The 142542-nt window shown below is 46.2% G+C and overlaps 8 protein-coding genes across 8 annotated transcripts in view; 3 read left to right on the forward strand and 5 right to left on the reverse strand.

Moving 5' to 3' along the window:
* The window catches only part of pde4d (phosphodiesterase 4D, cAMP-specific), a 148056-nt gene extending 123633 nt beyond the window's left edge, over nucleotides 1-24423 (reverse strand). Inside the window, exons 1-2 of the mRNA XM_047048651.1 lie at nucleotides 24385-24423; nucleotides 7160-7267 (exon numbers count right to left, since the gene is read on the reverse strand). Of these exons, the coding sequence (XP_046904607.1) occupies nucleotides 7160-7204 (45 nt within the window). The 5' untranslated portion in view covers nucleotides 7205-7267; nucleotides 24385-24423. The remainder of the gene's footprint in view (nucleotides 1-7159; nucleotides 7268-24384) is intronic.
* Nucleotides 24424-37441: 13018 nt separating this feature from the next.
* On the reverse strand, nucleotides 37442-44990 carry elovl7a (ELOVL fatty acid elongase 7a). Its single transcript, XM_047048443.1, has 8 exons — nucleotides 44793-44990; nucleotides 42082-42170; nucleotides 41431-41621; nucleotides 40018-40098; nucleotides 39815-39871; nucleotides 39581-39686; nucleotides 39193-39329; nucleotides 37442-39079 (listed from the first exon to the last, which is right to left on the reverse strand). The coding sequence occupies exons 2-8, from the start codon at nucleotides 42143-42145 to the stop codon at nucleotides 38822-38824; spliced, it is 894 nt and encodes a 297-aa protein (XP_046904399.1). The 5' UTR covers nucleotides 42146-42170; nucleotides 44793-44990; the 3' UTR covers nucleotides 37442-38821.
* A 330-nt stretch (nucleotides 44991-45320) lies between these two features.
* Nucleotides 45321-53565, reverse strand: ercc8 (excision repair cross-complementation group 8). The gene is made up of 12 exons (XM_047048657.1): nucleotides 53177-53565; nucleotides 52682-52777; nucleotides 52473-52574; nucleotides 52139-52262; nucleotides 51245-51326; nucleotides 49729-49797; nucleotides 49552-49618; nucleotides 48420-48523; nucleotides 47707-47831; nucleotides 47397-47594; nucleotides 46691-46786; nucleotides 45321-46226 (listed from the first exon to the last, which is right to left on the reverse strand). Exons 1-12 carry the CDS (start codon nucleotides 53251-53253, stop codon nucleotides 46164-46166), a joined length of 1203 nt encoding a protein of 400 aa, XP_046904613.1. The 5' UTR covers nucleotides 53254-53565; the 3' UTR covers nucleotides 45321-46163.
* A 75-nt stretch (nucleotides 53566-53640) lies between these two features.
* On the forward strand, nucleotides 53641-66447 carry ndufaf2 (NADH:ubiquinone oxidoreductase complex assembly factor 2). Its single transcript, XM_047048658.1, has 4 exons — nucleotides 53641-53874; nucleotides 63533-63622; nucleotides 64633-64673; nucleotides 65699-66447. Exons 1-4 carry the CDS (start codon nucleotides 53760-53762, stop codon nucleotides 65939-65941), a joined length of 489 nt encoding a protein of 162 aa, XP_046904614.1. The 5' UTR covers nucleotides 53641-53759; the 3' UTR covers nucleotides 65942-66447.
* A 51-nt stretch (nucleotides 66448-66498) lies between these two features.
* Nucleotides 66499-67277, reverse strand: smim15 (small integral membrane protein 15). Its single transcript, XM_047048659.1, has one exon. The coding sequence runs from the start codon at nucleotides 67249-67251 to the stop codon at nucleotides 67027-67029; it is 225 nt and encodes a 74-aa protein (XP_046904615.1). The 5' UTR covers nucleotides 67252-67277; the 3' UTR covers nucleotides 66499-67026.
* A 1240-nt stretch (nucleotides 67278-68517) lies between these two features.
* zswim6 (zinc finger, SWIM-type containing 6) lies at nucleotides 68518-104817 on the forward strand. Its single transcript, XM_047048656.1, has 14 exons — nucleotides 68518-69601; nucleotides 90541-90897; nucleotides 91285-91433; nucleotides 91965-92115; nucleotides 93379-93558; nucleotides 93834-94004; nucleotides 94102-94248; nucleotides 94349-94495; nucleotides 94810-95070; nucleotides 96220-96355; nucleotides 100033-100190; nucleotides 100435-100598; nucleotides 101009-101090; nucleotides 101288-104817. The coding sequence occupies exons 1-14, from the start codon at nucleotides 69175-69177 to the stop codon at nucleotides 102151-102153; spliced, it is 3396 nt and encodes a 1131-aa protein (XP_046904612.1). The 5' UTR covers nucleotides 68518-69174; the 3' UTR covers nucleotides 102154-104817.
* A 17528-nt stretch (nucleotides 104818-122345) lies between these two features.
* On the forward strand, nucleotides 122346-123220 carry LOC124486863 (transmembrane protein 252-like). The gene is made up of 2 exons (XM_047048741.1): nucleotides 122346-122617; nucleotides 122983-123220. Exons 1-2 carry the CDS (start codon nucleotides 122346-122348, stop codon nucleotides 123218-123220), a joined length of 510 nt encoding a protein of 169 aa, XP_046904697.1.
* Nucleotides 123221-124979: 1759 nt separating this feature from the next.
* pgm5 (phosphoglucomutase 5) overlaps nucleotides 124980-142542 on the reverse strand; it is a 20378-nt gene continuing 2815 nt past the window's right edge. The window contains exons 3-11 of the mRNA XM_047048319.1: nucleotides 142514-142542; nucleotides 142289-142414; nucleotides 142012-142202; nucleotides 139995-140149; nucleotides 135757-135872; nucleotides 133772-133907; nucleotides 132927-133110; nucleotides 130289-130426; nucleotides 124980-126108 (exon numbers count right to left, since the gene is read on the reverse strand). The exon at nucleotides 142514-142542 is cut by the window's right edge and continues 118 nt beyond it. Coding sequence (XP_046904275.1) covers nucleotides 126019-126108; nucleotides 130289-130426; nucleotides 132927-133110; nucleotides 133772-133907; nucleotides 135757-135872; nucleotides 139995-140149; nucleotides 142012-142202; nucleotides 142289-142414; nucleotides 142514-142542 — 1165 coding nt within the window. The 3' untranslated portion in view covers nucleotides 124980-126018. The remainder of the gene's footprint in view (nucleotides 126109-130288; nucleotides 130427-132926; nucleotides 133111-133771; nucleotides 133908-135756; nucleotides 135873-139994; nucleotides 140150-142011; nucleotides 142203-142288; nucleotides 142415-142513) is intronic.

The raw sequence follows: 142542 nt of genomic DNA on the forward strand, positions 1-142542 counted from the left end.
CGGTTCAAATTGTATTCTTTCAGACGCCGTTCTCCTGCAACCCTAAAACCGGATCCCCAAGGTCTATAAAGCGCCAACAGAATGCTGCAGATAACCAGAGAGAAGACAGATATACAGAGGGAGGGAGGGGAGAGAGGAAGGGAGGGATGTTGATCTTTCCCATTTGCTGCTGTTCTGCAACACTCGGGATGGCTCTCAAATGCCATGAATAATTCACCAAGCTTAGATTTTTAATATCAAAGAGGTAGTGCCTCTCAAATTCACGTGGTCTAGGTTTCATGTTTGAGTAGGCCTACCCGTAGATAAACAGCCCGGGTGCAGGTAGAGTAAGTGGAGAGTTAGCGGTCGAGGTAGATCAACCTGAGGCTGCAGCCGGTGATTCACAATGGAGTGGAGGACACCAGAGATGCAAGCTCTGGGGGTCATGTGACTTCATTTATGGCATTGTGATCTCTGATGATTTTACAACCTTCGAGGAAATTCAACACTCGATCTTGTTGAGAGGTGGCTACCCTAGCTAAAATGTAATCTAAAGGTAAAATATATAGGATTTTTTTAGTAAACAAAAGCAAACTTTTGCCCCCTATAAACGTGTTGTGCAAGCTAATGAGGTAATGTGAGAGTTGTTTAGTGACACAAACACCTCAGTGTCGGTGGAACGTCAAGTTTTTGGAGCTTGTCGCTACTTTCCAGCAATTTAGTTCCACCAATCCTGATCCAACTAATCACCTTCGTCAAGGCATGCGTTCCTCTTTGGTTTGTTTTCTGAAACCACTGTCAATCAAACTCAAGTTGGAGGAAAGCACAAAGTTGGGTACAGACACAAATTTGTGGGCCCTGTTTCTTACATTTGCATTGGCTTTTTAACTTTTAATTTCAGCTTCAGAGTTATTCATCTTAAACGTACAATACAAGGTCAATAAAAGCAAACCTTGTAGGTAAAACCTGGCTCAACACTTCAATCATTGAACATCCCTCAGATAAAGAGTCTAGGAATGTCTGTTATCTACTCATTCAGTCCATCACTCTTACCCACAAAGGGTAGGACTAATTTAAGAGACTGATCAAATGATGCCAAAAACTCGATCTCCATCCCTAGGAGTCCTTACTAAAACCACTGAAAGACTACAGCTCATTCAAAATTCTGCAGCTAGATTATTAACCAAACAACCAAGGTAAAACTAAAAGGAGAGAACACATTAGTCCTGGCCTAGCTACTTTACACTCGCTCCCTGTTACCTTCAGAATTGACTTTAAGGTCCTTTTCCTCACATACAAAGCTCTACACGGACAAAGACCTAGCTACATTGCTAACTCCCTTATAAACTACACACCAGCTAGAACACTGCGATCATCAAATGCAGGCCTATTAGAGGTCACCAGAAGCAGTCATAGAAGATTGGTGATTCGGCCTTTGCTAATTATGCCCCAAAACTATGGAACAAATTACCCATAAATATTAAGGAAACAAACACGTTAGACATTTTTAGAAGACAGCTTAAAACCTACCTTTTTACCGAAGCATTTAAGTAATTTGATCTCAGAAGGGGTTTACTACTTTTATTAGTTATATTATTGTTGATATTTTAATTATTACTTCTATCACTTGTATTATTGTTTTTATTGTTTTTATTGATTTGATGTAAAGCACCTTGAGCTGCAATTCTTGTATGAAATGTGCTATATAAATAAAGTCTTACTTACTTACTTACACATATTCAGCATGAGTACATTTGCATCCTGTTAAAACATGGTACTTCATGGTAAGTTTGACCTACAGATGTCTACTGTGCTGCATGGACAAATGAAACATTGTCATGGTGGAACTGACCTTTTTGGGGTGGTTTGGCCCCTTAATCAACAATCATCAATCGATACAAAGGATTGGGTCCCATGAATTCAGGCATTGATTGGGGGACATATTGATCTTCTTCCAGACTTGTATCAGTTTATTAGATGGGAGTGCAGGCTCATTTACGGAACCTGTAATGATTTTATACTGTAGTAAACACTTTATGCGCTGAGGCAGACTGATCGTCACAGTGACTGACTACCAACATAGTTCAGTGTGTAAAGTACATTTACAGCAACAAAACCTGCCGGCTGTTCATAAAAACGTATGTCTCCAACATGATTTAATACCACAGGAAATGCTTACTTAATTTTGCCAGTCCTGGGTGTACAGAGTCATCACTATTGCGTTGTTGGTGCACTGTGATTATCTTAAAATTAACCAGTTTAAATCTGGTTTTACGACCCATGGCCAGAAGCAGGAGGCAGTTGGTTAATGGTTGTATGCTAATGTACACTCTATATTCATAGATATTTTCCACACAGTAGTACCATGGGAATAAAGACAATCATATATATTGAGTCACATTTGCCAAAACTCAATTTTAAGAAATGTGAATGAGCTTGTGTCTGTGGTTTCATTCCATTTCAATATGCCCATATCACAGTACCTCACAGAAGATACATACAGATCAAAATAATTCATTTTCACAAGAATCTCAAATATTTAAGTGTTGCAAATAATTAAAAGGTAATCCAACTCCGGATCATTGATTATTATAATATATCAGTATTTCACAGGTTACATTTTGATAGTAGGAATAGAAAAAGATCCATAAGGCCTCTTGCTGGGTCTTCATTGCAAATGGTAATGTTCGTAACTAACCTACAGGGTAATATAAAAATAGAAGACACAAAAAAAGAATATAAGGGACAAAACTTCAGATCTAGTGTGTACTGTATGTGCAGGTGTGGGAGATTAACTAACGGATTTTGGAGTTAAAATGTGGCGCATCTTCAGAAAGTCATTTGATGGATATGTATGACAAGCCTAGGCTAGGAAATGTTGGGAGTCTTGAAATGTTACCCAATTGAATGAAGAGCTAAGATAATGAGCTCTCCTCCTTTGAATCTTGATGATGTCTTCATGTTAGGAGAGCACTCAGAGCCTTTCGCTGAATACCTTTACCTGCTCTGCATGCAGCCCCTCTACCACTGAGGTGTACCTCGCCGCCAAACACCTTATGCAAGATTAACCACGGTCTAATCATGGTCAACAGCCTGTGAAATGACAGCCTTGAACGGAAAATGTTTCCAGAATGTCTGTTTGTGTTAGCCTGCATTCCTGTCTGCCTGCCAGTCTCACTTTGTTTGTCTACCGGCCTGTCTATCTGCATGTTTAGACAGACAGACAGAGAGACGGACAGACAGACAGACAGACAGACAGACAAGCATGCACATTTAGCTGCACAGAATATACAAACTGTGCGTAGATACAGGCAGCCAGAAAAACAACAACCTTGTACCCCGGTCACGCTGCATCAAGCCAGGAGGTGGGGACACTGCAGTTCCACCGTGCAGCAGGGCTTTTATGGAGCTTGTCGTTAATCTAATTACCTCTGTGAAATATGCAAGAGTTGCCTCGCCCCTCACTCATAAATAAATACCTAGCTAGATAAGCTGTTCCCCCCAAATAAACTATAAACACTGGTTATGCTCTACAGCCTTGTGAGTGATACAAACATGACAATTACCCCTCTTACCCTCCAGAGGCTCTGCACCACATGGGATTGAGATTGAGAAGCAGAGTGATGGAAAGGAGGATAAAGGAGATGTGTAGCTAGGCCCCATATCTGAACCTTTGAATAAGCCCATCGTCCTCCTCGTCTCCTCTGTTCGATCCTCCTCCTCTCCTCTCTTCCTATCATCTTCTCTCTTCTATTCTCCACCCTGTTCTCCTTTCTACTACTCTCCTCTGTTCTCTTCTACTCCTCTCCTCTTTTTGTCTCGTCACCTCCTTTTCTCTCCTCTCCACTGCTCTCCTCCTCTCTCCTCCTCTCCTCTCCTTTTCCATTCTCTCCTCTTGCCACTTCCAAAAGTCAGCCTTGCGTCTCCCTCCTGCTGAGGGTCTAATTGGAGATCAGGATGCACCCGGAGGGAGGCGGAGTCACAGCGGCGTTTGGCCCATCTCCTTTCTCACATTACTCTCCCCAGGCCCTCGTCGCATCTCCGTAACCATGGTGATGCTCCTTACCTGACTAATGACTATTCATCGGCGGATGGCTTGATTGGTCCGATAATCTGAGTGTGTTCTATACTCATTGGCCTGTACCCACACTTTCCTTCAGCCCCTTGGGGTGTCCCTTCTTATATTCTGTTTTTCTCTTTTTTTCCTATTTTGCTTATTTCTGTACTTCGCCTCTCGTCTCTCATTGTTTGTTTCCAAGCATAATCCCTATCTACTCTTCCAATATCTTTCTCCCCTTCTCTTCCTTGGTCTTTCTTGATTCATCTTAACTTTGTGTCGTCTCGCCATCTTATTCCTCCAACACCTCTCCCTCCCTCCCTCCGATGCCGCTTCTGCTCTCACCTCTTTCTGAACCGAATAAAACAATAGGTTCACAAGAATCTTTTGCACATGTAGCAAGAGGTGACAAATTGTCATGTTTATTCTTAAAGCCACTTCCACGCTGCAATCCGTTTCGATCCATTATTTAAAGGTGATTCATTTACAATTCATGAGGTTATCAGCATCACTAAACATAGAGCACCAGTCCCGTTAGGTATGGCAAGCTCTTACTTAGACAGCAGCTTGAACTGATGACTAATGGTATTCTTACAAAGAAAATCATAATCATGACTTTTCCAGAGGTGGAAATTGCTGTGACTTGTGCTTCAGACTAAAATAGAAACACATTTACATTTCTGTACCACTTTACAGTTGTGTGCAAAGTACCCCGAGGAGTCATATCACAACTTAAGGTGCAACATTCTAACTGACAGGATTCATCATGTATGTTGGGCTAGAGTGCATTCAGACAGGATTAGCCTAGTGGCTCTTGTACGAATGAAGAAATAAAGAAAAAGTCTGTCATGATTTTCCTGAGAAAACAGATCATTGTAGTGTTTTAGCTTCATAGATGGGTGATAACAGCAATTGTGACAAGCTAAGCATGCTCATCTGTGTGTGTGTGCATGTGCTAATATGTGTGCGTCTGTCTGTGCTTCATTTTGCTTATGTATGTGCTTGTGTTTGTACTGTGTTTGTTCACATGTGTGAGGTTCTGTCAATCCCCCACTCTTCCGTGCAGCTTACCTGATAATCAGGTATACCTAAGATCAAATATAGCTTCCTTGAATTTAAATCGATCCACTCCACCATCAGTATGCACTCAGCCTGTCCTGTTCTAGGCCACTGATCTGAATTAGCTCCTCCCCTCACTGCTCCCCTCTCCCCCTTTCTGTAACCTCCCCTCTGGCAATTGAACCCAAGGTCACAACAGCACTGCATTATCCATCCCTTCCCATGTACGCATTGCATCTTTCTCCAGATTTCCCCCATTGTCTAGTTCTAATGAGATAGCTACTGCTCAAATCCTCTTTGACCCCCTTGTCTCTGTGTCAGTTTCTCTTGTTGGATTGTAACACGTCAGTATAGTAAATCAAAGGCAGGCAGGCAGGCAAGCAGGCAGGCAGGCAGGCAGGCAGGCAGACGAAGGACAACTTGAGCAACACATGACAGCCAAACAAATCACTGTGTGTGTGTGTGTGTGTTTAGTGTTGTTCTGTCAGATCAGATGAAATTAACAATTGAAAAAGCTTCCTGCTACATTTCCTTTCCAGTGCATGTAAAACACCCAGTCCATGTTGTGCTCTTTATTTACCATGGCAGGAAATGGGTTTGGAAACCATGAACAAGGAACCGCAAAGGCTCAGGTGTACCTGCTAACTCTCCTGAGTCTAACGCTGTGGTCTAAAGTTTGCAAATGAAAAGAAGCTGGAATTTTGCTCACACAACAATTGTGTCGGTGAAGTCGGTGAGACAGACCCAACCATGTAAGGTGTAATAATTACATAATTGAGTGGCTGGTGCCTAGAACTAATCATGTCCGCAGAGTTGCAAACGGAAGTTGTGTGAAAATAAGTGAGGAACTATGCAAAGATTTAGACAACCTATAATCCCAAGGCTGAGCTTGAAGTTCATGTGGAGATTCAAAAAGGACGTGGTTTTCAGAGACACTCACCGTCTCTCACGGATTGATGCATCGAGAACCCCGTCCAAGGATCTTAACAATAACAGTGGTTGTCAGTGCATTTCAGTCTGGGGTCTCAACACTTGAGCAATGCAAAGCCAGGTTCATTGAACTACATAAGGGGCTATTTGGGTGGAGCAGCACTACTGTAATGGGCCCATCTTCCTCCCCCGGCATCTGTCTTCCCCACACCTCCAGACATAGGTGCCGCTGAGAATTTTGGGCCCTATGAAGAGATGCCTACTCCATGGCAGACTTTGCAGAATCTACACAAACGTACCTGAGGTGGCATAAAAATAACAAATGGCCAGAAGTCTTTGACAGCTGTGTTAGAAAAGAGCAGGATGGTCGAGCCCTTGAACTCTCCCCAACATAACCCTAACCCTTTAAAGAAGCAAGAAGGAGGTGAACTCAAGAAAATAGTTAGTCAAGCCAAGCATGTTGTGTCTGCGGCCTAATCCGGGCCGGGTTTTCTGTTTTACCCATGTGCGGCTCCAGGTTTCATGCCATACATTTACATTTAGTCATTTAGCAGACGCTCATATCCATACTCCATTCCTCCTGTGTAATTGACACACCTGCAACCCATCCCCTCATCAGCACCACAGTATTTCAACCCCGGTTTACCTGTCACTCATCGCCAGTTCAACGCTTCGTCCAGAAGGTAGTATCGGCTCCTAGTACATGGTACGATAGCTAGTCCATCCTAATACCTTGTTTTCTCTCTGCCTGCTACAGACCACATCCTCCGGTTCATCAGCCTGCCTGCCACACCTGCCTGCCCCACCGGATCTCCTTCGCTCTCAATTTCTCTTCACCTCAATTTCAATAAAACAGTCAACTCGACCTTCAGTGGAGTCGTGCATTTGGGTCCACAAATGCCAGTTGGTCCAACATAACAAAGCAGCTTAATGGCTTGTCATTACCATGTGTGCAGTGCTCAGAGAAGTGTTCTCTTTCAGGTTCAGGTGAAGATGACATCCACTACCATTGCGGAAACTAAAACAGATGCATGAGTGTGTGTGTGGGTGAGTGTGTGTGTGCATTTGCGCGTGTGTATGTTTGCATGTGTGGTGTATTTGTGTGTGTGTGTTTGCGTGTGTGATGCCACTCACGCTGTCCTTTTGGCTGTCGTCTTCGGCCAGGGAATTCTTTTGCATGGTGGGTGTGGCCAGAGCAGAACCGAGGCCGGACTAGGCCGGACGTCAGCAGGACACAGCGGCCTGCAAGGGAGAAACAGGACACATCAGGAAAAACACCTGACTACCTGCTTATAACTGTGTTTATAACTGTGTTTGTTATGTTGGAATAGTGTCTGTTCTTCAGGTTTAAATATTCTGATTACCAGCATTATCAAGAGCAGATCTGTAATTATTTTGACCAATTTTTCTGAACTTATTGTTGGGTAAAGTCTAAACTAAGTAAAAATGTCACCAAACCGAACCTGCAAATTTGAATCTCAATGTTGGTAATTATATTTTCCAGCCTCAAAGGCTTTTTTCTCTAAAAGTTTGTAAACTAGAGAAATTATGTTTGCAAACAGATTCACGTTCATGATATGATCACAAATTGCATGTATCCATGGAAACCCTCTGAACCTGTTCTAAACTAAAGTAAATGTGGGTGTGTCTGTGAGTTGTTCTACATGAAGCAGGGCAACAAAGCCTTACAAGCACCCTAGATCACCCAACTAGCACCCATTAGAGTGGTAAAGTTTACAGAATGATAAACCAGGGTTGTAAAACTTGCTCTCTGTTTTGACTAATAGCCCTGACCTGCTGCACACACGCACACACATGTTTAAATGCACGCACAAACACACGCAGGAAGACACATACTCTGAAATCTCTGTTCAGAGATTTGCTCCACTGCCTAAAGATGAGAATTGTATGATTGTGTACCATCATTCTAAGTGAACAGTAACCTAAAAGTTGACATCGTTTTCTGAAGGCACATAGTTTGATGGAGGTACACTGTAAAAAATAAAGAATAATAATTACCGCACTTTTTCTGCAAATTATACGTGTTTTTTTCAGTATTTCTGAATTACAGGAAATGCAGATAGAAAGACAATGGCAAACTGTACATTTTTTATTTTACATGAGAATTACAGCCAAATGTTGTTACTTAAAAAACACTCAAATGTATGTTTGTTTTTTTTTACAAATATTCATAACATTTTCACGAAGATTTTCTGTTAAAACACACAACTTCAAGTTATCAAAACTAGCTACGTTAACATTTATTTAGCTGATATTTACTTTCAACCCACGGAAAAATAACTTCCCAGCAATCCCAGCATGCACCAGTCAATATCAAAGCTTACAAAAGCCTGCAAAAACCTTTTTGGGGCTATCTCGTTGTTTATGATCATTGACCAATGCACTTTTAGTAAAGTTCTCTCTTGGAAGTCGCTTTTGATAAAAGCGTCTGCTAAATGAATAAACGTAAAGACACCAGAGTAGGACGAAGGAAATTTGCTAATATAGTTGTGTAGCGGCAGCATCATAACTACTGAGAATTTCCCGCGGTAATTTGAAAAGCTATAAAGTTAAAGGTTGTAGTGTAGTTGGATAAGCATTGTTTGGAGTGTTTTTACTGTGTTCGTTCTGTTTTAATATGTGTAATGTGATGGTCTGTAGTTTGGATAATAAGGTGTTCACCCCTAGCCTGGCTGCCAGCCCAACTTCTCCCCGCCCACAAAAGAATTTGGTCGGGAAGTTGGGTCTGGAGGGTCTCGTATTGGGGACAACTACAGAAAACCAGAATCGGGACGGACCAATGAAATTGCCAGGGCGGGCTTTATACGATGATGGACAGATGATCAACAGTAACGTAATCAACAACGTCACGAAAGAGCGCTTGGGTTGAATTCGTTTTCAACAAACAACATATTACGTTGCTCTGATTGGTTGTAGGTCTATCCAATTGAGCGAAGAGGCATTTGTTTTGCCAGTTCGGTTGAAACACGCCCCGTAGTCACAGCCCAACGGAGAGTTTTCAGACTCATATTCTGACTAGAATTATGAGTATGACAACGTCAGGCTAGTTCACCCCGAGTGTGAATGTTGTCCAGTTAGATCGGGATCTAACCTGCGCAGTGTGCATGGATAAAAAAATTCGGCGAGACTTTATGTTTCCCATTTCGTACAGCTAGTAGGCGCTATAGTTGAAATCTGATGCGCTGGGTAATATCAGTAGCATCTGGATACGGATTACAGCATCTGGATGGTGTGAGTTTTGCACATGAGCAGTTCAGAATGAACATGTTAAATCATGATATCCTATTTAGGCTTTCTTGATTGTTTGTATTTATTGAAAATGCCTTTTTTTGACAGAGAAGTATAATTAATAAATATCATATTTACCGGCAAAGTACAGCCTGTAATGTGATATTATAGGTATATCTCGTACATTTGGTACTTGAAAATTACAATTATTTTACGGTTAATGGATTTTAATGAAAAAAAATGTATACTGTAATTTATTGTAATGGCGTCCTAGCTGCCAGATTGTTCCAGTTTTTTTTTTTACAGTGTACATAGTTGTCTACTAGTATGTTTGGAATGTGCAGTAGTATGTTTCAGGCTGAAACCTGTACTGTAGCTGCGAGGTGGCTAATGGAGCTACACCAATTACATTGCTGTTCCTCTCCATCCATACCTCTGCTCAGCATATGCTATGCTGCCGCACACTGACAGGAGAAACTGACATTCCTAGGATTTACCCCTAGTGTGGTGTTCATATGTTTGCTATTCGCCCAGTGTTTGAGGATTTTTTTTACATTACAGTCATAAAACGTTTTGCAAATCAATGCCCACTTTTCACTTGGCAGGGGTAGAGTGTGGAAAAATATAGCATTTTTACAAGAGAGCCAAATAATGTCTCAAAATAATGTATCGTAATAACATAGTGCAGGTTCCTGCTAGCCATTGTGTTTCACAAGCGGCAAAGAGTAAAGAGTGTGACAAAAACAGGAGACTTGCAGGCAGGCAGAGAGACAGGCAGAGGGAGAAGAAGAGAATGAAGGCACACAGAAAACATTTTCTTTCATTTTTACCTGTTTTCACCTACGCACACACTTTCATTACCCAAGAAACAGCTCTCAAATCATAGAAATGTATGGGGCAACAATGCATTCATTCTTTTCAAGTTCTTCACAGAAAAACGAGCAAAGCCTATTAAAAAACAATTAATTGCATCTTTCTTCTTGTAGTAAACCTTGAAAATGGGTACAACCGAGCACCACACAAGGGGTAATTTCTCAAAACATTGATGGTTGTTTTCAGACAACCATTTCTGCTTCCTTTAGTACTGTGGCACTGAATACAAAATACAGACATTTCTGTTTGAAGATGGCCAGGTGAAAATGTAATTTGGCAAGTATTGAAAGAAGATTGTACAGTTGTCAAAGAATGCCAGGTATAGAAATACAAGATATTTCTACAAGCATCATCAAAAGGAATTTTTGGACCACATGAAAATATGTTCTGCTGGGCCAAACATGTATGTTGATCCAAAGAAGCCATGTAAGCCCCGTCCAACCAGACTTTTAGAATCTCACCAGGTCGCTTGACGCCTCACATGATATGACACATGACACTCTTCTTTCTCTTTTCCTCTCTGTCAACCCCTCTCCTTCCCTCTATCCAGCACACCCCTGTCTCTCCCTTCCTCCCTCCCTTTCCCCCATTCCATCTCCCTATCTCTCCCTCTGGTCCACTAGCCCTTATTAACTGTGGAGTCTCTCCTTTGAAGAGACCTGACCCACCAAACCCGACAGGCATTAGCCACCTCTGCAGTCCTCTGGTGTCCACCACCTCCACTAAATACATCTGGAGCGACAGCACAGCCAGGTAATTACCACTGAACCCTCTTTCTGGACGCCGCTCATCGATTAGAACCAGAGGCGACGAGAGAGAGAGAGATGTCTCCTAGTTGTGTCATTCTCACCTATACACGCTGCACATGAGTCAGCCTTCACCTGCACACCAGCAATCATCATACTTACAAACACACACCACAGACACCCACACACACACACTGGCGTTTTCTGCCTCCCTCCATTGTCTGCTCTCCCACACACATCCAGCCCTTGCTAGTCCGGCCTGTCTCACGAGGGAGGTGGATGAGTCTGGATGAGTCGAGGGATCACCTCCCCCTGGGCCTGCAGGCTCGGAGCAGGAACACTAGAGGAGGAAATGAGACGATTTGACAGTGGTTGATTTGATTGTGGGTCGATGAGTAAATGTTGTTGCCTGTTATTTCCTTTGTTTGTGGCATTCTAAACTCACTGATTTGGTATTGATGGTATTGATTTTTCTTTCGTCCATCTTTGATGCACAGATGTGTAGTACTGTAACCTGAGTATGACAGACTAAGCTGCCGTAGAAGACACAGAGAGTTACCAAGTGTTTGTTTATCCCACCGGAATGATTACACGTTGATTTGGTGTCTTTTTTGACAGCCCTTTTCAATAGCTCGGCAGCGTAATCAAGGATGCAGCATTTTTACAATTCAACCTTTTTCACTTTTCGTTGACCTTGAAAGTAGTGCCGGAGACTTTTCAGTCGTCTAGAGGACCAGACTCGGATGAATTAAACATGAGGAATTCTTTGCCGCAAACAGCTGTGTGACACAGCACCTTTTAAATGCTAATTCCTTTAAAAGAAAGAGAATGATAATGATTTGTTTCACTGTCACTCTCTTTCTCACTCCTTCTCTCTCTCTTTCCCTCTCTCACCCTCTCTCTCTGAGTTGTTACGGAAGGCAAAGAGAATAAAAGTATTTTACACATGCAAATTATCAATTAAAGTCTCAACAAGTGACTGATCAGGTGTTCTACTGTAGATTTAAAGCAATGCCATAGTACTGGAAGCCTGCAGAATGTTACTGTAAAATGTCTGCATGTTTTCTCCGGAAACACACATACATGTGCACACACACATGTTTCATGCACTTCATGCATGGGTTGACAGGCAAACAAGCTCATGGCACCAGTAAGTGCTTTAACAGGTAGGCTTCTGTGTAAACCAGCGTATAGCACTGCAATACACATATACGGTGCTATCATGTCCTGTAGACCTGCCATATGACTGGATCACCTTTGTGAATTCAATAGCTTATCATGACAGCCTGCCATCAACTGTAGGTTGCCACTCTGTCAGGCAGAGACTGTCTCTACTGGAGTGGAAGAACATTAACAATGGAACAGAAACCCAGGTGGTCTGTGTGTGTGTGTGTGCATGGGCGCGTGCATGCGTGTGTTTGTGCCTGTGTGCATGAGTGTGAGTACAGGCACACGTGTGTGTGTCTTTGTGTGTGCGTGTGTTTTGGGAATGTGAATAAGCGGTCTCGTCAACAGGGGGTTGATTTGTCAGGTCTAGTGTTAGCTGTTTTGAGTGACTCATCAGTTTTGTCCTACTGTGTCTGAAACAGAGCGAGAGGGAGAGAGAGCGGGGCGCATATGGTTCAGGCCCTCTGAGTTTTCTGGAGGATAGACAGAGCAGGATATCTAATCTTACTTCTCCCGTTTCTCTGGCTGTTCTTTGATACATCCTCCGTTACGTTTTCCATTAACTTCCTGTCATCTTTCGGAGAGGAATGAGAGCACGCCGCAACCACATTAGCTGTGTGGACATGAAGGAGCGGAGATGTGTGTTCCCTAGCAAGAGAAATGTCAGGGTGTGACACGCCTCATGCCAGAAGAACCTAAGGATGATAACTCGCACATTTCATTTCCCGTTTGATAAACTCAATCTTCTGCTCTTGCTTTATTGAATCACGGCTCAACATCACAGTCATAGAATCGTCCCTGATAAGACAGCCTTCTTCTCACCGTTCTGCTATAGAAACGAACTGGCAAAATGCTAAATACTTGTGCTGAACCATGCTGTAGCCTACTTTTTGGGGAAATTAAGGATTCTGAAAGAAAAGTGTCATTTGATCAATTGATGTAATCTCAAGTAAGACAGAGTTATGTGACAGCGATTCAGTGGAAGGATTAATGACAGGCCCCAAGCTAACTGGTGTTGTTAGAATGTGTAGTACTCAGAGAATACTGTTTCCCTCTGAACGTTAAAATCTTTAAACCATTGATTATGTCAATTCAGCCAGTTTGATCATTGATTACACTGCAAAGACCCCTGGTATTCTGACCAGCCATATTGTTAAGGATTTGAAAGACAAAGGATGAATAAATAAAAGGAAAGAAATGAGCTGACTGCATCTTTTTCCAGCTCCCCCACTCACTCACTCTTTTACTCTCACGCTGTGGCTGGCTGTCACATCCCCACAGTGCCTCCTGGTGGTAGGAGCAGTACCAATTACGTTTACATTTAGTAGATGCTCTTCTCCAGAGCGACTTACAGGTACAGTACAGGGACATTGGTAAGTACTTAGTAAATACAGGGATATTCCCCCACAGACAAGTAGGGTGAAGTGCCTTGCCCAAGGACACACCCAATCCTCTATATTACCAATGATTTACTGTGTAATACAAACCCGCTCAAAAGTTGAGGGTTTATCGTGTGGTAAATGCTCAACACAGAAAGCAGATATTGTTTCCCCAAATACTTAATTTAACACAGAAACACTTATATATATGTATCTCAAGTGAATGTATCTCTTCTTGAGACAAAGGTAATGGTTTTGTATTGGTTTACATCAGGCTGGCATTGTTCTTTTCTCTTACCACCCACACATCACGCACGTAAATCAGGGTCCGTATTCACAAAACCTTTGATCTTACTAAATAGCAGTAAAAGTTCTTATCGAGGAGTTTCCTCCAAAAACATTTTCACAAAGCTGCTGAGACCAACTTTTACTAAAGAATGGGGAGAAATCTTAAGCTAAGACAAAGGGTGGGGTTAACCTTGTTGCTATGGATGATGTCAACAAGCTAACGCATGTACAACCACACACATGCACATAAATACAGTACATTCACATGAACACAAACAAACACATGCACACCAGAGACAGCCGTACTCAGACCAATGTCTGAGTAGGGCTGATGGCTAGCTATTACAGTAACTTTGACTTTAGAACTGGTCTTCTAGCTATTCTCATACCTTTGAGCATTGTCAAATACTTTGGGTATTTTAGTGCATATGACTTCTGCCATGACTTGGCTTAAAATTGTATGCTCTTTAAAGCATCTTGAAACAATTTCACAGCAAAACAATGATAAGCAAGGAAATATACAAAATATATTAATGTGATTGCTTCAATGGATATTATCCTTTAATTTCCGATTTTTTTCTCAGCAGGTATCTGCCAACTAACTTGGTTTTATTTTTGCATTTCATGCAAGGAAATTAAAGACATCAAATCTGAGAGCATCTTTAATTGGATTTTGCCCAGCTCTATGCTCCTAAAAGCCCATTACATTAAACTGGCTCACAGACTCACAATGCTAAAATTCTTTCATAAAAATACTAAATCTATCCAGCCTAATTATAACCTTCTATTTACACTCCCTCTTGATCAGACTGGCAATGCACAGGCAGCAGGCAGGCAGGCAGGGAGGGAGGCAGGGAGGGAGGCAGGGAGGGAGGGAGGGAGGGAGGGAGGGAGGGAGGGAGGGAGGGAGGGAGGGAGGGAGGGAAGGAGGGAGGGAGGGAGGGAGGGAGGAAGGAAGGAAGGAAGGAAGGAAGGAAGGAAGGAAGGAAGGAAGGGAAGGACGGAAGATTCATACAGACACATACATCAAACCACAGTAGAGGCTAATCTATATATGCTATTTGATTTTGCTCCTGTCAGCCCCTTAGGCTCAGCCTGAATAATGTGACACACCTGGGCATCCATCTCCATCAAACGAGAAGAATGAATCAATCTGAACCACAGCGCAGAGAGGGACTTTGAGTGCCGTACTATTGGACAAGGACTGATGTCTGCAGCTAGGGGAAACACAATGTATTTCACTCAGGCTATTCTTTTCTCAGACTGCAGTAAATACAATAATAAATCAGGTCCATCAGGTTACCTTTGAGGAGAAGTGTCAGTCCACGTCCAGTAGGGGAGCATTGACACCAGAGTGATGAGAACTGACCTGAGCTGCACACTGTTTCAGTCAAGGGACCTCCATTTCATCTCTGAATCCAGTTTAAATCAAGCCGAAAGGCTGTAGTTAAAAAGATTTAGCAAGATTTGCTCATACTGACAAAAAATGCCAATAGACTACATGCAACACGGTGAAGACAAAAATGTCCTGGGGAATTAAAATAGACTATCAGCAGACATGATAAAATGGCCGAAGACATGTCATAATCTCTATGGTATGTAAATATGTATATAAATAAATAAATGAATAAATGTAAATATAACCTGGACCAATATACAGTATCAACTGCAGCATTCCAGGTGTATTTGACCAAAGCAAAATTAAGATGTACTACCATACATAGCCAGTAGATGAGGTAAAAGAGCCACCTTAGTTAAAGGGTTTGGACAAGTCAATTTCACAAGCACATTGAAAGTGTTAGCCAAAGCTCTGTAAAATTGTCCTTGGCAGCACAAGGAACCAAAATAACTAACAATTATCACAAAGGTACACACAGAGACACGTACAGGACAACAGTGCTACACTTACACTGTGTCATAGGCTAGGTAGAATAAGTCTTTAGATAATATGTACGTAAAAACATCAGTAGTAGTAGAGGATCTAACATTACATTTAGTCATTTAGTCGTTTAGTCATTTAGCAGACGCTCTTATCCAGAGCGACTTACAGTAAGAACAGGGACATTCCCCTGTACATGGAGTGGAAGACTATTCCAGAGCCTTCAGGCTGCAACTGAGAAGGCAAGATCCCCCATAGATTTCAAACAGGATTAGGGAACAGATAGCAGACTATTTGAACACTCAAAAGGCCTACAGGTCTTCTACCAAAAAGCAAGGTTGGGCGCCAAGCCATACAATCCCTTGTAAACAAACAAACACAATCATTGTATTGAACTACATAGGACATTGCAAGACAAATTCCTGTTTCTCTTCTGGCTTCACAGTCAAGCCAAGCAGCAGCGTTTTTGCTCTGTCAAAGGGAAGACTGAAAGTTCCATGACTTACCATAGTCTAGCCTTCATGAAGCAAAGGCATGCAGTCTCCAGATTCTTTAATGACATGATTGATTTAAGTTTTCCTGAGGGCCACTACCTTTGATACAATGACTTTGTTCATCAAATTTAGTTGAGTTCAAGATGACACCAAGATGTATTCAGAATCAGAACCAGAATGGGGTTTTATTCGCCATGAAAGTTTGCACAGACAAGGAATTTACTTTGGCAGGAAGGAGCTTACCGAGGCAGCCATTTTCGGCGCCATGCAGCCATTTTTGGCGCCATCGTCTTGACTGTGTGTGCAAGTTATGGGAGATTGATGCAAGGTGCTTGGTTACACTGGTAGTGGGAAGTGGGAACCAAAAACTAAGATTTGGAACTGAGGTTCATTAAGTTGGAAAGCGTTAGCAGGCAACCAACTTTGGATGTCCTTGAGACCCACCAACAGACAGAGTTGAAGGCTGAATGATCACACGGTTTTAGTGGGAGATCTGCATAACAGCTGAGAATCATCTGCATGACATTGGTATGAGATGGTGTGTTTTTGACAAACAGAACTCAAAGGGAGGGCTCAGAATGACAGGCGCAGAGGAAGAAGAAAATTGTTTGATGGAAAAAGTTTTCCCATTAAGGTAGGAAATGCTGGTACTACATTTACCATGATTTACTGAGCCTGTTCTTTGTCAGTTGCAGCTATCTCAACTCTTGACCTCTTGAAATCGTTTTTAAATAGAGCACATACAGATTCTCCTCACATCAAACAGAAAAAACTACTTAAAATACTGGTCAGTGCAGTCTATTTTGTTTTATCGTCACACTAAATGACCCTTCCCCATTAGAGTGCATATAGTCTTGTTCATAATGTTAGACCTAGAAGAGCCTTCCTGGTTCAGTGCTGGGGAGTAGGGACACACACATTTGCATGCACACACGCACACACTCACAACTAAACACACACATGTACATGTGATGATTGTGACCCACTACATTATCACAACTTTATGTCTCCACACTTGTAGCAGGGACCTACATCTTCATGAGGGCATTGGCTAGATGTCAGTTTTGGACAGTTTTGTGGTCATTATACTCCTTCTGATGATCGTTTGAGCGTTTTTTGCACAAGAGACAGGGCCATTGAAAACATTGTTATGCGTTGTTTTGAGTCCGACAAACAAGGACGAGTGATTTAATAGAATAAACTGTTGATTAGGGTTATAGTGTATGACGAATCATAACAACAGACATTGTGTGATTTCCAAATGCTTTTATGCTTCCAGAAATCATACTAAGACCACCTCCTCAACCTATCTTCACACACACACACACAAACACACTCTCACACACACACACAAACACACACACACACCTATGCACACACACTAAAACACACAGATACACAAACACACACGCACACACAGACACACACACGCACACCTCCTGACAGCCTGCCCTGAGGCTTTAGGGTGATTTCATACAGGATAGGTGATGACAGTGTTTTCCTCGACGTGAATAGTCCTCTCCTATCAGTGTCTCTACTTTGGCAGCTCTCCTGGCAGCAAATCAACACTATACTACAGATAATACTCCTGCTGAATTCTGACCACAAAGGTGTGAGAACACAATATATTGTACCAGTATCTAATTTCTACTGGCATGAATACCAATGTACACAGGCATTTCTGGGCACAGGCAACCTAGGAATCCCCCCCCCCCCAATAACCCACTTCCCCTGAAATATTTTGGGGCAATCTATATGTGTTTTTGAAGCTTGTAAAAAATAAATAGCTTCTTCTCTATTACATATTATTTTATGTGTCTGAAAGTCCAATTTAAAAGATGTTAATTTTACCATTAACACTTTTTAAGAGGAGAGCAGCGGGGGGGGGGGGGGGGGGGTATCTTGCCTACGAAGCCAGAACATCCAGAAATGCCACTGCTAGTATGCAAGCATAATCAATCAGCCTGCTGAAATTATGACATTGATTTAGCTCATAAGGCAGTAAATGTGTGTCTGATCGACCTCATGGATTGTTGTTCTGCTGGCATCAAAGTAGGACGATTGCTTTGAACAGTCCCATGTCACCTTCAGGCATTCCTCTGGTAGAGTGACAGATTTTGAAATGGCAGCCGACATTAATCGACTGACGACCAGTCCTTTTTCCAATAAGGGTAAGCGTACGGGAATGAAAGCAAACACACATATGTGCGTATGCCTTGCAAAACACACACACACACAAGCGCACACACACGCCGGGTCTGCTATTGGAGTAACAAGCCACTAACTAAGACCGTGACAAAGCAATCAAGCGAGTGAAGAACCCTGGGAGCCTAAACACGAACCCTGCTCTGAGGTGATCTCCCACTTTCTCTCAGGTTGCGTAACAGTGCTCTGCCAAAGTTTGGCTTGACCTCAGCTTAACCAAGCAAATCCCAAAGGAAAGCATCTTTCCCGTAGAACACTGCATAGTCTTCAAAGTGTGAGACAGCCCATACTATATATATACTTGAATACACAATGCACTCCAGGCTGATTTGTGATTTTCAGTTCATCAAGTGATTCTCTGGTTGGTCAGTGATTGTCCAGTTCCTTAGCATCTATCAGAGTCTCCCTGAGTGGGATAGGGAAGCGACTGTGGAGAAGGAGTAGTTCATACATGCATTATATACAGTATGTGAATGTTCCAGAACATGATGTCCAATCAGAACATCAAGTTGAGCTTGTGAGGACTGAGGAGAGACACAAGAAGAAAGCCCTTCCATTTTAGACATGAGTCACATGACTCAATGCTACAGCTAATAAGGTTAGGATGACCTAAAACATCTCAAATCTAGACATTCTAGATTTTAAATTCAGAGAGCGAGGTTGCGCAAGTATGGGTTGCAATTGTATTATTTGTCATGCTCTGAGGGTTCCACATCATACAAAAATAGCCCCCAATAAGAACAGTGTACCTTATATAACCCATCATCATTAGTTGGGGAGTGCCCAGATTGTAGGGACGTTTCTGATCACATTACTAACACACACGCTTGTGTGCACATACATACGCACAGGCACAAATTTACAGACACAGCCACACACACACACACACTGGCCCACGGACTATACACTCTGGCACACACACACACACACACAGGCGTACACACACAAACACACTCATCTCTATCGAGATCATCATCCATCGATGAACCCTCCACATTGGCCCTATCTCCAGCATTTGCTTCAATGACAATGTTGTCCTGCTCTTCAGACCCATTACCCGTGATTGCCATCAAAACGTTATGAGAAAATGAATAAATGTAGTTCAGCCGCAGGCTGCTCCGTGCACTGCCCTATATGGTCATTTGGAATTAGGCTACAGTTGGAGCCTTCAGTGTATTTCCCTACTAACACACCACTGGACAGAGATAGAGACTGTGGGAGGTTGAGAGACAAGATGGAGTTGAAAAGAGAGATGGTTAGACAAATAACGAGAGAGAGGTAAGCGAGAGAAAGATAACAATAAGAAAAGAGTTTGAGAGACAAAGACAGAAAAGGAGCCAGGGTTAAAGTGAGGGGGTGACCTCTGGAGAGAGAGTCCAGAAACCAAAACCTCCAGTATGGCCAGGGCTTTGGGTCACAGCTTCACATTGCTGTAAGAGAAATAACAATTTGGTCATTTTTCGAGTAAGACTCATTCTTATAACGCTTGTGCCTCCTGTCTGCTGTGTCAGTGGTGTCTCTCTCAACATCCCTTTAAAAGTAATTTGCTTGGGCGTGCTACAGCTTTACAACAACAAAAAATGTGAAAAGAGAATGGCAAATCAGTATATAACTCAACTCAGCCAATCTTCATTCTCACAAGAAAAGAAAGTAGAAAAAAAAGAAATACTTCACAGACTTGACAAAGCCCTTAGCGCTTTTCCACAGCTCAGATAGCTGAATGGAATATGCTGAAACCCAGGGTAAACACAGAACATGCCAGCAATTGTTTATGGAAAGTTTTGTCCGTTGTGAAACAAAAACACAAGTGTCTTGGGTGTTTGTCAAACTCTCATCCCATCTCTTTCCTATGTAGTTTCATTCCCATCTCCCCTGCCCCTCTCTCCACCACCCTCCCCATCATCTGCCCAGTGACGAAGAGGATCAAAACAGAAGCAGAACACCCTGAAACGAAAGGTCAAACCGAAGCTTGTTCCCAGTCTTCGGCCCCTGTACGGAAGCAGGGTCATCGACTGACAGCCTGTTCAGCCTCGGACACAAAGACAGGACGTTCACTGTGACAGGAAGCTGCGCCAGCTTCCTTAACGGCTGTCCCTCGGAGGTCTTTTCTCCCCGCTTGACATCACAGCGTCCCTCTTCTAACGTCATCATCACAGATGCTGACCGGGAAGAACATAGTCTTCTGTTTACCTCTGCTTAACACGTGTGTTCGTTTACCACTCTTAATGCACTGCAGTCCTGGACAGTATTTAAGCTATCGACGTTTGTGAGCAGTTGTCCTTGATTCTGCCCAGCTGTATGAAAGTTCAAGTGGGATGAAATAGATTATCTCCAGTACACAGAGATACAAAGAGAGAAAGGATGTTCATTGTGTCCTGGACCTCATACCCCACGGTGCTGTGCTCTGCTTTGTTGTGCTGTGCAGTGCTTTGTTCTGCTGTACTGTGCTGGGCTAGCCAGTGCCTTGCTGTGCTGTGCTAGGCTGTGCTGTGCTAGCCTGTGCCATGCTGTATTGGGCTAGCCTGTGCCATTCCGTGTTGTGCCGTGTTAGGCCGCGCTGGGCTATCCTGTGGGGCGTGCTTGGCTGGGCTAGCCTGTGCTATGCTGGGCTGTGCTGGACTGGGCTCTGCTGTGCCAGACTGTGCTGTACTGTTATAGGCCGAGCTGAACGGCATCTGTAGATTGAATTACGAGTCACATAAGCAGAGGAAAGGGTCTTCCACATCCTTTTAAGGACAAGAGGAAGCGATAGGTCCACATCAAAGGGGTCAGAAGAAACAGCTGTCTGCTTCTCCCTGGACAGCCTGAGAAAGCTCCTTCAACCTCACAAAAGTACAAAGTCAACCAGCACCTACGAAAATAACGCCAACACACTGCTTACAGTGCCCAGAGGACCTAAAATGACAGCAATATTGACATGCAGGAAAATGTAATAACTACGTAGTCTAAATACTGTATATGTAACCCCTGTGGAGCAAAATGCAGCAATAATGAAATGCATGAAAATGTAATAACTACGTAGTCTGGATACTGTATGTGTAACCCCTGTGGAGCAAAAGACCAGCAGCATAGGCTTGTCTGTTTTCATAGTGGTCTGTATAGCCTCATAAACGGTACTGGATCAAGCTGGATTAGGAGAGTCATAAAGTGACCTCTACAAGAAGTTTCCACACAGTGGAAGTCAACTGAAAATACAAGCATTTTCTTCCAAATGTTACGGGAATAGGAACCACAATCAAAAGAAATCGTAAAAGTATTCCATTCTGTCTGTGGGTGCTTATGTGGGCTATAATTTTGTGTAGGTGTGTGTGCATGTGTGTGGATGTGTGTGTGTGTGCATGCGTGAATATGTTCCTTTGTCCACTTGCCGAGAAGGCTTTCTCTCAGTCTGGCTGACCACGAAATAAAAAACAAATCCTTATCTTCATCAGTCATATAAGTAAACTTTGAGTAGCAAGATATGAAACAAAATGGTTCCTCCCACACCACTGTTTGGGTTTCCATTACTGTGCTGTATACTGAAATGACCATGTGAGGTTAGCTTGTGAGGTCACCCAGAGCTGGCTGTATCCACAGTTCTCTGACTACTCCTTGACCTGTCCGTGACTGGTCGTAGACTTCACACCCTGCTATGAAACCGACATGATAACCCAATCCTTCACAGACCTCCAAACACACTTGCTGAGTCATTAATGAAAGGTCCTTGACTAACAAGTGCATCCACGCATGCATGTGACAAAACACCCCCACACACACCCCCACACCCTCCCCCCCACCCACACACACACACACAGTCACACACACAAAACATTACAAACATGCACCAGGTGTCTGCAGCACACCAGCACCTCTGTAGAGGACTAATGGTAAACAGCAGCATTGCAGATGCTTTGACCCTCCAGGTACAGCACACACACACACACATACTGTACATACTGTACTTCCTCTCACAAGCTCACTCAAAAACCTCACCACGAGATATCCATCTACTCTCATTCACATGCCGAACGAGTTATATTTCAGGAGCCCCGATTCAGCACAGAGTCAACTCCACATTGAAGAAGTATATGGCCAAGTTTGCAAAGATTCATATTTCACACCGGCCTCACCGTTCACTGTAACCATGGGCCATTGCCATGCATGAAGGGGCTGGCTCTAAAGCGTCCGTCAAGTCAACACATACATACACATTCATCATGTATTCATAAGTACTTGCTGATGCAAGAAGGTTGTCTTTTATCTTTTATGTATTATGGATGCGCGCATCACATGATGTGATAAGTAACGCAGCTGAATGGAGAGAAATAGAGAGAGATGGAGCTGCGAGGGGTGGTTGATAAAGAGCGTCGGTGAGCGTGTGAAGACAGGAGCAAGAGATACAGAGAGAGATAGCCTTTTCTCCAGTAGAACAGCAGGAACCAGAGAAAACTGGAGAATCTGGTAGATCCGATCGTCTATCGAACCTGAGAGATACTTTCCTCTCTTCTTTCCTTTCCCTTCTCCTCTACTCTTCTATCCTCTCCTCTCTTCTCCGTTGCTCAGGTCAAACAATGGGTCCTGTGATCGTTCACCTGCCTGTGACATCATGCAGGGCTCGGAATACAGGATTGCTGGCGGCCATTTGCATGGCAGAGGTCAACCTCCCACAAGACTGCCAGTGTTCTCCACAACAATGCAGCTTTGAGACAGCAGCTGCCTCCTGAGTTACAGGTGGATATTAAGAATGAAAATACAGTACCGCTTAGTTTATCAGAACCATGTTAACACAGTCCTGAAGGACAAACCAGCCTTTGGATGTGCATGTGTCATTACAGCCATACAATGGATGTTTACCGTAAAGTAGGTTTTCCTGTGGAAATGGTTATCGCTTCCTGGTTCATTATGGGATGTTTATCAGTTATCAGCTTTCCATATTTACAAGCTTCTCTGACCAACAATGAAAGCAGCCAATCCTGGCAGTCATTGATTACATAAGCCTAATTATTCAATCAGCATGACTATGGAGATTCAGATAGGGGGAGATGGGGGATTGTGGGATGGAGGGATGGAATGATGCCATGAAAGAGGAGCAGGGCTTCGAAAGGGAGAGGTCCTGGACATGACTTTGCTACATATGGCTTAGTTTAACAAGGGAAACTCTGACACACTCTCTCTAGCTGTCACACGCACACACCCACCAACCCCCCCAAAATCCCCCTTAAGTCTCTGACCCTTACATAAAAAAGGAACACATCCCAACAAATACACAGCCCCAAATCCTGGTCGACTTCATTGATCTCATCCTCACAATTCCACGAGGATTTGTTCCAAACACCTGTTCGGTGTTTTAATGAATCCAAGCTTGCCAAAAAAAAGCAAATCCATTCATCTCCATCTTCCATGCTGTCAAAACAGGGGCTTGTCACTTGTCGTACCCCTGAATGAAAGTGTGACTGCAGCACAATTTGGAGCAGGCCTATTTATAGCACTCCACCCTCCAGCTTGAAAGTCACACCGATGGAGATTTTGGGGAGGCAGACCTTGAGCTGCTCTGTCAATGCAGTGACAAGTTTGCTGATGAGGTTGGTCACTGTGAAGTCGCACTGCACCGCTTCCCGATCCCACACACTCCTCACACACACACACACACACACTCGAGCATACATGAATATGCGTGTGCGTAATGTGACCAAATATGTTAAAAACACATATGTTCACGCATTTACGGTGCACTCACGCACAAACACACTTGTGGATGAGCAGGAATGCATACACTCACCTATCCATACATACATACTTATTGTGTGGACATCAAAGCCATAGACAACCTGTGAAACATATTGCAAAGATGCACACACAAACTGTCCCATCATTCTAGACTATTCACGAGCCCACGCACCTTCACCTTGGGTCTGTATGTGTACATTCATCTCTGACTGCACACAGACAATTTCATAGATGCTGCATCAATACTGATGCAAAGTGCACGTGTCTCTTCAGCTCTCACTTTGTGGGCAATGTGCAACTGTACACAGACATCCTCTTGCTATGTAAAGCAAAGACATGATAGGGAAGGACAATATGCAAAGCAGTAACTTACTTTTCCCCTTTGATGAGGATGAGAGAGAGAGAGAGAGAGAGAGAGAGAGAGAGAGAGAGAGAGAGGGAGGGAAAGAGATCGAGAAATAGAGGAAGAGAGAGAAAGGGCGAGAGAGAGTGGTCGTCAGTCTCCCCGCAGCTGGACTGCAGCCCTGTGGTTTGTCCTCCGTCTGAAATTCCCAATCAACGAAACCAAAACAAACAGAAAAGTACAGGCAGCGTGAGTCAGTCTCTGTCCCTAGCAGTCCCACACTGCTGGTGCTCTCTGGAGCAGGGTGGAACTCCACTCGCAGTTCCCAGCCAGCTGGCCAATTGTCGTCAAGAGCTCCCCACCTCTCAGCCTATGACACGCCTCCCATACTCCAGCCTACACCACACCACACCTCCCTTCCCACACTCCCCTCCTCCTCCATATCCCTCTGGAAGTTCCTACGTAAGAAAGCATGATAGAGAATAGGAGAGGAAGGAGAAGAGACTAGAAGCGAAGAGAGGGGAGGAGAGGAAGAGAGGGGAAGGGAGGGGAGGGGAGGGGAGGGGAGGGGAGGGGAGGGGAGGGGAGGGGAGGGGAGGGGAGGGGAGGGGAGGGGAGAAAAAAAGGAACGCATTAAGCACAACGGTAGCACACAACAAACGTGTGTGGACAAAGGACAGGACAAGCCCCAAAAAAAGGAAAGAATATCGAAAAAAGGGAAGTCGTACATGAAGGCTTCTGAGACTGGGAGAAGAGAAAGGGACAGGGGTCAACACCACTCCCTCCCTCCCTCCCTTGTCTCCTCTTCTATTGTGTAATATGCGCAGCATTGCCAGACATCCATTCATTCACTGCTGCTGGCTGGGCTACGATGGAGACTGCTGTATCACATTGCACACACAAGGAACCGGGGACAAATCGTCCATGATTACAAACAATCAATCAAGAAAACTGAGAAAGAATCCAGGGAGCCTTCCATTAAATCATGTGGCCTATTGTCATACAATTCTCTTGCTAAATCAACAAGATCGCCAAACTCTAGTCACATGCAGACTTGCTCTGAGCCGAGTCAATTTGCCTGGGAGGACTTTCCGCATGTGAACTGGTCTTCATCATCATTGCATGTCATCACAGCACGCAGGCATATGTTGTGCAGACACAGTGGGTGGACGTCTATGGAGCTCCACAGACTCCCCCCCCCCCCCCCCCAACTGCCCCCCTGCATCGTTATCGTCCAATCGCAACGAGGATGTCAGGACATCTCCAGCCTGCTCTGCAAACAGATCTGCTTCATTTCCCTAATGCTGGCGCATACTCTGTCAAATCTACTGTCAAATCAACTTAGACTGACTGATACACAAACACACACACGTACAAACGCACACATGCAAGGTTGCATGCACAACATGGGCACGTCACACACACACACAGACAGGCACGTACTGTACAGCGAAGCTACTGAAAAGAGTTGGCCAAAAAACGGACAACCTAAAATGTGCTCGTGTGAGAGACGCGTGGGGAAATAGACAGGCCGACAAACCAATGAGACGGGCCGATTCAGACTGATTGGGATTGGGTGTTGTATTCAAAACAGCATTGTGACATCAAATGTTTACTCGAGAGTTAAAGATCATAGCTGTTCTGTTTTTGATCACCCAAAGAACACTGCCAATGACACTACGAAAACAATGGGTAGCCTATATCCGTGGTTTGGGAGCTACAATATAGAGGATGCTGCAATCTCCTCGTGAGGAAAATGTGTCAGTAAGGAAGGTGGATGGTAAATGTCAGTGGTAAAATCACATCAGATCAAAGCATGTTTTTGTGAAAGCCCTGCTGGATAATGTGCTGCCAATGTTGCCATTTCCTGCTGTTCCCCTCTGGTCATGTCTAAGGTCTGCTGTTCAGAGAAACGGCTCATGAAAAAACGTGTTGTTGTATTACCGGTCCTCATGGCTTCATCCCATCCTCTCTGTGTTAGGGGCAGCACACAATAGAACACCAAAACAAGAACAGGAGAAGTACTCGTAGAGCAGGGAAAGTGGGCACCTCACACACACAAACGAAAATATGCACACGCACACACACACACACACGTACACACACATACACACGTCATGAGATGATAAGGTATCACACTTTCATCTTTTATACATGCTATCCCCAAGGCTTTCACGAAACACAAACACATGTAACACTACCCTCTTGAACAAACATGCACGAAAAAAGAAATGCTACTGTACAGTATTTCTCACAGACAAATATTGATGTTATGTTGAAGGGTAGCCAAGGGTCCTGCAGCCTAAACCACACATTGCTCCCAGTCGCAGGGAAAATGTTGGGCCCCATGAAGAGATTGCAATTTGGGCCGCCCCTCTGCCCCCATCGTGGTTATGTCCGTTTTTTCTCAAGTAGAATCTTATTCAACAAAATTTGACTACCCTGGGTACTCAGTCCCACTTTTCCTGTCACTTCGACACTCCTGGTTTCTCCCTCTGCAGATAATGCAGTATCTTATAATGTGGAGGACTGAGTGTTATGGGATGAGCTAGCCTGGTCAGACAGACAGGCAGACACACAGACGTGTGGGGGAACGGGCAGACAGACAGGCGAAACAAATTAATTAAAGAGAGAAGCAGACAGTCATTACTGTAATACAAAAAGTCAGACTGACAGGTACAGGCGTTCATACAGACAGTCAGACAGACAGACACACGGACATTCCAACTGTTAAACAAGAAAGCAGATGGTTAAACAGACAGACAGACAGACATGGCCAATGTAGAAGCTTGCCCCAGGGGCATATCGGAACCACAGAGCTGGAAGCAGAGAAGAAATGCTGAAACTAGCAAAGTGCTTCCTGCTCATTCTCATAGACATGTCATAAAGACTCCGAATTAGAGCAGCAGATCGCCACACTCCATACTCTTCACAGTCCACCAAGAGGGTAAATCATTTCAAAGAACAGCAGACGAACTGGAAAGACTGAAGAATAGATGCCAAAATGAGGAATGGCTTCATGGTTCTTTAAACGGAGCAAAATGGGATGCTGTGGGTTATGTAAGCAGGCAGCCGCAGTCAGTGGCTGCACCTAAGTAAATATGACAGGTTTGATTATGAACATGCTGCCTGCACCAGGCTGGCTCCCAGCTAACCTCCCTGCTCTGGGCTCTCAGTGGGGGTACAGTGACTAATAAGTCAAGCTGGGGACAGAGGCTACGGTCTGGGTTGTTTTCTGGCTTTTGGTGTCTTTGTTTAATCTCTGTTTTAGGTTTATCTTGGCTTTTCCTGGTTCTACACTCAAATGTTGTGGTATTGGACCTCAGTCTTACCACAGGGGTCCCTTACTTCCTGTACCGATTTTAAAAACTCTTGTATTTTGCAAAACAGACAGAGCCAGACTTGTTTATTACTGTATCAGGGTAACAAATTATCTAAAAAATCAATAGTACACTCAGTGGCACACACACACACGCTGTAAAAACACACACAAACACACACACAGGCAAACACACACAGTCTGCTGGTCAATGCCCTTGATAAACAGTGAAGGGCATAAAAAAACCCACGCACAACTTTGCTCATTACTGTAAAGGTCTGAACCAAAGCCTCGGTACACTTCAAAATGCTGTTAGACAGTTTCAGCTCTCACGAAAAAGTGAGCAATCGATGGGAATTGAAAAAACAACACTTGATTCAATATTGATTATACAGTTTGACTGCAGGCTGGACACTTGTGACATTTATTTCTAACAACCTTCCTTACTGTATTTCATACGAGCTTTGAACTCTTTCAAATGACTGAACTCCCTTGCTCCTCTCATCCTCTCGTCTTCGGTCATCTTTGGGATCTCATCCTCGATATAAAACCTATTTGTTTGTTCCTTTCTTGCTCCCAGTGTCAGTGTCTTGGATCAGCCTACATGGAGCTGGTTCATGTGCAATGGACAAAGCCATGACAGCTACAGTTTTTCTCAGTCGCTTTGGTACATTTCTCCAATCATCCTCGACATTTGCAAAACAGTAAGTGCATTTCTCAAAACAATTCATTCATATAGCAAAACACCATGGATTACCTGTCTCGTCAAAATTGCTTTGTCACGTTGTTGTGCACTGTTATGTAACAGTGCACTCGGGAGGGATATTCGGATGTAAACTATGGCTAAAGTTTTGATGCCAATTACTGTATTGTAAATTGTAGGTAATAGTTTGATTGTAAGAGACTGGACAAGATTCACGTTTACGCTTTTATTGTTTGTTCAGTAATTTGTTGACAGACCATGTCATTGCGATATAGAAAGGAAAAAAAAAGTGAAAATAGGACAATCTCCTTAGGGAAAACTGTACATGCAGTGCTGTAGGAATTACAGTGCAGTCTTCCTACACCTCTTGACGTTCCTGTATGTTGGGCCACAAATTCTCATCCAACGAACATCTTCTCTTGCAATGCAGCATGGAAAGAATCTTTTAGAGTGTCTTATCCAGCCTCTGCAGCCAGAAGGGTCATCTGCCTGTGCGGCTGGCATATACTTTCCATCCCCATGCTGAGAAAAATTCCTCAATGGGGTAAAGGAATGGGGAGCAGGGTGAGAGGAACTGCCTCAGCATCCTGTTGTGGGCTGCGAACCATTGCCTGATGATGTTGGACCAATCAAAACTGACGTTGTCCCAAACGATCACATACTTTGGCAGGTCATCTCCAATCTGACCCCTCTCTTGTTCAGGGATGAGATTCCGAGAGTGTCTACATTTACATTTAGTCATTTAGCAGACGCTCTTATCCAGAGCGACTTAAAGTTAGTACAGGGACATTACCCCCGAGGTAAGTAGGGTGAAGTGCCTTGCCCAAGGACACAACGTCATTTGGCATGGCCGGAAATCAAACTGGCAACCGTCAGATTACTAGCCCGATTCCCTAACCGCTCAGCCACCTGGCTCCCATAAAAAGGTGACAAGACACTGTGTATTGTATGGCCCAATAACGGGAATATGCGTTGGCACACCATTCACTACTCAGAGATAGCAGCACCCATTGTTGTGTTCCCTTCCCGTTGGCCTGGCACATCAACTGTAGCTCTGTGGCCGATGGTATTTCGACTACGCCTTCTGTGTTTTGTTAGGTTGAAGCTGGTGGTTCACTTGCTTCCAGTTCCATTTTACGCTATATCTAGAAAACTCAAAATGAGTTTTATGAATTCCATGCATTTTCATTTTGGGCAACATAGAGTTACATCAAATGTATACAGCACATATTGCATCATCTTTTCTACGACCAGAGCAAATGTGTAAAGGTCACTCTTACTGTACTGTATATCACTATACGATGTTGTACTGTTTACTGTGAGGTAAAGTTGCTGCATCCTCATACATGTTTTACCTGTACATACTGGTAGCGCAGCTCCTTCACTCTTTCAGCATTTCTGACACCAACAGTGTACAGTATTCATTTGGTGTCTTTTCAGCACCCTGTCAATGGTTGAGATGCTGACTGTTTGGATGTTTTCAAAGATGTTGTTGTCCTCTCTAATGGCCCTCTTTATCTCCCTTAGTCTTATGGCATTGTTTTCTACAACCATGGTGCAAATAGCCTCCTCCTGTTCAGTTGTGAAAAGGGCCCCTCTACCACCCCTGTGATGTTGTCCTGCAGTCCTATGTGGAAAAAATATAGTAAGGCGGAACACAAAATTGAGTAAGATAAAATGTCACTGTTTACATGTAAAGTATACTTACTGTATAATGTAAAATGCAAGTGGAATACTGTCATATTGTATGAAGCATTACAGAAAGTATATAGTATATCAGTACAGTGCCTATTGTTAGATTACATACCTGTTCTGTCGACGAAAAGTCTGAATGATTGAGGACACAGTTGGTCTCCCAACGTTTGGCTGCACCCTTCGACCAGCCTCGGCCATTGTAAGCCCATGATTGAGAATGTGGTCTTCAAGTGTGGCGCTTATCTCATCAGGAACACCCATATGTCCTTAGCCTCTTCTGCCTCTTCCTCTGTTCTGCCTCCCAACTCCTTCGCCACGCAGCCTCACTCCTCTACCTCTTCTTCTTCTCTCTGGCTGTTGACCCCGTCCAATTCCTTGTCCTTTCATGTGTTCTGCTCCGGCGATATACTTACCAGTTGAGGGTGCAGGAGATGCACCTTCGTTAGAGAAAGTCAAGATTCACTTGGGAGCAATTGACCAATTCAGGACTTAGAGGATTTAGAAAAAGGTCTAATGGAAATGTATAGAAATATGCTTAACATATAACTTGTTCAACCATTTTGCATGTAAAGACTTACACCCATTATAATACATTTTTATCAACATGAAATAAGCAATTGATAATGTAGGAAACAGCAGAGAATTGTACATAATCATTTGCATGGATGAACCAAAGCATTTGCAACTTGTTTAAAGAAATGACACGCTGCTTTTTTGATGTCCACAAGTTACACAATGATGTGAAGATTGAACAGGTAGTTTTGAGAATTATAATTCTGAACTATGAAATGTACCAAAGCATGCTGAGAACAACTGTAAATTATACTTAACCACCAGTGAGGGAAACAGGGTATGTGTGAACCTACAAGTCCAACCTACCAAACGGCTAAACCAAATTACTGTTTGTCACTGCACATTGTCACTGCGGTGAAATCAGGGGGTAATTACTATCTCTCCGGCTTCCTTGTGAAAAAGCATATGAAAAGCGTTACTATTTGTATTTGCCTGGCATCTTTGTTCGTCTCTATGTTGCAGATTGCCCTGTTCTCAAAGCAATATAATGGATAGATAGATCATTCCTATTAAGAACATATTGATACTGGACATGTTCAATGGCAAAAAGCAAGTTCATACTGCAATTTGCCTGTGCAGGAGAATGTGCTCTGCTTTCCATCAATGATCCAGGAACAAGGCTTTTCACAGTGAACACCCACGCTGGGTAACTCCACCAGACCATCCCCACCGAGTTACACAAATCTATACTGACCATCCGCTTCACACATCAGGCCTTAACATGCTGACCTACTTAGGCCAATTCCCCCTGGGTGAGCTAGAGCATCACAGCTCAGACTGGGATCCCCTCCTTGTCCTCTATAGTAGGTAGCATAGATGCTTGCTTCCATCACAGCACTGAGCCAGGTGGTCGGTGCGACCTGACCTAGCCAGACGCTCAAATAGCTAGAAGATCCTCTCTTGTGTGCAGCACAATAGGTGACAGTGAAAGTGAATGAGCGCCCTGCGGGGGCCAACTCCAAAGCATTCCAAACTGAAATGAGGTCTGCCATGTCACTCTGGAAGTTTGCAGTGAATAAGCTCATCAACAAAAATATTTGTTCTATCATTAATTTATTTGTTTGGCATGATCACCGTAAAATGACTTCCTGGTGTCCCACGGTTGATCAGAAAACTCCCCTTGCAGACTGTGTTGGCCTCACAGGTGGGTGATTACTGTTTTGGAAAGTGAGAGCCCACAGGCCCCTGAGTTAATACTGAGATGGGCTGTTTCACTATGTCCCTGTCACAAACCAGTAGAAAGTATCTAACTAGCTGGCTAACTAACCAGCTAACATCTAACTAGCTGGGAGCTTTCCTCTGTCTTGGTGTGTGTGAATGTGTGTCTGCTGAAAGTATAATTTGAACACGTTCCAGAATTAGTGCAGTCTAATATTTCTCACACATAATGCCTCACGCGTTTCAAGCAAACCGTTTGAACAGCTTTCACAACAGCCCTACATCTCTTGGAAAAATTCATTATCATCTTGATTTGGGTCATATTTCCTGCCGAAGGCCAACACACTCTAACTGCGCTAACACATTAAAGTGGTGATATGCCACAAACAGTTAGTGAACAACTTATATTCAAAATGACAGATGAGACATTCTTAGGGACAGCTGATTAACTCTTATGAGTACAGTTGACCAGATAGGGAGGGCATGTTTGGATAATCTCAAATTCTTGTCTGTGCCTTACTGTACTCAGGGTTTTGACTTCTGAAGTATCTGAGTAAATGTTGTCTGCAAAGTGTTGGACCTCTTCAGAAATATGTCAACACAACAAGTGTGGATGCACAAACTGTACATACTTACTATAGGTCGAAATTCTGTATTCTGTATGCATTTCGGAAAATCTTTTTATATTCAGCTTGGAGACTAAATATCTAATTTAAGAAACTGCAATTGATTGATGATTTCTAGCTCTATTTTATAAATCATTGTGTCTAATGTGTCAAAAAGCATTAACACATTAGGTTAAAATCCAAAACGGGATTTTACTGTACATGTTTGTGTTTGGCAGGACCTTGCCAACTGTTCCAACTGTAATTCTAATAACTTTTAACTTTACTTACTCCACCATCTAGAGACTAAAACACTGAACTGCATGTGGTTCTCAAAATAGCATTCAATGAAAATCGAAAACAGAGGCGGTTCTACACAGGTGCCTACAGGGGTCAGTGCCCCTGTGAAAAGGTCCCTGGCCCCCCCTGTGCTGACTGAGTAAAAAAAAATCTGAAATGAATTAATTTAAAAACCTTACAAGTTTTTCTTCTTCTAGTAGTCATTGTGAACCGATGAAGGGACATTGCAGCCTTTTTTGCCCCCGCAAATAAAAAAGAAAGAGAAACACATCAAGTTATTGAGAGAGTTGAGGAGCTGAGGAGCTGGAAGAGGGAGAGCCAGAGCCGTTTGTATGATTTTTATGCAAAGCAAAAATAAAGTAATGTTTAAATATCATTTGTGTCCGTTTTTTAGTGTGCCCCCTCTGATTAAACAATGGCCCGCCCCTTGGCCCCTCCAGTAAAATTAGTCTAGAACCGCCACTGATCGAAAACAAAGTCTAATGTAATACAGTCATTTTATTTACCTCATGAAAGGAATGTGTTCGTAAAAGGAAGTGAGTACACACATTACAGAGGCTTGGATGAATGGCACACACATCAAAGCAGAGTGACTCCTAATCAAGAGTCATTTTCACAGCATCTATTACTGCTCCCACAGAGAAGATATTGGGGTGCTGGTGAGGTTTTATGATTGGAATTTAACTCTTTATAACTCGAGACAACTATCCTCTCGGCAGATGTCTTCCCTCAGTATGCCTGCGTCTCGTTCATAGATTGTTACAGCCGGAATCAGAGTCAGAATTTGGTTTTATTTGCCATGTAGGTTTACTCAAACACAGAATTTACTGTGGCCGGAAGGTGCAAACAATAAACATATCGACATATACGGATCTTCAATCCAAAAGTATAAAAGAACAGTAGTCTAACTAATCTTAGGAACCAACAATCTAAAAAATAAAACAATTTAAAATGGAAATTATAAAATCTAAATAAAATATTTATGAAAATAAGAATATGAAAGGGCAATAGTGCAAATCAGGTGGCTTGTGCGTAGTGCAACAGGTGTCGGATGGACTAATAAAGTTAAATGTGAGTGAGTGTGATGGGAGTCCTTGGCCTTGTTGAAGAGGCCAGATGGAAAGAAACTGTTCTTATTGCGTGAGGTTTTGGTCCTGATGGACCGCAGCCTTCTGCCAGAGGGGAGTAGCTGGAACAGGGAGTGTCCAGGGTGGGAGGGGTCGGCCACAATCTTCCTCGCTCCCCTCAGGGTCCTCGCGGTGTGCAGGTCCTTGAGGGTAGGCATATTGCAGCCAATCACCTTCTCAGCAGCGTGGATGATACGCTGCAGTCTGCTCTAAGGGATAACTAGTCCTGCTAGTTATCACTTGCCTCTCAACGTGAGAAATATTTGAAATGCGTGAGAAACAAGGTGTTGCGTGAGAGCGTGAGAAATGGCTGTATGTGAGTCTCACGGAGAATACGTGAGACTTGAGAGCCCTTTTATTAGCAATACATGCACATTCCTTTCACCCATAAACTATGTCAGTATAATAGTAGCACTTAAAGTTTTTAACTACTTACTGATTTTTCAGTCTCAAGTGTTGGCTATTGAGAATCAAGGAAGTGATAACTATAGGGGTCAGTAGGTGCTGAAGGACTTAAAAAAAAAAATGGTTTCGGGGCCTTTTCATTTATTTTAAGAGACGGTAAAAGAGTGACAAGAAAGGCAGGGGGAGACAGGAAGTAATGCAGGAAGTCCTCAGGTGCTGCCTGCCTTTGTGCAGGCTGATTGAGATTCCTACTTGGCAGGAACACATCATCAAGAGCTGACCTAGGAGGTGTACAAGTCTGGAGCAAGCTGGTGGTTCTGAGGCCAGGGAGGCTAACTATTGTCTGGAGGCCCTTAGATGGCTTGGCTAGCTCTTCTCTGGTGCTCAGCAGGAGCTGGAGGTCTTTGGTAAGCCTGTGCAAGTGGCCCACACCCTCCAATGTGAGTCTGGATCTGCTGGTCATAGCTCCAGAGCTAGGAACCTGTGGTAGATCAGGGAGGTCCGCTCTTAACCAGGGCTTGATCCACTGTGATCCCCTTTCACCATCATCACCCACTCACCGTGGTTGGGGACCCATGGTCTGAGGCCCAAGAACAAAGGTGGGTAGCTGCTTTGTTGAGGTACTTGGTTAATTGTAAATGCCCTTTTTCTCAGCCAGGTGCTGCTGGATGGCAGAATGATCTGCTCTCATGTTCGGTTCTCACTCATTGTGGTCAGGGAGCATACTGCCTGAGGCCTCACAAAGGGCGTTTGAGGCTAGATGGAATAGGCCTACTGACTCAGGCTGGAACTCAGCCCAAACCTGATACAAGTCAACAAGTGTTGGAAGGGAGAAATACCTATCCCTTAGAGCTCTGAAGCTGTAGAGGTCAAAAAACCAAGTTGTTCCTTAAGAGCTTAATTGCTTAATTACCTTGTATGTCCTACAGACATGTTAAAGTAAAAGTATGCATTAGCCGGAAGACAATTTTGAAAAAGCTCAACCAAAAAGTCCTTCAAAATGAATAGCAACACAGTAAATCTAAAACTGCTTGGGGCGTGTAAAGGCTCAATCTGAAGCGTGCTGTACAGTCGTGAAAGAGGTAGCACTAAAACAACGGATGTGTTCAACAATGTAAATGTTGTTGAAAGTGTACATAAAAGGGTGCAACAACACTGCATAATTAACACCATAACAGTACAACAGTGTTTGCGTGTCTGACCTAGACTACACCTTGATTATTTTCCCTGTCTCCCTAATGGTTCCTTTTGGAGCCAGATCTAAAACTACAGCTGTCGGCCCTCTTGCCAACCTCCCAGTGAGGCTGGGGTCCCCCAGGGCGACACTCACAGGCCTGTCACCCTCTCTTGCTGATGCTAATCTCGTTGTGCTCCACAAGCAACCAAAATGGCAGGAGGCCTGACTGAAAACCAATGAGAGCAGATGAGTTGAGCAGGGTCTCTACTGCGGTGTGTCTGTTGGGCCAGAGAACGAGTTCAGGAGAAGTTCCGACGATGGGATAAGCTGCAGCACCGTTTGTAATCGCATTATGGGAAAATTACCTGATATGAGATACCGTGACCGCTTACACGTCAGTGGCAGACGGGATTCAGTGTCAGGTTACACTCAGTGTGGTGAAATGCTAAGTAACCCGATTGTAAACAGGGTTAGTTACACAAACATTGTTTGACTGCTTGTCAATATCAGTACGACAATGAGTCTCACTGACAGAGGGAGAGAATGGGGGCTATAGTTCATAGAACACACATTGCTATTCAGAAATAAGCCTGTTTGTCACATTGGCTCTAAGGCTTCTCTTCAACACAACAGCACGAAATTCCTTCAAACTCTTTTTGATACGTCTTATCAGCTTTCACCTTCTCAAAGACGTAGGGTGATCATGATAAGATCCGGTTTCCTTTGTTCTGTTCCTTGTCAGGGATAGGTAAAGACTCACGTCATGTCTGAGAGGGCTGTAGATGGATTGGGCGACTGCTCGAGTTCCTCTCTGATGTTTGTAAAAGCCTGCCTTAAAACCTCACATTGCTGCACATACTAGACCATATCCATCACCCACATATAGCTCTCTATAACAACGTCACAAAACACAAACACGTTGAATGCGTGAGTGGTCATGCAGCTGCAGTGTCATGCCACAATGTTTGTCCAACTGGCCATCGACTGAAATCATACATCGATGCTACTCGACGCTTATGCTGCGGGAGACAGCAAGGAACCGCAGAACCGTTCAAATGTTCCAACATTGTCATTGTCCAGCTCCCGGATATATACCTTCTCAGGTGATTCTCCACATCTTTCAGCTTTCCTGTCATCTCAGGCCTCCGTACATGTTGACGCGGCAGACTGCAGATAAACATGGCATGGTATCAAGTGAGGAGCAAAGATAGGCCAGAGTTACCATGCTGCTGGGTCAGGACACCCTGGGCGAAACATTGGGCCTGTGGCAGTGCAGTGTGAAAAGGGTTAGAATAATTGGGGATACCCAAGGCCAAAGGCAGGTCTGGAGTCAGAGAAACAAATGAGTTATCAGCTTCAATGTTCCACAAGTTAGTGTCAGTATTTCATCTTACACCGGGCGTACCAGTATCACACAGTCAAGTATGTTTTGGATCAACGCAAGTGTTCACTGCTTATAAATCCAGTTAAGTTTGTTCAGCAAAAAGCAAATCAGCAATTAATTAGATGGTTTCAAGTCCCTATATATAAATACAAAAATATTTTTAGAGAAAGAAACTAAACAAACTGCTGTCTTTTTTTTACCACTAGGGTAAAAAGTAATGGTTGTGAAAGTTGAATGCCATTTAGCACAATGTACTAATAATGTAGGTTTCATTCCCTGTAATAGGGTTCCTTTTTTAATGAACATGTTGAGAATGTTGTGCAGTGTATTCCTGTGCAGATAGGCAAGATGCTATTGGGCTTTAAATATTAACCAGGCATACACACCTTGGCCCCCAATTCTCTCAGATGTTGTTTAACCCCGGGATTCTGGTGATAAAGTACCCCGGTACGTCGCCTTTTGTCTCCCTCAAATTCAAATGTATGGCTAATGTAAAAGTTCCAACTGTGCATACTGTACTTTAACCGATTTTTGGGTCTCCATCACTGAATGCTGGGTTCAGCATTTCTGTTGGATTTATTCACTCAAATGCACCATATGGAGGGGGTATGAAACCAAATTAAAAAGCAGTACCACAGGAGTTCAGTATTTAAACAGCTTTTTATTCTCATAAATACATACAGTAAAATACTAGGTATACATATTACTCATTTTTCAATCAGTGCCCTTGTGGCATCATGTCTAAAAGGACACTCATAACTACAGACAGAAAATGGGGCGGAGGGTAAGGCACTGTAGAGGCTTCCCCAGGTAGACCATACCTCAACCAGGGCTCAAGGCACAACGGTTGGACCATCCAATGCCACGTTCTCGATCACAACTGGAGGAGAGCAATAGAGCTTACTTTAAAAACTACCACAAGCAAAGCCTCACATGCTAGTTAGGAGACTTCATACGAATCAGTGAATGCAGGGTTAGTGCCAAACGCTTCAGTCTTTCAGTTTGCCGGCCAACCAGCCAATCCGCAGCAGGTAAAGTGATTTGTCAAGTATTTTTTGGACTTGTGTTAAGGCAATGCTTGTGAGCTAAAGCTAACAGCTACAACATGAGCTCTGCTCCGGTTCCTGCAAGAAGCACTGTTACTGGTCTCAAATCTCATTATGTTTCAAAGTCATACTATCCTTATACTGAGAGAGACTAGAACATTAAAGAAGGCTAGATAGCATCTCAAACACTTAGGCTTCGGACAGTAGCTGTGACTCCATTCAGAAAGAAGTGAGTATTTCAACAAAAGAGGGGGATGGCGGAAGGGTGTTATTTAAAAAGACGAATGAGTCTCCCTCTTATGCATCCTCCAAATTAAAGACCGTTTCAGAAATACATTTACAATTGAATGTACAGACATATATATATAAAAAAAAGATCAGTATAAAAAGAATGACATTCAATGAAACAAGCTAAAACCATGTCTCATTAGAAGAAGAAAAAAAAAAAGATACAGTAGGAGAAAGAAGAATCTACTCTTATCGGGCAGGTCCAAAAGCACCAGGTAGCTCCCATCCTTCTCAGTGCAGAGCTAACAGAACTATGGCTTGAATGGCTAATGAGGACGCCTCATGTACAATGGAAGATGCCTCCAGTGGACACGTAACATCTCTCTCTGCAAGTGGTTGATTTTAGACCGTCCAGAAGGCTACCTAGATTGACTGAAGTAGTTCTTTAGTTAATCTAGGGGGGGGTTCTTCAGTAAATCTGTGTCGTTGACAGAGAAGAGACAACATGGTCGATGAAAAACTAAAAAACTAAACAAACTACAACAACAAAAAAGAAATAGAAACAATACAGCTTTGGGTTGTAACACACAGATTGCCTTAGCAATAGAGAAAGGGTAGTGGTCCAAGGATCAGATCCACTGGAGTACAGTGGAAGGGTAGTAACTTTCTGTGCATAGTGATTCAAATGGAACAGACCGCGGCCTCCCGCTCCCGCCCCCCCCCTCCCGTGACAGACCAGAGACCGCTTCAGTCGTCTTTGTCGTGCTGCATGCTGTTGGTGTTGCCGTTGATGACTCCGTTGGAGTGGTGGGCCCAGCGCTGGTTCTGCAGGACCTTGGGCAGCCTCTTGCCCTTGGTGTAGGCGTGGTACCAGAAGTTGAGGAAGAGGAAGAGGAAGACAAGGCCGTACAGGCCGATGATGTACACGAAGATGGGGAACTGGTAAGGGCAGTCCTTCATGAAGAAATACTGGAAGATGTGGGTGGTGACGATTACGAACTGGATCTGAGGGTAGACGGAACAACAAGGTTTTTAACATGGATGGTTCAGTAGGACACAAGGTACACATGAGTTGGACCAGAGGATGCCGTGTTTAGGAGCAGAGCAGAGGGAGTTACCAGTTGGATGGTGGTGAGGTACTTCTTCCACCACAGAAACTTCTGGTAGGCAGGGCCCAGGGCAGACAGGCCGTAGTAGGTGTACATGATGACGTGGACGATACAGTTGAGCATGGCGTGAAACGTGCCCTGACCACCTGAAAACAGTCAACGACAAGTGCATCTCCCGTTACTAGTTTTGCTCCAGCAAGCATGCATAAATCTAATTGTGCATTTGGTTATGTAAAATAAACATAACACATTGTAAGATGTGCAGTACATGAGGTGCATTTGTACCAGTGTAAATCTCAAAATCAGTATGTAATTCTCCACATCGTTATTCAGACCAATTGACCCAATAAGAGTGTTCAGATCCTTAGGAGGTGGGCGGTCGCGAGAGCCGGCTTACCTGCAGCAAAGCGCACCCCGAACCACCAGTTGAAGGGCATGATGGAGTGATGGAAGACATGGAGGAAGGTCACCTGGCTGTTCTTCTTCCTCAGCACAAAGAAGACCTGACGGGCGAAGGAGGGGGGCGAGGAACAGAGGGATGAGACGCATGGAACAGGTAGATGAAAGAAGAAAAAGACAAAAGACCAAAAAAGGGAGAAACGTAAAATGTAGAAGAGGTGATTGAGCTCACCGTGTCCAGCATCTCGATGAACTTGGAGAAGTAGTAGAGCCAGCACGTCGCTGCCATCTGGAGATGGAAGAAGATCGAAAAGAGAGAAGGGGAGGGGGGAGAAATAGTTTGATGGTGAAATCAAATGAGCGCTCCATAGAAGAGAGTGTGTGGTGTTGGGGAGAGAAACTGAAGGCAGAGCTTTGTGGCCCAGCCTTGCTTACCCTGAGGGCCTGGGGTGAGTCAGAGTAGTCCACGGGGTCACAGCGGAAGGTGTATCCTGTTCCCCAACCAGAATTCACATACTACAAAAGTACAAAAGAACAACAAAAACTATGACGCCCTCCAAATATCACAGCAATTCAGCAGCATTACATTTGAGACATTCGTGTTACCATAACTCTCATCTTCACATGGCCTAATAACGAGTTTTACTCTAGTTGTAAATGGGCAAGTCCCACATCAATGAACGTACAGACACACGTCATAGGCTCAATGTTGAGAAATGCTTCTCTCGTCACGATAGACGGGAGCAAATGCTCAACAGAAGGCAAAGGAGGAAAAGGAAGTTGAAACAAGGTGCTTGGTTTAGTCACCCATGCTGTGAGCACATACACGCCTTTCAGGTTTCCCCCGCCACCCCTAGTCAGTCAGTTAATCAGTCAGAAAGAGGAAAAACAGGCTCTCAGCACTAGTCAAATAAAAGGAATGTGACCGAGCCAGTTTCTTGGCCCAATCCTCAGACAAAGACCAGACTGATTTGTTCCATCTAAGGAAGCACCCAATTATAATGTTTTCAAACACAGTTTAAATATCATAATTACCTTCGAAAGGAAAAATTAAAAATAAAGAAAGGAGTGAGGAAAAGAGCAAGAAAAGGAAGGAGGCAAGGAAGGACGGAACTTTAAATGCGGCCGTTACGACAAAGATCTTTCTAAATAAACTAGGGTGGTTCTCAAACTATGGTACGCACACCACTGGTGGTACCTGATCCCCCTTCCAGTGGTACACGGAGGAATCTCTGAAAGATTTAAATACCGTATCCATGAAATCATTGAAATGTGATTTAAAATAAGTTTTGCCTTCTCTATAATATTTTTGTAAAAAAATAAATAAATAATAATAATGTTGACACAAACTACTACCTGACTGTTCCCGGGTGTGTAGCTCAATAGGGTAGGCTTACGCTACTGTATTTTAACGTTGGTTATAATGGTGGTACCTGGAGAGTCAAACATTTCCTGAGGTGGTACGGGGTGTAAAAAGTTTGAGAACCACTGAACTAGGGTAGCAGACTCAGCTTTATCACAACTGTTAACATTGACAGATTGTCATTTTGCATGACAGTTGGCCTTAGTCAAAATAGCTTGGATAAGCATGTCTGAAAAGCCACAGCGAGCAAAAAGGGCTGGTGCACCTTTACCTAGCATTTTTGGATGTCGTTAGACCACTGGAGATGAAAAGAGGTACAAAGTGACGCATGTGAGCTAGTCGGATCGGGAGGCATGCAGATGCTAACAGCCCAGGCCTGTCCCCTACCTGGACAAACGCTTTCCTATCAATTACAGCCAGATCAGAAGGAGGAGATCTGGCGGAATGTTCCAAGCCACCACTGGCTGGATGTGACCTTCACTCACCTCGTAGCACATGTAGAGGGAGAGGGCGACCACGCTGAAGTTGTAGACCACGAGCACACCTTTGAGGTCGAACGCTTTGCGGTTCTCCATCAGCCGTGGCCCTAGCGACGTGACAAAGTAGATGTACACCGCGATGATGATGGTCTGGGGAAGGGGCGATGACATGAGCATCCAGTCATCTGTCCTGGAGTCTAGACAACAAGAAGAAAGGGTCGAAAATTCATACTGGCACATTTTTTATATTAACCTGAGTGTGAACAGGCCATCAACGCACATCATTTCCATAGTCAGTGTCCTAGAGTGACCAGATTGCATAGGATAGTGTAAATTCAGAGACATGCATTTTAGAAAAGAATTTTGCTTACCGAAACTAAGCAAGGCCTAAGTATGACTAAATAAACAAGGGCTGATCAGACACTGAATTTACATTTAGCAGACGCTTTTATCCAGAGCGATTTACAGTAAGTAAGTACAGGGACATTTCTCCCGAGGCAAGTAGGGTGAAGTGCCTTGCCCAAGGACACAATGTCATTTTGACGCGGCCGGGAATCGAACTGGCGACCTTCAGATTATCAGCCCGATTCCCTAACCGCTCAGCCACCTGACTCCCAAATTATTGAATGATCCCAACCATTCAGATGTCAGTCTCACCTGCGTGTTGGATGAACTCATCGTACATGCGGATAGCCTTGGATTTTAAATCGCTCAACTCCATTTTGACCTGAGGTCTAGTAGCACTCCTGGAACACAGAGGGCAGAGGTCAACAACGAGAGCATGCAAGTGTCACACAAAGATGGAGGAGAACACCCATGCCCAATCGCAGCTATGCTCGTTTTGCTGCATGTTGTGGGAGTTGATGCTTGCCATTCTGAGGACGGTGAGGAGTTTGACCATATCAGTCACACATACACACACACATTTGATGTGATAATACACACATCAGAACAACATCCGAAAAAAGGCAGAGACCCCGGTCATCTAAAGTTATTCTGGGTGGCTCATGTCATGATACAACCCACCACCAGCCCTCATACTGAAAGGCTGGATTGTGGACAATGTCAAATGATTCTACTCAGCATTTCTGCCATTCTCTCTCCCCTCTCTCTCTCCCTTCCCCCCCCCCCTTTTCTTTAGCATCCCAGGGACAAGGGAGGGAGTGTTGGGAGCACAAGGACCAACAGTCAAGGCTCCTCTCCCTTCTCTGGGATGTGGTAAGGTCACCACACACACGCACAGCACAGCACAGCACAACACAGCAATCATTAACCAGATGGGTTCTGTTAACACAGGCATTTAATGGGACTCGCACACTCACACAGGCCTCACCTTGGTCCAATATACGCACAGATGAACGCTACAAAAACGAGCGATGAAGCAGTATGTCACCACCTGAGCTACTGTAGGTCTGGTTTCCAAGGCCTTGTGCCTGTTGCTAGGTGGACATCTTGGGTATGTAACAGAGAAAGGTCACACAAAATAGAAAAAAACCTCATTGGACCTGACATTAGGAGAAGGGTTTGGCACCACTATCCTTTATGAATGGGCAAATATAAAAGGGTATTTGGTGAATAACCTGCTTCAAGGGGCTAGAATTCGACAACACTGGCTACTCTGCTCTCCATAGACAAACACCCACAGTGTGATGACAGAGGGCCCTTGCAACAAAGTAACATTGTCAAATAATTAGGGCACCCCTCCGGTCAAAACAATGAACGCCTTTCTAATGAATCACATCCTTGCGGTGAGATGGGATCGTGTTTGAAAAGCAAAACAAAAGGCATGACGGGCTCCAGCGGGGGCTGAACGACTGGATTTCCTAGTCCTGGCTTGTGGGCAGGATCAACCGGCTGCACAGATACCATGATGAAATACTGTCTCGATATCGAATGAAACTGAACACCACATATTGGAGAGTGTTCGATCAAACATGGTTTCTATCCTTTAGATCTAGAGTATGGATGTGTCTCAAGCCCCATAAAATGAGGGGTCAGTGGTTGCGATGTGGCTGGTTTATGTGATGTGAAGGGTACTACAATAAGGAGTCCTGTGGCACATGTTTCTACACATTTCCATACCGGAAATCAACCCTGAACAAGCAGGGAAAACTAATATTTGTCCCCATTCAAGCCCAACGGCTGCGAAAATAATAACTTGATACAAAAGTCACATTATTTGAGTACAGGGGGGATCCCATCACAAAGCATTGCAACGAATTGACTAAATGCAACTCCACCTGATCCATTAAAATGCTAAATATATGTGTAACTTATATTAAGTTAATTTAACAGGCCACACAGGTTTGACCTTGTACCAATAAGGTGTGTACTTTCTCGTGCCATGCTCTCAATGAAACGGAATTTAATTGAGGCCATTGATATACTGTAGACCATTCCATGTCAACACTGACATTTCAGTTGGGCAATGGCAGCAATAGACTGTACAACCACACCTTTCCTAGTTAGCATAGGTGTGTCTAATCCCACGCGTTCTGACGATATGACAAGGATTCTCGGCTGCATGTAGTTGTGTCACACCACCCAACGCCCCTCACTACAACCGTAGCCTATCTCCATTGATATTTCCTTACAGAAATAGCCCATAATGTAGGCCCTATTGGTGACATGGGGAGGTAAAACAATTGACTGTCACAGCCTTTACACTCGAATACATCACTCATTTCCCAATACTTTGTCTATGGTTATAAAATCATTACAACACCCAGTGCCGCCGCTCCCACCACGCGCATCACGCGCTGTGCGTAGGGCACCCGGTAGGCTACCTATTAGGCTACTAGCCATCTCTGAGCAAAAAGTTCAAAATAGGTTTTAGGTTAAACATTCTAACATTGCTTTTGGAATAAAAGCTACAGTAATCTAATCAAAAGAAACACGGGACCACTACAGATCTATCACCAGTATTGAAGGAGTCTAAAAGATTGCACTAAAGCATATAATGTGTAGGCCAACTGTCGACAATAATTTATACCTACCCCGTTCCATCGCGTACTCGTTTTATTTGTGCAGCAGGGTAGCCATATTAAAACGTGAAATCAAACCCTGCGAAAATCTATTGGAATTAGGAACTATAGGATAGTGGCGGTCAGAGATATTGCCAAACGAACAGGATTACAGAAAAGCGACCAGATGATAAAACCCTAAAAGCCACCCGGTGTAAAATCACGAACTTTCAGAACAAAATACGGTAACTTTACTAACACAGCATTTCAACTTCTTCCGGGAACAAAAATAAATAAATAATAGGCTATATACAGGGAGCCAGTTTCCGATCGTTTACATTACTCACTTTGCACTTATAAGAACATCATAGAAGATGATCAAAAGATAATATTCACTTCACAAACCTCTATCGAACTCCAACGTTAAAATGTCCTTGAGCTCCGTCAATAGATACTCCACCTCCCGCCTCGCTGTGGCGCAGCTGTGAGCAATAGACACAGGTGTGTCGACGTTTTAAGCAACTTTACTGCGAATATCCTCCCTGTTGTGTTGGTGCTTGCTGCCATGCAACTACCATGCACTGATGAGAAGTGACTGATGTACATGTAGAGGGCGGAGACCTAGGGAAAGAGCACAGGGTCCGGCTTGACGCGCTATCAAAACGTCGCATAAACGGATTGGAGGAGGAAAAGAGGAGGAATAAATTTATCCTTTGGATCGGACTTGAATTAGTTTCAACTCAGTATACCACCCACCTGCGTCATCCAACTGATATCTTTGGCTGTCTATAACAATTAGAAAGTTTTATGAGAGCATGGTCCATGGTTGAACATGGTTTATGCAAATGAACAAGAGGTATAGCATATATGGAAATCTAAAATAAGCATAGTAGGAATAAATGCGGGTTGAACAAAAAGGACACACAGACGTCCAAGTAGCAATAGTCAATGATTTATCAACCCTTTGAGACAATAATACCAGTTCTGCACACACAGTTTTTGAGGTAATAGTGGAGTTAGATAAAAGTGTATCCACGTCTTTTTGATGTGCTTTTAAATTTAAAATATTACAAATCTCTCCCACACACGGATAAACACTCATGAGAGGGAGAAATTATCGTCCAAGAGAAAGAAGCAAAGGCAATCATTTAATCACATTACTCATTATATACAAACATACAAGAGGCAACTAGTCATATACATTTTATACAAATAACGGATCTTCTGATTAAAGCCCTGGACACGGTGGACATGTTTAAATGTATGGGAAAATATGCTGACTATACATACAAAGTGATTATAATCATTGAGAAAGCCATGATGGTAAAAGCACTTGGGTGCATGGATTCCTAACAGAATCTTTTGTAAACAAATACCCAGACAATGGGGAGAGGGTCACCTCAGTATCACCACTACCTAGAACTATACAGCACGGGTTTCTGTCATACCCAAGACAACAAAACAAATGGGAATGGCACAAGAAATGGTGTGGGTGTGTTGCATTTAAGACCAAAACAACTGCTCAATGTAAAAGTCTGCAAAAACATCACACAACTCCAAAACATAATTTGTATACAAATAAACACTTTTTCTTGGCAATATCAATTGCACACAATGCTTGTTTTAGGCCTGCACTAGAACACCAGTAGAGGTGTTCGAAAGGCTTTCAAAAAATGTAAGTCGCCATCTTCTTTCGTTGTCTGCGTCACATAGGAGCTCCCTAACGGCTGGTTCGGGCTCCAGATGGGTTGGGGCAGGTTGGCGCCGACGCCCTCATCAGTCCTCATCACTGCTCCAGGCATCTTCAAAAGCAGGGTTCACTACAGACGGGCCACCAACCTGGGAAGGAGGAACAGTCCAATATTCCAGATTCATTTGTGTTCTCTGTATCCAAATTCATTTGGTCAAGTCAGGATTGACAGATAACCTATCTGGGAGGGAATAGTCATGTCATACGTGCCACATTCAGTAAGGCAATACTGGGACATGGAACACTCTTGACATATGAATATTGTTGTTGAGTATTGTTATTCTTTTTTTTTTTAATATTTGAACTGTTAAGATTAACCGGGAAGTGATTTGAGATCAATATGATCTATTTCATTGGCTACAAATGAGTGTAACCTATCTGGGGCAATATGACTGGTAGGGAAGAAAGGTTACCATGGGGATGAGTGGCCTGAATATAGCTGAATGAAATAAACTACAAGCCTGGTGAGCTTGCCATTATGCACGGAAATACCTGGTCTATTTGAGTTGTTGTCACTACGACTGTCGGAAGTGAACGGAATCCTAGACCCTACCTTTTTAGCTGTGGCCCCCTCCTCCTCCACATCGGGGGGCCGTAGAACCGGGACCCAGGCCAGGATGTTGCAGTCTTTCCCTCCACTGTACAACTCCTGGGGGTCAGAGGAAGGAAGGGAGGACTTTTATTTCAAATTTTGAGACTGAATCCTAGGGCAAGACAGGGAGCATGTTTTCTGAGTGATGTACAACTAAACGCTGACAGCTTTCTCTTTAAACACATTCCGTATACCTGGAAGCTTAGAATAACGAAGACGCTACTGAATACCAGGACAACGTGTCTTTTCAAATGGTCCTACCCAGAATGTCAAGTAGCTCCTCTGCATTCTTGAAAATGTGTAGTAATAAACTAGCCACGTGGCGGATTAAAACACCATAACAAATAACTTGACACAAAAATGCTTGTGCCTGCTCGGATCTGTTTGGCTGACGAGCGAGAGAAAACTCCCAAGAGGGAGACAATGACCCGGGGGAAGCTGGAGGACACAAAGGAGGGAGTATGGAGACCAGAGAGAGGTGTGGCCAGATCGTTATAAACCAACATCCATTTGCTCTCAGTAAACTCCTGATTCCATCCAGCAACTGAGGATCCAACTGTTGTAGGGACTATAAACACAGGAGTGTGGCTGACAGTTTCAGCGGGGCATGTTGACTTTAATCTGTAACCTATCAGGGGGAAGTGGCTAGGCTAGCCGACGTGGCTACCTGGTAGTCGGGGTGAAACTCGCAGCAGTCCACGTTGTTGTAGTGTCCCCTCAGCGTGGTGACATGCTGGCCTGTGTGGAGGCCGTACACTGCCAGGGAGCTGCCGCACGGCACAAACACAACCTCTGGGCTGCAGCCCCGAGAGACGGTGAACTTTAACCCCTTGCGGCTCTCATTGCACACTTTCCCGTAGTTTACCTGGGGGACAAATGGAGAGAGTGAGATGTAGAGGGCTAATGGGCAAGCCTCTGGGTCTGTCAGACATAGGAAGAAGGCGTGTGCGCGCGCGCGCACACACACACACACACACCAGTGTGTTCTCTCCAGTGGCACTGTTCCAGAGCCTCATGCGGTCGTCTGTTCCGGCGGTGAGGAGGTAGAGGCCGTCTGCCGTAAAGCACAGACCATTTACCCGGCCGTTATGGGCTGTGTTCACTAATACATGGGAAAGGACACACACACACACATTAGTGAGATCATTCACACAATGATTAAGAAAGGCTCTTTTAGGCCACTTCTTGCCTCATTTTCTCCTTTAGTTTTCAACTTTTGGTCATTTTATCTGGATTTCTTTGTTTCTCTCAGTCTCTCCTTTCCCTTCATTTTGGTGATCACACAGCTGCCTCAGAGAAACTGGTTCGTGGGAGCTTGGAGAAGAGTGACAAACATGCGGGGAATGCCCATCTTGTTCTGAAAGCTCGTTTAACTCAATTTCTCCGATCTCAAATGGTTAGCCTGAATAGTTCAACTGTTCGACATGACAGGCGGAGAGATTGCATCATTTGCAACATTGCATCAGATCCTGTACATCAGGGAGGGGAAGGGTGGAGGAAGGAGGAAAAGGGGGGGTGGGGGACGAGAGGAGGGAGAGAGGATGTACGAAGGTTAATAGATGGTGATAGGAGGACAGAGCAGCTGGGGGGGGGGATGACAGGACGGAGGATGAGGGGGCTCGGGGAAACAGAGGAGAGTGGAAAGGAAGAGCGAGAGAGGACGTTGGAGGGAGGAGAGGTGCGTTCGTACCCGCCTCGGAGGAGGCTTTGGACTTGTCCCCGTTGTCTTGGTCCAGAGTAAAGAGACTTCCGGAAGCCCTTCGCACATCCCACACCCTCACCCTGCTGTCAGAACTGAGGGAGGGAGAGCAAGAAAGACAGTGAGATCAAGAGATAGAGAGATCAGAGTCAAAAACAGACAACTGTTTATAAGCAACATGGTTAAAAGGTCATACAGATCAAACAAGTTAACAAATCAAAAGTAAATGGGTGTCCCGATGCATGCTTTCATGCATACCTCTGCCTAGAAGCCTTCCTACCCCTCCCTGTACCAATGACAGTCCCTCCTGGCCCTAAGTGACATATACCCCTCTTGCATAATCCTCCCCTTGACTTCTGGATCGGCAGGTAAAGGTGCCTACTGATGTATCATTATAATTATCAGTGTCTCCCTTCCTGGCCCTGCAATTACCTTTCATAGAACACCTTGCTACATCATTTATCTCCTTAATTAATTCATCCCAAAATAATAAGCAATCTCCCAGCAGTCTCTTACAGACAGAGGCAATAACAATAACAAATGGTCCCATGTGACCCCCTTAAAACCTCTCTACGTTGACTACCCGCCAGCTCCACAAGTGACTCCCTTCTACTCCAAACACATTTTGTCCTCCCGGACGTGAGGCACACAATATTGTTGGGAGCGGAAACCCACACAGATGGGGCACGACGAGCTCTCCTCCTGCCCCCACGCCTCGACGTATATTTAGCCGGATCCGGGTCGCTCCTGCTACGGCGCCGTCTCGAATCGCTTTCCAGCCCCGGGGGGGGGGGGGGGCGGCCCACAAGTCCCGCAGGGTTCATTAGCCAGAGCTAATCGAGCGTGAAGCAGGTAGGGTGCCTTTCCCCGCCATATGCTTGAGTTGGCACTCACTGGGCCCAGCCTAGTGATGCCACGGTCTTACACCCATTCTGCAAATGCCACCAGATGGCATCAAGTAGCTCTGTCTAGAGGCGATCCGCATTTGACGATTCGCATTGGGCCTACTTTTCTTTCGATGTGCTCTAGGGATATAAGTCGACTGGTCTGAACTCTGGTCTGTGCAGTTGCAGTTTTAGATGAAGGAAGGTTGTCAGTGGTTCTGGTAGATTAGGTGACATACCTGGCTGTGGCTAAGATGTGCTCATATCTGGGGGACCACTTCACAGATAGGATCTCTCCCCGGTGACCTTGAAACACACATAGGATGGTCAGCATGTGTGTGTGTTTCTGCCCATGTCTGTCCTTTCTGTGTGTGTGTGTGTGTGTGTGCGTGTGAAAACAAACAAAAAAGAGTCACCTTGCAGAACGTGGATGCGAGAGCCAGACTTCAGGTCACACAGTTGAATCTTGGGGTCTTTGGTGCCAACTGCACTGATTGAGAACAAAGAGGGCAGCAGGGTGAGAGAATGAGCGAGCACGTGTCTGCATGTATGCAAGGGTGAGATGAGTGTGTGTGTGTGTGTGTGTGAGCGTGTGAAATTGCACCGGTGGGGAAAAGACATGGAGGCCATTCTTGTTAGATAAGAAAGGAGGATGTTTTGACAATAGCCTTGATCTCAAACATGGGCTTGCACATAGAGCAGACACGCCCAGCAGTGGAAAGAGCTTACGAACAACCGAGTAAAAATCGGGTGAACATTGATGTATCTGAGGGGGGCTGTGGTTCTGGTCTACCTAGACTTCCCCCCAGGTTAAATTCAGGTCTTTACTCGGTTTCTCTTCTGTAGGCCATCGCCAACACACAGGTAATAACTAGGAACCTAATAAATTTGATAGAGGGATAGGCAGACAAAGGGCGAGTGGTATTGAGACCGTTGTGTGTGTGTGTGTGTTGGGGGGGCAGGTATGTACAACCTGTCAGTCCTGCTCTTCGAGGGAAAGTGGAGGAGGAAGTTGATGGTGAAAGAGGAGGAGGAGGGTGTTCGGGAGATAGAGGAGGTGGTTAGATTCACCAAGACCCATGTGTGTGTAGAGCTGTTCCTGAACTAATATTATATTATATATATAGTTCAGGAGCAGCTCTACACACACACATGGGTCTTGGTGAGACACGATTGGAATCTAACCACCTCCTCTATCTCCCGAACACCCTCCTCCTCCTCTTTCCCCATCAACTTCCTCATTATATATATATATATATATATATATATGGCTGATAGTAGTAAAGAGAACAAGACCACAAAGATTTTTGGGAATATTACAGATTTGACCTATAGGACAGGTTGGGGATCAGGAGAAGGAAGCAGGCTGGACTAGGATACCGGTGAAAAGGGTTGGAACTAGGGTAGAGTTCAGAAGATAAAAACAAAACGGCTGAAAAGGACGGTCCCAGAGAAAATAAGTCGAGTTGACATCTTACTGGCAGGTGCCATGAATTAGTGTGGAACAAACCTGTTTTCTAACACGGACAGAATGTGTTGTAAATACAGATCACATAACAAAGAACAATGGTGATTCAAGCAAGCAGTGAAAACAGTGTAGTGGTGAAAGAACAACAACAATGGCCCCATGGCATACATACCCCCAAACTAGTTCCAACACTAAGATCAATTTGTAATCTCTACATGAAACAGATGTTTGGTCTCTAGAGTGAGTAGAGATAGATACCACACTAAATAGGCTTCACAGAAAAGGATGTTTTACTTTTAGAGAAGTAACCAGGAATTGTTTAGTTTTAATTAAATGTCCACGTTGTATTTGTTATTGTTGTTTATTACATCTACAACATTTAACACAAATAGATTGATGGGTGCGTGTACACCACCCTACAGTACATATCAAGCAGTCACACACATACACACACAAACACACACCTGCGATGAGGCTGTGTTTCCTAGCGACAGGGGACATATGGTGGCAGTAGACGTTCCCTTCAAACTGGAACACCTCGGCAGGCTGGAGGGACGGGGGGGGGAAACAGGAACAAAACAACGTCAGGAAGCCTCGACACTCTCCAGGAAAAAAACGAATGTTCCATGCCCGTTGAGGAGATGAGATGCCAGGCTAAACATCTCAGATCATGAATGGAGAACAGAAACACTGTGAAGCCTGGGGGAGGCTGGAGGAAGAGGGCTGAACAGAGCCGTGTGTCCGAGTACAGCCGGTGGTAACAATGCAAATCCCTCTGCCAACACGAGTCCGCTCTCTGTACACTGACTGCCTGTGTGTGTGTCGATGGCATCGAGGGCTGAGCCTATGGACACACACAGAGACCCCTCTGTGTGGACATTCACGCAAACGCACTCGCGAGCACACACACACACACACAGAAAGTAGGCTGCCATATCCACTTTTGTGCTCATTGCTTAGCCCAACGCATAACAAGTTACATGGCAGCCTTCCCGGTCTTTGCCATGCAGTATGTCATTAGTTGCTCATGAAAGGTTAGTCTTATGTCTGGATTCCTGACTGGTGGGGATGATGTCACTGACTGTCCTCTAGATGACCTTTTGCAGTAGACGTTACACCTGAGTACCTAGATGCTCCTGAAGCCTGACATACGGGCATGGTGGAGCGAGTTGTTGTGAGTGAGTGAGTGAGTGAGTGAGTGAGTGAGTGGGTGAGTGAGGGAGTGAGTGGGTGAGGGAGTGAGTGGGTGAGTGGGTGGGTGAGTGAGTGAGGGAGTGAGTGAGTGGGTGAGGGAGTGAGTGGGTGAGTGGGTGGGTGAGTGGGTGGGTGAGCGGGAAACAGGTGTGCAAACCACGTACCTTAAGAGTCTCTGTATCCCACACTTTCATTGTTTTGTCAAACGAGCTGGAGACGAACATGCCAGTGTCCAGAGGATACCACTGGACTGTCTCTACACTGAACCTGTGAACATATCTACTGGACCTGCAACCACATAGTCATCGGATCAATCCCATACATTTTAACACAGTCATTTCAGTATGTCTATTAAACATGAACTACGCTTGAACAGCTAACTTATCTAAATTCATTACAATACAAATCAATCAATGAGCAATTTGAAGAGAAAGACAATAAGCACCACTGCCATCTTGTGGATGATGGGGGATGACAGATAAGTAGTGAATGACACACCTGCCTATGCTGCAGATTGCCTTGCAGGTATACTGTGGTTTCCTCGTGTTATTCTCCAGGTCATAGATAACTATAACCCCATCAGCTCCTCCAGACAGCATGCTGGAGAAAAGACATCAGAATAACATGATATATATATAGCCTGGCCAGAGGAGACCACACCAATTAGCTGGACAGATGGAGGCAAGCTCGAGATCAGATGCACTCACTATCTTCCTTCAATGACCTCAATGTCAATTGTATTGATTCCGTTGCCGTGAATTCTGTCCACGTCTCGATCATGGTTGAGCTCTAAATTGAGGACCCTTCCATACAAAAATGCGAGAGACAGAGAGAGACATAAAGAGAGAGAGAGAGACATATAGAGACAGAGAGAGACAGTGAGAGACAGAGAGAGACAGAGAGAGAGAGAGAGAGAGAGAGAGAGAGAGAGAGAGAGAGAGAGAGAGAGAGAGAGAGAGAGAGACAGACAGACAGACAGACAGACAGACAGACAGACAGACAGACAGACAGAGAGAGAGTGAGACAGAGACAGAGAGTGAGAGAGAGAGAGAGAGAGAGAGAGAGAAAGAGAGAGAGAGAGAGAGAGAGAGAGAGAGAAGTTGGGATAGCAGATTAATAGTGGGGAAAGCTAATTGAGCCATGAAGTTACTTAGCTATTTTACATGTTCTTTAGCCAATTCCATCCCAAAACAGTTCCCTACCTCCTTGTTGACTCAGCGCGTCTAAGGCGAAGTGGATCGTCAAGTCCTGTCTGTCTTGCTGTGAGAAAATTTAACATAATTCTAAACAATAAACACCACACCACTAGTAGCTAGCGGAAGAGTGGTGCTTTGTTTTGTTATTTCTGATAAATGTTAGCTGGTTATCTAACCACATCAAAATAACGTTTCCTCCCTGAACTTGCAGGTTTGAAAATGCATCCAACTACTTAATATTTCACTCACTGGTGGTGATCTAATCGTTTTCACAATCAAATAAAAAAACTAATCGTGTTATTTCTCGTGATAGAAAATAGCACAGAGAGTACTAAATATAGCAATGGCAGTGGCCATGATGTTTTTACGTCGTAGCTGGCAAACGTCTGGCAAACGAATAACAAGGATCCTCATTGGTTGCTTGAACTCCCTTCTCCAATAAAAATGTACTTTGCTGCTGGAACGGCTGTGCTCTTAGTGTTCACCTCAGACAGTAGCATACAAGTTCGTGCGCGATTCATGTGAAGTGGAAGAGGAGGATCACAACAACGATCAAGCAACAGAACACTGACATCTGTCCTTTCAAAGTATGAGCAGGTTCGCGGGTTTATTACGGCGGACGTTCGGTATGGTGAAAGAACATGTTGGTACAGACCATTTAGGGAATAAGTACTACGTGATACCCGAACAAAAAACTTGGATGGGTAAGTAAATATTAGCTTGCAGGTAGTTAAATAACGTTAGCAAGCTGCCTTGCGTGTTATAGAAACGCTGACCGACCCTGACCTATCCAATCTCCTGGTTGATTTGACCTACTTACTTGTCTTTTAGTCAGCCTATACTGCAGGCTTTAATATTATAAATAATACGTAACATTATGTGCAGTTCTAGATGTCATGGCTATGTAAACTAGGCTACGTTGACCGCACAACTACATTATGTTTTCGCGGTCTGTTTCAAGGATATTAATTCAACATTATGGCTAACAAATTGTACTGGTATTGATGCATTTGTTGAATTTGTTCGTGTGAAAATTAGCTCTAATTGTTTGGAATTATAAACATTGCCGTGTTTATAGTTATGTTGTAGTGTGTTAAGTACACCGCTAGATGGAGTTCGTGACAAAAGCAAATCACGTAAACGTCCACAATTTCAACTATGTGTAATAATATTTGGGTCCAGAATATTCCTTTCAGTCAAAATAAGAGACTTAAGTGTGGATTTTCATATTCAGGTCAACTCTCCTAGCTGACATATTTGAGATATCAGCAAGATGTAATTCATAAACTAGGGCTTGCAATCTGTCGGCAGGCTAATCCAAGACCAGACGTCTAGGTGGTGCCCTTCACATGGCTTTAGCTGTCATTATCCACGTTAAAAGACAAATCCTTAAGTTTCGTTCCACATCTCCTGTGCTAAGGTGACAGGTGATTAGACAAATGGAGGCCGTTGAGTGTTACTCATCAACGAAGGAATACGTTGTATCCGTTCGATGGCTAATAATGCCTTTATAATTATGCATTATTAGCCATCCCAGCCTGGGACCCAGACTACAGGATGGGGGTCAGGGGTTGAGGCTGGGACCCAGAATACAAGAGGGGGTCAGGGGTCGAGACTATTTACTCCGGCTAAACTTTTTACCCTCCCTCTCTCAACGTACCATTTTTTATGTGGTTTTCATCCCAGCGTAGGCCCATATCTAGTGAGACCAAAGGCTGATTTTGTTTTCTGAACTTGACTTTGCACTTTTGGCTTTTCTCAGCAGTTTGCAGGGACCCACCTCGTATGTATAATTCATCTCAGGCTACTGCGTGGCCTGTGGCTGTCAGGCTATTCAAACGAGACATCAGAGCTCTGCTTTAGGCTGAGCATTGGCTACCACACAGGCCTCTGTTAGCCAGCCAGTGCTGTCCCTGTAGAGGTGTCGCTCCTACACAGCCTATGGGCTCCCTTCACTTTTATCTCTCTTATTTTGTCCACTTTTATATTCCTGACAGACAACACCTGCAGTACATTTTACTCTCACTCTCTCTCACATGTACATTCTTCTCTTTCTTTTGCTCACTCCATCCTGATGGAAATAAAGTGGATGTATTATTCAGTCCATATGTCTTGCTAAAGCAGGCTCTTTTTGATCTTAAACCGATAAGGCCAAGCGTGGGCCTAGGGCCTGGGGCTTCTACTGCAGGGCGTCTTACGTCAGAAGTGAAGAAGTGAAGAGTATCTCCCTTCATGCTCTCTCTCTCCCTCTGTCTCTCTCTTTATATATATATATATATATATATATATATATATATCACCCTCTCTCTCAACCATTTTACCTCTTTCTCCCCTTCCTTCCACTACTCTTCCACTTCATCATTTGTCTGTCCCCTTGTGTTCTGTCCATCCTGTTTTCTGTTGCGTTGACCGGCGGCTGACGGGTGAACTGGGGCGTAAGTAAAAGTCGCATGCTCGTTTACGTTGTTGACGTCGGAATAGGTTGGTTGGAATAGAACCAAATCAGTTGTTATGGGGTTTCTAATGATTTGAAAATGTCTGCTTATCCCTATGTCTGTGGTTCTGTACTTCTTCCTCTATATGGCCCTCTGATGCCAGCCAACAGTGTCTGGACTAAAACAGAAAGTGACCAGTGTTTCCCACATATTAGAAAGCCATTTGTGGCAGGGGGAGGGGGTCAAAATAATTCCTTCGTTAATAATTTGTCACACAGAATTTTATTATATTAAATATTCATCCAAAATGATTCACACCTTTACAAAATCAACAACAAACTATTAATTTCTGCATATGCAGGTAGCAACGCTAGTGCTAAATAACTATTTAACTGGTTGGCTCGTTGACGCCGGGTAAGTAGCTAGGGCTCCTGAGACTGCTCACCAAAAGAACGAAGGGGAACCTTCGATTTACACATGTTCGTAGGTACCTAGAAAAAAGTAGCCTCAACTTTCCTAGACCTTTAGCTACGGCACAAATGCTGAAGGCTAGCTGATATAGCTGTCTGTCTTACTAGAACGGCGTATGTATACATCGTTGCTAACGTCACGTGTGCTGACGTTGTGACTGTGTGTCTGTATGTGAGAGCAGGAGAGACCAGGGAAAGGAAATGCAGCTGAACGAATATGCTGCGTGTTTTAACCTAAACAGTGTTTAAACACAACACAATATGTGGCGTCCGGTGTTGATTCTGTGGCGCACCTGTGATGCAGTAGTACTGCTTAAGGTACCTCCCTAGGATCCTTTACAACATTGTATATCAGCAGACTACAGACCCTCTCTCCTCTGCCCTGATAAACCAGACTGATACCTCCTTCAGACCTGTTTTTAGCCTGCTGCAACAGGCCAGACCTGAAGTAGCAAGTGATGTATTCCACATTCATATGCAACAGAAGAACGAGGCTATCCTACTGGTCCATTGCTTCAAGCCCTCAGCTCTGAATCCACACAAGAAGAATGGAGAATCTATACTGTTCCCTTCCTGGCCTAGCATTACACCGCATGAGACGCCTTGTCATGCTGCCCGCATGAAAGAAAAGCTTTCTGGGGATCGGCCCATTCGTCTTAATGGCAGGACTGCTGCTTTGATGACTCCCTCCCTTTATTTAGGAAGGGAGGATAGTTGACATTATCGGCCGCTGCAGGCACATTTGAAAATAATTGCCTGTATGATTGCTATTTTTCCTTACCTCTTTGAGGAGGTATAGCCTTTGTCTTGGAATCAATGGCGGCTCAATACTGGACAGGGGAAAGGCAGTTTCCTTTCATGTTGCCGTGAAAAGGATGTATTTTTAGCCGCTGTTCATTTAAGCAGCGTGCGAACGCCACGCCGTTTTAATCTATCGGTACCTTCGCTGTGTGGGGATTTGAAGGGATCTGGAAGGTTCTTCCAAGGTGCTGCATGCACAGTGGGGAAGAGTGGAGCCTCCTCACTGTCCCTCCTATCACAACCTTCCTCCCTTTGTGTTTGTGACTCGTGAGCTCTGTTCTATGAAGTGAAAACTGAAAAGGCCTCTGTTCTGCCTTTTCAGGTTGGGTGACTGGTGTAGGAGGGAAATGGGGAGGACTGTGTGTGTGCGCGCGGAAGTGACAGAGATGGCCTAGCGCTTGTGAACGCTCCACACACTCCATGCCTTAGCGGCACACTTGGCTAACACAACAACAGATGGCTGCGTGTCATCAGAGCGTTCATTCAAGCCACAAATGTTTCCGAGGAAGGAGTCACTGCAGAGACGGGAAGGGAGAGAGAGTCTGGGGTCCAAATGGCTGTTTATTCTGCCACAAGTTGTCCCCTGGGTGAGATGAAGATGCAGTCACTCTCTCTCTCCACAGTCCTAGCCAGTGTGTTTATCATGAAGGCCTATGGCCAGGACCCGCTTCACTGTAAATCATCTTAATTGATTAGCAGCTTTGCCATGCATGGCATCGAGATGAAGGTTGTTTACCCATTCTGCAAAGCGATTAAGCCGGTCCTCCTACACGTTAACGGCTGAATGGACTTCTTTAGGAACCCCAGAGTAGTCTGGCTCCCCATTAAACATATTAAAAAGGAATTAAGCAAGCCAACATCCATCCCATCGACCACTATTCTGATGCAGTTTTTGACTTTGTCAAGAAGGACGGTGCTCAATGTGCTGTAAAACAGGATGCAGAAAACATTTGAATTTTTTATTTTTTTAAGACAACAAAATTGTTCTTCACAACCAAGGCTTACTCCCCCTAGTCTGTTCCTCTGAAACAAATCTGATTGGGCATTCCTCTCCTCGCCTGTAATTTTCCCAGACAGCAGAGATGGACAGTCTGTTTGTGGTGGGGGGGGGGTGGGGGGGGGGGGGGGGGGGGCGGAGAGCAGTAAACAAATAAGGCTCTTTTAGAGCTAGTCTTTTCCAGCTTGGTGATTCATTGTACGATGTCTTCTCATCTCTCTGTTTTAGATGCTTGCCGGCTTTGACACCCAGTCTGTCTGAAGTCTGTCAGGGCAGACAGACAGACAGACAGAGCCTCAATCTGGCTTCGCTGATTGAATTCAGAGTATTTTCATAAAGCATTCGGGTGCTGAGACGGAGGGAGAGATCGAAGCAGAGAGAAAGAGAGATAAGACACAGAGAACGAGGGGGGGGGGGGGGGTTCTGACAGAACGGAGCAAGAGGGAAGAGAAACGAGGGAACTGACAGACAGAGAGAGAGACAGAGTGAGAGAGAGAGGAGAAATTATAGCGTGGGGGAAGAGCGTGAAAGTGACGGAGGGGGATTTTGACAGTGAAAGGGGGCAAAATGAGCAGGTGGAGAGAAGGGGGGGGGGGGGGGCGGCTGAAGTAACAGAGACAGACAGACGGGGAGAGCGAGGGAGAGGGCTGGATGGTAAAAGTGGAGGGAGGTAACAGAGAGGGGGAGAATGAGAGAGGGGTTGTCAGGTGTGATGGAGGTGAATAAAAGGGGTGGACAGCTCAGCTTAGTGCAGGGACATGTTTCACTGGGGGGGAGGCTGGGGTTGGGGGGCTGGGGGTGGGGGGCTGTAGGGCAAACAGCTCCAGCACTAAGGCTCTGTGCAAAAGCCGGACAAAGAACCAAGCTTCCTTCTAGACTTTCTCTCTCTCATAGACACGCATAGAGCTCGAACCACGCTCCTACACTAGACGGTTAGTTAGTATAGGGTACAACGTCCATTGGTGTACTGTATGGTGTTATACCCGACCTTAAAATATACTGAAAGATTGTGACCGCTTAGAAACCACATTTCTTATCTTGACTTTGCATGCAACCCTTCCTGTGCTCCTATTAGAGCATGTCTACTGTTCATGGTCTATGAATGTCATGTGTGAGGGGGGGGGGGGGGGGGTAGAGGGAGGGATGGAAGGGCATTACTGTGGTGTTCTTGCTCTTCTGAAAGCGAGCCAATATTCTTCCACTCACCACTGATGCGAAAACAACGTCTGGCCATTTTTCTTTTCTTCAAACCTCATCCCATTGCCGGGGCTAGCTGGTTTCCATGGTTACGGCTCCCTCACATTCCTTGTCGGCGTGTGAGTGTGTGTTTGGGGTGGGGTGGGGGGGGGGGGGGTCATGGAGACGGTGTCCGTGGTGCCCGCTGCCTGTATCACTGCTGCTTACATGACCACTCCATCTTGATTTGGCTGTGGTCTGTTACTGTACACCTGACTGTAAGAGCTACGACTGTCCTAGTCCTACTACTGTCTACACCTACCTACCCTAGTCTTTCTTTTTATCAGTCCCTGCGTTCTGGTAGCTATTTCTCCACACCCCATCCCTAGTCATCTCAACACCTTTCTCCCTATAGCTCAGATGGGTCAGGATCAAAGACTTTAGTCTGGAGACAGATACACAGACAGACGGATTGGCCAATTGCCATGAGTGACATTGTGGGGGATCAAAATGTAGCAGGTTGACCTCAGCCCACCTCACCTGGGACCCAGGGCTGTGAGTAGGGGAGGTGTGCTTTAAGGCATGGGTCAAGGTGTTTAGGCAGGTGATGGCGCTCTTACAGGGTTTGTTCAGGGTTCAAAGAGCACCCTCCGAGAGCACATCATCCTTCAGAGCAGGGGCGGGGAGTGCTTTCCCCCCTGCACTCTGATTGGCTCCCGCTCTGGCTGCCATGGCAACCTCTCATCCGCTTCCCTCCCCCTCCTACACCCCCGGTCTCATAGCAGGCTCACAGATGAATCGTGTGCAGACAGGTGAGATGGCTCATAAATATGCATGAGGTGGGATTTCATCTTCCTGCCGGTGGCCCCTCCCCCCTCTCCTCGGCTGCGCTGCGTTTGTCCTTCATGGTGAGAGGCAGCGTCCTCGCACTGATCCCCCAGGTTAATCTGGGTGTTTAGCTAGCTGTGTGTGTGAGAGAGAGAGACAGAGAGAGAGAGTGTGTCTGTGTGTGCACGCATGTGAGTGTGTATGCATGTGTGTGTGTGTGCATGAGAGAGAGAATGTGTATGTGTGAGCCCTCTTGGTGAGTGAGGGGAAGGCTGGCCTGTCATAAGGGTCCCACTGATATAGAGATTCCTCCCCCACACACACACATACACACACACACACACTATTCAAGGGTCACCAGGTCTTGGAGAAGCAGCAGAGGAAGGGGCCAACAGGAACAGATAGAAAGAGGGGATCAGTTCTGAACAGTGAGGTAGATGTAGCTCCGTCGTGTTTGACATACTAAGATTCTTGATTTGACAGGCTAGGTTTTAAGATTAACGTATTTGCGTTATTACGTTAAGCAATGTTTTCTCCAAAGCAGGGCCATTGTCTTTCAACAATGCTGGTTGTTAAAATATTTACAGAGGCTAACTGGCTGTTCTACCTTCGTAATTTTTCGTAGATCGTTCAAATTGTTTCTGTAAAAGAAAGTAAGAAAGGAAATTGTGAGGTGCGCTTAGGTCGGATGTAGATGGGACGATTTTTACTACATTTTACAACTGAAATTTCTGTATATTTGAAGTATGCAGACTTTGTATTTATGAAGATTGCATAGGTTAAAAAGCATAGGCTGTCCCCGACTGAGATTTTCTTTGGTCGACCAAGACTCGACTAAAACGTCTGAAAATCGACTAACCAAACTTTTTTCACACCCAAAAAAACTGCCTCCACTGCCTGAATTTACGTAGAAGATGATGTCGAACTATGAAAAAGAAACCGTTGTTTGTAAATTTAAATGTACTTTAATGAACTGCTGCCATACCACAGATTTCTTTGCCATTATGACTAATAACACAGACAAAGTAGGCTATGGCAGAGTTTGTACTTCTGCAGCCATTTGTGCTCGTGCCGTGTGCAAAATATCAAAACACAGCGCAGATTAACAAAAGGGAAAACGGTAACGCCTTTTCTTTTAAATTATATAATTTTAGAGTTGCTTTATTTGTCTTAAATAATAGTCTACCATTTCTGTAGAACATTTCATGAATTCAGCAATGATGACACAAGCGGGAATCAGATCTCACACTGCCATACGGCAGCTCGACTAAAAAATCTTAGTCAACCAAGAGCATATCGACCAGAAAATCGACCAGTCGACTGAGTGGGGACAGCCCTAAAAAAGCATACATTTGTAGCTGCTCATTTACACTTCGAAATACTAAGAGTGAAGTGCAGAATGAAACAGGGTTCTCTTCTCATTCCCCTTAGGCAAGAGGGAATGGTGAAAGGCTGTGTGGCAGCCTCACAGTTGCATCAAAACGAAGAAATTGGGAAATCGTGTGTGTAAAAATAGGTATTATGATTTAAACTTCCCCTAAAGTTTTTTCCTCCTAGTGATATGTTATTATATATTTTTAAGCATTTACTCATATTGCATCTCATTCATAAAGAACCCCCTTTGAGACTAACTGATTTCAACAATGTCGTCACTGCCAGTATCTTAGCTGGAATCACGATTCAAACAGTACCATCTCTAAACTAAAAATAAGCCCCCCAAAACACTTTTTGTATATATATTTTTTTTTAAGTTGAGAAGGACAATTTTGAGTGGGGAACAGAAGGGTAAAATTTAAGAGGCCACTGCAAATTTGACCCTTCTGTTCCTCACTCAAAATTGTCCATCCCAACTTTATTTAAAATGAGAGAAAACGGTGCAGTGGTGTTAAAAAAAAATAAAAAATAAAAAATTCAGAGCTGTGGTTGTGCCTTGCCAAAGGCAGGCACACCCAACTACAGGAAACTTATTGTCATAAGACTAAATGTTAGTAAATTTAGGTTTAGACTTGGTTTAGGACTTTTTATTTATTTGAACACACTAACATGCATTTGTTCTTGACCCTCCCAGACAAACAGACATGTTCCTCCCCTGTGTTTATGCAGTAGGAAGACTGCACCCCTTTCATAAATGTATGTACATATTTGTTATTCAAATCCAAGGATAAAAGCCATGGAGTAAGGATTTAGTCATGCCTGCAATGCAAAAGTGGCAAGACAAGAGAACAGCCGCGTTGGAAAGCAAGGGATGTAGTCTAGCTAGTGGAGGAGAACGAGGAAGAGAAGAGCAGGCACTTTCTGTCTCTCGCTCTGCTTGTTAGTGAAACATTAAGTCTAAGTAGATTAAAAAAAATATTCATACTCAACTCACACCCTGGTACAAATCTGGATAACACCACTTCATAATTAGTTTACCTGATTTGATGTATTGTCGTTACTGTTTTAGAGAGAGCTCTGTTATGTTTGTTTGTGCAGTTTTTCAGTGTCCTGAGGGTTTTCAGTGAAGTCAAGGAATAGGCAGGCGCACATGTAAACAAATGAAACAATTAGGCTACAGAGTACATTCAGCTAGCACATCGGGGGTACAGTGGGATTAGTAACTTCCCACTATAGAATGAGGCCTCTATAGGAATAACAGGAGCCTATGGAGTGAAATTGGTTAGTTAAAGCTGTAGTGGAGGGGGGCTGGTAGCCTAATTAACTGACCTGATTTATATATCTCTTGGATGAGGTACAGTGGTACTGCTTCCAAGCATTCACATGCCATATGTATCTAGTGTCAGTGGACTGAGATCAAGGTCTGTGTGAGTCTGTCCCCAGTCTGAGGAGCTCTCAGTCCATTTGTCTATGTCCAGTCAGCTGGAAGGCGATGGCGATGGAATCTTGACTGATTGTCTGTGTTCTGGAGCGTGCTTTACACTGCCTATCCATTACACTCAGTTCTGCTCGCCGTACACCCCCCCCCCCCTCCCCACATACACACACACACACACACACTTGAAGGCACACAGTGTGAGGATGGGTTGGGCATCAGATTGGGGGAGTCTTGCAGGGGAGGTTTTTTTTTTGTCCCCCTTTTCCGTCTCTTAATCTCTCACTTTCTTTGTGCTCCCCCCCATCTCTTCCTCGGTCCAAGTCTGTGTCATTGTGCCAGTTGAAATTGTTTAATCAGCAGATTCTGACAAAATAATTGGTTGGGGCTTTGCTGTCAGGCTAGTTAGTTAGCTAGCTAGCTAGCTAGCGCCACTGTTTCTCTACACAGACTGGGAGAGAGCGAGCGAGAGAGAGTGTGTTTAATATTCAATGCAGCTCGTGCCTCCTGTGTTCCCTGTGATATCTGACCTCTTTTGTCTCCTGCACGGTTTGACGTTGATTTGGAGGGCATTGTTAGCAGAGGGTTGCCATTGGTGGAGGTTGCCAGTGAGTGGGGCTGTGGTTGGTGGGTTACGGAGCCTGATTTACATAAAGGCTTAGCCCAGATTTAGACCCTCTCTTAGAAGAGAGATCTAAGAAAGAAGGCCTGAGGGCCACGAGGTAATCACCCATGGCCTGTCAGAGCACTGTCACCCTGTTGTGTGTGTGTGTGTGTGTGTGTGTGTGTGTGTACGTACATACGTGTACATTGTTATAAGCATCTCTCTTTCATTGTTGTCCCTAGGAAGAATGGTTCGAGCCAAGCGGATGGTGGTGGCGTCTAACCCAACAGAGTTTGAGTATCTGGAAGGCAGCATACCGTCCGAGTGGGATGGTAAGGCTTCTCTTTTGCTCTGTTTCTGAGGCTAGGCTTCCATAACATCAGCCGTTGACTATACTAAATGCATGCTCCAGGCTTCCATACAACACATTTTACACTGATCAACCACGGTGCACACACAAAAAAGGCCTTCAAAAGAGGACTAGCATGTAGAAGTCCATGATGTGATGTCAAAGCCATGGAATCCTGTTCTGCTGAGATTAAGCTCACGAATCTATTCATGAGTTCATCAAAGACAACCCCTGCCAATGTTAAGACAAAAAATTGTGTTTCTCTTTTCTCCCCCCCCCCCCTACAACTTGGAAACAAACTGTTCTCTGTCTCTGACTTGCTTTATCCACCTTAAAGCATGCCTCCTGCCTCTCCCCATTCCTCATGCATTTTCATCAGGATGCAAATGAGGGATAAAAGAGGCCTCAATCCCTGTATGCAAGAGGGAGAGCTGGGAAATCTCTCTCGCTGTTTCTCTTTCTCCCTCTTCCTTTCTCCCTCTCTCTGGCTCCTCAAGCCTGTTCCACAGCCCGCTCTGCCAAAATAAAAGAAAGGAGATTACGCAAACGAAGGAGAGAAACAGAGAGAAAGACAGCGAGCGAGCGAGAGTGAGAGAGTACGCTTGTCTAAGAATGGGGCGGGCGAAGAGGTTGTGAAATTCCCTCTCTGCTTTATTAACAGATCAGAGTCAAGCGCGCGTGTGTGTGTGCGTGTGCGTGCGTGTGCGTGTGTCGATGACCAGCAATAAGACCCCATATAGGCATTCATGAGGACAATTCCAAACATGGACACGCATTTAAATCGATAGGCCACCTATGCTAGTTGTTATATGTATTCTGAAGCCAGCTAATTTGACATTGTTTGCTTCCATGGTTGATGGTTGTATGTGTACTGTATGTAGGTTACTGCATGCTATCACTTCCTATAAAATGAGACAGCTGGTCTTGTTAGTGAATGTACTGTGTGCACGTATGTGGGTTGCGTAGTCTAACTTATCCCTCTCTCTCTTCCAGCTTGGATCCGAGGCAGACGGAAGCAGCCCCCATCTATCGAGGTACCCCCCCCCCCCCCTCCTTCTCTCCCCTCCTCCCGCCCTGCTGAGTGTTGGGGGGCTCTGGGGGACTGAGTTCAGGGGAGGGAAGCTCAGAGAATCCCTTTGATTTGATGTCTCTCGCAGTCTCTAACCGAAGCAGCAACTTTGGGGGACAGGTGTTAAAATAAACCTGAGCTGAAGTGTGATGGTGAACCGAAGCCATCATGCAACAAGGATTCTTTTTTCTTACTACATCGGTCTTCCACTTTGGATAGGAGTTATTCTCTCTGTGGGAGAAGAGAAATGGGGTTTCAATGGGGTTTCAATGCGAGTGTCTGGGTCTAGCCTTGGAGAGGGTACAGTTCTCCTCCATCCCTTACTGTGTTTATTGCTTTTTGCAGCAGGAGAATGGGGGATTATTTTCTAGTGAAATGCTGCTATGGGAAAGCCCTTGGAAGGCAAATACTCAGGCTTAGGCAGCGTTCGCTGCTCTGCAGGCCAGTGGCCAATGCCATCTCTACCTTACGGTTGCCAGAACATTCTCTTCCAATTTTCATGCCTCCTGTCTGTCTGCCCAGTCGCAACCATCAACAGCTGGACTGTGGTGGCACGGCCAAATGACACTCCCCCTGCACATTACCTTGCCCCCTTGTCACTTCCACTCGTCCCTGTCCAAGTCGACATGAATTGATTGGATTAAATCCTGTCATTAGCAGACTGGAAAAGCAGCTCAGTATGTTTGTCGCCCTCCCCGAGCAAGGCTTATTGGCCATGGTCCCCCCTCTCTCCTTTCCAGTGCTTTCGTCCTGCCAGCACATAACAGCAACTCGTCCAGCCCTCCCTCCCTAGCTGTCTGTGCCAGTAAACAATGACAGAACTGGACACTAGTGTTGGGGCTTGCTAGAGGTTGGCAAACGTCTGCCATTCCAGTGTGTTTGTTCACTCCTTCAGTCTCCAACAGTACATTGTAGCTCTGTACATGGTATTGTATAACTATCAAATATTCAACCAATCACGATCAAATCCTGTCTGTTTGTCTATTTCAGGAGCTGTATAAGAACCAGTGCTACAGGGAGAATATCAAGGACAAGGCCAGGGAGGTAGATAAGAGGGAGCAGCTCCTGAGAGCGAAGGAGTACGAGGAAGGCCTGGTGGCCGCTCCCGCCCAGACCCAGGTCAGAGGTCACGCCGCAGCCACCAGCTTCGGCCGGGAGGAGGTCAGTCAGGAGCCTGTCAGCACGGCCAACACGTTTCAGCCCGGGTCCTGGACACCCAACGCCAAGAAGTAGACCATGCATAACACACTGTGGGATATTGTGTGTTCAGGATGACACGTGCACACCTATGCTCCAATGTGTGAGAACTCGGTTGTGGACTGGAGTTGGAGTAAAACTGCTACATTTGCTCCTTAGTCACTTGAGTGAAGAAATGCTGCTGGGAGCTCAGATGGGCTTCATGTCGTTAACCAGTACGAGATTCCTCTGTCACAAGTTGCTGTGTTGCTGCCGATTATTGGTGCAGTTCGCTTGACTTATCTATTACTTTCTCTGGGTTATATGAAAAACTGAGAAATATAATGAAACACCCTTCATAAATGTCATAGTTATGGAATTATATAAGATTTAATAATCTTAGCCATGGTAAAATCAGGTCTTGTGTAGGCAATACTGTAGCTGGTCTTACTAAAGTGATCAGTATAATGTGGATTGCAAATGAAACTGCCAATGAGGGGGGAGTACGTTATGTTCCGAGGCAGCTGATGTAAAATAAATATCTTCTGCATGTCATGATGTCATAATTGTCCTATACATATCATATTCCTCAGACCCACTTGTGAGGTGACACGTTTTCAAACAGAACTGTTTATTAAGCAGAGAGAATAAATTGGAAATCATGTGTGTGGTGAAAACCCCATGGTTTGCCCAGCCTTGGCATTATGTGGTTGGTGTGTTAAACTTCTCCAGATCTCAAACACATTTTTCATAAACAACTTAATAAAAATAAAAGCCGCTCATTAGTAACTTAAATTAAAGCAAAATCATTCAAACCGTGGTATGCTTATGTATTGAAATCAGAAGATTTGATATAAATGGAATGCAAGGTACTGCACCATCACACCAGCCAGACAGCAGATCCTTATTGTGGATCAAGATGTTCACTGTCCTCTAGCTGGCAAGAGTCCTGCAGGTTTAGCCTCTGCCCAGGCTGGATGCTGGCCCTCCCAGTGCTGCAAGGCTCCAAGGTGGGGCCCACATCCTGCCTCCGATCCTTGGGTAAGACAGAGGCAGTGGGCCTGCGCTGGGGAGGGAGAGGAGAACACGGAGCGTGGTAGCTGCCATCTCTCATCTTTCATCCCTCCCTCCCATCCATCGGCTCAGTCTTTCTTGGCCCGCTTGGCCTTAGCAATGTTTTCCTGACGTTTCTGCTTCTTTTTCTGTTCACGGTCGCGCGCCTCAATCATCTTGGCCAGTTTCCAGGACAGCAGGGCACTGGCGATGAAGAGTGGGGTCAGAGCCAAAATGACGGTGGTCAGGAAGCCGTACGGGTCTTTGGCCGCCCACTCTACCACATATTCTGCCCACGCTCGCACGTCAATCATCCTGATCACCAACAACTTAAAACAGATCTGGGGGAGAAAAATAGTAAGAAAGAAGTTGTGAGCACAAACTAAGCTACTTCTAAATCTATGCAAAAAAAAAAGATATTGGAATTGCAGTAGAAAATCTACTCCTTCTACGAGCACCCTATTTATTTAGTGAAAATACAAGTTTCATTAATATAATAATGTTATTAATCGGTCTGAAGTACCCTAATTTGGGTGATGCTTCCCTCACCAAAAAAGTACTCTAAACTTACAGGAAACTGCATCCTCTCGCCATGATTCCAAACCAATTCGTTGGGAAGGCAGGCCGTCCAAATACCTAGGCTATTTCGTCTATGGTCGGATTTAAATCCAGAATCGAATAGGTACAGTAGTTACTGTAGCTAGCTTTACATCTTCTCAGTAAGATTGCTAGCTAGCTAGTTATTCATTATAACGTCCAATACAATTTTAAAATCATGTCGTAGGTGCCCTTTTCCCAAGCTCTGATAAAGTTCGCCTATATAAAACTGTTAGGGACCCACTGTCAGACGCAACAATGATTTTTAGGACTGGCCCAACTTCTGTGTAACGAGCAAGCTACAGCTAGCTAGCTAACGTAAACTGTCTTCTGGCAAAAGTCGGCTACAGAACTAAGTACCAGATACAGCCAACGTTGTACATAGACAAGAGTACTTGTTGTCTAATGACAGACCAGTATAATAAAAGTGTACACACTCACCTAACAGAGACTTGTATTTTGGAAAAAGGCTGATCTGGTACTCCAGCAGCACTTGAGCACCAGGAAATGTTGCCGCAACTCGCCACTTGTAATGACGTATGTGCTATCGTGGGAAGATGGGAGTTGTAGTCCTGCCCGTGTAGTAAGGTTTAATCACTGAGATCATACGTGACATTCAATAATCAGAGATATTGAACGGAATAAAATCACATATCTCAAGGCTTACAGGCACTATATATAATGTATGTGCGGTTATGTTGAGAAAGAAATCATTCCAATATGTAGGCTAGTATGCATCAAATTATGAATTTTGTCGACGAGAAAGAATAGAAAAGATCATAACAAAGGACCTGCTGACTTTCTGAACTTCCTGTGGCGAAGTATTGAAACTAAATCAGGTTAGCTCACATCTGTTCCGTCCATAAGGCATGGATCACTTTCAGAGCAGTTCAAAGGCCACCGCTATGCACTCAGGGGATACGAGGGGAGGTCAGCCTGAAACACATGCAGAAGAGGCCAATGGTATATAAGTCATTTTATTTCAGATTAAAGATCTATTTTCTGCTGTCATTATTTTTTCGTCCCTTAATTTGATTGTGCGTTTGAGAAAGATCAGAATCTGGTTATTGGTTAATGGATAAAAACACAGCCTACGGTCTTCCTCCCACGCCCTTTCCCTCTATGACAGTTGAGCTTGGAGCCCCTTGGACTACAGGAAACACAACCCTCGTGATGTTGTTGAGAGGAGGAGAGCCTGCGGTTATTGAAGACTGTCTGAAAATACGTCTACATTTCAACTCTCTTGCCCCTTTTGCCCCTGTGGGAAACTAGGAGACCGCCCATGGATTAGACCCCGCCCTCAAACTCAAACAGAACCAAACTTCAAAGACTGCGTTCGCTTAAGCCCGCCCTCTCGCTCCCGAATGGCTTCACAAAGGATTTGCCGACGTTCGGGAATTCCGCCTCCAGTTTCCTTTTTAGTGCCACTCGTGCGCTGGCATCAGTCCAAAGTCCCACCCATCTCGGTTAATTTGACAACACAAAGGACTTCACGGAACTTGGAGGCTCCTCCCACTATTCCAAATAAGGCTTGTCTCTCCATCTACGGTAAACAATCGGCTGGAGAGTGTCCTTTTCTCTTCCTTATCCCGTTTATATGATCGGAGAGGAACTGCGCTGCGAGTTAAAGCGGTGCGATCATGGCGGAGCGAGTCCAGCAGCCCCCGGCCAAGCGGCTCTGCTGCCGGCCAGGCTACAATCCGGCATGCAGGCAGGGGCAGAGGGCTGGAGGAGTTCTGTGCGGCGGTCCGGGGTCCGCTCCAGGTGGGTCGGGAAAGACTCATAACCCCGAATCGCTACTAGACATCGCGGCGCGTAGAGTCGCGGAGAAGTGGCCCTTCCAGAGGGTTGAGGAACGATTCGAAAGGATTCCAGAACCCGTCCAGCGAAGGATCGTGTACTGGTCGTTCCCGAGAAGCGAAAAGGAGATCTGCATGTATTCCTCTTTCAACGCGGGGGGAGAGGAGAGTGGGACTAGCGGGGACAACAATGACGAGACCCAGCTGCCTTTCCTACGGGGTGTCACTCTCCTGGAGGGTGGCTGGGTGGACAACGTTTTGCAAGTCGGTGAGTAGGCTAGCTTGTGTCAGCAGCCATGCTACGGGGAATTTTGGTCATATTGAGAATAAGCAGATCCTGTCCACATCTTTTGCATTTCTGCAGGGACCAAGAGCAGCTTTGTTTGCGTGCGTGTGAAGCCTTCCTCCTTTCAATCACTTTTGGGAATATCTAATTTCCAGGGAACGGTTAAATCGCCCCTAGCCACCCAAATTGACAGCTTGGCACTTTGTTCCTATTTTTTTTGTCTTTCCAGCTTTCTGTCCCCCACCAACGGGTAACGAGACAAAAGCCCCCTATATCTTTTCACCGCTGGCTAAATAGCAGATATTTAGAAAGGGTGGGAGGGACGGCGATTTAAAGACACAGTGCTTCTATTTGTGTGCCAAACACCTTTGTGAGATTTAATTCCTTTGCTCTGCTGCGTTCTCTGATATTTTTCTAAACTGAGACTAGATGAAATTGCCCAAGCGGCGGTAGGTTGGGCTGCCAACACACAATCATGTGCTGCATTCCGAATGGGAATATGTCGGAGAGAGAGAGGCTAGGCTTGTAGAAAACAACCCCCCTACTTCCCTCTGCCAGAGCCACAATATTTCACTGCATTCGTCAGTGCAATAGCCTCAGCTGTCACTCCTGCTCCCCGCCCTTGGAAACGGTTCAGGATTTTAATCCCATTACCCTCTCCAGTTCATCTGAATTCTAATGCAATCTGCAAACATGATTTTATGCATGATCTTTCTCCTCCCTCCCTTCCTCCCCTCTCTGCCTCTGAAGAATCTCTGTGTTGAGCTTCAGCTCTTGTTGGCTCGGAGAATGTGTTGTGGTGCACAATGGGAGCCCCAGACCAGCTCCTATCTGGCCTGTTTACCAGATTCCTCGGCATTAGGCTTATTTGTTTCAGCAAGGCAAAGATTTAAAGGGTCTGCCGAATATGAATGCTATCTCTGATTTTGTCCGGCAGTACCAATGAGGGACTTGTGTGTTTGTGTGTGAGAGAGAGAGCAAGCAAGAGAGAGAGAGAGAGATGGGGAGAGGAAGCGCAGAAAGGGGGTGTGTGTAACGGAGAGAGAATGTGTGTGTGCGTGTTGTTTGTCACATCCTTGCATGTTCGCAGAAGGAGAGAATGACAGGCAAGCACACAGCGGGAGGAAAGCCTGTTGTGCTGATTGCAATTTTCGCCTCCGAATTTTTTGCAGGGAAACCCAGCTAAGGAAAAGAGCGATAAATAAAAGATGCAATCTTCTCCAGGGGACAGGCAGCCTCTGGGGGAGGGCTTAAAAGCAGGGCGACATGGGAGAGGGCTGTCAACCACATCACCAGCCACATGTATTGGCCCATCAAACACAGGAGGGTCTGACCTTAAATTGTGTCTGTGGGCCCCTGTGTGTGTGTGTGTGCGTGCGTGCGTGTGCTGGCACAGGAGCTCTCGCGGCGCGTGTGCATAACGTGTATGCTTGCGTGTGATGCATGTGCATGAGCTGTCTGTGGAATGCCATTGTGTGTCGATGATGAAAGACAGTGGAGGACTAGCTGAGCCAGAGGTTATTGTGTATGGGGAGAAGCTAATATACTTGAATGGATCTGCCGCCGTACCTCTCCTCCCCCCTCTCTCCCTGTCTCCCTCTCTCCCCAAGCAGCTATAAAAGTCTCCATATTTACTCCCCTAAGGCCAACTACCAGCCCCCCAGTCTCCCGTGATTATTTATCTTTTTCTGAAAGACATTAATCACACTCCCTTTTTTTTCCCCCTTCATACATCAATGTTGGGACTAAGGGATTGAGCTAGCGGAGAGGGGGTGTTACTGTGTGAGAGAATGGGGGAGATGGGGTGATGGGTAGGAAGAGAGATAAGGAGAGGGGAATAGACAATGATTGAAAGAGAGCGGGATGGAAGAAGAAGAGGGGAAGAAATGGAGGGATGGATCTGTCTATCTCCCAAGTGTTCAGCTCTTGGAATGCTGTGGCTCCAGATATTCAAACACAAGGAAAATATCGAGAAGATAACTACAGCACTAAGCTCTTTAAACAATTACTGATAAGGCACACCATTACAGTTACACATTCATTTTTACAAATACACTGACCCATTAGTTAGGCTTTGCAGTAGTCTATGCTCTTGTGTCCTTAAGCGCTGTGTTTTCCCAAATTGTATTCCTCGCCATATCAACACTGAATGCTTCATTAAATGGAGCTAAAATAGTTGTGAACACTGGACCCAGTATGTGCAGTTTCTATGACAACTCTGGATCTCACCAACCAGGGAGGGATGGCATTGGGACATGGATGAACATATCCCGAACATAACTCCCCTGTCACTGCCGCCCGCACTTCTCATCTGGGTCAGGTGTATGTCCCTCTCTCCTTGTCTGTCTCCGATATCAGGTCCTTACCCCTCGTTCTTTCTTTCTACGACCCTTCACCCCCCCCCCCACCTGCCCATGAGGCACAGTGCCTGGGGCTTACCCCTATTCCTGATCCTGTTACTATAACCCTGCAACCCCCAGGAGGGTTACACTGACGCCTGGCATATGTCACTCCCTCTGACGTGATTAGCTTTATCCTTGCCTGGCTAAAGCTAGCATCCATGCTAACCAATGTTAGCCTAGCCTTTAAATGAGGGGTTGTGGCTTTGTGCTTATATCGCTGTGGAGGGTGTGTGGGAGATGAGGGGGAGAGTGTAATGGGTCTGTGACACTCTGTCTCGGGGAGAATGTAGAATGCAGAACCGGAGGCCTATTCCGGTGGGTTTTCCATGGGCTTAGCTGATAGGCTAGCCCCTATTTTGCCCTGCCCAAAATACCAGTGAATGTATGTGGGCGTTGCACCCGTTAGAGTGTGAATGTCAATTTCATTTGGTCCTCCTATTTTGGTGACGTGTGTTTTTGCGTGGCCGCTAAAGTCTCACAGTGCGAGTCTCAAAGTCTTTAAGACCAGCTAGTGATGAGTGTGTAAGTGCCTGTGCCAGATTGCATTTCATCCCACTTTACCTCTTTACGTCTCCTCTAAATCACCGTTATATATTAGCAGGCCTGAGCTGAATGTCGGGCCCTCTGTCACAAGCACAGCAAGGGGCAAATCACCAAGAGGGAGGGAGTTAGGGAGAGAGAGAATGAGAGGGAGGGAGGGGGGGATTGCCTCATTAGCAGGGGATAAAACGACCGAGTGACCTCTTCCGCTCATTCCAACAGGGTAAAGGTGTGTGTCTGTAGGTGCTCAAGCGAGATCAGAAAAGTTGCCTTTGTGTGAGGGAACGTCTCTGTGACTTTAGACCCAACGTGACGTAGGGGCATGTCTTTATGATAATGTTCACCATATGCACACACACACACACACGGTTTCCGTGCTTCCAAGCGTTAACAAAAGCCACCTTAAGAATTCACTGGGCCTTTCAGGGGCCTACTTTGACATTTCAAGCATTTTGTCCACAGAAGTGCAGAATGTAAGATCTGGAACTTAAATCTTGCATGAGCATGTTGTCTTTGAGGCTCTTGGTGACTGAGTTTGCTTTCAGTGGGTTGAACTAATTTAGAGTCGGCCACTTTCTGTTTCTCTGTTTTAGTTTAGGTCTCATGTTAGCTGAGCTTCTTCATTCCTATATCTGAACCCAGTGTCTTTTAAAGCAAAAATGTATTCCGCATTTCAGTCTGTTTCTTCCAGCTAGTAAAAGATCTCAGCCATCTTTATGAGAACATTCTTTGTACCAATGTCGGATACAACCAGTCCATTTGATGATAGTTCAGACCTTTCTGTCCTTGTGCTGTAGGGAAAAAGTAGCGTTTGTTATTTTTGCCTTGGCCCAGTAACCTGGTTAAGTGGTTAGCTGATAGAATAGAGACTCGAGACAAGTCCTTATGGAGCTGGACAAGCACAGGCACGGACTCTGAGAGGAGATCTGAGATGGTCCCCTGGTGGCCCGGGTCAAGCAGAGGAGAAGGAGGGAGGCTGATCCTGGATTGCTATCTCAGAGCAACCTCTCCTATCAGGAGCTGGAGTCCTGCACCACGTGACTGACCCTGGGATCTCATCGTCATGGAAACATGGCTGAGCCCGAGCTAGTGTAAACAGCTGACTTTCCAACAGGGAGAAGAGCGGGGCACCTTATCCAAGCGCAGAGAATGTGTTTAGGGATAATGTGAGTGTGTGTGTGTGTGTGTGTTCAAAGCCTATGCCATCCACTCTTTAGACAGTTGAGTGGATGTAAGATAGGATGGTATTCAGCTGCTTTGTAATGGAAACACATTATCTTTGTGTGTGTGTGTGTGTTGTATGTGTGTGGGTGTGTGTGTGTGTGTGTTGTATGTGTGTGGGTGTGCGCAAGTGTTTTGCTCTGTGTTTGTCCCAGTCCCTTACTTAGAGACAATGGGCTTCACAGTGTGGGCTTCACATTCATTGTGGCTCTCCTCCTAGATTCTTTCTTTCCTTTTCCACTCCTCTCTACAAACTCCAACCCCGAAAACGGGGGAGGGAAAGATGGAGGATTGGGGGGTGGGGGGGTGGGGCACAGGCCATCATACTAAATCCACCCATGACAAGGCACCATTAAAAGTATAATTTTTTTTCCAGTTTCATATCATGACTTTTATTAGCAGCGTCCTCATTCTTCGATTTGGCCATAATAACACCAGGGAATGCCACACTCAGCTCACCCTCCTCCCCTCTTTCTCTTTAATGAATTTCTCTTTGCGCCAATGAGCTGCTGAAATAAGCACTATGGAGCCCAGGCCACTGCTGACTGTGGGAGGAAGGGGATCCAAGTGTGTGTGTGTGTGTGTGTTAGTGTGTGTGTTTGCTCGGATGTGCGTGTGTGTGCTTGTGTGTGACACACATGCTTTCGTTATTACCACAGCACAGAGCCTCACTGTGTTCCATGGTCAACAGCTGTCTCTTCCTTTACACACACAGAAGCTTCAGAGTTTTGAAAAAACCCCAAAGGCCGTGTGTGTGTGTGTTTGTGTGTGTGTGTGGACTGTTGAAGGGTACCTGCTCGGTGCTCACGGTTGCTTGTGACTGAGAGCAAACTTCCCTATCATCCCACTGTCAAACAGGGTCCCTCAGGTGGGTACCTTCTTGCTCTCGGCTCATCCACGACCGGTCTGGTCACAGTTCATAGTCATTTCAACTGTTCCTGTGTGCGTGTGTGTACAGTCGAGGCATGCTAATAATAAGAGGGTGCATGGCATTCCTGTCAATCAGTGTGAACATATTTAGTTTCCACGGAATGCACATGCACATCGACAGGTACACACACAATCTTGTCTGACGGCCATGGGGATTGGTGCTTTAGAATAACAATACAAATACGACACACTTGTATAGCCTAGATGTGTTATTTATTACTGAAGCCCCCTACCTCAAAGGTGGTCTAAGTCTAACTTGGTAATTTAGCACCCCATGGATTTCCTATGGGCCGAAGGTTATACACATACAGTATAAATACTGTCTTCGGCCTGGTCATTGCTATGAACCGACAACTGAATCACATCCACCCTTCAGTTGTCCAATGAGCCAGCAAGCCATTGGTTCACCTGTGTGTATCTGGGAGAAAGACAGAGAGACGTTTTGGAGTCAGAACCCTGTCATTTCAGCGATGAGTGAAGATAAGATGAAATACCCGTCGTTTTCCAGATGCCCAGGTAGTCATGCAATCCGATCTAATCTATAAGAGCATCCGATCTGCGGCTGTGAGAAGACATTGCGTTGGAACGAATGGCCCATCCTTTTCTTGCTAGGGGGGGGGTAGGGTGTGTTGGTATGTCGAGGTCCTTGAGTATGCGGGGTGCCTATGGGCCGGCCTGCCTGCAGAGAGAATGCCATGGTTGTGCACTGGCATGTGAGACATGCACTCACCTTAGTGTGGAGAGGCAGGCGAGTGGAGCTTGGATGGCTCTCCAGGCATGAGAGACGGGGGGCGGAGAGGGGGAGGCGGAGGACAACGAGAAGGAGAGGAGTAGAGCTTTTAGCATGCAGTGGAATTTAGTTTGGCCCCTCTGAAGGGTTCTCCACAGAAGAGCTTCTTTATCCTAGCTGCTCTCCTCTTTGCGCTCTCTTTCTCTTCCACCCCCCCCCTCCCCAACTGCCTCCCTATCTCTCTTTTTCTGCTCTCACACTCTCTCTCTAGCTTTCTCTCTCCACTCCCTCTCTTGTCCTTTCTCAATGTTCCCACTTCCCTCCCAAGCAGAGCAATAGAAACCCATATCTTATTTACTCTCGCCTATCTGGATACAGCATGTTTCCCTGCTACTTCCTCTGTCTGCAGCCGTCCCACAGGAAGTCCCTGTGAGCTAGACCTGATGCTCCACACCACTGCTCTGTTTCCACTTTTAGAACTGCGCTCTCTCATAGTGTGCTCCAGATAGATGTACGACCAATAGAACAGATTGAACAGAACAAAATGAACAGAAATTAACTGGACTTACAGGGAACAGCTCGGTATTCGTGGTCTAGCTTGTTGTAGTTAAACAGACCGAATGTGTGATCCTCTAGTACGTTTCCCAATTTTTAACCAAGTAACAATGAGCGTAATAACAGTCAGTTAGCAACTACTACAGTTAGCTGACTATACAACCCGTTAGTCATGTGACAACAGTCGCAAGCTAACATTAACTGCTGAAAGCCAGATTTAATAGCTCGGTAGCCTATGCTGTTTTCATGGGAAATCCATGTATGCAGTGGCTAGTTTCTGAGTCTTGCTGCTATGTCCTCAACTAATGCTAGTTGCAGTGCCTGTGGGTCGAACGGTAGCCTATATATATTTATGTACATTTGTCGATTTATACATTTATATTAGGCTACTTGTTGCGAACAGTCAACACTGCACATTGGTGCCTGAGCCATGCACCTGCCCCTCCTCAGCAGTGCCCAGGTGGTGAGATAATGGAGCCACACACACAGATTCCCTACCCAAACTTGAGTTTCCACTGGAATTTACACGCATCAAGCCAAACACATTTTTTTTTAAAGTACCTTTCCAGCGTGCTGGGGCGCCAGTTGGCAGCGAACGAAAGTGCAGTGCCCGTTGTGATTGCTTAGTGCAGCTCAAAACACACGTTTGTATATTCAATGTATTTACAAACTGCTCATCCAAACCACTTCACACACGACACTGCACGTCCTTGGGTCCTAAGCGATTTTCTACTTCAAACAATATCCAGTTCTCAAGATAATCAAGGTACACACAGAGATTGCTGGAATTACATTTAGATGTGCACCACTAGAATGTAGGCCAGTTTAGTGATCTACCGTAAATATCAGGCTGCTAACATAAGGATATGGTGCTACAGAAACCTGGGTGTTAAAATGGTTGGGTCTGTTCTAGGAAGTGGGTTTCTATAGTGTAGTGATGTTCCCTCCCCCTTCTGAAGTCCCTCCCTTTTCTACCCTCTTCCCCAGGTGGCAAGGTTCACTTATGCACACACATGTGTGCACACACACACACACACACACACACCATCCTCCCAGCGACAGCCAGTGGCCCAGGGAGACATGGGTAATAGCATACTCTCTCTGATGTACAGTCCGACTCTATTGGAGTGGATGGCTGACACACGCCTAAAATAACAAAAGAAGAAGAGGAAAGGGAGAGAAGGGAAGGAGGCGGAGTGAGGGAGTGGACGGATCGATAGAGCAGGGACACATCTTCTAATAAAGATTTATTCCTTTTTTCCTCCCTCCATCCTAGCTGGCAGAGGGGGGGAGGAGAGAATGTGATTAGTGGACTGGTTTTCCTAGGTTGCCCCTGATCTGCTGTGTGCTTTGTATGCTTGTGTATCTGCGTACTAGCATCTACACATGTATATTTATGTTTGTATTTATATAGTATAATTCCTATTTTATTAGCATTCTATAATAGATATACAGTAAACACAGGATTCACATTTGATACCGTATGCATAATAAATGTATATCCAGTGTGTATGTGTGTCTATGTCTGTGTGTGTCTTCTCCAGTGAGTAGAGGATAAAAGCAGTCTCCATTGTCCTGCAGGCAGGCAGGCAGGCAGCAGCTGTGTGTCTCGCTCTGTTTCTGTCAGCTAATATTTAGTTAATCTCTGGTCTGGGACCTGTGGGACTGGCTATGGCTCCTGGTGCTCCATCCATCTCCCCCTGATCTATATTCCACACCTTCTACCCTCGCCATCAGCCCACCGCGAGGGGACGAGAGGGGGATGGAGAAGGGAGGAGAAAGGCACCGATGGAAGGAGGGAGGAGGGGATGAGGAGATGAGGAAAGGAAGGAATGAAAAAGAGAGAAGACTCACATCTGGGGAGGAGAGGAGGAGGAGAGGAGGAGGAGAGGGAGGAGAGGAGGAGGAGAGGGAATAAACCCACACATAGGGGTTGGAATAGGGGGCTGGAGAGGGAGGAGAGGAGAATGGTCTACCCGTTTACCCACACAGTAAGAGATGGAAACGGAGGGCGGTGACAGATTGAAGAAACAGGTAGAGGATGACAGAGTGATAGACTGAGGGTTGAAGGAGAGCTAGCAAAGGAGGAGTCGAACCCAAAATAGAATCATTAGGGGAAGCGAAGGAACGAAGAGATTGTACCGAAGAACATGAGGAATTCAAAGTGTTAGTAGAGGAGAAAAGGCCGGAACGATGGAGAAGAAAAGGGAGTCAAAGTGTGAGATGCATGCGTGCAGTTGAAATCCCTCATTGCTATGCAGCGTGTCGTTACGACAACGTCCACCTGCGGCGGGCAGAATTGCTGAGTCACACTGAGGCAGAGACAGATGCTTTTATCCCAGTCAACTGGCTGATTTGAATGGAATCTAATAGCCTGTAAAGTGCGTCTCGACCAGAGGATGCTTGGCCCATAGCAGCCCCCGACCCTCACTCTCCCACTCCAAATCTCATTTTGCCACTTTTATAGAAACAAGGCACGTAGGAGGCACTTTCAACACTTTCTCCTCTTTCCGCTCCTCCCTCTCCCCCCTTGCCCCTTCCCCTCTTCCTTACTTGGAGTTCTGCACTGCTCTACGTGTCCAATGTTCTCGTGTGTGTGTGTGTGCGTCCGTGCGCTTACTTGCGAGGGACACCTGTTTGGATGCTCACTGCGTTTTGAGGGTCATGGCTGCAGGTCGTTTGTAATGAATAGCATGACTGTTGCACAGTCAAGGGGGCAGGCGAAGAATAATACTGCCGTGATGGATCGTTGAGGAGAGGAGAAGGACGAGGGACGGAGACAGGAAAGAGGGATGAAGAGGGGAAACTGAGAGCGAAAGGGAAGAGCCGTCGCGGACGCGGCGAGCCTTAACCACCCTCTGTCTGGCTGCACTTCTCGCTGCTCTTTTTCTCACACAGGAATCTAATGGCTTTTCCACTGTCCGGCTTCCAAACCTCCAATACCACCTTCTCTCCTCCCCGGGTCCTCTCTTCTCCCTCCCCCCCCCCCTCCCCCCTTTCTCTCTCCTCCCTCTTTCTCTCCATTTTCGCTCTTCTTCCACTGTCTCACTTGGGATCCCTCCCCCCCCCCCCCCCCCCCCCCCCCCGTTTTACCCCTCCCTCCCCTTTAAGCTTCCCACTTGTCCAACTCTCTATTTCATTCTAGTCCCTCCCTCTTTCCCTCCAGCTGTTGGCCAGGGAAACAGCTAACTAACTCTGGAGGTTTAGGCCCCTGGCCCTGCTACAGCCTCTTCCAGTATCCACCCCCCTCTTTACCCTCCCTTTTCGGGCCCCCAAGCCTCTGAATACTTGCTCCTTGCCTGCCCCATCTCCCCGTCCAAGCCCCAGTTCCAACCCTCCAGCCCCTCCAGTGAAAGGTTGTCTCTGGCCCTCAACCATAGCTTCCCCTCCCCCCCCAACCCAGAGCCCCTGTGAAGAACCCTCCTCTGGCCCTGCCGTTGCCCCAGCCCCGGCTCTCGGGGGCTGGCTGTACCCTCTGTTCAGGCTCCTGGTACCGTGGCCTCCTCCAGCCTGGCTCCTAGCCCTAGTCCAGAGCCTTGGCTCCATCCCAGGCTCTCTCTATACCGCTGGCGTTGTTCTCACCAGTACTGGTCTGGGCTGTTGTAACTGGACAGAACCTTGGCCTAAAACAACTCGAACTAGGTCTTGGCAGTCTCCCTGCAGCCAGCTGAGCCCATAAACGGGCTGGTTTGGGCGGTGGATAAAGAGCTGGTTACCCTCTCTACTCCCTGGCTGTAACTAGTAGAGACGGCCATTCTTGCATGCATATACAGGGACGCTCAACACACACTCGCTGTGTGCACGCTGTGCCAGAGTGAGAGGGAGAAAGGTGACACGGCGTGATTGGACAGACCGCCACGTCCCTTTGCAGGCCAGGGGCCGGAGTTTGAGGTTGTTTCGCTCTCCTTTTCTCTCTATCTCTCCCTCTCTCCCTCTCTCTCTGATAGCCATTGTAGTGAGTCCAGCACAGTAGTCGTCCACTGACAATGGTAAGTTGAAAGAGCCACAGCATGACACACACACGCACACACACACACAGAAAGATGGGCCAGATCAGACCTTTCGACATCCATGAGGATCAGAACTTTTCAAATTCACCACAGGCAGGGCTGCTGCAGCAGTGTTCCAAAACAATGCTTGCTAATTTGCTCAGCTAACACCACATCCGACTGACTGCTTCCCGACATGGGGGGGGGGGGGGGGGGGGTTGTATTTGGAGAAAAAGCGATGGCGTTTCTTTTTGGAGTCACGCTTGTCTTTTGAGTTGTTCAAAACCGAGCGCTGACAGTCAGAGAGGATGAAAGAGAATCCAACTTCGACGTCGACTTCAAAAGACTTCTCCCCTCCGTTTATTTGCAACAACCTCGTGCCCGATATGGATTCTTCAACATACGCTTCTGGAGGAGAAGGGAAGAAACGGAAACAGGAGTCGATGATGATAAATTAGAAAGCAACCAAACAGCCTAAACGATGGGAGGGGAGGAGAAGGGAGGAAAGAGGGTGGACAACTGAGATAGGATGCTGGAGCTGGGGTACTCTACTCTTGTAAAGTAGTGGAACTGAATTTGACTGCTTTTCAAAGGCATTTTGATCTAAACAAAGCTGGAAACATAGATCACCCGGATATCTATTTAGGGGGTAATAACATGTTCTGGCTGAATGTTGAAGCCGAACAGAAACATTTAAACTTGTTATGCTTTAGGGAGCCAGGTGAAGTTTTAGTCTGTTTATGTGTGTGTGTGTGTGTGTGACATAGTCTTGTCTTAGTCATTTGTAAATCTAAACCTAAATCGGTGTGTTTGTTGTGTGTGTTGGTGCATGTGTGTGTGTGTACTGGCCTACAGCAGTAATTAGCTGTATAATGAATGTGATGAGCTCAGCTGTAGTAAGCTACTTGGTTCGGCTCTCTCAACCTTCTACGTACCCCCCTCCCTCTCTCTCCCCACTCTCTCTCTATCTCTCTGACTCCATCTCTTTCTTTCTTCCATACTATCTTTACCAGTTTGAAATGTACACACCTCCTCTTTGCTTCTCTCAGTCCTTTTCCCTCTATACACACTTCTCGTCCTCTACAACACCCCCCCCCCCCTACACACACACACATACAACCTAGCTTTTTCTGCACTCTCACCCCCTCTCCCCACCCTCCTCCTCTCCCTGGCTGTCCAGGATGGTACCCCTGACTGCCTTTGACCTAATTTGGGCAAATCTCATTGACCTAATTTGTGGATGGATGCAGTCTTGCCTTCAGAAGGGGGTATTCACGCAACCCTCAAGTTCCCCATTATGGTTACCATGACACTGAGGTGTACCTATGTCTCTCTACCCCCCTCTCCTCTTCCTTAGCTCAGCACAGACACACACACACCTAATCAAATTGAGATGATGACTTTTTTGAAATTGAGACTTTATGGTAAGGATCTTATTGCATAAACATGTATTGCTTTGAGTGAAGCAGAGCATTTGTTTGATTAGAAAGAGGTTACACGTCTTCTAATATTTGCTCCAGTCCAAACCATAAACGATCATAACCTAGGATCCCTTTATCATCCAATAGGATCATGCCGGCTAGAAATTAACCATTGATACAGGTCTGGGATCACGAAGCTAACATGCTAACAAGCTAAACTCTTAGAATTGGAGACACGAACCTTAAAGTGAACCCACGAACCTTAAAGTGGACCAAGTCTCTAACCTGTGTCTCTGTGGCTACTCTCTCTAGCCAGTAGCGGCAACGTTTCTCTCAAGTTAGCACTGGATCATGACATCCTTTTACCAGCCATTTTTGCGAAATAGGATTCCTCTTCTAAAATTTCAGAAACAGTCTCTCCAGTGGGAACTCAAAAGGACTTGGAGAAGCGTCCGGACCTGGTCAGAAAGCTCTCTTTTCTTGTGGCTCATCCAACCATGTCCCATTGAAGTCAAGCAGCGGGCTTCTTCTCAGTTTGCTGACACAGGTCTTTGCTATGGGATGTGATTAGAGATGCCTCACTGTGCCAGAAGTGCATCAAGCTACCACTCTGTACAGCTGAGCCTTAAGAGAATGGTCTTAACATCAGTGTCAATATTTACAGGAATTGCCTGTAGGCAGGAGAATCGACTAACCACTACAGAAAGTGTTCCAGCCTCCCTCTCACTCACATGCATCCTCTCTCTGTCTCTCTCTCTCTGTCTCTCTCTTTCTCTCTCTATCTCTCTGTCTCTTCCCCCCCCCTCTCTCTCATCATCCCTTTCATCCATCTAAACCCTGTCCCTGCCCCTCTTCAGTATCCTGTCGATTAGACACGGCGGGCAGTCATGATGTTTGTCTTTGCTTTTTCTTCGCGCGTGTGTGTGAGTGAGTGAGTGAGTGAGTGAAGCTTTGACACGGGGGGCTCAGCGTCGGTTCAGGCAATGCTGGATGACGCGTGTCAAGTGATATTAAACGTGAGCTCACCATACTCTTCTCTCCCCCCCCCACCCCCCACCCTCTTTCTCCCCTCTCTCCCCCCCCCCCCCCCCCCCCCCCCCCATCGCAGCCCAACGTCTGCTGTGGTTAGTGTGAGGAATGACACTTGTCATCTCTGTTTTGGGGGGAAAAACCGCTGTGGCGGATGTGTTAGCCGTGGGTCAGTGCTGGGCAGGGTGGACAGGTTGGCCTACATAGACCGAGAGCTGGGATTGTTCTGGAAGGTCAGTGTGTGTGTGTGTGTGCCATGCAGCAGATGCAACAAGGCAGGCAGTTCTCAGAGGCCGTGGGTGTGCCAGGGCCATGCCTTGTCTAAGAGTAATTAAATGGCAGAGAGACTGAGATCCCCAGGTGGCTGGTAAGGAGGGATGTTGATGATGAAGCTAGTTTGGGGGCTAATTTACTATTGGATTCAGTGGGTGGGTTATCTCTGCTGCTGCAGCACTGGTGTGTGCAGCCTACTTTGTCCTCTGGAAGAGATGATCTTCTAAAGCAGGCTAAAGACTCCCTGGGTGGGAGGGGAACTGGACCCGAGGGCGTGGGTGAGAGCTGTGTGAATATTTGAGGAGAGGGTGATAAAGGGAAAAAGCTGCGTCGGTCATCCCCACTGGCAGAATCCTGTGAATTAACTAGTTGGGAAGAGGAGGCGATAGGTTCCGTCCTAATTTCCTGGTTTTCTCCCTCCCTCTCCGTTTCTCCCTCTCTCTCTCGGTCTCTCTCTGTCTCTCTTTATATCTCCATCTCTCTCTCTCTTTGTCTCACATCAAGTGTCCTGCATGGGTTGGGGGGGGGGGTGGCGGGGGCTATGGTCGACGCCGTGGTGAAACAGCTTCTCCCCCGCCCCCCCCCACGGGGGCGACTCCAGGAAGCGAGGGGTTAAGTCCGGTGCTCGGGAGGGCCGCGTTACGCAAACGGCGGCTGGCCGAGGCTGAAAGGGGAAGTGCTGAGCTCAGAGGAACTCTGGCTCACTGCCAAGCCTCCCCGCCTCTCTCTCCCCCCCACCCCCACCCCCCTTCAGCCTCCCCCACACTACAGCTGAGCTCTCCCCATGCTTCCTACCGGCAGGCAGGCGTGGTGTTTGTGTGTGCATGTGTGTGTGTGCGCGGCGGCGGAGGCGCTGGAATGCAGCTTCCCCCCCCCCCTTTGGTCGGCGGCGTGTGTGTGTGTGTGGACACGCACAAGTGTGTATGTGTGTCTGGAATGGTGCCTCTCCTAGTCTGGTGGGTGACGTCAGTACACACTGCAGGTCAGCTTAGGGCCATGCAGCGCTGTGTGTGTGTGTGTGTCAGGGGAAGGGTAGGAGGAGAGTAACATTCATCGGAGAGAGCAGGGGAGAGAAGCGGAGGGGCTGTGTTTGTGGTAGGTTGACTGAGGGAGTCAGCAAAGCTAGCATGTCTGTACGCCTGCTTGCATCATGAGTGTAAGTCTGGGGATGGGGTGTGTATGTGTGTGTGTGTGTGTGTGTGTGTGTGTGTGTGTGTGTGTGTGTGTGTGTGTGTGTGTGTGTGCGTGTGTTGGTACCCGTGTGTAATGTAGTGAGTCTGGTGGCTTTCCAAATGAGTTGGGAGGGGCAAGGGAAGGTTAGCTATTTCCTGTTTTAGACGAGTGGGCTAAAATACAACAACGCTTCCTTTTTAAAGCACAAATGCACAACACACACACACACGGTCATGCTTTGCTTTGTTCTTTTGTTCCATAATGTCCTTCCATTTTGTTTTTCGCTATCAAAGCGAAGTTCCTATATTTCCTCCTCGTGATTCTTCTTAATCTTGTGGGCCAGTGTCAGGTGTCAGATATGATCTACCCTCCAGCCTCTCTCACCCTCCATTCTGGTACACACACACACACACACACACTCGCACACGCACACTTCCCCCATGGTCGAATACAATCTCCAGCCTGGTGGAACAGACAATGGCTTTTCAATGATTCCTATTCCATGATACTGTGGGCCTCTAGGAACAGCAGGTGTTAATGACACACGATCATCTCCATCCATGCTCAATCTCACCTCAGCTAACAAACCCTGCTTGATGTGTTCTGTATACATGCTTTGGCCTAGCCCAGGAGAGATGAGGGTGTTTATATGTAGGACTTCCCCTTTAGTATATGGTGGGATGGACGATCATGTTTTGAAACTTATTGTGCTTACTAACTACAGAGCTTTCTAGCTAGTGAAAGACAGAAAGGCAGTCAAATCATTCTGGCCGAGGCTCTCTCTCTCTCTCATTTCTTATTCTGTTTCTTTCTTTCACTCTGTCTGTCCACTTGTCTCTCTCTTTCTCCTTTAAGTTTCTCTTTCTTTACCTATATCTCTCTTTTTCTGTTTTCGTCAATCTCTATTGATCTCTCTCTCTCTGTCTCTCCTTCTGTTTCTCTCTGTCTCTCTCTGTCTCTCTCTGTCTCTCTGTGTCTCTCTCTCTGTCTCGTACTGTGTGCTAGCCAGCCAGACAGGCATACTAATGCTTAGCAGTAGAATTGCCAGCCTTCCAGAGACATGAGCAGGGCCCTGACAGTCCAATCCAACACAATTAGAATCCATTTTGTAAGTGATAGTTTTGAAATTGTAAGTCATTCCTGACATATCGTGCGGCAAACTAAGTGGCGGCTTCACCCCAACAGACCTGCAGTCAAATGTCACCACAGCAAGCAAAGGATGACACCTTCGATCACACATCACAGTCACACTCTCTCTCTCTCTCTCTCTCTCTCTCTCTCTCTCTCTCTCTCTCTCTCTCTCTCTCCCTCTGATATACAGTGCCCTCCAAAAGTATTGGAACAGTGAGGCCAATTCCTTTATTTTTGCTGTAGACTGAAAACATTTGGGCTTGACATCAAACGATGAACGTGAAACCAGAGATCAACGTTTCAGCTTTTATTTCCAGGTATTTACATCAGGATCTGATGCACAAATTAGAAAATATCACCTTTTTGTTCGAACCCACCCATTTGTCACGTGAGCAAAAGTATTGGAACATATGACTGACAGGTGTGTTTTGTTGCCCAGGTGTGTCCTATTACATACATTATTCAATCAATAAATACCACTGAATGTCTACACTCAGGTTCAGATTGGGTAAGATAGGTTTTGACTATGCAGACTGTATTCAGAGGTGAAAACAACATGAAAACCGGAGCGCTGTCTTTGGGTGAAAAACAAGCAATTGTGAGTCTTAGAGAAGATGGAAAATCAATCAGAGCCATTGCAGAAACATTGGCCATAGCCAGTACAACCATTTGGAATGTCCTGAAGAAGAAGAAAACTACTGGTGTACTAAGTAACAGACGTCGAACAGGTAGACCAAGGAAAACATCAGCAGTTGATGACAGAAACATTGTGAGAGCTGTAAAGAAAGACCCTAAAACAACTGTTAGTGAGATCAGCAACAACCTCCAGATGGCAGGAGTGAAGGTATCACTATCTACTGTTCGCAGAAGACTTCATGAACAAAAGTACAAGGGCTACACCAGAAGATGCAAACCACTCATTAGCAAGAAGAATAGGAAGGCCAGGCTGGAATTTGCCAAAAAGTACAGAGATGAACCTCAAAAATTCTGGGACAAAGTTTTATGGACTGATGAGACAAAGATTAACTTTTACCAAAGTGATGGAAAGGCTAAAGTTTGGAGAAAGAAAGGAACTGCTCATGATCCCCAACACACAAGCTCATCTGTGAAACACGGTGGAGGTAATGTCATGGCTTGGGCTTGCATGGCTTCTTCTAGGACGGGCTCATTAATCTTCATTGAGGATGTAACACATGATGGCAGCAGCAAAATGAACTCGGAAGTCTACAGAAACATTTTGTCTGCCAATTTAAGGAAAGATGCAACCAAACTGATTGGCAGAACCTTCATCATGCAGCAAGATAACGACCCAAAACACACTGCCAAAACAACAAAGGAGTTCATCAGGGGCAAGAAATGGAAGGTATTAGACTGGCCAAGTCAATCTCCAGACTTAAACCCTATAGAGCATGCATTTTACCTGCTTAAGAGGAGACTGAAGGGAGGAACCCCACAAAACAAACAACAACTGAAAGAGGCTGCAGTGAAAGCCTGGGAAAGCATCAAAAAGGAAGAATGCAAAAGTTTGGTGACGTCAATGGGTCACAGACTTGCTGCAGTTATTGAAAGCAAAGGATTTGCAACTAAATATTAAGTCTTATTCACTTAAATATGTTTTAAGTATATCTGTTCCAATACTTTTGCTCACATGACAAATGGGTGGATTCAAACAAAATGTGATATTTTCTTAGTTGTGCATCAGATCCTGATGTAAATACCTGGAAATAAAAGCTGAAACGTTGATCTCTGGTCTCACGTTCATTATTTGATGTCAAGCCCAAATGTTTTCAGTCTACAGCAAAAATAAAGGAATTCGCCTCACTGTTCCAATACTTTTGGAGGGCACTGTATGTGCAGATATGCTGTCAAGTTCCAAAGTAGACGTAATAGAATTGATATTCATAGAATGTCCAAAATCACTAATTGACACTGTTAAGAGTGGTAGTGTTCTAGTGTGTGCATATGTTTTCACATGTGTATGTAAATATATGCAAGTCTGTGTGTCCGTGTGTGTTGAAAAAGCACCTGCGGTGGACAAGGCCTTTGTTCTCTTCGAAGGTTCATGGAACAAACATGGCCGCCTGGGCGCTCAGCTGTGTTGTTCATGTCTCCCCACACCTTGGAGACACACATGCACGCACGCACACGAGCGAAAACATGCACACAGGCATGAGTAAACGCCTGGAGCAAGAACTCCCACAGAGATGGATTGATCTGTGTTTATGGTCACTCCATGGGGCTATAGGACCACACACACGGATTTACTCTCTCTCTCTCTCTCTCTCTCTCTCTCTCTCTCTCTCTCTCTCTGTCTCTCTGTCTCTCTCTCTCTGTGTCTCTCTCTCTCTCTGTGTCTCTCTCTGTCTCTCTCTCTCTGTGTCTCTGTCTCTCTCTCGCTCTCTGTGTCTCTCTCTGTCTCTCTCTCTCAGTGTGTCTCTCTCTCTCTGTGTTTCTCTCTCTCTCTCTCTCTCTCTCTCTCTCTCTCTCTCTCTCTCTGTGTCTCTCTCTCTCTCTGTCTCTCTCTCTCGCTCTCTGTCTCTCTCTCTCTGTGTGTCTCTCTCTCTCACACACACACAGCATGTACAGTTACTGTCAGCCAAGGTGTTCCGATACACACACCATCTACTAGTCCATGCTCTGTTCTATACCCCAGCAGTGGCATTCCTCACACTTGAGATTCCGCTCAGTTCTCCTGTCAGGGGCCCCTGAGTGAGGCCGGATGGAATTCCATCCTATTAGCGTGCTATTTAGATATCACTGGATCCCCTCCACCTACCACAGGATCCTGTTCTGTGAGAACAGGGCCCCAGGCCCCCCAGCTCACAGACGCCGGCTCTGAACTGGAGCTCTGTGCGGTCATTTGATTAGCACTCAAAGCTAAAGTGGAGAACGCGAACAGCAGTCGATGGGGCCCCACCTTCTCCACCCCTTGCTTTCTCTTCTATTTCTTCATCTCCCTCCCTCTTCCTGTTTCTCTATCTCTCTCTTCCTCCAGCCCCCCCCTCCCTCTCTCCTGGCTGGTCTGGACCATGTGGTGCCATATTAGATTTAGGGGACAGTCACTCATGAACCAATTCAGCAAATAAAGTTAATGACCTTCTCACAGTCGCTCTACCAGAATTGTCTCCATTGACTTGGAATCTTAATTTGATCGGGGAAATATATGTATGATGCTCAATCTAATTTGCCCTAGTGGTAGCACACACTGAGAGCTATTTGTGCTTAGGCAAGCAACGTCCAGCCTCCACCCCATAGCCCCTTCAAGTGGGTAGGGAGAGACGACAGCTAAACCCTTACTTTATGGGACCTATATAAATGCTGCATTCCTGAGACTGTGGGTCTGCCTGTGGCCTCTCCTCCTTCCCCTGAAATAAGGATTTGGGTATTTTGGGGGGGGCCCTTGTTTTGGTACCGGCAACACAAGTGACTAGCTGGTCAAGAGAAGGCTTGCTGGCTTATCGGCACTTATATGACTCAAGAGTGGAGGGAGAGAGGGAGCGAGCCGTTTGGGAGGCGTCGGGTGCTTTGATGTGTCCCCCCTCCCAGCACTAAGTGTGTGGGTGGTCCAGGACCCTTGATGGGTTTACACATGCACACTTCATACACTTTCTCTCTCTCTCCCCCCCCCCCTTTCAAAAATGCTGAAGATTTTTTTCTTCCCATCTATTCACTACCTCACAGATTGCGCCGAGAGCCAAGTGTGATTTCACCAGGCTGGTCATGAGGGGTTTCTAGGGCAACCTCACTGGAGCCTCGTTGCTAAAAATGGCCGCCGTGCTTCTTTTGAAAGCCTGCCCTGGCCTCTTTGACTGTTAGAGAAGCAGCCCCTTAGCCCTGGGTTGGAAGGGGTCCTGGGGGGGTGGGGGGTGAGGGGGGTGCGAAGGCTCTAATAGCTAGCACGTGAGAAGCTCAAGGTTTCATGGCGAACCAGTAGTCATGGGAGCAGGAGAGAGATAGTGAGACGGGTGTTTGTTTGTTTGTTTGTTTGTTTTGTGTATGCATGCATGCGTGCGTGCTTGTCTGGGTGTGTCATCATAAAAAGTAATATCCCTTTGCTCAGCGCTCGGCTAAATTAAAAGGCCATTTTTTGGCGTTGGGGGTAGTTTTCAGTGCCCAGATTCTTGGACAGGAGAGAGGCAAAACTCATTACCCACCCATCTGTCAGAGAGGGAGAGAATGCCGAACAGGGCAGGCATGGAGGGGGATGGAGGGATGAAAAGGCTGGAAAATGTAGGGAGTTTCCATCGGACTTGACTTCAAGGCAAACCTGTTCTTTTTCAGTAGAAAGTGAAATCGACCATGGTAGTATATGCTGTGACTTCTCAGTCATCGAACAGACGGTTAACATTTTTACTTTGACATCTAGCCATACGAATACTCACGTTGATCTATGAGGCCTACAGGTAGGCCTACGTGTAGGGTGTTTACATGGTGACAAGTGCATTTCTACCCACTTCAGTTCTCAGCTGGATATTTTGGATGTTCTGAGTTGCTCCCCTCCCCCTTTTCTGGGGTTGTGGTGTCACTCCGGAAATTCAGGAGTTTTCGACTGCATCCTGAACTACCTATGGGGCCACAATCTCTCACACACACACATCCTCCACCCCCCCCCCCCCCCCCCCCCCCATGACACATCCCAACGCATGGCCCGCATGTTGAGAAGAAGCGGCCCTCTTTGATATCCATGTTAATACCAACCTGCGATCAGAGCGAACGTGCTCCTTTGATAAACGTATTTATAGATGGATGTCTTCCCTAGGCCAGCATGCCTTATCCTCTCTCCTGAGCGCATAAATGAATTCATAACGCTCTCCATCTCCCTGGTCCCTCCCCTGCTATTAATAAATGCATGATCTCATGCTGTGTGTGTGTGTTTCGTATGCTCTTTCATTTGCTCGTCCGCGCGCGTGTGTTTTAGGCCAGCCCTCCACGCCCCGCCCCTGCTCATGCATATTCATTCTCGCATAATGACCTCTGTCTCATAGTGCGGCGAGGAAAAGATCAAATGCTATTCAAATGTAAAGGCTCCATTATTGATACACACGCACACATGCGCGCGCGCACACCTTCTCTCGCACACGGAGACACATCGGGGTAATGGTGGAGCGTTTTATCGCACGTTCGCTCTCTCTCCCTTTTTGTCTGTGATGTTCCAGAGTCTGCTACCCTTACCTAACCTCTTATCTCTCTATCAAACTGATTTTAACTCGTAGTCGGGGTGGAGTCTTTGTGATATTCCCCTTTTCAAAGGCTTGCTGTGATGGAATTACGGCCATGTAATTCGCTAGGTAGCTAGCTAAATCTTTTAACTCAATATAGGTCAATTAGCTAATTCAATTCGATCTCTCTCCTGCTTAGTCAATCTCTGTACAGTAAAACTGTGTCTAAAGTATTACGGTGTTCATAATAGTCTGTGCGTCAGAGCGTCTATTAACCCCTCTCTTTTTGTCTCTCTCTCTCACTCAACCTCTCTCTCTCTCTTTCGATTTTCTCTCCCCCCCCCCCCATGTCGTTCCTTCCTCCTCAGGGTTCCACCTGAGCGGCACAGTAACCGACCCGGCCACACCCGCCCAGCCCGAGCTCGTGTGCAGCGTGAGCGTCAGCTTCGACCGCTGCAAGATCACCGCGGTGACCTGCACCTGTGGCAACAAGGACATCTTCTACTGCGCCCACGTGGTGGCGCTGTCCCTGTACCGCGTACGGAAGCCCGAGCAGGTCAAACTGCACCTGCCCATCTCGGAGACCCTGTTCCAGATGAGCAGGGACCAGCTGCAGAAGTTTGTCCAGTACCTCATCTCCGTCCACCACACGGAGGTGCTGCCCACCGCCCAGAAACTGGCCGACGAGATCCTGTCGCAGAACTCTGAGATCAACCAGGTTCACGGTAAGAGGGTGCGGTTGTGTTTGTGTGCTTTGCTTCCAGCTTTTGAACATGCGGTGTCTGTCTGCGTGTGTGTGTGTGTGCGTGAGACATTGATTTTGTGATTGAGGCAGGGGCTGGGCAGATCGATGCCGCTCATTAGGGTGATCCTGCCTTGAACAGAGAGATGGTGTCCTCCAATCTACACTATGGACCTGTTATTTACCTCTGGGAAGGGGAGGGGGGGGGTGAAGGACAGAGAGATGAGGGGGAAGACACTGACACTGTCTGTAAAAGTGTTATGTTGACTGATATCATTGACTGTGAGTGTCTAGTAAAATACAGTATGTGTTTGTGTACTTTGCGTGTGTGTGTGTGTGGATGTCTGTGTGTGTGTATGTGTGTGTGTAGGGGCCCCGGACCCCACGGCGGGGGCCAGTGTGGACGATGAGAACTGCTGGCACCTAGACGAGGAGCAGGTCCAGGAGCAGGTGAAGCTCTTCCTCTCCCAGGGAGGATACCACGGCTCTGGGAAACAGCTCAACCTGCTGTTCAGCAAGGTAGCACACACACACACACACACTCACACGCACAACCTCATGTACAGGAAACCTCCACACGCGCACATACACACACACTCACACACCCAACCTCATGAACAGGAATCCTGCACAACCCTCCTTTCTTCCACCCCGTATGATAACAAGCCGTTTTTCCCGTCATTTGAAGGCACTCTCGATGTAAACACCCAATCGCGTCAGAGCACAGATGAAGTCACAGATTTGTGATTGGTTTGCTATTCCAGACTCAAAGCCGACCCTCTGATTGGCTGTTAAAAAGGGGGTATAACTGTAATGTGTTGCCTCTCCTGCATAAAGACTGCTTGCTCGGGCCATTAACCAGGGTCTTTAATGTTCTCCTACATTATGCTCTTTGATGACCACACACACACTCAGATTACACTCTTCACCATCAAGCGTAGTGAGGATGAAAGCCTAATGTGCCTGTTACATTCCATTTATAAATGCCTGTGTGTGTGTTTTGTATACATTTGGACCTGACTGACCGACTGACGTGTGTGTGTTCTTTAGGTAAGGGAGATGCTGAAGATGAGGGATTCCAACGGAGCGCGGATGCTAACGCTGATCACAGAACAGTTCATGGCCGACCCTCGGCTAGCCCTGTGGAGACAGCAGGGCACCACCATGACCGACAAGTACAGGCAGCTTTGGGACGAGCTCGGTGAGAACACACACACACACACACACACACACACCCTCTCACCAGCGGGCACTTTCACCGGTGCACTGAGACAAAGGACTGGCATTTTCATTTTTCATGTTAGCATTTTTCATGTTAGCATTTTTCATGTTAGCATTAGCTACACGTTTTGTGTGTATGCTTGTGTGGGAAAGCACTGGGTCCACAAGGTGGTCTTTAAGTCCTCACCAACTGTTTACCGTTCGCTCTATTAAAAAACCTGTTTACTTGAAAAACCAAGTCACACTTCCAGAATCTTGGGGGCCTGTTACTAGGACAACAACGAAAATTGTCGGCAGTCTTTGTTGTCATCTAGATATGTGTTGTTGTTTGGTTGTTTTCCTCCACTTTGGCTGTCGGTCTCCGCTTTCGAGGGACGGTGCAGTCATTGGTGTTTGAATCTGCTTTAATTTCATGTACAGTTAGAAGTGTAACTTTGCTTTGAAGTGCAGACTTCAAACCCCTCTCCTTCACTCCTTATCTTTCTCCCGATGGGTGGGAAATGCAGTCCCCTTCAGCTCCCTTCTTCTTTGTCCCTATCCTTCACTCCTCTCCTCCAGACACAAAGTCATGCTTCCTTCATTTCTCTATCTACTTATCTACATAGCCCTCATTTTGATTTTGTTTCCTCTCTGTCTGTGCATGTTGAAGTCTCCAGTCTCCTTTTTCTCGACCACCTCTCTCCCTCCCCCTCAGCCCATCTCAATAGCTGGGTATCTTAAACAGACATTCCAGCTAGTACTTCAGAATGTATACATAATACATACACATTATGACCTGGATTGCTGTTGTGTCTCACAGCCATTCTGGTATCTCTCGGCTTCTACTCTGTCCTACTGTTTTTGTATCCTAGACACTTCCTCCCTTTTCTGTTTATTTTTTTATTTTCAACTCACTTTGAGCTGTGTGTCTCTTGTCACAAACTGACTAATACAGTTTCCAGTTTCTAAATAGTTTGTCAGTTTGGGCTGGTGCATCAGTGCAAGGCTGCGTTGGAGCACAACCTTTCAAAGGAGAAAGAGAACTGGACAGGTTCTCTCCACCTCGGAATGAAAAGTGAAATCCTTTTCCTGCGTCTAAATAATTGAACGGCAGCCCTGCCACTTACCTGTACTGTAAATTGAAAAAAGATCATTGTTGTCACATGTGAGTCGGACACGATGATTAGAATAGTGCACCTTAAGGGACAACGAGCGTATGCATAGGAAAAGTTCAACGTGTGTATTCTTCACTGTGTGTGTACAGGGGCCCTGTGGATGTGTATAGTGCTGAACCCCCACTGCAAGGCGGAGCAGAAGTGTTGGTGGCTCCGCCAGCTCCGGCGGTGGAACAGCGTGGACGTGTGCCCCTGGGAGGACGGTAACCACGGCAACGAGCTGCCCAACCTCACCCACTCCCTGCCTCAGGGTGCCCATGGAAACCAAGGTGAGGGACGGACAGGTTTGGCTCCCTCTCTGTGTGTCTCTCTCTCTCTCTCTCTCTGTCTCTCTTTCTGTCTCTCTCTCGTTTCCCCCTCTATCTCTCGCTCCTTCTCTCTCTCTCACTCCCCCCCCCCCCCTCTCTCTCTCTCTCTCTCTCTCTCTCTCTCTCTCTCTCTCTCTCTCTCTCTCTCTCTGTCACTCCCCCTCTCCCTCTCTCTCTTTCTCCGTCCCTCTGTGAGAAGGTGAAAGGTGAACGGTGTCCTCTCTCTCCTCCTTCAGAGTCGCGCCCTCACAGGACTGTGTTCACGCGGGCGATCGAGGCGTGCGACCTTCACTGGCAGGACCGCCACCTGCAGCACATTATCGCCAGCGACCTCTACGCCAACTACTGTTACCACGACAACCAGGATGGCTCCCTCTTCGACGCTCGCGGCTGGCCCATGTGGCACGGTGAGTGTGTGCGTGCGTGTGATGTTGGTGTGTTCTGTCCTTGTGAAATGACTAAAACTGACTCAAACAATCTTCTGCCCCTCTCTCTGTCCCTCAGAGCATGTCCCAACGGCGTGTGCCAGGGTGGATGCCCTGCGTTCCCACGGTTACCCCCGGGAAGCCCTCCGATTGGCCATTGCGGTGGTGAACACACTCAAGCGTCAGCAGCAGAGGCAACTGGAGCATTTCCGCCGGCACAAGAAAGGTGGGCGGGGGCTACAACACCACACAGGTCATCCACATCCGTCTGCCCATTTGTGGGTGGGTGTTTTGTGTGTGGTTAACGTGTGGTATCTCTGTCACAGAGCTGCTTCATAAAGGTGTCACGTCCATCACCAACATGGAGGGCTGGGTAGGACACCCCTTGGATCCCATCGGGACCCTGTTCAGCACCCTGACAGAGACGGGCCGGGGGTCGGAGGACGGGGGGAACACCTGCCTGGACCTCTCAGGTACGGGGGCTGGGAGAGAGTGCCGATGCTTGGTCACTGTGCTGGAAGTCACACACACGCACACTCACGCACACACCCTTCCATGCACACTATCTCACACGATCCCTTCTTGTCTTTGGACTTTTCCATGGTCTTTAAAGGTTGTCGAATGTTACGGTCTACCTCGAAGCTCCGTTTTGGCACACGGATCCATCGAACTTGCTCGAATCTTTGTTGGGTTTAGTAGATTTGTTCGACTTTTTGCTGTGTCGTTCTCTTTTCATTCGTTTTCTTTCCCCTCCTCCTGCTTGTGTGTGTCTTTCTCGTTCCCTCAGACTGCTCTAGCGTAGTGAGTCGGGCAGAGCTGCAGCGGTTGCCAGTGCAGCGGTTGCTAGGCGATGGCGAATCGTACGTGGCGTTGGCTGTGGAAACGGCCCTGATTGGTCTAGGCCAGCAGAGGGTGATGCCAGATGGGTTGTACGCCCAGGAGAAGGTGTGTCGCAACGAAGAGCAGCTATTGGCCAAGCTGCAGGAAGTGGAGCTCGACGACACCCTGGTCAAGATCTTCCGCAAACAAGCTGTCTTCCTGTTAGAGGGTGAGGAACGCACGCTACATTAGGGCACACACACACACTGGTGGGATAGATTTCAAAGGTTTTTACCCAACTCTCTATTTTTGTCTTCCTATCCCTAGTTGGCTTGCATACTTAAACAAAGAACAGGAAAAAACACATTTCAGTCCGTCTCAATATTTATTATCTTTCCATTTTGTGGTGTAAATATAACTACAGCCGCCTCGAAACCAGACAGAAATAAGCCTTGCAGAGTGCCATCGGGTGTATTGTGTAAGCAACCACAAACACACACTCTCAAGCACACCCTGTATCGAGGTCTTGTGCTGGAACAGAATGTGACGCCTGGGGTTTGGAAATGGGTGAGGTGGCGGATCCTGTAGACTCAGATCCTGTAGACTCAGCCCTCAAAACCCTCTCGTCCCACCCTAACCCCAGTCACAGGCCCTGCCTTTGCCCGGGACGACCATCCACTTCTGGGGCCTGCCTCGTAATAGAGTCCCCAGGATTCTGGGCCTGAGGCTTCTGGAGGCTTGAGTGGACCCCACGTGTGATGTGGTCTGTGGCCTGTTGTGTCTGAAATAACCCACTGGGGATGAGGGGAAGGGAGGGAGGGGGGTAGAAGAGGGAAGGCGTCTGCACATATGGCCATATGGTGCTCACAACGTCACAGTTAAGTCTCCTGCCTCGTGGCCTTTTTTTCTCCCCCACCCGTCAGGAAAGAAAACGAGGACGGTAAGCGTCCAGCCCTGCCCAGCCTCTGTAGGATTGACACAGATTATTATGAATCAGAAATAAAATCACACAGAAGATGCTTCCGAAGAAAAGAAAGGTATTAATCCACCTGAACAACAAAAAACGATTCCCCGACCACAAAAGTGTTCTCAGGTGGAGTCGTCTGGTCATTTGGGTGTCTAGGGGATCAGATGGCTGAGCGGTTAGGGAGTCGGACTATTAATCAGAAGGTTGTTGGTTCGATTCCCGGCCGTGCCAAATGACATTGTGTCCTTGGGCAAGGCACTTCACCCTACTTGCCTCGGGGGGGGGAATGTCCCTGCACTTACTGTAAGTCGCTCTGGATAAGAGCGTTTGCTGAATGACTAAATGTAAATGTCTCGGTGAGCGTGTGTCAATAAACCTCGTGTCCCTGTTCTGTCCCTGTCTGGTTCGCAGGTGGGCCTTACAGTGGTCTGGGGGAGATCGTTCACAGAGAGAGTGTTCCCATGCATACCTTTGCTCGCTATCTCTTCACCTCTCTCCTACCTCACGACGCTGAACTGGCGTACAAGATTGCACTGAGAGCCATGCGGTGAGTCCCTTTCTGTCGTGATCCCGTCGTGCGTGTGCGCCCGCTCGCGTTTGCGGCTGTGGACACGTGACTGCAGCGCGTGGGCAAAGTCTACGTCTATGCCCGTGTGCGGCGTACACGCGTCCGCTCGTGTGTGTGTGTGTGGGTTCTGCCGACGAAGACACTCTGTTTTGATGTTGTGTGTATGGGGAGCTGGATCAGTGAATATTCATTTGATTCATTAGGCAGTAATTAGTGGCTATGATGTGCAGCCTCGCACGTGTGGGGCCAACGGGGACACGCGAGCCAGCCCAGCCTGGGGACGGAGAACAAAGAAACACCTTCACGATCATTTAGCTCTCCGTGGCTCTGGCCCAGAACACCGCTGGTGCTCAGTGAGAATGAAGGAAGGAGTGCTGGTGGGGGTTCAGCATGGAAATGTTGAGCTTGGAGATGTTCAGTTGTAGCGAAAGGCAGGGAAGACACTAACAATCAGGCAGAGAATGACACCTTTTCATCATCCCTAATGCAGTGTAAACCAGTTGACCTGTCAACTAGTTCCGCAGTGAAGGGAAGTATATTGGTCAATATTCCCAGTACAACGGATGTCAGACAAGGCCCTGGAATGTACAACCCGGATTCATGAGTTTGTATATTCTAGTGGTTTGTTCACACCAAGCTGTATACGGCACTCTCCCTCTGTTCTCTGTCCAATCAGATCTTTCTTAATCACACACACACACTCTCATACTCACATACACACTTGCACAGTCTCACACACACCCCAGCCCCAGCACCACCCCTGGCGTGTGAAACGGGCGATTTCGAATAATGTGGCCACTTATAGCAGCTCCTGGGAGCAGGGGTGTCTACTCAGCAGGTAATGAATGTGTGTAATGTAGCGTGCTGTAATATGATAGTGTATACCTCTCTGCTCCCAGGGGACTCTGGCCAGTTAAACACAGAGAGAGCCTAGAAGGACCCGCATTTAATGGCTCCCATTACGGCATCATACAGAGTCTCTTAAAAGACACCGAAAACACACAAACACGCACAATACACCAGTTGGATATGGGACTCCGGGTTGGGTGAGAGGCAGGTTTTACAGGTGCAGAGGGGACTTGTTGTGTTGTGTTGGGTAGTGTGGCGATGGGTTGGGTTTCTTCTGGGCAGGTTCATTACTACGTGAAGGAGGGGGAGACCCTGTCTCCTGGCTGTGTTTATCCCACGCTCAACCCAGCACAGTGCTGCTTTCTGCTCAGATGCTTCCTGCATTGTAATGGAGTAGTGCAGTGGCGGTCGGTGGCGAATGCTAATGCGATGCTGCTCCGTACGCTTCTATGTCGTTCTCACCATGTCTATGGCTCAATCGCAGCTCAACACGGTGACAAGTTGATATATTTCAAGGCCTATTTCAGCCTTAACCTCTGAAAGACTCCAGCACAGCTGGTGGCTCTTGGTGAGGGCAACGAGGAGGTATTTCTAGCGTCTGAAGGTCAACTATTCCATTGGATACGCATGTGGAGTTGGGACACAACAGTGTTAGCTACTGAGTGAGGGAACTGAAAAGGAGCCTTTTAGCAGCACCACACCCACATCACATTGCTCTTGTTCCCCACAGATGTCCCTCTCACAGAAGGTCCTAGAAAAACACGGTGCTGGATCTTTCCGGTAAAGCAGCGTCGGCTACTCACTGTTGGATCTACAGCCTGTGTAGGCTATTGGACCTATGTATGTGAAGGGCTGTTATACTTCCTGTCAGGCCAAGCTGTCAGTTCCTTCCTCTGTGGAGAACCAGGATGGATGGGCTTGAGCTACAATAGGCAGAGAGAAGTTTTCCTAGCGGATGTGTGGATGGACGGAGGGAAGCGAGCCGTGTTTACACTCTGAAGGGGAAGAGGTTGGAGGTAGAGAGTTCACTAGTCAGGCTGACGTTCACCAGAAATCTGGAGGAGAGGATGGAGGACCTGGGTTTATAAGAGACACCTACAGACCGTCAAATCGAAGAACACATCCATTTTATATACCTGTGAGATTGTGTGTGCATTTGCAATACCCATGTGCGTGTGTGTGTGTTTTCCTGCATACATGTGTTTGAATGACTGGATTTGAGCCCCTGGTGGTTGCTAGCCAGTCGCTGTTACCTTTTAACACCTCCAGCATGAGAAGCATGTGAGCGTCCCCACTCTGCCCTGACTGTGGGAACGCCAAGGGAGCGGGTTGACCCCCTCTACTCACCTCCTCCCTAACTGCCTTTAATGGAGTCACGTTCAGGCTCCTCATGGCTGTGAAGAAACGAGCCTTGACTTTTACTGTTGTTTTTTGAGCACAGGCAGTAACATGAATGTGAGGGTTTACAGTGTCATCTTGATGGGGGGGTCATCATGTTTACAGCTGAGGTCGTTTTGAAGATTCTACATGGTTGTTATTAGAAAAGGGGTGCATCTTTTGCAAACCTTTTTTCTCAAAATGATAACCCAGTATTATTTTCCCTCATGAAACATTCTGAATAAGTTACTGGTCAGTTTTCTTACATTTCTAGACTATCCTGACCAGTGGCTAGCCTGTGAAAGGCAAACAAAGGCAGGAATGTTGATGAAGCCTCCATCTTTAGCTAGGGCCTTTTTTTTGTTGCTTTGCTACACCCCAGGAATCTTCTAGAATCCCCCAGTGTTCCGGAGCTTTTAGCAGCTCTTTAGATGTGCTTGGAATGAACCCCTCGTTGCTATGGCATTGAAACATCTCCGTTTCACACCAAGCCTCGGTGTTCACACTCGGCACATCTCTCGCCTTGAATTTTGTCACCTTCATTTTTCGAGAGTCTGTTTATACCTGTTCCTCCCTCTCTTGGTCCAACTTGCTTCAGACTGAAATGTTGATGGTGCTTAGGTGGCAACGTGCTCACGCGCTCACGTGCTCTGCTCTGAAAATGAAACAGGCATTTAGCGTGACCTCTCTAGCTTTGCTTTGATGTCATGTCAGGTGTTATGTGTGGTTCTGCGAAAAGAAAAAAGTGCACATGCGCACGGGTACCGTATGTGTTTGATGTGTGTCCAACCTCGGAGGAGTGCAAGGTGAATTTCCTAATTTCCCTGTAGACTCAATTAGCTTTGTGATTGGTTGAGAGGCGCCCAGGTTTGCCTGTCTACTGAAGGCTTGGAGACCTTTGAAATGGGGCAGGAGAGGAGAGGGCTGGAATCTGAGATGAGCTGTCCACCATGGTGATAGGATCTAGTCTCTTGTTTATAATAAAAGAGATTGAGAGAGAGAGAGAGAGAGAGGGTGAGAGAGAGAGACAGAGAGAGAAAGAGACAGAGAGAGAGAGAGACTCCTGTATACACTGGCAGCTGTTCTGGAACATGACTTTGTTAAGACCCATTAAAGTGCAAGAACTGCTAATTATGCTGGGGTGACTTCAGCATGGTGATTAAGAACTAGGTTTGGAAAGTAAATGGTAGAAATATGCAAACATCAGTCCCCTTATGAATCCCAGGCTTGCTATCGGAGCAGAAATAATGAAGTATTTTTGTCTGGGTCTTTCACGTGCAAGATTCTAATGGCCAGAATGCTTTTACGTACGTGTAGAGAGAGGCGGAAAGAGTCATTCTTTATGAGTATGACTGCTGTTTGGTGTTTCTAGCTGAGTGGGCGTCTACCTGTGTGTGACATGATGCTAGTTTGTGTGTTTGTGTTTCCAGGTTACCTGTGTTGGAGTCGACAGCATCATCGGGTGACCTGTCGCGGCCGCATCATATTGTTTCCGTGGTACCCAACCGCTACCCTCGTTGGTTCACCCTCAGCCACATTGAGTCCCAGCAGTGTGAGCTGGCCTCTACCATGCTCACCGCAGCCAAAGGTACACACACACATACACACACACAGCCACTCAAATTCACACACGTTTTCACGCACAGTCGTCCTCACTGTCTCAAACATATGCACTCACCCACCCATGTGAAACCACGACTGAACACCCAGTAGGGGCACTTTTCACCAAAAAAACGATTTTTTTTCACCTTTTGTATTTATTTTTTCACGTTTCTGTGGGAAGAGGGTGTTGAGCTTCTGTGTGTGTCGTGTTGTTCCCCCGTCTGGCCCAGGTGACAGTCGTAAGCTGGAGACTGTGCTGGAGTCAATCCAGAAGAACATCCACTCGTCATCTCACATCTTCAAGCTGGCTCAGGACGCCTTCAAGATCGCCACGCTCATGGACAGCCTGCCTGACATCACACTCCTCAAAGTCTCCCTGGAGCTGGGCCTGCAGGTAACACACACACACACACACACAACACAGGAAACACACACAGGGATGCATGTAGACACAATGTGTATGCGCACTGTAGATAAGCCATCCCAATTTCAAGAACTACAAACAAAGTCATTGGTACTGTTGAATCAAGTATCATGGTTAATCTGGTTATTCTCTCAATTTTATTTGTAATTTGTTGAACGGTACAGGCATGTTGAAAGTCTTGATTGTGCTCCTACTGATAGTTCCCTAGTAGTCCAAAAGGTTCCACTCTAAAGTCCTACATGTTTCTAAATAACAATTTCAACATGAATAAATCCTAATCCTATGTGAACTGTCTGCCTCATCTCTTAAAAATAATTTTTCTTTCCCGTCTGTCCATCTTTGTCGACATCCCTCCTTCCCCTCTTCCTCGCGTTTGCCAGGTGATGAGGATAACCCTGTCCACGTTGAACTGGAGGAGAAGAGAGATGGTGCGCTGGTTAGTAACCTGTGCCACAGAAGTGGGTAAGTACACACAGATATCCTGGAGGAGGTTATAATTTAAATAGAAAAACAAAACAAAAAGGCAATTGCAAATCTAGTATGTGTCATTATTTTTGCTTCATCTGCTCGTTATTCGGTTCTTCCTTAACCCTGTGTGTGTGTGTGTCCCAGGTGTGTATGTTCTTCCTTAACCCTGTGTGTGTGTGTGTGTGTCCCAGGTGTGTATGCGCTGGACAGCATCATGCAGAGTTGGTTCACCCTCTTCACCCCCACCGAGGCCACCAGCATCGTGGCCACCACCGTCATGTCCAACAGCACCATCGTCCGCCTGCACCTGGACTGCCACCAGCAGGAGAACCTGGCCTCCTCCGCCCGCACCCTGGCCCTGCAGTGCGCCATGAAGGACCCCCAGAACTGCGCCCTGTCCGCCCTCACCCTCTGCGAGAAGGACCACATCGCCTTCGAGACGGCCTACCAGATCGTCCTGGACGCGGCGTCCACGGGGATGAGCTACACCCAGCTGTTCACCATCGCCCGCTACATGGAGCACCGCGGCTACCCCATGAGAGCGTACAAGCTGGCCACGCTCGCCATGGCCCACCTCAACCTGAGCTACAACCAGGACACGCACCCGGCCATCAACGACGTCCTCTGGGCCTGCGCCCTCAGCCACTCGCTGGGCAAGAACGAGCTGGCAGCCGTCATCCCCCTAGTGGTGAAGAGCGTGAAGTGTGCCACGGTGCTGTCGGATATTTTGCGGCGGTGCACGCTGACCACGCCAGGGATTGTGTCGGCGCTGCACAGCCGCCGGAACTCTGGGAAGCTGATGTCGCTGGACAAGGCGCCGCTGCGACAGCTTTTGGACGCCACCATCGGGGCGTACATCAACACCACGCACTCGCGCCTCACGCACATCAGCCCGCGCCACTACAGCGAGTTCATCGAGTTCCTGGGGAAGGCCCGGGAGACGTTCCTGATGGCGCACGACGGACACATCCAGTTCACCCAGTTCATAGACAACCTCAAACAGATCTACAAGGGCAAGAAGAAACTGATGATGCTGGTGAGGGAGAGGTTTGGCTGACTGGGGCTGGATGAGGGGGACTGTGCCCTTCTAGAACTTTTCTATTAACTCTAGTCTGCCTTTTTCCACTCCTTTTGGACTTCTAATGGACCATTAACTTGAGGGAGAAAACGAATGAAGTAGAGGAGGGAAAAAAAACTTGACAGAGCCACACATGGTATTATCGTTCTTGCTGTTGTTATTGTTGTACACATTATTACTATTATTATTATTATTATTACTACTACTATGTGTACAGAAGTCTTTTATTTTCTGAAGGGAGGATTTGTTTGTCATTTTGTGAATGTTGTGTGTAGGCCTACTTCTTCACATGTGTAAGGGAGGAAAAGAGGAAAAGTAAAAGTTTTTTTATAATCAGCATCATTTTTTTTAAACATTTTTTTATGTTGGTTTATACTGAGATTGTGTTGTCCAGTAGCTGAAGCCCTCGTATGATAGCGCTTGTGTAAAACAAAAAAAAAAACAAAAAAACCTTGCATCAGTAGGCTCCCTCAAAGAGAGAAACTATGGCTTTAACCCACACAGAGCACCTCCCTTCCTGCCCTCTAGGGGGCACTGGTAAGCACTGCAGCGCTCAGCTCCGCCCACCAGGAAGAAGCCCCCAGCAGCATTTCTGTTGACTCAGCAGCACTCGGACAGCCAGTTCTCACTGGGTCATAGGCATTAACTACATCCCCGAATGATGCTAGTATCTCACTCCTCTTGTTGTTTTAGCCATACTGTAAATACAGTATTAAGTGGTTAAAAAGATGGACAGTATGCTGGTCCTACGGCAATGATACATGGTTAACAGACAAGGACATGAGTATTACTAGTAGTACCTTTGCCACTAATGCAGTAGGGCCAGATGCAAGCCCAAACTGACACTGAGACAAGCCAAGCTTATGCCTGATTTCCTTATGTAGTTCCTAGAACGTAAAGACAACCCCAGACAGTATCTTATCCCCATCAGTCAGCTGTGCTAGTCGCAATTTTGCTGCTGACTGATCATGGTAAGCAGGGTTGAAATGAGCAGGACTGGGGCATGTCAGGTAGGATATTCTTACATTATTGTTTAAACTGTTTCAATTTCAAACATGAGATTTTATTACATAAAAAGTGAAAAAGATACAGATAAAAGTGGAAAAGATACAGATAAGATAGCAAAATTGTCTTCCGAATGTTTTACTATGACATTTAAAGGTACCCCCTCCCCCCACCCTCCCTAGAGTCATAGGTCATTTCGAACTTGGATGGTAAGAAAGAGCAGACAAATCAGAAGACAAATCCAGGGTGCTTGTTTGTCACTACTACCTGGGGCGAGACAGTAACCGTTGTCTACTTCCTAATGCTGATGAGTGTAAAACGGGGCCAGTATAATATTAAAACCCTACATAAAAACCACAGAACGAGATCCCGGTCAGCTCTGATATTCTGTGTGGAACCTTCAGCAACTGTCAACAGAATGTTCTCAGGGATTTCTAGAACAGGAAAAGGACAAAGGAACGACCGCAGGATCAACCAACGGGGAGCGACATAAGCGAGCGTTTATTGTACTGTGTATATATACAATAGTGAAATGTCTGGATATGGAGGATCTGAAAGTATATGTTAACTAATTTATACAGAGTATTCTATGTAATGTGAAATACTTGAAGCCGCTGTAGCTTGCGCTCCCTTTTTCTCTTTATTTCCTTTCTTTCTTCTTTCTAACAAAACATACATATCTGAAGTAAGAGATTGGCCTGGCTCTGTTTGGTTGAGCTCATAAGGTGAGTCTACGCTAATACCACTGAATCAGATTTGTTCCGTACAGTTTTGTTCTCTGTGGGACTGAAATCACCTTAGCGGTTAGCTATGGGTTGGAGGCCCTGATGACTGAAGCAGGGGTGTGGCTAGTCTATTCTGGGCCAGTTGTGTTGCAGTATTAACCTCTTTAACTGCCCTAACCCTAATATGGCCACCTGGTTTACAGTAACTGTCTCTCTTGTATCAATCATGGCAGGTCGGTCCTACAGTAAGGAGGCGGCCAGGTACCTAAGCTTAGCTAACACTGGTTCATCATAATGTAGCCTAGCTAGGAAGACATGGCTATCTAAACTATTGATGGTTACTCCTGCTCTGCTTGTCTTAAAGACCAGTGTATTTCTGACATACTCTCTAACTTTTTATTTCTGTTCCATTTTTCATGCTTTTTTGTATGCTTTTCTCTTGTGTTGTTTAAAGAATAAAACAGCCTTTTCTCTTGCCTTGTCCTAACGCTTTAACTTTAACCAAACAGACGTTCTAACAACCAAACGCCTTCCAAGAGGCGAGGGCCAACCCACCTTGGTCCCAGCTTTAGTGTCCTTTATTAGTAACTGAATGGCTGTGTAAATCCTGCTTTTACCCAGCGATTCCTCACATGTGTTTAGTGACCTACATTGTCCTGTGTCTCTTGTTCTCTTCTGAAAGAATTTCCTCCATTTCTCTTTAGCCGTTTAATTTGTTTGTGTAGGAAAAAATATTTTTTTGTTTCGTTTTCCCATTTTATTTATTAAAACGATCCATGTATACGTGCTTATGAAATTAAGATTTGATACACCAATATCAATTTATTTATGTAACTAAATCACTGTTTTATAATCTTGTTAATGAGTCGATGATTGAATTTTCTTTTGTTTTAATTAAAGTTAGTTTTTTTGAAAGGTACTTCCACTTACTTGAATACTTGTGTCTTGCAAAACAAAGTAATGTTTTCTAGTTAACCTATTTAAATTGACACTTTTTCCCCATCTTACACACACACACAGAGAGACACACAGACAGACTGACTGCTATCTCTCACAGACATCTTCTCGTCATCTTCTATAACAATCCGTTATTGTTATGGGTGCACTGTGTGAGTAGTGATGGACAGGATGTGATACGCTGGTCGGCATAGAAACAGATCAGGAAGAGGAAGTCAGTCAAGCAGTTTTAGATCATCCGACACACTGACACAGGGAAGTCAAACTGAGGAATCATTCAGCTGTTGGCAGCTTTTTACCCCTGTCATTTTAGCTGGCAGGGGGGGAAAATGTCTTGTTTCAATTGATATTCCCATGGTTTTCTTTGGAAACGATGTAAGGCAGTCAAGCTAGCAAAAGTTGTTGTTTACACAAGTATAACGTTGACAATGTTGCAACAAAAATGACTAAACCTTTGAACGGGGTTTGTCAGTTTGGTGTGTGTGTGTGTGTGTGTGTGGCCATTGGGGAGAGAGTTTGAACAGGTGGTACCTCCAGACTACAGGAGCTCCTGACAGCAGTGGGGTCCCTAGGCTCTCAGCCCCTCATTAAATATTGACACAAAAACACAGCAACTGTCTCTGTGTGAACAGTAATGAAGCACAGCCTGCTACAGAAGTGCACACGGCAACTTAGCAGCACATGCTGTCTGTGTTAGTGTGTGGATGGGTGTCATGTAGGGTTTTGTGTGTGGATGGTAATGAGGCCCATTTGTCCACAGACATGCATACATGGAACCTCAGTAAGGAGAGGAGAGACCCAGATTTACCAACAATATTGTTCGACACTGTCAGGGGCTGGTCAGAGCTGTCCATATATGATGTGATGGATTCCACCTTGTGACCGTGTGTGTGCACGTACAGTGTTTGTGTGTGTGTGTGACCTGCGCCTAGGTTCCAGGTGGTAATGACATCCCATGGGTCTCCTGCAGCAGCATCGTATCCACCAGCCTGTCATGGTGTATCCTTCTAATGACATCATGATCACACACGCGCACGTCCACATTCAGACGAAATGACTTTTGCTCACCATCGACCATCAAACCTCTCTCTATGTCACATTCACTCACTAGCCAGCTGATGTTGTTTTACATGCTGCATCTTTGCGGTCGGCCCACACAATGATGAATATTACACACGCATTTCATCATCACATCATGTAGGCACGCGGAACGAATTTGTGCGCGGGATGTTGCGTGAAATGTGATTTCAACGGTGTGGTTTGAAGGGGCCACTGTACAAAACCAGTAGTCGTAATGCTACACGGAAACGAATATCTGCATACTTCGGTTGGTTTGGGTATCCAAGAATATTGAATATTCATGACCAAGGGCCCTTCCTCTGGGTAACTTCACTACCTTTCCTTCATGTCTACCCTGGAGTTACATTTACATTTATTCATTTAGCAGACGCTTTTATCCAAAGCGACTTCCAAGAGAGAGCTTCACAAAGTGCATAGGTCACTGATAATAACAACAAGATAGCCCCACAGCATTGCGGGTAGTCAAAAACAAGAAGTACATATTGTGAACAACCAAAACATAGTGCTAAAGGGAAGAAACCATAAGAGCATGTAGTTAAACAAGTTAAAAATTACACAACATTAATCTCTAAGTGCAGGTGTACCTGTAGGAAAGCAATAAAAATAGGATTAACTAAAAAAGAATACAACAGTTTAAATCAGCTACCACTAACCAACAAGAGCAACCGTCTAAGCAAGAGTCATTGTGAACCTTGAGGAAACTAGCGTTGGGTTCAGCAAACCATTCCTAAGTACCATTGTACTCCCGGAACAAGTGTGTCTTGAGCCTTCTCTTGAAGGTGGAGAGACAGTCCGTGTCTCTGAAGGAGGTGGGGAGTTGATTCCACCACTGGGGTGCCAGGCAGGAGAAGAGCTTGTGCTGGGACCGGGCGGTCTTGAGAGGTGGGACCACCAGGCGGTTGTCTGAAGAAGACCGTAGGTGGCGGGTGGGGGTGTAAGGCTGCAGGAGAGACTTGATGTAGTCGGGCGCAGTCCCGTTCACTGCTCGGAAGGTCAGTACCAGGGTCTTGAATCTGATGCGGGCCGTTATGGGTAGCCAGTGGAGGGAGATGAGGAGCGGGGTAACGTGGGAGCGTCTGGGTAGATTGTAGACCAGACGGGCCGCTGCGTTCTGAATCCTCTGAAGAGGGCGGGTTGCGCATGATGGGAGACCGGCGAGCAGCGAGTTGCAGTAGTCCAACTTGGAGAGGACAAGTGCTTGGACAAGCAGCTGGGTGGAGTGCTCAGACAGGTATCTCCTGATCTTCCGGATGTTGTAGAGGGTGAATCTACACGACCGGGAGACTGCAGCAATGTGGGCCGTGAGGGAGAGCTCGTCATCCATGGTAACCCCAAGGTTCCTGGCAGAGGATGAGGGGGTCACCGTCGCAGATCCCAGGGTGATTGAGAAGTCATGGGAGATGGAGGGTTTGGCCGTGATGATGAGAAGTTCCGTTTTGGCAAGGTTCAGCTGGAGGTGGTGCTCAGTCATCCAGGCGGAGATGTCTGCGAGGCAGGCCTCAATCCTAGCTGAGATCCCCGGATCGGTCGGAGGGAATGACAGGTACAGCTGCGTGTCGTCAGCGTAGCAGTGGTAGGAGAAGCCATGGGAGGTGATGATTGGTCCAAGTGAGGTGGTGTACAGAGAGAAGAGGAGGGGACCAAGGACGGAGCCCTGTGGGACACCAGTGGAGAGCTGGCGTGGGCCTGACAGTTTGCCTCCCCAGGAGACCTGGTAGGATCTTTCCGACAGGTAGGATGAGATCCACTGGAGTGCAGTGCCAGTGATGCCCATCTCAGAAAGTCTGGAGAGCAGGATCTGGTGGTTAACCGTATCAAACGCCGCAGAAAGGTCCAGCAGAATGATGACGGATGACCTGGAAGCCGCTCTGGCAGACTGGAGGGCAGTGGTGACTGAAAGGAGGGCAGTCTCTGTGGAGTGGCCGGTCTTGAAGCCCGATTGGTTGGGGTCGAGCAGGTTGTTCTGAGAAAGGAAGTTAGACAGTTGGTTAGATACAGCACGTTCAATTGTTTTAGAAAAGAAGGGCAACAATGATACCGGTCTGTAGTTCTGGAGGACGGCAGGGTTAAGGGAGGGTTTTTTGAGTAAAGGGGTAACTCTGGCCTGTTTGAAGGCAGAGGGGAAGGTGCCAGAGGTAAGAGAGGAGTTTAGAACATGGAGCAGAAAAGTTATGATAGAGGGGGAGATGGTTTGAAAGAGAGGGGAGGGGACAGGATCAAGGGGACAGGAGGTGGGGCGATGAGAGAGAATGAGGTCAGAGAGCTCTGCCTCGGACAGGGGAGAGAAGGAGTTTAGACATTTAGTTGGGTCAGTAATGGAGGGTGAGGGGGTAGGAAGGGTGGGTTTAGGGAACCGACTGCTAATGTCGGCGACTTTTTTCTCAAAGAAGGAGGAGAAGTCGTCTGCTGTCAGGGTGGAGGGAGGGGGTGGGGGAGGTGGGTTAAGAAGGGTGGAGAAGGTAGAGAAAAGTTTGTGGGGGTTTGAAGCAGAGTTAATTTTGTTAAGGAAGTAGAGGGTTTTGGCACCAGTTATGTGAGAAGAGAAGGATTTGAGGAGGGAGTGATACTTATCAAGGTCCAGACCGTCTTTGGACTTGCGCCATCTCCTCTCAGCTGCTCGAAGGGTGGACCGTTCTTCACGAATAACATCCGTAAGCCACGGGCAGGGGGGAGAAGATCGTGCAGGCCTGGTAGACAGGGGACAGAGAGAGTCAAGTGATGCAGTTAAAGTGGTTAGCAAGGTGTCGGTGGCAGTGTTAGTGGGGTGGGACGAGAACTCGTCAATGGGAGGGAGGGAGGATGTTACAATAGAGGAGAAGTGGGAGGGGGATAGCGAGCGGATGTTGCGCCGGAAAGTTACGAGGGGAGGGGAGGTAGGAGGGATTGGAGGGAGAGAGACAGTGAATTGGATAAAGTAGTGATCAGAGATGTGCAGTGGGGTTACAGAGGTTAAGTCAGTGATACAGTTACGTGTCAGGACGAGGTCTAGCTGTTTGCCTGCCTTGTGGGTCGCCGGTGTGCTCAGCAGCGTCAGGTCGAAGGAGGTCAGGAGAGACAAGAAGTCGACAGCCTGCATTCCTTGAAGGTGGATGTTGAAGTCCCCAAGGATTATCAGGGGGGTTCCATCATCCGGAAGGACGCTGAGGAGCATGTCCAGCTCCTCCACAAAGTCGGCTAGCGGTCCTGGTGGGCGATAAAGAACAATTAAGCATGCTTAAAATAAATGATAACAGGCCTATTCTGTAGCTGTGCTTATGGCAGCTCACCATTGGGACTGTCTCTCCTTTCCTCTCTCATTCCGGAGGAGAGCTGGGCCGTTTGAGTTTGATCTCTCCTCTTCCCCTCCATCGGCCCCGGGGCGTCTGATTAAATGCTAATTAAAGCCGTTAGCTGCGCTATCACCGGCGCTAACTCCTCTCTCTCTGTCATGGAGATTAATGCCCATCGTTCATCATCCTAGCTCACCGGCCCAGGGTACCTGCCCGCAGAACCTGATCAAGACATCCACCCACCGTCCCCCACTCCCGCCCGCCATGTCGAGATGGACGAGCTTTTTTAAATTTTAATTTGAAAATTGCCCTCAATTACGTCTGTGGCCAGCGACCACTTGCGGGAGCATCTCAGGCAGTGTGGTTGAGCGGGAGGGGAGAGCGGCTGAACGGGTCAGCGGTCGCGATGAGCGATAAGGGGACATTAATAAAATAAAAAGGGAGAGGTTCATTTAAAGCAGAAGGGAACGCGGGAGCAAGGCTCTCATTATTTAACTCTCAGCTTTATTTAAAGGACTTTATTTAAGGGTACTAAGTTAATGTGTCCTCCAGGACAGCGAGTTAAAACGCCTGACAGAGTGAGAAAGTTCCAGCCATAACTTATTCCCTGACCACACATTTGGTAGGCCATCTTTTTATATTTCCGACTATCAAATCGTTTCCCGAGGCATGTAAAGGGAGAGAAAATTGTTCCATGGTACATTTGCTTTTATTTATTTTTGATTGTCTTGTTCATAAAGGTTTTACCTCCTTTCAGCCATGGTGTCTATATAGGCTACTGTTGGTGGCATCATCGGACCCTATCTCTCTGAATGTGAACTACATTGAATGTGCAAGTGATGAAACAGAATTTAATTTCACACTAAATCTAGGTGGTTTAGCAGCCGGTGTATTCATTAATCCACCCCTACTGTTCGATGAATTATGCTCTACTGAAGTTGGTATGAATGTGAACTCTAATAACCTTGACTGACCGAACCTTAGATAGACAGTTGGTTCACACATTTTCTCTTATTTAAAAGTTCTGGCTCAGCTAACACCAGGTTGTTTGAAAAGGTTTCCAAGAGCAATTAACAAATATTGGAAGATTTATGTACTCATGACACTTTCTTAGAAATATTTTGCTCTTGGTCACACGTTCTGCCAGTTCACTGCCGGAATCCAGTGGAATATTCTCCATCTTTCTCCCAGTGTTAATAATCACATGAACAACCGAGACGCAGAGGAAAAATCCACTTCACTCCATCAACACCCAAGTGATATATCCCTGTCTCTCTCAAAATATATCAAAGCATTACAGCTGCATTTCTTTCCTGTTATAAATATAACTTCTGGGACAGAATAGCTTTCCATATGAATTAATATTTGTATTTTTTCTAACTGTAACATTGAGTCCTATTGCATGGGGTTACTCTGATCTGATTCTTTTAATTTCATTATATTGTAGGCTATTGTGCCTTAATTTGATCAAATTCATATTTTTTCACCTTTAATGTTATTATTGTTTTGATTTCTGCTTGTGAGGAAAAAGATTTTGACCTGAAAATCTGAATTTAGCCCATGTAAGCTTGCAAGGGAATGATGAAAGAGCAATCGACTAGCCAAGGTTAGCTTACTTTAGCAGGAGATGGCACTTCACTTCCACTGTTGTCAAAAACTTGAACCATAAGAAGACTCAGTATGGTGTCTTCCACAAGGTTCCAGACCTTTCTCTTCTTCAGCGGGCATTCCATCTCCGCTAAGCAGGAACAAAAGAGGGAAATGAAAATGAAAATTAGGAGGTGGAAGACGGAGAGGAAAGAACGAGCGCATACATCAAGGCTTCATTCATCTAATGTTCCATGCAGTACATTGTATGGAGAATGATTTTGAAGTGTTATGATGTGCATTCTTACAGCTATCTGTATGGTTTTCTATGGGAGTTTTGTCACGACTCCCAAGTTAAAGGCTATGCTTTATATTTTTCTACACTTTCATTCCGTGCAAGCCTTGGCATATGTTTAAAGTATAGGTATTATTTTCCTCATCCTGCCTCTGTCTTCTTTCTCCTGTCGCTCTCCCTCCCTTCTTGCCTATCTGCCTCCTCTCCTCTCTTGGTTGAGCCTCCCCACCTCTCACCTCTTCCTGATTCCTTTCTACTATCTCTCTGTTGTCTCCACCTGCCTCTTTTCCTCCTGTCTCTCTTTCTGTTTCATCAGTCTCTGTCTCTCTGTCTCTCTCTCTCTCTCTCTGTACTTCCTGTGGCCCTCCCCCACCTGGAAGTGCAGATAGCCTGAGGGCAGTCCCGTGCTTCTCATCAGGCACAACACGATGACAGGAGGAGCACTGCTCCTCACTGTCAGCTGCCCCTCACCCCTGCAACCAGCCACATCTAACGAGCTTCTTCTACACGCATCCCTCGACGGAGCCGGGCAGTACGGAGGCGTGCAGCTCAGACAAACAGCTGCTGTAAACAAACAGTATGGCTACTGTACCCGCTTCCTGTGTGATCGTTGCGCCAGTCTTTCTCTCTCCCTCCCTTTTCTTATCTTTTCATGTCTGTGTGTGTGTCTGCGTGTGGAGCCAGCTGTAGTTTTATTACTCGAAGGTGTCTCAGGACCATGCGATAATCCCTGTCTTCTGCAGGGAGGAATAACCACAACACCAGGAGGGCCAGAGATACTAATGAAACCCCATCGGGTCACGCCATCTGAATGTCAGACCGAGAGAGAGAGAGAGAGCGGGAGAGAGAGAGAGAGAGAGAGAGGGAGGGAGAGAGATTTGGAGTGGAGGATGGGTGTATGAATTGAACAGAGAGAAACTACAATAAAGGGAGGGAATGACCATAGGCAGAAGAGAGAAGGAAATAGACAGGACAGTGAAATATAGAGACAGATATAGAGATGGGGGGGGGGACAAGTGAAATAGGATGGAGGGAAGAATACGTGAAGGAGGAAGAGGGAGAGCGGGTGCTTAAAGTTCAATATCCGACGTGGCGTCCAAGTCGGTCTCCAGTGTCTGTGCATCCACTTGCTCTCTGACACATTAGACCTGACTTGAATAGGGCCCAGGCCCAGACCCATTCTACCTCTCACTCTCATCAGGCCCCTTATACACCCCTGGGATTGCATTAGGGCAGCCCCATTATACAGTTGCCATGGGGACCCTGACAACTCCACTGATGAAGTGAGAGCCACGCAAGGCTGAGTTGCAGAGCAGTGTGTATCTGTGTGTGTGTGTGTGTGTGTGTGTGTGCATGTCCTCTTCAATTGTCTTCACGGATTTAACATTTGATCTGAATTAATTGCTTTCGGTTTTGTCTCATATTTCCATATTTCTGTTGCACCCTTTGTTTGCCTGCAGACATATCCTCTCTCTAGGTCTGTAACACATATAGCCTTCCTACCAAGCACCCATAACATCATCTCAACCGGTGAACCACCAGACTATGGATACTGAGAAGGGACAAGCAGTGCCGGCACTCCACAAAGGAGAAGGTCCCAAATCCTGTTGTTAACGGACATCCAGAGACGAAGACAGAACACCATCTGGCTGGTACCCTTTCCTCCAGTTAGCAACCCTCTAGAATGTTCCCCTGGAGAAAGAAGCCACATGTTCATGATGGACACTGCAGGGTTTCTACTCATCCCCTGGGCCGCCCCAAACGAGTGGGGTGTAACGCGGATGGGTGACTATTATTGCTATTATTTTTATACATTTCTCTTCGATGAAGCTGACAGAGACAACAATTTCACTTGAAAATGAACACATTCTAAAACGGCAGCCATTGTTGGGCAGGGAACTCAGCACACGTTTGCCTTAGGAATAATAGACTCACACGTGTCATTACCTGAACCCTCCAGCCTGGGTGTGATGCACCTGGACGATGCAGGGCAGCCATTTTGTGCCGCAGTGCCAGTAGCAAAGCGAGGGGGTTTCAGGTCCCCTCTCTGTCTCTTCAGACCAAAAGAGGTCTAACGCATGTGGGTTCCAGTACCCACCCCCAACAGGGTGGAACATTTAAGAACTGGTGGACTTGTGGTGAGGGCACGGCCTGTAAGGAGATGTAGGGAGAGGGAGTTGCAGACTGTTGATGATTTCCTCAGCACGGTGTGCAATGCATAGACAGGCAGATGGGGTGGGGTGGGGGTTGGAAATAAAACATGCATGAGTTGCCCGCAGCCCAGGAAAATAATTACTGTCATTTAGCAGACATGGCGGTAGAGAGAGACGGAGAGAGAGAGAGAGAGAGAGAGAGAGAGAGAGAGCGAGAGCGAGAGCGAGAGAGAGAGAGAGAGAGAGAGAGAGAGAGAGAGGAGCTCAGTCCAGTCTGTCTGCAGACCTGCTGTTGCTGCAGCTACTGTCTGCTGATGACTGCCTGCATACCGACGAACAGAGAGAGAGAGAGAGAGAGACAGACAGAGATCGACATAGAGCCAAAGAGAGATAGAGAGAGAGAGCGAGGGCGGGAGACAGACAGACAAACATAAGAAGGATGCAAAGAAAGACAAATACAAAAGGGAGATTAGAAAAGTGTGAGACTGGACAAAAGAAGAAAGAGAGAGAGAGAGAGAGAGAGAGAGAGAGAGAGAGAGAGAGAGAGAGAGAGAGAGAGAGAGAGAGAGAGAGAGACAAGAAGAAAGAGAGAGAGAGAGAGAGAGAGAGAAGGCAAGAAGAGAGAGAGAAAGTACAAATTTAGTGAGAGAAAGGCAGATAAAAAAAGTATTTTTGCATATTTGTAATAGTACCTTTACCATTCTTATCTAACCAAAGACACACACATACTTCCAGTCTGGTCTTTCTATGCAGCCCAAGCTCTCTTCTCTCTGTCTATCTGGCTCAATAGCCAGGCTGTATATTTCCCCAAACGAAAGATCAGAGAAAAGATTCTGACCCGACTGTGTCTGGGGGCAGGTGTAAATCCTGTCTCTCCCCCCAATCTCTCCATCCCTCTCGCCGTCTCCCTCTCTCTGTTGCCTGAAGCCAACCCCCAGATTTATACCACATGGAGGACTGCCAATGGGGGGGGTCAAACGTGCGAGCGACTCTCTCCCTGCCTCCCTATCATGCTTTATGGAGGATCCACTGCTGGGGCCTTCATTACTCTGAGTTATACTCTGTGATTATTACCTCTCCCAAGCCTACTCCAGTACCTGCCCAGCTGGGCCTGACCCAAAAAGCAGCCTTACCCCGCAGGATCACAACCCTCACACAGGAACCAACCTTCATCTGACACCAGCAGCTAAAAACGATGTACAGAGCCACATCTGCATCTAATAAGATACATATTCGGTTCTTTGATATATGGAACGACATATTTGTCAATAGGACTGGATGCGCTGTGACATATGGCCGGTTCTGAGAATAGCTCATGAGTATCGAAAAAATCTGCTCCTTGGCTCCGAAATGGTTTTGATCGAGTCAAATGTGGAGAAAACATTGGGCAGTCTTTTGGCCTAAGGAGACAGAAGGAGGATTCCTTTAAGAAGGAATCATTGAAATCCTTCCCTGGTCTCAAGTCAAATCTGTTTGCTATGTTGTGAAGCAGCCACCAGGATTATTGTGTGGCCTTGATGGTCATGTGACTTCATTGCTGTGAGTGCATGAGTTAGTCAGTCAGCCGATTGGCTGGCCGACTCGTTAACCGGTCAGATAGGCCATTAGACAACCATCCAGGCAACCAGCCATCATCCATTCAGTCAGTCAGTCAGCCAGCCAGCCAGCCAGCCAGCCATACAGGGTTCGGGAAGCGGTAACCTGCCCTATAAGCTGTAAGGGACCCTAAACCTTTATCTCCTCATTGATCCTCATCTAGTCTAGCCAGTGTCTCAGCTCCACAGACTCACTCAACCAATCAAGGTAGCAGAGCAGGGCGGATCACTATATTACACCACTGGCTGATCTATATTGAATGCTTATTAAGAGGAGACAGGCAGAGAGAAATGTACAAATATAGGTCTATTTATTTTTTCTAAATATTGCTTCTTGTAACTGGCCCTACTAAAATGTTTTATGGAGTACGTTTGAGAAAAAACTGTGTAATATCGCCCCCTTTTGAACTGTCAAGGTAGCTGCTGCCGTAATTTGTAAGAGTGTTACAGTGTTAGAGGGTGTGTGTGTGTGTGTTCCTTCCGTCCGATGTGGCGTGATGTGTGCGTGTTTGACACAGTAACAGATGAGTGAGGTTGGGTATTGCTGAGTGTGCAGGCTGAGCCTGAGGTGCACTAATGACAGAGGGGAGAGCAGACCCTCATCAGAGTCCAGCTGATTAATGAACAGTCCTTCAGCCCTGCCCTCGTCAGGAATAGATGGCTCATGTCATATATCTCAGTATCTATAATTATCATTCAATGATGATCTGAGGAGCTGTACTTCAAAGTCTGTTTCAGACGACAGAAATACGAGTGTGTGAATGCTGTGTTTTTTCAGCTGCTTAATTGATTAAATCAGGTACAGCTAATCCTTAAAACTGTGTTAAATGTTTGTTATCAGAGATCACTATTATAATAATAATTATTATTATTGGCATTGTTTTAGGTTTTGCTTATGTGGTAAAATGTGATCACCTTGTCAAACGATAGAATCAAACTCCTGGTATTCCTGAAAGTCCAGGTTATCTACTAGATACTGTATGATGTTGTTATTAAAGGTCCCATGGCAAGCTGTTTTTGGATGCTTTTATATAGGCCTTAGTGGTCCCCTTATACTGTATCTTAAGTCTATTTCCTGAAATTCAGCCTTGGTGCAGAGTTACAGCCACTACGAGCAGTCCCACAATGAGCTTTCCTCAGGACGTTCCATTTCTGTGTCTGTAGGTTTAAATTCTATGATATATTCTAGGAGAGAGACGGGGCTAACTGCAATGCTTCAGTCATTTGCAAGCCATGATGTCTCTCCAATATCGCGCTAGCACGGTCGTAGCTCATTTTCCCATTGGCGGGCCAAATTCTCAGGGTGGGCAAAGCAGATAAAGGGGAGGTAACCTTTCCTCTTATGACGACATATCGGAACGTTTGAGCTTTGATTTCTTCAAAGGCAGAGAAGAATACCCAGGACTTGGTTTACACCTATCAACATTTCTAGCAACTGGGGGACCAAAGCCAGGCAAGGGGAACTCATATTAATGTTAAATGACCTCCTAAAGTGACATTTTCATGTCATGGGACCTTTAAGCCTTTGGAACGACCCTTTAATGATAACCTAATTCCTAGACTGACTGAGACCCCCACTATCTGCTCCTTTTAATGACCACTAATAACTCATCACACTGTAAAAATCCCTTCAAGTTCCACACACTTATAAAAAACTGACTTACAGGTCAAAATAATTTTGCTTGCACCGTAACGGTATAGATTTCTTACATTTAGTCATTTAGCAGACACTATCCAGAGCGACTTACAGTAACTACAGAGACATTCTCCCAGAGGCAAGTAAGGTGAAGTGCCTTGCCCAAGAACACAACATTCGATACAGTCTGGAATCGAACCGGCAACCTTCTGGTTAATAGCCCGACACCCTAACCACTCAGCGATTCTTGCAAATGTTAGAGTTGAACACTCTTCAGAACGCAGCGGCCCGCCTGGTCTTTAACTTACCCAGACGCTCCCATGTTACCCCGCTCCTCATCTCCCTTCACTGGCTACCCATCACGACCCACATTAGATTCAAGACTCTGGTACTGACCTTCCAAGCGGTGAACGGGACTGCACCCGACTACATCAAGTCTCTCCTCCAGCCTTACACCCCCACCCGCCACCTACGGTCTTCTTCTGACAACCGTCTGGTGGTCCCACCGCTCAAGACCGCCCGGTCCCAACACAAGCTCTTCTCCTGTATCTGTATCTTCTCCTGCACTTGTTCCGGGAATACAACGGTACCTAGGAATGATTTGCTGGACATTATGTTGGTTTCCTCCAGGATCACAATGACTCTTACTTAGAGACTTGTTGCTCTTGTTGGTTAGATGTAACTGATTTAAAATACTTGTACTCACTGTGAAATTTTTTTACTGCTGCTTGCTTTTCTATAGGTACACTCTTGCATTTTTTAGAGGTTCATGTTGTTTAATTGTAACTTTTTTAACCACATGCTCTTATAGTTCTTCCCTTTGGAACTTAAATAGGGAGTCAGATGGCTGAGCGGTGAGGGAGTCGGGCTAGTAATCAAAAGGTTGCCGGATCGATTTCCCGCCGTGCCAAATGACGTTGTGTCCTTGGGCAAGGCACTTCACCCTACTTGCCTTGGGGGGAATGTCCCTGTACTTACTGTAGGTCACTCTGGATAAGAGCGTCTGCTATGTGACTAAATGTAAATATTTTTTTTCACAATGTATACTTCATGTTTGGCTACCCGCAATGTTTGGGGAAATCTCGGTGTTATGATCAGTGACCTATGCACTTTTGGAAAGCTCTCTCTTGGAAGTCGCTTTGGATAAAAGCGTCTGCTAAATGAATAAATGTAAATGAAAAGGCTTTAATTCAGTGATTATTGTCTGTATAACGTTAATTATTAAATTACATAGCTGTTTTAGATGTACATTTCTGTGAGTAAAAAACTGGGTCTACATGGACTCTGTATTGAAAATCAAAGAGAATGATGACATACTATCAATCCAGGAAGCTATAAATAGTGTGCGCAAATCCATTTTATTTGTTGTGGTCCTGATTTATTAACGTTATCTGTCTAGACTTCATACATGATGGTAAGTAGCGATAAATATTGTGCAAGACAATAGCAAGGGCAATTCTCACTACATAGAGTTAGATGAACTAACTAAAGTTCGGGAGGAAGATAGCGCACCAAGACTCCACTCCAATCAACTAACACGCATCAGCCCAGCAAAAGCACGCAGGAATGCGACCAAACTCCCCGTTTTCAATTAAGAGGTCTATTTAAAGCGTCTTCCATTCCTCTAGTCCTTCTCCCTGTCACCTATCCAGGCTCCCGGGGGATCTGCTCGAGCTGCTGCTCCGCCTTGACCCTCAAGGACTCTCCGCCACACCCCGAGTCCATGCCCGGTAGCTATACATCCACCAATCACATCACCTCCATCACCATTCTGCGCCTCCCCTAATCATAATCTCCTCCTCCCAGGACCCCAGGCCCGGCTCTGCTACCGGCCTCCACCAACCGCCCCAGGCTCGGCTCTGCTACCGGCCTCCACCAACCGCTCCAGGCTCGGCTCTGCTACCAGCCTCAGGCTTGGCTCTGCTACCAGCCTCTACCACACTACACAGGCTTGGCTCTGCTACCAGCCTCTACTATACTGCATCAGGCTCGACTCTGCAACCAGCCTCCTAGGAGCCTACCAGACACCTCCTACCAGCTCTAGCCTCTTCCACCATCGGGCTTGGCTCTGCTACCAGCCCTCCTTCAATACACGAAAACGATCTATTCAATCGATGGTGTGATTACTGAACTTGTGAACACTCAAATATTTACAGCGCTGCCCTAGTTTATGCTGTATGCTTGTAAGGACAAGTTGATCGTTTACATAATCTTCTTAATCAAAGAGGAACATGTAGACTCGCAAATGAAGTAGTATAGGCTTTTTGCCAGCAGGAACGGAGAACTGTGAGGTAGAAGATTAACAGGCGTGGCTGATAGGAGCTGAAGAGGCATCATAAACACACGTCTCCATCTGAGACTACACGGTCATAAAGTGGCAGCAGTCCTGCCGTGAGGTATATGGTGTGAATGACAACCCTCATTCACAATACCACACCTTGAAAGGCTTGCCGTTCACAATCTTTCTTTGGAAGTGTTTTGCTAATTGCGTGGTCATTAAAGAAGGAGGCCAGAAGCATGAGTCCCTGGCCAAGGTTAAACGAAAAAAAAACTGAAGAGTTTCCATGTACACACAGCTGCATGCAGTTCTCAAGGAAAATGCCATGCTCATCTCATAAATGTATCTATTTGATGGGATTACGCAGAATAAATCATGACCATAAGTTATGGTATTTGTACTCGTGTGAGTGGATGTCTGCTAACTCCACTGTTAACACCACGCCTTGATTCATCCTGTTTTCTATATCCTGGTCTTAAAATAAATGTCCCGCAATCATTTAGTTGACTCCCAGGTTATCATCACACTCAATGAAAGGCATTATTTATTTATTTATTTATTCATTAAAATCGTGAGTAGTTGCCACAAAGTAGTTGAAGGGATAAACTGTATTGACACATCTACAATTGATGAACCTGATGGCACTGGCAGAACACGGAATGTGTGTGTGTGCATGTGTGGGTGTGGATAGGGTATTTGTTCTTGTTGTCTTAAACACATCGTGACCAAAGTGCACAACCAAGGTTTAAGGTAATGACACCACTTTGAGTGATTATTGTAACCAGAGCCATAGAAAAAGAGAGTTGCGACACTTCCATAGACTCCCATTGTTATCGAGGAATGCGGAAGTTAAGCGTGTCTCATGCAACCTATAGTTCCAAACATTGTATTTTCCACCGTTGAACCCCATTCATTTTCAGTGTCTACGAAGTAAGTTAGCTGGTAAATTGATGAAAATCATGCATTTTTTCATATTTCAACCACCACATATCAATTGTTATGAGTAGTATTTCATATGGCCAACTTAAGATAAACATTTTCGTAAGATTATAGCTTGTTAGATTCTAAATGCAGTTAGAGCTGTTAGAGCCATATATGGCTTATGGGGTCCGAAGCAAGTGAGCTGGTAAATTGATGAAAATCCTGCATTTTTTCATATTTCAACCACCACATATCAATTGTTATTAGTAGTATTTCATATAGCCAGCTGTAGAGAAAATGTATTGTAAGATTATGCCTTGTTAGATTATAGTTTGTTAGATTCTAAATGCAGTTTGCGCTAGACTATAGTAGAGCTATGCAACACTTTTACTGTAGCTAGCTAAAGAGCATGTGTATCAACCATAAGTTCGTTGGTTTATAGTCTGTCAAATTAGTTCAAGTTATTGGTGTTCTTTGGCATACACAGTTTACAGAATCTGCTCTTATTAGCCTATAGTACATCTGATTATAGCTAGCAACAATGAATTGCGGATTAAAGCCTTGGGTCCCCTATCGTCCAGCAACACTCGGCAGGAATTTCAGGTCCACTCAATAGCTAGCTAGTTAGTTAGCTCAACTAGATGCATCTACTACTGCGGTCTAAGTTTTGTGAAAAGCAGACATTAAGATCACCTGCTCACTACAAACAAAAGGAGTGGAAGAACACTGGACATATTGTACAATAAAATGTTTTATTGAATTGCAGTTGGTTGCCTTGTATATTCTGTTCAATTTTTTTCTGTTGAACAGTTGCCGGTGATCATGGTTAGATTCAACTTGCATCAAGTACAAACGTGTTGTTAATGTGGTAAATTGTAAGTGGGCTGATGAAGAAAAAAAAAGTTGAACAAATCCCATTTACTTCAACAGTCGAAGGTTAAACGTTAAGTGGAACAATGTAGGCTAGCATAGCCATTTCCAGCTCTGCTTCACAATATTGCGTTATGCATTATAAGTTAATGTTATACATACATGTTAATAAAGTAGCATACATACATGATACAACACACCAGTAACCAATTGATATTGTGTTAATATACCGAAAATATCCGTGAATCGAGATGGTGCTGCTGTCGGTCCCGCCGAAAACCATTCAAACACGTTGACAGCAGTGGGTTTTCATTTAACTACAGCGAGCTACCGGAACCACGTGACAAAAAAGCTCTAGCTTTTTTCCTGCGTTTCACTGGCAGTGAGTGTTCACACATGTTGTAGTTCACTCCATTGTTCACCAAAAACGTCAGCGAGGACTGCCTAATGTAGATAAGAGTCAGCTGAAGATAGCCAGAATATCGGATTTCTTCAACTGAGCCTGTTTCATTCGTAATTTGCCTGAGAAAGCGACTTCCGTTGGCCAGCTCGATTGAAAACCATTCAAAAAAGTTGACAGCAGTGGGGCTTTTTGGAACTACAGCGAGCTACATGAACCACGTGATCACGTGTCGGCGAGATCAAAGCGTGTCGCAACTCTCTTTTTCTATGGCTCTGATTGTAACCATGTACTGTATATTTTCTCAGGAATCAGGAAGTAGGTTAATGGTTTCTCAGTAGACTCATGAAAATGGGTTTCAAAGTCTTAGTTAGACAAGACGTAATACTAATATGTAACTGAATGCAAAGTTTAACAAAAAAACACTGAACTGCATTTCTTTAATTTCTTCATATTTTCTTTTCAAATGAATAATACGCTTTTAAACTTTTGCCAGTTTTCAGCAAAGATAACCAAATTATTTTCATTGCTGAGTTGTCAGGAATTTAGAAGTACTCTTTCTTAAAGAATAATGTATTAATTATTACATGTATTCATTTTAGCATTCAATCATTCAAGCATGAGACAGTAGTGCACATAAGTGCAAATCATCAAGGATTAGAAGTACACAGCTGTAATGGTATTACAGTATGTAATAGTGTGTTCCAAGACATTGTGTTAGAACATCGCAGCTCAAATACACACACAAAATCACAAAAAGACCAATAACAATGACTTCCCTTTACAGTACTTCCCTTTTTTCCCATTAAAATCATCAAATATTTGGACACCTTTATCTTCAACACAACATTCCACCACCCTTACAGTGGCCTAGTCACTAATCCTCCTGAACCCAAATTCCAGTTAATATACAACAGATAAGGTAGACGGGCACAGACAGACATAAACACACCTCCAGCCTCCACCCTCCCCCTGACCATGACAGTGCATAAAGTTAGCTCCAACTGGGGGAGAAAATACATTCAGCCTAGTTGCATTAGTTCACAATCCCAACAGGCATTCTCTCTCACCTGCTTTTCAGGCTATCCAAGCTAACCAGCTCCTGTGGGTGAACACCAGACATAGCTATCGCAGTTATGCCACGCTACATCTACTTGTGACTGAGCTCTTCTCTGCCAAACACCTGCCACCCAACTGATAAGGATAAGTAGCTGCCTAATGTCCTCCTATCTACAATGAGATTTTTTTCTCCCTCTGCAGAAGACAAGAAGACGACAGCAAGACAAAAAAGAGCATCGGATAAGACATCTTGAGAAGACGAGAAATAACAACAACATCAGCATCTCACCTTTCCAAACCTAGCCCACAACCCAGAGCCCCCCGACAAGAGTGACAGAGGAATGGAAGCCAGGAAACAACTGTGTTCTCTGGCCCGCATGGCGCTCCCTGGCCTGGGCTTTGGTCTCACCTGCATGGGGGCCTACATGACATCCCTGGAGCAATGGGACAGCCGCATCCTCAACGTGGTCCTGGCCTACATCCTCATCACCTGTGGCTTCCTCATGCTCCTCACAGGTGTCTTCTGGGCCATCTGCCACAACATGAGACACAAGCGGCTGGTGCCGAACAGGAGGCACCCCAGCGCACACGTCCACGTCTACACAGTGGACAGGTATGTAGAGATCTCTCTGGATTGTGCTGGGGAAGGGCTTGCGGATGACAGGCCGCACACGGTCAAACAGTCAGCTAGAAAGGCAGCCTGAAGTGACGTGAAAAAGGGAAGAATAGTGAGTTGTTCATCTTCAAAGGGGTTGGCTTTGACATTGACAAGGCACCCTTCCGCACGAGAAGTGTGAAGGAAATGGGAACTTGCACATTCCATGTTGAATAATATGAGGCTATGATCGATTTGAAACATGAACAAATGCAAGCTTGTCACGAGCTGTGATATTTCTTTTTGGATGTAAACTGGCAACTGTCAAACTGTTTTTACATTTGACTTTCTGTAAGTATCCTGTGTGTTTGTTTTCCTTCCAGACCCAGCTTCTTCCCCCCCTCCTATGCCGAGTCCCAACACGCCTTCTCCCCCCGGCTCCCCGCGGTGGCCCCTGACGAGGAAGCCCCCTCGCCCCTCCAGGCCCCTCCTCTCTACACCCTGAGCAGCTCTGACACCCCCGACGACAGCTTCAACCACGACCAGCCTCCTCCCTACTCAGCGACGGACCCCCGGGGGCCCGCTAGACAGCAGGACCAGGGGGCTGGCTCACCCCACTGATCTGACATCAGCGTTTCTGACTCGACACTGTTTCACACTTAATGCTCATCCCTGGACTATGGAGGGTACAAAATGACCCGGAAACAGTCGTTGTATTCGATCGTGGGCCAGCACTGAGCCTGATGGGGCCAGTGGACTGTGGATGTCAGGAGGGGAGGACTTGGCAGGTGTGTTCCGGATCAATCCCCTCCTGCTTGACCTCTGACCTCTCCGATCCTGATTGGCTGGATCACAGGACTAGGTCTGGGGGATCTAGCAGAAGTAAATCACACACAGAGCCGACTGAAAGGAGGATAGCTTAGAGCCATGGAGACAGATCAAAATGGTTCACTTACTGGGGAACTTGAGCCTCAGGGTGTGGGCTTATGTTGGATGAGGCACACCTAATTCAAAGCAATGGTATCTATCAGGTTGCCTGATAACGACCTTTCTTTTGAATCAGGTGTGTTGGAGCAGGGAAACATCTAGAACATACAGGACAGTGGGTTCCAGGGCTGGAAACCAGTGGAAGAGACCCCTGAACCCATGGCAGACTGCTGGTAACAGCAGGAGTCAGGGACTAACCATAATTACTCTCTCACTGTGAATTGTGCTCTTTACAAATAATGTACAAACTTGTTTTTACCTGTTGTTTGAAGGGAAAATAACGGCTATAAACTGTGCTTACAGTGTTAATTCTCCTAGTCAAGAAGTTGTATTGGTGTTGTAAAGGGAGAGCAAACATCAAGTCTGACATTTCAGTTAAACAGCACTAGGAGAGTTTCCTTGTGTGCAGTTGGAGATTAACTGTTGTTGTGGAAAGACAATAGAGTGCATTCAATTGAATGCAGGAAACAAGCAAGCGCTTGATCAAATCATATTTAAAATACTTTCGTTTCGTTTGATTGAGTTTCTTTGCCTTGGGTTTCCATTCTTAGGATATGACCAATGACTTCCTTGAGCCAGAAAGGATCAACCAATCCCAATACTTATTTGAAAAGATACAAATTGTGGTTTAACAGAAACGCTCCACTTTTTAAAAGTGTACAGTATGGCCGTGCGTGTGTCGTGTAGAGGTTATGAGAGGGTTAAAGAGGCTATTAAGCATTTCACAACAGATTCCAGTGTCCAGAGTGCATGATAGGGTGCAAAGCTGTCATTGTGGATCTGTGTGCATCCATAAGGATATCCAATTATGTGTAGTCCAGGGGTAATGACTGCTATAACGCTGTTATCATTGACTGGTTCTTCCTTCTCACAGTGGCAGTAAAATAGCAAACTTGTGGGTTACTTGATCATGTCATCTACAGTATGGTGCTGTCACTGTGGACTTGGTCAAAACAACCAGGGTCTCAACCTTACCGTGCTGAAACAGCTGGAATGGATTGTACTAACTTGATTGTAAATTTTAACTTGGTAAATTGTGTTTTATGTTGCTTACAATATAACGTGGAAACATTTCTAATAGACCAAGATAGCTGTAGTATATTTTGAATTTCATCAGGAACTGGAACAAAATACAACTCATGCACTTTTTGGGGTTCATGTTGTTTTAATTTGTAACTTGTATAACTGCATGCTCTTATGGGTCTTCCCTTTGGCACTTGTTTAGTTATTCACAATGTGTGCTTCATGTTTTGGCTGCTTGCAATGTTTGGGACTACCTCATTGTTATGATCAGTGACCTATGCTCTTTTGTAAAGCTCTCTCTTGGAAGTCGCTTTGGATAAAAGCGTCTGCTAAATGCATAAATGTAAATGTAAAAAAGGACAGGCATCCCTTCACACTCAAATGATAAGGGTTTATTTGGGTACAAAAAACAAACTTAAATACAGCGTTAGCTTCCTCCGGACATGAAAAACAAACGAAGAACTGGCTAATGAAACAAAGTTAAAACAATGGTAGTGGTTTCTCCTGTGGAAAAGACAGACCTAGAACCTTTCAACGATTCAGCCAATACCATCACGTAAAGCCTTTGTGAGTGTAACTTGGTGAAAGCAAACAGCTACAATATAAAGACCAGTGGTTTCATCGAACAGGTTTAACTGGTCCCAACCACACCCAAAATGTATGTGGTTGGGACCAGGTACCGGCCATCAATCTCAGATAAAGATCTGTTTAATCTCCATGCCTTATCTTTTTCATATCACACATGAGAATATGGACCGTTTGACTGTCTGATGTCAAACTTGGCAAGTGGTTGCATTTTAAATGTTTACAGTTGAATTGAAGAGTTTGATCGTGATTAGTTCAGTCTGTATTTGACATACAGTACATATTTAGTGTGAGAGCTGGAGGTGTGTGTGAAGGAGTATGTTAATGAGTGTGCATGTGAGTTCAACATCCTAAAATGTGGCGGCATTTAATGAGGCCGTGTAAAAAACTAAGTATAACAAAATAATGTATTCAAAAATCAATCCCTTCAAAAATCAATCCCTTCGGTTCCCTCAATAGACACGTGCCAGTAAACAAAAGACACAAGCGCTCGTACACAATATCAAGACATGGAGTAGAACTTGAATTGAGATCATTTCATACCATCAGCCCATAACAGGAGTCACTACTGACAGATGACTGAAAGGAAACAACATTATATCTATGAATGCTTTTATCCATGAATCTGAGAATGATGCATATAATCCATGTATCTCTCACGGCACCATGTTTTTAAAGGATCCCATCCGACAGGAAAGGGTCATTGGTGCAAAATAAAGGCAAGGCAGGCTGATATTAGAGGGGACACAACGATATTCTTGTCTGTGTGCAAGTGTGTGTGTGTGTGTGTGTGCGTGTGTGCGTGTGTGTGTGTGCGTGGCAGCTCAGGTGATGACGGAGGGGCCGCGACGTCCGCTCCTCTCGTGGATGTCAGAGATCTTGAGGGCAATGGCGATCAGAGGGCCCAAAACCGCCTGACCACAAAACACACACAAACATGTAAAAGGTTAAAAACATGTAACATGTAAAAACAAAATGTAAAATGTAAATGTAAACATCAAACTCCTGCTTTCTCAGTTACACGGAGGACTATGATAACATAATACTTCCTTATCAAAGGAAGTATTTACTTCAGAGTTAAAAGGAGCTGCACAGAGCTAAAATAAAAAGGCTATACAAAGGAGATACATTAGGCTCGCACCAAACCACCACCACAACAGTCCTAACCACAATCAGCTGCATTGAACAGCCAGTCAAACAAGATGTGATCTCAACCATGTCCTTGGAAAAAACTACACTAAAACCACATCAATGGTCTATGATCATGTATATAATGTCAAGTCATGTGCACCTGACAGGACTGGGTTAATGTTGTTGACTCGATTAAATGTCAATCCAAATACTCAAATGTATTTGGATTCTGTTTTTGTGCTTTTGTTCGGCACCTCGGTCAGCCTTGCTGTGTCTTGAGTGTGCTTTATAAATACAATTTACTTACTTACTTACTTACAATTACTTTTTCTGGTCAGATATACTTCAGAGATTGATGAGGGTTGAGATCAGAGATGTGCAGAACAGGCTATCCAATAAATAGCCTGAATAAAGTTGGTGTAACTGTGACCTGTTGTATGATAATTTCATAACATCTGAAGAAATGCCTGATGAACTATATAAGTTTTGGTACAAAATCTAATTCTGTCACAAGACATTCTTATTGAATGTTGGATGCATGGATTGAATTACTTGCACTGCACATGCATACTTGTTTGGCAAATGAACAACGCCAGACCAATACATGTCAGAAGTTACGAAAGCAAGTTCAACAACACACTACCGAATCAAAAGTCCACTGGTCAGCCCATCCACACATCATAAACACGCCTGGCGAGGGTGCACTCACCTAACTAACTGTGGGATAATTTACTGTACCATGGCTTGGCTAAAGTACACTATCTATCTATCTATCTATCTATCACTGACTGTTAAGTAGCATAACATCGATGTCTTACCCACACAGACAGACACACACAAACACGTAAGTGCAACCCAATGTACCGTGTGCTATGTAACTTGTAAGTGTTACAGTAAGGGGTTTATAGGAATGACTCAGGATCGTCCCGTGTTGTGCCTGTTTTTGAACTGTCCACGATTGCAAAAAGATTAAGAATTACGATCCTGTGTCAGCACACTCAAACACATATAAAACCCTGCCGAGACACCCTCTCCCCCTCACCTGTGTCTCCCTGCTGTGCCTCTCACCTGTGTCTCCCTGCTGTGCCTCTCACCTGTGTCTCCCTGCTGTGCCTCTCACCTGTGTCTCCCTGCTGTGCCTCTCACCTGTGTCTCTCTGCTGTGCCTCTCACCTGTGTCTCTCTGCTGTGCCTCTCACCTGTGTCTCCCTGCTGTGCCTCTCACCTGTGTCTCCCTGCTGTGCCTCTCACCTGTGTCTCCCTGCTGTGCCTCTCACCTGTGTCCCTCTGCTGTGCCTCTCACCTGTGTCTCTCTGCTGTGCCTCTCACCTGTGTCTCCCTGCTGTGCCTCTCACCTGTGTCTCCCTGCTGTGCCTCTCACCTGTGTCTCTCTGCTGTGCCTCTCACCTGTGTCTCCCTGCTGTGCCTCTCACCTGTGTCTCCCTGCTGTGCCTCTCACCTGTGTCTCTCTGCTGTGCCTCTCCCCCTCACCTGTGTCTCTCTGCTGTGCCTCTCACCTGTGTCTCCCTGCTGTGCCTCTCCCTCTCACCTGTGTCTCCCTGCTGTGCCTCTCACCTGTGTCTCCCTGCTGTGCCTCTCACCTGTGTCTCCCTGCTGTGCCTCTCACCTGTGTCTCTCTGCTGTGCCTCTCACCTGTGTCTCTCTGCTGTGCCTCTCACCTGTGTCCCTCTGCTGTGCCTCTCACCTGTGTCTCCCTGCTGTGCCTCTCACCTGTGTCTCCCTGCTGTGCCTCTCACCTGTGTCTCTCTGCTGTGCCTCTCACCTGTGTCTCCCTGCTGTGCCTCTCACCTGTGTCTCCCTGCTGTGCCTCTCACCTGTGTCTCTCTGCTGTGCCTCTCCCCCTCACCTGTGTCTCTCTGCTGTGCCTCTCACCTGTGTCTCCCTGCTGTGCCTCTCCCTCTCACCTGTGTCTCCCTGCTGTGCCTCTCACCTGTGTCTCCCTGCTGTGCCTCTCACCTGTGTCTCCCTGCTGTGCCTCTCACCTGTGTCTCTCTGCTGTGCCTCTCACCTGTGTCTCTCTGCTGTGCCTCTCACCTGTGTCCCTCTGCTGTGCCTCTCACCTGTGTCTCCCTGCTGTGCCTCTCACCTGTGTCTCTCTGCTGTGCCTCTCACCTGTGTCTCCCTGCTGTGCCTCTCACCTGTGTCTCCCTGCTGTGCCTCTCACCTGTGTCTCTCTGCTGTGCCTCTCCCCCTCACCTGTGTCTCCCTGCTGTGCCTCTCACCTGTGTCTCCCTGCTGTGCCTCTCACCAGTGTCTCTCTGCTGTGCCTCTCACCTGTGTCTCTCTGCTGTGCCTCTCCCCCTCACCTGTGTCTCCCTGCTGTGCCTCTCACCTGTGTCTCTCTGCTGTGCCTCTCACCTGTGTCTCCCTGCTGTGCCTCTCACCTGTGTCTCCCTGCTGTGCCTCTCACCTGTGTCCCTCTGCTGTGCCTCTCACCTGTGTCTCCCTGCTGTGCCTCTCACCTGTGTCTCTCTGCTGTGCCTCTCACCTGTGTCTCCCTGCTGTGCCTCTCACCTGTGTCTCTCTGCTGTGCCTCTCACCTGTGTCTCCCTGCTGTGCCTCTCACCTGTGTCTCCCTGCTGTGCCTCTCACCTGTGTCTCCCTGCTGTGCCTCTCACCTGTGTCTCTCTGCTGTGCCTCTCCCCCTCACCTGTGTCCCTCTGCTGTGCCTCTCCCTCTCACCTGTGTCTCCCTGCTGTGCCTCTCACCTGTGTCTCCCTGCTGTGCCTCTCACCTGTGTCTCTCTGCTGTGCCTCTCACCTGTGTCTCTCTGCTGTGCCTCTCACCTGTGTCTCTCTGCTGTGCCTCTCCCCCTCACCTGTGTCTCCCTGCTGTGCCTCTCACCTGTGTCTCTCTGCTGTGCCTTTCCCCCTCACCTGTGTCTCTCTGCTGTGCCTCTCACCTGTGTCTCTCTGCTGTGCCTCTCACCTGTGTCTCTCTGCTGTGCCTCTCCCCCTCACCTGTGTCTCCCTGCTGTGCCTCTCACCTGTGTCTCTCTGCTGTGCCTTTCCCCCTCACCTGTGTCTCTCGCTGTGCCTCTCACCTGTGTCTCCCTGCTGTGCCTCTCACCTGTGTCTCCCTGCTGTGCCTCTCACCTGTGTCTCTCTGCTGTGCCTTTCCCCCTCACCTGTGTCTCCCTGCTGTGCCTCTCACCTGTGTCTCTCTGCTGTGCCTCTCACCTGTGTCTCTCTGCTGTGCCTCTCCCCCTCACCTGTGTCCCTCTGCTGTGCCTCTCACCTGTGTCTCTCTGCTGTGCCTTTCCCCCTCACCTGTGTCTCTCGCTGTGCCTCTCACCTGTGTCTCCCTGCTGTGCCTCTCACCTGTGTCTCTCTGCTGTGCCTTTCCCCCTCACCTGTGTCTCTCGCTGTGCCTCTCACCTGTGTCTCCCTGCTGTGCCTCTCACCTGTGTCTCTCTGCTGTGCCTCTCCCCCTCACCTGTGTCTCCCTGCTGTGCCTCTCACCTGTGTCTCTCTGCTGTGCCTCTCCCCCTCACCTGTGTCTCCCTGCTGTGCCTCTCACCTGTGTCTCTCTGCTATGCCTCTCACCTGTGTCTCTCTGCTGTGCCTCTCATCTGTGTCTCTCTGCTGTGCCTCTCCCCCTCACCTGTGTCTCTCTGCTGTGCCTCTCCCCCTCACCTGTGTCCCTCTGCTGTGCCTCTCCCCCTCACCTGTGTCCCTCTGCTGTGCCTCTCCCCCTCACCTGTGTCTCTCTGCTGTGCCTCTCCCCCTCACCTGTGTCTCTCTGCTGTGCCTCTCCCCCTCACCTGTGTCTCTCTGCTGTGCCTCTCACCTGTGTCTCTCTGCTGTGCCTCTCCCCCTCAACTGTGTCTCTCTGCTGTGCCTCTCACCTGTGTCTCTCTGCTGTGCCTCTCCCCCTCACCTGTGTCCCTCTGCTGTGCCTCTCCCCCTCACCTGTGTCTCTCTGCTGTGCCTCCCCCCCTTACCTGTGTCTCTCTGCTGTGCCTCTCAGGGTCTCTCTCGAAGCTCTCGGCGTAGATCCGGATGGTGGCTCCGGCCCCGCCCCCACTCCCACTCAGACGGAAGATGAGGCGCGAGGCGTCGGTGAAGACGATGCGGAGACCCTGCAGGACAGGACGAGGAGAGCGACTGTGGAATCTGTTTCACAACATCCCTGATAAACAAACGGATTCCAGTTTATATGTTGAAGAGATTTAAAGGATGAGATGAGAGTCCTTGTGACTTCTGAAAAGTTATCCTGGCTATGCTACCTAAATACCTAAATTCATCTTAGTTTTCAGTGCTCGCCCTGGTCTGTCTATTGAATCTAATTCAGAACTCGTACTCTAAGGTTTTGTAAATAACGGTTGTGAGAAAAGTTATGTTGAATACAGATGCAGTAAGTATGCCTGTCCACTAGATGTCCCTGTAGCCCCATGTAGTCTGGAAGAAACGATGCAGCATGTAGCTAGACCAAACGAATCATGTTGAAGTTGCCTGAAACTAAAACACACACTCAGTGAGGCTAGACACAGACACCAACACAAAACATGTCCATCTCTGTCTTTATCTCTGTTAACTGTTTTATCTCTGTATCCCTGTCAGGTTTCTTCTCTTCTGCACATCTTGCTCTAAAGATCAATTATTTCTCTCTGTCTCTGTCTATTTTTTTCTTTATCAGTCCTTAGTTTTCGTTTTCTCTCTCTCTTTCTCTCTCTCTCTCTCTCTCTCTCTCTCTCTCTCTCTCTCTCTCTCTCTCTCTCTCTCTCGCTTTCTCTCTGTCTCTCTGTCTCTCTCTCTCTCTCTCTATCTATCTCTGTCTGTCTGTGTCTGTTTGTCTGTCTGACTGAGAATGTAGTCTATGTAGAATGAATTCAGTAGGACTTCAAAGGCAGCCAAGGCTTATTTTGAAAATCCTCCCACCTTTCATCAAGCAACGTGCTCATGTTAGTGTGTGTGTGTGTGTGTGTAAGTGTTTGTGGGGAGCAGCTGACACTGCTCCACCTCTTGCTGTCAGGCAGACGGGCAGGCAGGCAGAGGGGAGAGAGACGACAGCTGACACAACCGGGTTCTGTCAGGAATGTCTGCTGTAATAATACACACCGGGGGAAATTATCGGTGCAGGATTTACTGAGTGTGTGTGTGCGTAAGAGAGAGAGAGAGGGGGGGGGCTGTCACACTGCAGGGTGAGTCACTAACTAGTTGTCCCAGAGTGTCACTAACCCTGTCCCAGAGTGTGCTCACTATGCACCTCTGTCAGAGAGCAGGATGGGACTGTGACTGACTCACCTCATAGACACACAAAAACACACTCACACAATCACACAATCACAACCCCCCAGAACAGAACACTGAAGTGAGACATGTCCAGTATTGATGCATGTTTGCCATGTGTGTACGTGTGTTTTAGTCCGTGCCTGTGTGTGTTAATGTACATTTTACATTTAGTCATTTAGCAGATGCTCTTATCCAGAGCGACTTACAGTAAGTACAGGGACATTCCCCCCGAGGCAAGTAGGGTGAAGTGCCTTGCCCAAGGACACAACGTCATTTAGCACGGCCGGGAAATCGAACCAGCGACCTTCTGATTATTAGCCCGATTCCCTAACCTGTGTGTGTGTGTGTGTGTATGTGTGTGTGTGTGTGTGTGTGTGTGTGGTATAAGGTGGGGCTAGAGGCCGAAGAGCATCGACGCCATGGGAGAGTTTCCACACATTCCAGGACAGAACAGAGGGAGTCAGCTGGGTAAACTTTGCAGACAGGTTTAGGAATGGAGATGGAGAGAGGATAGAGGTATAAAGGAGGGAGAAGAGGGAGATAGGAGGGGGGAGGGGGAGAGTAGGGAGGAGGGAAAGCGAGGGAGGGAGGGAGGGAGGGAGGGAGGGAGGGAGGGAGGGAGGGAGGGAGGGAGAGAGAGAGGGAGGGAGGGAAAGAGGGAGGGAGGGAGGGAAGGAAAGAGGGAGGGAAAGAGGGAGGGAGGGGTAGAAGGCGAAAAGGGTCTGTAGAATGGAAAGATTTGTCGACAACAAGCAATAGCGTGTTTCACTGAATATAAGTTGAAAAAGAGAGAGGGAAAGAGAGAGAGTTTCTGTTTACATTCCACATCAGTGGATTGTATGTAATACACAACATCTGTACTGTAGCTCTGTATCCTGGTGATGCTGAACTGTAATGTAACTCGAAGTCTTGATACACTTCTTAAACCAGTCTGTTGAACTGTGTGTGTGTGTGTGTGTGTGCGTGTGTGTGTGAATGAGAGAGAGAGAGAGAGAGAGAGAGAGAGAGAGAGAGAGAGAGAGAGAGAGAGAGAGAGAGAGAGAGAGAGAGAGAGAGACAGAGAGAGGAGGAAGGATACAGACAGTGGCATGGCCAAAAATGGAACCTCACTCTGAACACATGCCTCACTGGGTGGTCTGGATGGAGAGCATATGTATATGTTTGTGTGTGTGAGTGTGTGTGTGTGAGAGAGATATACTATATGTTTTACAAATCAATTGACCAATGTCCTTTCGCGACTCTCTGATCTGCTTTCATCCCCTTATGATCCATCCTACCTTTTCTTTCCTTTTCTTTCTACTCTTCTCCCCCCCCCCCCTTCACCTATGCCCTCCCTCACGTTCTAACCTGGTTCCGGTAGACGGTACCATCCACAGGGTCGATGTACTCAAAGTTATCAGCCCGCTCCACCCTGTAGACGTTGTTCCCCACAGCAAACTTCTGGCTGGGGAAGGCCTTGTCTGAGATCACCCCCTCCAGGTCTCGCATCAGGTGGTAGGCCGTCCTCGGATCCAGGCCCTCATAGTCAAACCTGGGAGGACACACACACACCCAGGGTGAGCCCAGATAGACAAAGATGTACCACACACGCACACACACACGTGCACAAACATATACCTTATGGATGTCAAATCTGCTAGCAATTGTCAACTACAGTGTCTTTCTCCCCTGGCCAGCCCTGAAGAGACTAAAGAGATTGGGTTCTCAGTCATCACAGTGATGTCCATTACAGCGTTATAGTAATCCTCTAGTCCTTAAACTCTCCCTGTCTGCTGTGGGAAGGTTGAGGTAAAGTTGTGGGAAAGCTGAGGTGGTCTCTCTCTCTCTCTCTCCAGAGGGAGCAGCTATAATAAGACCTGGGGGGTGGGGGGTGGGGGGGGGTGGGGGAGGAGGAGAAGGCATAAGGGACACTGGCTGAGTAGGGGAAGGGGCATAGGGGCGGGCGGTGGGGGATTTGGAACACAGAGGACTCATCATTCAAATGACTCTTGGGGTTTAACAGAGCTGGCCTTGGGGTTTAACAGAATTGGCCTTTGGAGTTCATGAAAAGACGAAAGCTGTTAAATACAATTATTGGGATGGAAGGATGGATGATGGAGGGAGAGATGGATGGATGGATGAAGGAGGGAGAGATGGATGGATGGATGATGGAGGGATAGATGGATGGATGGTAGAAGGATCTGATGGATGACCTGCAGAAGTAATTGCGTCCCAGCTTGGCCCAGTGTTCCTTGACAATCTCCTCCACGCCCTGTTTCCTGGCAGCCATGATGGACAGCCACACCAGCACAGACCACAAGCCGTCCTTCTCCCGGATGTGGTCCGAACCTGTGGACGAGAGTAGAAGAGAGAAGAAGAGAGGAGATGAGGAGAGGTGGTGTAAACACTGGTCCTAACATAAACACAGAAGGGCTGGGTATAGGTTGTGGTCTGAATCATGAGAGGGGTGCAGTAGGTCATCCCAAGAGGCCTCTCCTGTATGGTATTCATCATTAGATCCATACTGTCGATATAGACATGCATCTCCAGCTACATGTACAGCTCTCTATTGCTCTTGTCCCCACCTTCTCTTTCTTTCATTCTTTCTTTCTTTCATTCAGTCTATCTCTCTATCTGTCTTTCTTTTTCACTCACTCACTCACCAACTCACTCACAAACACTCTCTCTCTGTTTTTCTCCCTGTGTTCTCTTTATCTTTCTATCTTTTTCCTTCACAGTCACTCACTCTCTCTCTCTCTTCCTGTCTTTCTTTCTCTCTTCTCTGTCTCTCTCTGTCTTTTTTTTCTTCAGTCGAAAGGAAGCGATGAGCATCATAATCAGGAGTTAGCAGTCTGTGTCCTGTGTGGAGGTCAGTCAGTCTGGCTCCAGAACTGGAACAGAGGCACAGCTGTTGGAAATAAGACAGTTGCTGATATCTAATCTTCCTATCTTGAATGTGCGCGCACACACACACACAGACACACACACACACACTCACACAAAGGAAAAATAGAAGCCATGCCAGTTATCCGCTTTAATTCAGCCACATTTCTGTGTTCCAGAACTGATCAGATAATATCTCTCCCCGTCTTCTCTGTTCTTTGCGTTACTCTCTCCCAACAGCAGAAGATCAGATTGCTAATCAATACAAGTTTGTGTTTAATGTGGAGGAACACCGTTCATATGTCCAGCCCTCGGGCCACGCCACAGCCAGAGAAATGGGAGTCAGCCTCGTGTATGACAGAGAGAGTGAGGGCGGAACACAAGCAGAACACGGCCATGAATTATACTTCCGAACTCCCTCCTCTGTCTGTCTCTCTCTCTCTCTCCCCCTCTCTGTCTCTCTCTCTCTCCCTCTGTCTCATTGCTCTGCTTTTGGCCTTAAAAGGGTCTCCCAGGCTTAAAGTCCCATGGCACTCCCCCGGTGCTCTCTCCATCTTTTTTTGGCTCCGTCTCTCCGTCTTCGCCCCGTCTTCTCAGTCAGCGTCGCAGACAGCCGCTGCTCTGCTTCGATCCCAGGTTGCTCCTCTCTCCATGTCTCCCACACCCTCCCCTCTTTCTAGTGGTCTGTTCTGGTTCCCTCTCGTGATCCCTCTCCCACGCTCTGCATCGGGGCTCACCCTCTCCCCGTTCGTAAAACAAACGGAGCGGGAGAGGCCAAAGGGGATGTGGGTCAGAGGGAAATCGTCGTGGAAATCACGTCAGGGAGAGAGGTAGGATTAGGAAAAGAAAGAGAGGGACGAGCAGGGGAGTAGGGGCGGGGAGAGGGACCGAGAAAGAGAGGAAGTGAGAGCGTGACAGAAAGTGAGCGCGAGAATGAGAGAAAAAAGAGCAAGAGAGAAAGAGCGAGAGAGAAAATGGGCGAGAGAGAAAGAGACAGACAGAAAGAGAGAGAGAGCGAGAGAGAGAAAGATAATCTGTGTCTAAGAGCAGTTGCCAGTGGCTACCTTGTATGCTAACATTGTGTTCTGGTGATTCAAGGAGCACCTCTCTCCTTTTATAGTAGAAATATGGGGATTATTTAGACACACACACAATTCACCACAGACTTCCAATGTATTAGACTGGGTTGACTAGGGCAGACAAACAGTATGATGTATTCCAAGCTCCCTGTGCTGATTATAAATGGATTATGGAGTCCCTATTGAGGACCACACGTTTCGGATACATTTCCCACAGGTGTGTGTGTGTTGCTCACCTGTTCCGAAGCTCTCCTCTCCACACAGAGAACATCTACCGGAGTCCATCAGATTCCCAAAGAACCTCCAGCCTGCCGGAGTCTCATACAGCGCCACCTTTAGGACTTTGGCAACCCTGCGCCCAGAGAGAGAGAGAGAGATCGAAACAGAGGAAGAGACAGTGAGAGAGAGAGAGAGAGAGAGAGGGGGGGGGGGAAAGAAAAGTGAGCAACGACTTACACAACCGACAGGTTGGCTTCCAAATGACAGACTGACCTTTGGGATGTAACTAAGCAGAGGCTGCTGTGAGCTGCCATCCTCTCATTCTTAATATGGCCAAAGCAGCAGAAACCAAGGGAGTCAACCTTCTAGCTAATGTTTGGTTTGGGAATGATCCATGTTAACACACACACACACACAGGGAGAGACAATGAGAGAGAAAGAGCGAGGGCGAGAGAGAGTGAAAGAGAGAGAGTGAAAGAGAGAGAGAGAGAGACAGAGAGAGAAAGAGAAAGAGAGAGAAAGAAAGAAAGAAAGTGAAAAGAAAAAAAAAGAAAAAAAAAAAAGAAAGAGAATATGTGGGAGGTTGAGGTAGGAGAGGGGGTCTGCTGGGTGTGGGGAGGCGCTGCTAGCGAGCGTCCGTAAACATGCAGTGCCAGGCTACAGCTGTTGATAGGACAGAGCAGATAACTAAATGAGAGTAAACACTTTTACCCCTCTAGAGGACGATCAGCACTGGAACGGAACGCTGGCATTCCAGCTAAAGAACGGAAACTCTGACCTTTAGGACTGCTGCTGACGTTCGGATCGACTCTCCGAGGCCAACACAAGCACCGGGCCTGACCCGGGGGGAAACGTTCCCACAACGTTGTGGAGACGTTCGGGCAACGTTGTTAGTTGTTGGATTGCACCGTAAAAACGCAAATTCGTAACGTTCACATCAGCTGTACCCTTACTGCAACTTGACAATGAAGAAGAAAGCCCACACAATAATCAGCCCGCCACAACAACAACACACACACACACAATAATCCCTTTGGGAACTCTCAAACTGAGGGGACGCACAACCAGTCACTCACGTCCGCACACTCACATAAAAGCAAGTTCAAAGCATTCCGACAGTGCCTTACTGTCTCTGAAAACGTTGTAGCTCTCTCTGTTGCAGGTTCTTGAGGTGAACAATGCAGAAATAGAGCAGCTCTTGAGAGTGACCAGATACCACTACAAGAGGGTTCATGTCCAAAACACGTGAACGCACTGCATTGACTGCAGCCGGTAACTCATGTTACAAAATTCTTTGATCTATATTGAAATGAAGTATCCACTTTTTGTTATATTATGTTAGTTAACTAGCTAGTATTTCATCCATAAAACACTTTGAAAGAAGCTAATTCAATGTCTTTCCAGAAGTCAGCACTGCTCACCTCGCCGTATCGGCATTGGAACAGCAATTATCAAATTTGCTTCTAAATAATAGTATATCCAAAAAACGTAGTTGTGAATTGCCAATTGAAAGGTTGTCTAGCAAGTAAGTCCTCATTTGCTGATGGATATATTTATATCTCACAAGATCCAGTGTGCCAGCTCAACATGACTGAAAGGGACCGCGCATCCTTGGGTTTGGAGACGGACACTTGCGAAATTATAACTTTGCACAGTGCCCGATTTCCAAGCGAATCATTCCCCCCAAAAAACACAATGAAACTTGTACAGACAGACACACACACATATTATTTGCATTATAGTATAGATAAAACTGACTAGAAGCAAACTAGCTACATTTAAGTGTGCATCTGAGCGGCTACCTTATGTTCTACTATCTATTTAAGTGTTCCTCAGAATCTATCTGCTCGTTAAAATTCCCTCAAGCACTTGGACAAACAATACACACACTACACACTCAAGCACACCACACACTCTGAGCACGCAAGCACACACTCAAACATACACACAGACTGTACACGCCGATGTACACACATGCACACAAATGAAAACAACCATTCTCACAGCAGCTTGTGCCAGAAGAGAGATGTTGGCAGAAGAGTGTATAGGAGGCGCCTGGAGAAAGATCGAGAACTTCACCCCATAGTGGTGTGGTCTGTGTATAGTCATTATTGAAGTTCCCTACTCCCTCACAATAGACAGTTTTACAACCAACGTTGTCCTATGGAAAAAAAACATATATTATGCTTTTGGATTAAGTAGTAGCCTAATAATAACAAGCCTAATAATCTATGTTCATGGAAATGGGACCAGATAGATATTTGTAGTGCTTATGTGTGTGTGGGGTGTACAGAGAGGTGGGAGGATGCAGAAAGTGAGCTCTTCTCTCCTCCTCTCCCCTCCCCTCCCCTTCTCTCCTCTGCTCTCCTCTCCTCTCCCCTTCTCTTCTCTGCTCTCCCCTCCCCACTTGAATTGTCAAAGGAGAGGCAGATGTTTCCTCTCTCACAGATCCCTTTCCACCTTCCCTTCCCAGCCCCCCTGCAATGTCTGCCACCCCACCCTCCAACACACACACACACACACAAACACACACACACTCTCACACACACAAACACACACACACAAACACTAACTCTGGCCAGCCAGAGGTGAGAGATATAGCACCTCTTTGTCTGTTTCCCAACAAAACATGGTCAATCTCTGGCTTTTTTGCTCCCAAAAAAGAATCCCGCTGCAACCTGACAGACGCACACAGAAAAGCTATACAGTGTCTCCTACACGTTCATTCGACATCGCACGAGTGCTCATTTCAGACACACACTACGCTGTCAGATGTATTTGAGCTCATAAACACATGGAACAGGACATCGGCACAGTCTAAACACAGCACACACACACACAAAACAGAGAGGCTAGCACTCCTAAAAAGGTCTATTGCTGGAATAAAGCCATTATCCAACACTCAATGCTTCAGGGCAAGGCTTCAACTCTCCCCGAGGGCTGGGTTCTGGTTCTATAACCCTGCTCTGCTCTGCACACACACCAGCCCTAACCAGCCAGGAGAAAAAGGCCATATTGTCCAGGAAGGGACTCTTCTTCAGAGGACATCTGTTTTGCAGGTCAGAAGGTTGTACGCTAAAGTACAGCATAGATGATCTGCAGAAGCAGTCACATGAGATCAGAACCTACACTTTCAGGGTCAGTGGAGAACATCCAAGTGTTTATGTGTGTGTATACATGGGCGTGTGTATACATGGGTGTGTGTGTGTGTTCCCTCCGGTGTTTCTGTATTAGTGGAGATCTTATATGACCTTGTGGTGCAGTGGGACCCGTGACAGTCATGTTTCCAGAAGTGTGTGTTGGAACAGGAGATGCAGTCATAGGAAATGCTATCAGTGTGGCCATTACAGTTCCAGAATTCTACGACACAGCCTAGGGCGTTGGGCTACGTGACGTAAGTGTGTGTGTGCAGTGGGTGGGATAGACTACGTGTGTGTGTGTGTCTGTGTGTCTGTGTGTGTGTCTGTGTGTGTGTGTGTCTGTGTGTCTGTGTGTTTATGTAAGTGTGTGTGTATAAAAGACACAATAATCATGACAGTGTATCTTTCATCCATCTCAACAATAGCAATGTGACACCCAGCGAGTTCAGGTTTAGGAGTGAGGTCATTTCCTGGATGGCTGAAGTTACTAACTCCCTGCTCTAGGTCATTTATAACCCTACTATTGGCCAATCACAGAGCTACTTACAAAACATTGGTTGGAGTTCATATGAAAACGACAAACTGTGTTCACTGTAAAATGACTATATAAGATGCTGTTTGGAATTTTCAAAAACCTCACTTCTTAATTAAGTATTAATTCTGATGAAAAGAAACAACGTATTAACCGTCTACTAGGGGTAAAGAAACACTTTTTTTGACATGTTTAAAACGATGCTGCTGTAAGGAGTATGCTCATGTACATATGCTCTGTAGTCCTGACTGCAGTCCACATTTCTCTCACTCAGCACTAGTCTGGTCCAATATGACAGGGCTTAGTACAGCCCATATTTATAGGTAATGACTGGTGTGTGTGTAGGTGTGTGTGTGTGTGTGTACGTGTGTGTATGTGCACGTGTGTGAGTGTGCGTGCTCATAAGGTTATTCATAGTGGGTGAGTCGACTCATGGCATACTGCAGGGAATGGTCTAGTACGATATTTGTGGAACTGGGTTGAGGGAGAAGTGGGCTGGGTAAGGAGGAGAGGAGGGTCAAGAGAGAGTGGGACAGAGTATTTGTGTGTGTGTGTGTGTTTGTGTGTGTGTGTATGCATTTACCTGTCCAAGGCAGTGCTGGTGGCCATGCTCCTGGCAAACCCCCTGAGACCCAGCTGTCTGAAGTAGGGGATGCTAGACAGGTTGGCGGCCATGACAGCCACAGAGTCAGATGGGTTCACATAGAAGCCGTTCTGACCCAGGATCATGTATCGGTCCTGCCAGCACAACAACATATGCACCGTTCAAAGCCTGCATCAATTACAAAGACTCATGATACATGATGTCATTCAAAGTAACCTAAGTTAATTTAGCTTCACTGGTTGCACTTACAGTGGAACAATTGGAACAAATCCCAATTGTTTTACTGCAGTAAGTTTGAGACATCAAATGCATCCGCCACTATCTTACAGCATTCGCAAGTAGTAATTGAGTGTGACACGCATGACTACCTGTAGTCATAGGTATAAGCTGACAAAGTTGAATGCCCCTTTCCGTACTTACTCTGTGGATAGCCGGTCACACTAGTCTTCAGACCAGGGATGTTGTTACTGTCAAGTATCGCTCACTGTAAACTAAGTTTTCCTCAAATAAATTTCAAGCTTATTTATGTTTTTGGAGGCATATTTTCAGTTTGCAGATGATACTATTTGACTCGCGATCTGAGATACTGCTGGTGACAACGTTGTTATAATAAGCGTGTTTCAAATGGGGTTCTTTATTAATGAATTAATGCGATATGAGCATATCACTAGAAGGGAAAAACTTAAGCAACGTTTAAGTCATAAAGGTCAGGACAATTTTTAGACAGGACTGCCCAATTTCTTCGTTTTGATGCAACTTTGTAAAAAAGTTTATGAAAAATCTTCATAAATAATAAGTATGCATTTTTCTATAAAATATACAGAAATATCTGTTGTAAAAAAACGGACCCATCCACAACCAATCCAAGAACACCCCACAATTTCTGCACACTATTACACAATTTCCCCAGAAATTGTACCCTCTCTAGTTAACCCATGTTTGCACATCGCATCCATAAAATGTGAATAGGCTCAATATAATCTTAATTACATGGCCTCATCTGTACAGAGTAGAAACAGCGAGAATCTGAGACTATGATGAAGCACTATTAATAAAGCGTAGTCTTCAAATTGAACACTATTGTTGCTGGGATTTATTGCGGATATTAATACCAAAACTACCTTTTAAACATCCTGTGACAGTGAGATTGGAAAATGCTGAAATGAAATAATTAGGCTACAGTCATCCAGTAAGACTAATGTACTGTATGTGATCAAGTAGTGTACATTGACTCTGACCATGCAGTGGAACAACTGCTAGCTTGTTTAGCCACGGAAATCAGCTGGCTCCATTGGTTCACATCCTGTTATCCAACAGTAATAAATACAATGGAATCCCTTCTGTCTAAAGTAAGTAGGGAGTACGAACGACTGACTGAAAATGGACAAAATGACTGACTTGAGTTACTGGGAAATTATTTAATGACTGAATGAGTAAATGTACAATCAATAATTCCAAATTAATTAATCAATACACATTTGAAATTCTATCAAGACTAAAAACTTGAAGGTTTTAGCTCAAGGCACCCAAAATTGCACATAACAGCACATTACAGTTTGTGGTACCTGTGCACATTGTCCTTTTTGCATGATTTAGACCCTGTTATCCCACTGTCTTGTAACAGACCGCATCCAATAAATGGTGTATACTGTTGGACTTGGGTTCAATACTGTTTTGGTTGCATGGCACTATGTAATACTGTAGCTGAGATGTTATTGTTGCATTGTAGTTAAGATGCATTGTACCTGGTAAAATACAAACTATCCCTGGACTCTAAAGACCAGTTAAAGTTAAAACTACGCAGTTCTAGTCTTTGGGCCTCTGCATTTTCTATACGCAGTATTTGCATGTCGCTGTTTGCCATAGTTCATTCATTCATGTTTGTATCCATGCATTCGAAAGTCAATGAATGAAATCACTAATTGATTCACTGACCGACTAACTCAATCACCCACTGTCTCGCTCACTCCTTCATACTGTAAATGCATTGTTTTACCCCGTCGGCGTCAAACGCAGCCCCGAAGCCAAAGTCCCCGCTCTTCATGGCCTCGACCAACGGGGCAGCACAGGTGAGGTTGGGCTCCGGAGGCCGGCCCCCAAAGTCCTCCAGAGGGACGCAGTTGACGGCAGAGTTGGCAGGGGCCCCCAGCTCATCACACAGCACCCTCCGCACGTATGGACCCATCACTAAGAGGAGAACAGGGATCGACTGACTTTGAGTTTGTCATCACACACCCGCCATGTGGAATCATCGTGGTGAGATGGGCCCTTACCTCCGCTCATGGCGTCTATGCGTATCTTGAGCTGCTGCGAGCCAGTCAGAAGGTCCTTGATGGCGCCAAAGTCGAAGATGGTTCGAAGTAGGTTGAGATACACCTCCACTGAGTCTACGATCTCCACTGAGAACAAAGGGACACTCCAGGTGAGTGCACACGCCCAGGATTTGTTGGGTTTTGTCTGAGAAGTGTGTGTGTGTGTGTATATGTGTGTGTGTCCACCTCTAAAGGGTTTAAACTTGTTCTCCAGG

Source organism: Hypomesus transpacificus, chromosome 24, assembly GCF_021917145.1.
Source record: "Hypomesus transpacificus isolate Combined female chromosome 24, fHypTra1, whole genome shotgun sequence".
Lineage (NCBI taxonomy): Eukaryota > Metazoa > Chordata > Actinopteri > Osmeriformes > Osmeridae > Hypomesus > Hypomesus transpacificus.

What these genes read in the sequence shown, in the direction of transcription:
- ndufaf2 (XM_047048658.1), top strand. Translation starts at nt 53,760, where the DNA reads ATGAGCAGGTTCGCGGGTTTATTACGGCGGACGTTCGGTATGGTGAAA. An exon ending in CGAACAAAAAACTTGGATGG is followed by an intron (nt 53,875 to 63,532) that starts GTAAGTAAATAT and finishes TGTTGTCCCTAG; the next exon opens with GAAGAATGGTTCGAGCCAAG. An exon ending in CATACCGTCCGAGTGGGATG is followed by an intron (nt 63,623 to 64,632) that starts GTAAGGCTTCTC and finishes TCTCTCTTCCAG; the next exon opens with CTTGGATCCGAGGCAGACGG.
- zswim6 (XM_047048656.1), top strand. Translation starts at nt 69,175, where the DNA reads ATGGCGGAGCGAGTCCAGCAGCCCCCGGCCAAGCGGCTCTGCTGCCGG. An exon ending in GGGTGCCCATGGAAACCAAG is followed by an intron (nt 93,559 to 93,833) that starts GTGAGGGACGGA and finishes CTCCTCCTTCAG; the next exon opens with AGTCGCGCCCTCACAGGACT. An exon ending in CACCTGCCTGGACCTCTCAG is followed by an intron (nt 94,496 to 94,809) that starts GTACGGGGGCTG and finishes TCGTTCCCTCAG; the next exon opens with ACTGCTCTAGCGTAGTGAGT.
- smim15 (XM_047048659.1), bottom strand. Translation starts at nt 67,251, where the DNA reads ATGATTGACGTGCGAGCGTGGGCAGAATATGTGGTAGAGTGGGCGGCC.
- LOC124486863 (XM_047048741.1), top strand. Translation starts at nt 122,346, where the DNA reads ATGGAAGCCAGGAAACAACTGTGTTCTCTGGCCCGCATGGCGCTCCCT. An exon ending in CACGTCTACACAGTGGACAG is followed by an intron (nt 122,618 to 122,982) that starts GTATGTAGAGAT and finishes TTTTCCTTCCAG; the next exon opens with ACCCAGCTTCTTCCCCCCCT.
- ercc8 (XM_047048657.1), bottom strand. Translation starts at nt 53,253, where the DNA reads ATGTTAAATTTTCTCACAGCAAGACAGACAGGACTTGACGATCCACTT. An exon ending in GAGGTCATTGAAGGAAGATA is followed by an intron (nt 52,575 to 52,681) that starts GTGAGTGCATCT and finishes TCTTTTCTCCAG; the next exon opens with CATGCTGTCTGGAGGAGCTG. An exon ending in AGGGGGCCACAGCTAAAAAG is followed by an intron (nt 46,227 to 46,690) that starts GTAGGGTCTAGG and finishes CCTCCTTCCCAG; the next exon opens with GTTGGTGGCCCGTCTGTAGT.
- elovl7a (XM_047048443.1), bottom strand. Translation starts at nt 42,145, where the DNA reads ATGGAGTTGAGCGATTTAAAATCCAAGGCTATCCGCATGTACGATGAG. An exon ending in TGAGTTCATCCAACACGCAG is followed by an intron (nt 41,622 to 42,081) that starts GTGAGACTGACA and finishes CTTGTTGTCTAG; the next exon opens with ACTCCAGGACAGATGACTGG. An exon ending in TCATCGAGATGCTGGACACG is followed by an intron (nt 39,687 to 39,814) that starts GTGAGCTCAATC and finishes TTCGCCCGTCAG; the next exon opens with GTCTTCTTTGTGCTGAGGAA.